This window comes from Carcharhinus amblyrhynchos, chromosome 1 (genome assembly GCF_965287045.1).
Source record: "Carcharhinus amblyrhynchos chromosome 1, sCarAmb.v2.hapA, whole genome shotgun sequence".
Lineage (NCBI taxonomy): Eukaryota > Metazoa > Chordata > Chondrichthyes > Carcharhiniformes > Carcharhinidae > Carcharhinus > Carcharhinus amblyrhynchos.
In genome coordinates, this window is record NC_137324.1 from 25,811,823 (window position 1) to 25,956,001 (window position 144,179).

General features: G+C 43.0%; 2 protein-coding genes across 3 annotated transcripts; one reads left to right on the top strand and one right to left on the bottom strand.

Annotated features, from left to right (window-relative positions):
• The first annotated feature begins 2,067 nt into the window (after window positions 1–2,067).
• Window positions 2,068–106,071, top strand: uvssa (UV-stimulated scaffold protein A). 2 transcript variants are annotated; one of them, XM_080200372.1, is made up of 14 exons: window positions 2,068–2,456; window positions 5,817–5,928; window positions 9,594–9,924; window positions 13,207–13,327; window positions 21,773–22,162; window positions 26,633–26,742; window positions 29,302–29,430; window positions 40,447–40,555; window positions 48,359–48,512; window positions 59,179–59,361; window positions 66,714–66,900; window positions 81,663–81,774; window positions 90,756–90,939; window positions 105,523–106,071. In XM_080200372.1, exons 2-14 carry the CDS (start codon window positions 5,819–5,821, stop codon window positions 105,614–105,616), a joined length of 2,214 nt encoding a protein of 737 aa, XP_080056498.1. In that variant the 5' UTR covers window positions 2,068–2,456; window positions 5,817–5,818; the 3' UTR covers window positions 105,617–106,071. The 2 variants fall into 2 exon arrangements, with proteins under 2 accessions (XP_080056498.1, XP_080056589.1); XM_080200463.1 differs by having other exon boundaries at window positions 2,068–2,186.
• A 22,752-nt stretch (window positions 106,072–128,823) lies between these two features.
• On the bottom strand, window positions 128,824–133,049 carry nkx1.2lb (NK1 transcription factor related 2-like,b). The gene is made up of 5 exons (XM_080196852.1): window positions 132,709–133,049; window positions 132,458–132,489; window positions 129,574–129,737; window positions 129,057–129,438; window positions 128,824–129,020 (listed from the first exon to the last, which is right to left on the bottom strand). Exons 1-5 carry the CDS (start codon window positions 133,047–133,049, stop codon window positions 128,824–128,826), a joined length of 1,116 nt encoding a protein of 371 aa, XP_080052978.1.
• Window positions 133,050–144,179: the final 11,130 nt, after the last annotated feature.

Consider the following 144,179-nt stretch of genomic DNA (forward strand, 5'->3'; position numbering starts at 1 on the left):
TAGAGGTGGAGAGACTCTTCCCGCTCAAAAAAGACAGTAGGACTAGGGGGCACAGCCTCAAGATAAAGGGGAGGCGGTTTAGAACGGAGTTGAGGAGGAACTTCTTCACTCAAAGGGTGGTGAATCTCTGGAATTCTCTGCCCGTTGAAGTGGTGGAGGCTGCCTCGCTAAATATTTTTAAGAAGCGGGTTGATGGGTTTTTGATAAGAGAGGGGATTAAGGGTTATGGGGAGAGGGCGGGAAAGTGGAACTGAGCCACAACAGATCAGCCATGATCTTATTGAATGGCGGGGCAGGCTCGAGGGGCTAGATGGCCTACTCCTGCTCCTATTTCTTATGTTCTTATCAGTACTTTGAGGAAGTAACAAGCAGTGTGGATAAAGGGGAACCAGTTGATGTAATATATTTGAATTTCCAAACTGTATTTGATAAGGAGCAACATGAAAGGTTACTGCACAGAAGTAATGACGTTAGCAATTTACATTAACACGGACACAGGATTGACCAACAGGAAACAGGAAGTTGGGATAAGTGGGTAATTTTCACATTGGCAAACTGAAACTAAAAGTTTAGTTATTAGTCATAGGTAGGGTTACATTAACACTGCAATGAAGGTCCTGTGGAAATCCCCTAATCGCCACACTCCAGTGCAAGGGAGAATTTAACATGACCAATGCACCTAAGCAGCACATCACAACTGTGGGAGGAAACCTGAATATCCAAAGGAAACTCACACTGAACGTGCAGACTCCATACAGACAATGGCCTAAGCCAGGAATCAAACCCAGGCCTCCGGCATTGTGGGGCAGCAGTGCTAATCACTGTGCCACTGTGTTGCCTCACTCTGCAGGGTATTAGTGAGACTACACAAATACTTTTAAATGTTTTCAGAATTCTTAATGTCATTATCCCTTTCCAGTTCTGAAAACACTAACAATAAAGGTTTACTTTTCACTCCACTTTTCAAGTGCAGAACCAAAGACGGCAATAAAGAGAAAATGCTGGCAACTGTCAGCAGGTCTGGCAGTATCAATGGAGAGGTAAACATTTCAGGTCGATGAATTTTGATCATAACCACAGGATACAATACCAGTTTGAATTATAGTAGTCCCTTTGTAACTAAAGTGGTTGAAGCGGGCTCTGATTAAAACAAAAAGTCATCCAAACTCGAAACGCTGGCTCTATTCTCTTTCTCCACAGATGCTGCCAGACCTGCTGAGATTTTCCAGCATTTTCAGATTTTTATTTAGAGTCCAGCATCCACAGTATTCTGTAGTCGAATTAAATGTCTCATACTCATATGGTAGTATTGGGTGAGAAACTTTCAGCAGGTACCTGACATTTGAAAAAATGTTCCCGAGTCAAGCGAGATATCAGTTTCAGGGGAAGAAGTCACAGAAGGAGTTTACATGGCAGATCAGGTTTAGGCAGCCCAGGATCATGGGTTCAAGCCAGGCCCGGTTTACGGTAGGCTGCCTTTATCCAGTTGCGGGACAGGTGCGGGGGGGGATCGGGGACGGGTTGGGTTTAGGGTTTCGGGACCGTCAGGACTCTCCTCTATTTAAAATGGCGGCCCATCAATAACGCCCATTAGTTCCAGCCTGACTCCAGATTCCGCTTTGAATCACTCTAGGACCGGCGACCGAGACTCAATCCACCCATAAAGCACGGCGCTGACACCGGCAGGAGCAACATCTCCAAACGGCAACTGGAAACTTCCAGAGCGGCTTCCACCGGACGTCCCGCACCCTTCTCGTGGACCCCACTGTTATTGGTCGCTGGTGTGACATTCCCGACATCTATTGGTCCATTGGGCTGCCATTCAGAGCACCTGAACCGGAAATCCCGCCTCTCCACTCCGGACCCGCTCTGATTCGTGCCGGTGTGGAGTCCCCGATGTCGATTGGCTTGATGGGCTGTCAGTCAGAGATCCCCAGATCGGAAGTCCCGCCTGCATACTCCGGACCCGCTCTGATTGGCAGCTGTGGTAGAATACCCATTTCCGATTGGCCAGCACGGCTGTCACTCAGGGCTCGGACCGGAAGTGGTGTTGTGGTGTGCCGGGCCCGGCCCTGGGCCTGAGTGTGTTTACAGTCGGCGGAGAGAGTAGCCGAGGTGATAGCGGCTGCCTGGACTGCTGCGTATTGCCAATGACTCTCCGCTCACCTCGCACGACCCAACAACAGGTTGTATTCATATAGTGCCATCAACAGCCTGAAACGTCCCAATCAGCTTGGGCTCTAAGTTGCAGCAGCTGGGGGGTTTCTTACTGATCGCTCAGCCTCTTCAAACCATTATGTACAAGATAGTTAAAGGGGGCTTGTGGATTTAAATGAATCAACTTCAAATGGGTATATTGGTCCCCGGGTGTTTCTCAGCACTGCCATCAAACAGAAATTGAGAAAGAGCCAAAGGAGAAGGTGTTGGGACAAGTAATCAAAAGCTTAGTCAAAGAGGTAGGTTTCAAGTAGAATATCTTTAAAAATTCTTACTGGTTCCGATTTCATTTATTATTGTCACATTTATTAGGATACTGTGAAAAGTATTGTTTTTTGCATGCTATACAGACAAAGCATACTGTTCATAGAGAAAGAGAGGAGAGGGTGTAGAATGTAATGTTACAGTCATAGAACCCATGATGTGGAGGTGCCGGAATTGGCCTGGGGTAGGCACAGTAAGAAGCCTCAACTCCTTAAGTGGCCCACTCACCTGATGAAGGAGCAGTGCTCCAAAAGCTCGTGATTCCAAATAACTTTAACCTGGTGTTGCGGAGACTTCCTATAATCGTGGAAAGCGTTGTTACAGAGTTTAAAATAGTTATAGTACAGTTTTAAAAGGTTAGAATGAGAGTAAAAGGTAGAATTAGAGGGCATGCCAGGCACTGCTTGCAAGATGCTGCCTTACTCTGGCATCATCTTGGAACCTAGCTATGGTATAGAGAAAGATCAGCTTAGTATATGGTAGGTCCATTCAAAAGTCTGATGGCAGCAGGGAAGAAACTATTCTTGAGTCGGTTGGTATGTAATCTCAGAATTTTGTATCTTTTTCCCAATGGCAGACAGTGGTAATGTGGGGTCCTTGATTATGCTGGATGCTTTTCCGAGGCAGCAAGAAGCGTAGACAGAGTCATGGATTTGAGGCTGATGGACTGGGCACACAACACTTTGTAGTTTCTTGCAGTCTTGGTCAGAACAGGGTCCATACTAAGCTGTGATACATCTGGAGAGGATGCTTTCTATGGTGCATCTGTAGACAGTGGTGAGAGCTGTAGCAACATGCCAAATTTCCTTTGCCTCTTGAGAAAGTAGAGGCGTTGGTGGGATTTCTTAACTGTAGTATTGGTGTGGAGGGACCAGGTGATATGTACACCTAGAAACTTGAAGCTCTTGACCATTTCCACTTCATTCCTGTTGATGCAGACAGGGGCATGTCCCCCACTACGCTTCCTGAAGTTGATGGCTATCTCCTTTGCTTTACTGACATTGAGAGAGAGAGATTATTGTTGTTGTACCAGTTCAGCAGATTCTCTATCTGTGGGTGCTAATGGCTATAGGCTCATATTTTTATTGCCCACCCATACCTTCCTTTGAGAAGGTGGTGGTGAGTTGCTGCCTTGAAGTGCCACAGTCTGTGTGATGTAGGTACACCCACAATGCTGTTAGAGAGGGAGTTCCAGGATTTTGACCCAGGGACTGTGAAGGAACAGGGATATAGTTTGAAGTTAGGATGGTGTGTGACATGGAGGGAGCTTGTAGGAGCTGGTGTTCCTTAAGGAGGTGGAGCAACTGTTTTTTCTTTCGAGGATGTAGTTAGCATTTCAGAATATTCCAGTGACAATGATGAAACAGTAATTTGTGTCCTCGTCTGGGTGGTGTGTAACTTGGAGGGAAGCGTTGGTGTTCCCATGCCACTTTTTTTTTTCTTGTCCTTCTTGATATCTTCACAGGGAAAGAAGATTTGATCAAAGTAAGTTCAATCATTTACTGCAGTTTATCCTGTAGTATGCATGTACAACAGTCACAGTGTGCTGATGTGGGAGGGAGTGGACGTTGAACCCAACAACTAACTTATACAGCAGACTGTATTTACAGCATAGCAATTGTCCATTTGGCCCAACAGATCTATGCTGACGTTTGTGCTTCACATGAGTCTCCTTCCATTTTCATCTTCCCCATCATCATAACCTTGTATTCCTTTCTCCCTCGTGTACTAATCTAGCTTCCCCCAATCCATCCATGCTATTTCCATCAAGAACTCATAACAACTAGTAACTGAATAGAAATGTTTCTCTTGAACTCCTTATCAAGTGACTATCTTGTGACTGGCTTCTTGAGTAATTTGCAAATGTGTCCATCCAGGCAACTGGTGAATATTTTGTCACACTCCTGGTCTGAACTTTAGTAGAAAGACTTATAATGGTGCATTGGCTCTGCATATGGCAGTGTTAATAGAGGTCTTTGGTCACTTGCTTCAGCACCATGCTAAAGAAATGCGTGCACATGGCTCAATGTGATTCATTCTCTGGTGATATCTCTACCCCTTCTCCCGCGATGGCCTGGCTTTCTCATGTCAACCCTGCAAAATGCATACCTGTGATACCTAACTCACTATAGCTGATGGAACATAGAACATTACAGCGCAGAACAGGCCCTTCGGCCCACAATGTTGCGCCGACCAGTTAAAAAACAATGACCCTCTAACCTAAACCAATCCCTTTTCATCCATAAACCTATCCACGGATCTCTTAAACGCCCCCAAACTGCAGCAGGCAGGGCATTCCAATCCCTCACCACCCTCTGGGTAAAGAACCTACCCCTGACATCTGTCCTATAACTACCCCCCCTTAATTTAAAGCCATGCCCCCTCGTGCTAGCTTTCTCCATCCAAGGAAAAAGGCTATCACTATCCACCCTATCTAAACCTCTAATCATCTTATATGTTTCAATAAGATCCCCTCTTAGCCGCCTTCTTTCTAGTGAAAACAACCCCAAATCCCTCAGTCTCTCGTCATAGGACCTCCCCTCCATACCAGGCAACATCCTGGTAAACCTCCTCTGCACCCTCTCCAAAGCCTCCACATCCTTCCTATAATGTGGGGACCAGAACTGCACACAATACTCCAAGTGCAGCCGCACCACAGTTGTGTACAGTTGCAACATGACGCTGCGACTCCTAAATTCAATCCCCCTACCAATAAACGCCAAGACACCGTATACCTTCTTAACAACCTTATCTACTTGATTCCCAAGTTCAGATGATTCTTTGCCAAAACTTTGACAAAGGGCCATCAGGACTCGAAACATCAGCTCTTTTCTCTCCTGACGGTTGCTGCCAGGCCTGCTGAAGTTTTCCAACATTTTCTCTTTTGGTTTCAGATTCCAGCATCCACAGTAATTTGCTTTTGTCCATTGTTTTAATATTTAACTAAAACCCCCTACTCTGCCAGGGACCATATCCCCCTATTCCCATCCTATTCATGTATTTGTCATAACATCCTTTAAAAGTCATTATTGTATCTGCTTCCACTACCTTCCCCGACAATGAGTTTCAGGCACCCACCACCCTCTGTGTAAAAATCTTGCCTCATACATCTCCTTTAAACCTTGCCTCTTACCTCTTAAATCTCTGCCACCTGGTAATTGACTCTTTATTGTGTAAGACTTAGGAAAAGCTGTTGGCATTGGTTTATTAAATGTTTATGGTTTATGTTCCAAAAATCAAGGTACAATGAATTAATTACCAAAACAGCTTTGGGATTGGATGGATTCAGAATCTGCATGTTACACTGAGTTTATATTTTTATTCTTTCTTTACAGTAATGGAAGCTGAGCAGCATGAGAAGCTTTCTCGGCTGGTCGAGGACCTCACCACCTCTGGACAACAAGCGTTAAACCCAGAAAAGATGAAAGAGCTAAAGAAAATTTGCAAGTATGAAGTTGCTAAATTGCAATGTTTGCTGAGGGAGGACAATGTTAAACTTAAAAGTTGATTTATTAGTCTCAAGTAAGGCTTACATTAACACTGCTGTGAAGTTACTGTGAAATTCCCCGAGTTGCTACACTTCGGCGCCTGTTCGAGTCAATGCACCTATCCAGCACGTCATTCAGACTGTAGGAGAAAACTGGAGGAAATCCACGCAGACATTGCAAGAACATGCAAACTCCACATGGGCAGTGATCCAAGCTGGGAATCAAACCCGAATCCCTGGCGCTGTGAGGCAGCAGTGCTAACTACTGTGCCACTGTGCTGCCCACAATGTGGCATATCATGTCAGAATGATGGACCAAGCAAAGGAGGAATGCCTTCCCTGAGAAGGCAGTCTTTTGGGTTTGTGGATGACTTGCTTTCACTTCAGTTCTAGGATTTCTGATGTGGCCGATGAGTCTAATGAACAATCCGCAGATCCTGCCACATGCAAGAGTGGCAGTCCAAAGATGTGTGGGTTCGGTTGATTGGCCATGCTAAATTAACCCTATTGTGAGGGTGATTAACAGGGTAAATATGAGGGTTTATGGGAATTGGGCCTGGATGGGATTGTGGTCAGTGCTTCCTTCTGCGGTGTAGGGATTGATTCAATACAAGAGGCGCTTGAAGGGTTGGATACGCAGAGCCCCAGAAGTCAACTGGTTGCCTGCTGAAGATTCCAGAGAAACTAAAAGTTTTTTCTTAGCTATTGAAGTTATTTCTGTTGGGAGGTCTGTTGGCTTTCAGATAGAGTTAAGACTGGATACTGGTGGAATCTTTGCAGAATTTATTCACCCCTGGAATGCAGCCATCATTGTCACAACCAACATTTCTTGGGAACCACCTTCTGAACTACTGCAGTCCATGTGGTGTAGGTACACCCACAGTTCTGTTAGGGAGGGAGTTTAACCCAGCAATAGCGATGTGGTTCCAAGTCAGGGGTAGTGTGAAGCTTGGAGAGAAGCCTGCAGTTGTGGTGTTCCTATGTGTCTATTCTTCTTGTCCTCCTAGGTGGTTGAAGTTGGGACTGTGAAGGTGCTTTAAAAAAGCATATGGTCACCTGCTGCAGCCCATTTTGTGGATGACCCACAGTGCTGCCATTATACCGCTGGTGGGTGGGGGAGGTTTATTAATAATTTATTCATTCATGGGATGTGTGCATTGCTGACCAGGGCAGTATATATTACCCATCCTTTTCTACCCATCATGGTGGTGTTGAGCCACCTTCTGGAACCTCTGCTGTCTGTTTAGTGTAGGTACGCTACTAGGAAGGGACTGAATATTTAAGGCGATGCATTGGGGTACCAGTCAAACAGGCTGCTTTGTTCTGGATAAGGTTGGGCCTTGAGTGTTGTTTGAGTTGCATATATCCAGGCAATTGGACAGTATTCCATCACACTGCAAGCTTGGCAGACTTTGGGTAGTCAGAAGGTGATTTACTCGCTGTAGAATAGTGGAACAGTCGTTAGCATTGCTGCCTCACAGCACCAGAGACCTGTGTTGATTCCCAGCTTGTGTCACTGTCTGTGTGGAGTCTGCATATTCTCCCCGTGACTGCATGGGTTTCCTCTGGGTGCTCTGGTTTCTTCCCACAATTTGAAAGATGTACTGGTTAGATGCATTGGCTATGCTAAATTCTCCCTCAATGTACCCAAACAGGTGCTGGAGTGTGGCGACTAGGGGATTTTCACAGTAACTTCATTAATGGAAGCCTACTTATGACACTAATAAATAAACTTAAACAGTTTTTACATGTCTGCTCCAGTTAAGTTTTCTGGTTAATAATAAGTTCCAAGATTTTGGTGGACGACTCAGTGATGGTAGTACAAACATATGAATTAAGACTGGGCCATTTGGTCCCTTGAGTCCGCTTCGCCATTAATAAGGTCATGGTTGTTCTCAGTGTGGCCTCAACTCTACATTCTGCATTGATAACCTTTGACTCCCTTGTTAGTTCAGATTCCACCTACCTCTACCTTAAAAATATTAAATGACCCTGCATCCATTTCTCTCTGGGAGAGTTGAAAAACTAATGATCTGGTGAAAGAAAAAATTGTTCTTTTCCCCTCTATCTCCATCTTACATGAGTGACCCCTGTACACAATATTCTAGATGTGTTCCCATCAATACCCTGTACAACTGTAGTAAAACATCTCTGCTTTTATATTAATTCCCTTTGCAATAAGAGACAGCATTTCATTTGCCCACCTAATTGTTTGCTTTATTTGTATTCTGACATTTCCTGATTCATGTACCAGATCCCTCTGTACCTTGTTCTGCAGTCTCTCACTCTTTAAATAAAGTGCCATTGAATAATGTGGGGAGATGGTTAGATTCTCCTTTGTTGGACATAAACATTGCCTACCACTTGTGTGCGTGAATGTTACTTACCACTTGTCAGCCAAAGCCTGAATCTGGTTAGACCATACTGGAAGCCGATGGAAAGGCAGCTAAGTCATTTGAATCTTTTAAAAATGTATTTTAAATACATTTAGCAGGTCCCGATCGACTCTCCCATCCCGCCAGGAGTACTTCATTCGGTGGGGCTTAGAGTAGCTCCCTATGTTCGGGGAACTAGCGGGAGACCCTGTCGGAATGAAGAGGGGGCAATCAGGGCTCCCAAGAGGATTGGACAGCAGTTGGGGGGCAGAGAGGGGTGTTGTGGTGTCCCCTGGGCATGGGTACCCTGGCAGTGCCAGCCTGTGCCCTTTGGCACTGCCCAAAGGACAAAGTGTCCATGCCCAGGGGGCACCTTGGCACTGTCCATCAAGGTGGCAGGGCCTATTGTGGGTGAGGTTGGGGGAGGGTCCTGCTGCCATTCTGCAGACAGGATCAGTCTGGGATGGAGGGAAGGCAGTGATTGGGACGGGTCCTGCTGAGGTGAGGGGGGTAGGGGGATCGCCACCGGTGGGGGGCTGTGTGAGGTGGACTGTGCATCTGGGGTGCTTCGGGGTTGGGGGTGAGTGGGGGGTCAGGGCTGGCCTGGGAATTGTTGTGGGAGCTGCCATCGGACCATGGGTGGGGCTGGGGGTCTGGAGGGGCAGCACTGCAGCGATCAAGCTGGCCAGTAAATGGGGAGTCTGACAAATCGGGGTCACTGTGCATGTGCAGAGTTCCAGAACTGTCAAATTCCGGCTCAAACTGGTTCCGCCCGCCAGGGATTTTAATGAGATTCACGACTGGGACCTCTGCAGCGCACTGACTGCGGAGATTCGGGTGAGAAGCTGAACTGACAAAGAACTCGGGAGTAGAACAGTTTTCCCGCCAATTCAGCACTTTTGGGAGACTCGCGACCAATGTTCCTATTGGTGGGGGAATCCAGAACTAGGGGTCATAGTTTTATAACTGAGATGAGAAGAAATTTCTTCACCCTGAGAATGCTGAATGTGTGGAATTCACTACCACAGAAAGTAATTGAGGCCAAAACTTTGTGTGATTTCCAGAAGAAATTAGATATAGCTCCTGGGGCTAAAGTGATCAGGGGATATGGGAGGAAGGGGGGAATCTGGAAGTTGAATTTGTTGACCATAATGAATGACAGAACAGGCCCGATGGGCTGAATGGCCTACACCTGCTTCTAGTTTCTATATTTCTATGTTTCTAAACTATGAAAATATATACTTTTACAGATCATCTGATGATTACATCAAGCAAGTGTACCACTTAATCATGACACAGTTAAACCAAGAACATGCAGAGATCCGTCTGTCTGCGTTCCAAATAGCAAACGAACTATTTGTGCGTTCACATCAGTTTCGGACGTTGCTTGTTTCTAACTTTCAGGAATTCTTAGAGTTAACAGTGGAATCAGATTATGAGCAGCCGCTACCTCCACCAAAAGAAGCAGCTCAGAAATTGAAGGAAATGGCAATCAAATCTGTAGAGGAATGGCATGAGAAATACGGCGAGGCTTACAAGAAACTCTCTCTGGGTTATCATTTCCTAAAACATGTTAAGAAGGTGAATATTTTTGTGATTTTTTTTAACAAATAAAGTTTCATTTTTATTTCGTTAAAGAATTAAATGCTCAATATATTTGAAATGGGACATAGAAAAATGTGCATCAATGCTGTTCCAAATTAAAAATTATGCATATCAGCATTTTTGTGAAATACTTAGTATAATCTTGTAACAATTTTGTCAAGTTTCAGTGTGCCGTTATTAATATCTCCCTATAGATCTCCTGCACTTGAAATTTTAAAAAGCCATACTTTTTAAAACAGAAAATATTTGAAGTGGGAAATAATCTTTTAGTGTTTCTAGTCAGCTTCCTAATGACCATGGAATGCACAGCAAGGAAACATTATAGTCTTAAAGGGATTCTCCAGGGCACTGCAGCTACATTTTAGCAGGAGAATGATATATACTGTGTTACATGACATAATGGCTCCAAGCAGAGGAAATAGTTGCTCTCCCCACATTTCTTCTCCTCCTCCTCCTCCTCCTCTTCTCTCTCTCTCTCTCTCTCTCTTCCACCCCTCCACCCCCCCCCCAGCCTTTTCACTTTTTTTGAATTAAATCCCTTAATCTTTCCTGGAACGATCCCAAGTGCCAGTCCATCCAAATAATTTCCTACTTCCAATGAAATTCTGGATTTAATGTAACTTTTTTAATGGGACAGTCAAAACTGCATATCGTACTCTAAATTGTGGAATAACTAATGTTTTTTGTACAAACTTGTCATTACATCTTTGTACTCTGTCAATATTTTCCAAATCCAAAATGATTTGGAGACTTTTTTCTATGTACCTGGAATGCAGTACCAGGGATTGTGCCTTTCAACCATTAATATCTTTGGGCTATAACTTGTGAGCTACAGGGCGGTGTAACTGGGGGACACCTCAAAGAAGCGCTGGGGAAACCACACTTCCTGCCACCACCAAAGCAACTGCTCAGGAAGTTCAAACATCTGCTGGACAATTGCCTTGCATTATAAACCATCCAATAATGCAATTTGAATTGTAAACTTTGGATGATTTTGACTGCCTTGCGTCAATAGTTACCAGAAAAAGTTGGAATTAAAACTGTTTCGAACTTCTGGGTAACTATTTATACTGATCCAAACCGATCCCTCCCCATGGGATTTTTGCCTAAACTCCCAGGGGACTACCCTTACACCGACACACACACCACCACCACCACCAACACACACACACCCCCTGCTGCTTTACAAACCTACCGTCTCTCTGTCTTGAAAGTGGCTGGTCCTTTAAACTTACTTGTAACTCGTGCAGTAAAAAAAAGGGGCATGGCCGCCTTCTGACCAATTCTGCAGCGTTCAATAAGGTATGTGCTGTCTTGTTCTGCCTATCGGGTGAGACAGGATCGAGATGACTTTCAGGTGAGGAAGTAGATGTAGAGTGGTAGTCTCACTCTTGATTGCCACTTTGTAGAAGTTCAGGCCCTGTGTTGACTATTTTTTAGTGTTTTTCTATTCACCATATTCCATGTGTTTTCTCCCAAAACATATTACTTCACTCCAATCAATGTTATATTCTTACTCCAGTCAATGTTACATCTGTCACCTCCTGGTACATTCTGACAGTCTGCTTATGTTACCCTCAAGACTTTTATGATTCTCTTGTAATTGTCCAAAACTTGTTTTTTTTCCATTGTCAAATTTTTGTGGTTGAGTTCCCTGAAGCCAAATGAAAATCAGCTGCATAAATCCAGAACAAAAGTTGGATGCAGCACTAAGCCCTGAGACACCACTTGCATCTGTCTATTCTTTAGTCTGGACAAGATTCATTTACGCTGGATCAGAATTTGCAATCTGCCATTAGTTGCCGGTTTAATTTCTGAGAGAATTTTTCATGGTGAGTTGCTGCAAGTGGAACATTGGAGAAGTGCACCTGAGGGCTATGTGAGGTAAACGGTTGTGTATTTCTTATCGAATAAAATTGAAAACTTATTGATGAGCAGAGAGGTGTCTTCAACAGGAAATAAGTGAAGTTACAGTGAATAATTGCTCGGTTATACAGAACTTGAGTATTGCTGAAGATAGACATGTTGTCGGAGCTTCTCATCTTGCACCCATCAGGACAAGTCCATGAATGCCAAATTTCAAAGAGAACAATTTATACTGTATCAGCACCCCTTTCCTAATGCAGTATAGATTGTTCCCATTGAAATTTGGCATTCTTGCAATTGTCTTGATGAGGGCAAGACAAAAAGTTAAAGAGTAATCAATTCACTGTTAAATTGAGTTGCAAAAACAACATAGAGAGGAAAGATTGGATTATGAGAAAAAGATCTCCAGAAACAGTTAAAAGTTGAAGCTTAGACTCCAAACTGGTAAAAGTTGATATCCTGTGGTTGATTGGTTGTTGGCTTTGATCTGCAAACTTAGTAAATTGTTGCGCTGTCCCTGAATTTTCTCATTAATTGTAATTCTTTGGTTAGGCTGTACCGAGGAACTTTATTTTCAGCGGATGTCGCTGTTCAATACTGCTGTTAAGTATCTTCTTTGTTCTCTTAGATTGGCCATTCAGTTGTGTGTTACTTTATGCACACAGTAATAAGAGCAGCAGGAGTAGGAGCAGAAGTAGACCATTTAGCCCATCAAACCTGCTTTACCATTCAATCGGCTTAGGGATGATCTACTTCAACTTTACTTTCCTGCCACTTCCCGTACTCTTAGTTTGCCTGAGAGATCAAAGCATCTATTAATCTCAGCCTTAAATATGCTCAACAATTGGGTATCTGCAACTTTTTGGGTAGAGAATTCCAAAAAAATGTGTTTTAAGCTTCCTGAAACTTCTCCCAATAGTGCAGAAGGAGGCCATTCGGCCCATTGAGTCTGCACTGACCACAATCCCACCTAAACCCTATTCCTGTAACCACACATTTTTACCCTGCTAATCTCCCTGACGCTAGGGTCAATTTTAGCATGGCTAATCAACCTAGCCAGCAGATCTTTGGACTGTGGGAGGAAACCGGAGCACCTGGAGGAAACCCAAACAGACTCACGCAGAATGTGCAAGCTCCACACAGGCAGTGAACTGAAGCCGGAATTGAACCCGGGTCCCTGGCGCTGTGAGGCAGCAGTGCTAACCACTGTGTCACCATGCAGCCTGTGATCTTAGGTATAAATTTTTTTTATGTAAAGATGTTTTCTGTTTTAAAGAAAAGTTAATATATTTGTGCTAAGAGTGGTTTCACCCCTTTAATGTGATGCTTAGCTTCAGTGCACCAATTTTTATTCCTTAAATTGAACTTTATTTTTCTCTCATTGACATTTAGGTGGATTTCCAAGATCTTGGGGCTAGAACCCAAGCTGAAAGGAAGCGGGAAGAAGAGAGATTGAAAAGATTGGAGAATATTAACAACATGAGAGTAAATCGAGTGGAACAAGAAATAGAAGGTGTGCTCCAAATTCTATATTCTTGATTCTGTTGATTTAATTGATGTATATGTATGGAAAATATAATATTAAGTAATCCTCTTCTATTTTGTTGTTTTCAACGAGAAGCTTGTCATAGAATAGAATCCCTACGGTGCAGAAGAAGACCATTCAGCCCATCAAGTCTGCACTGACCACAAATCCCACCTATTCCCGTGACCCCCTGCATTTACCCTAGCTAGATCTTTGACTAAGGGGCAATTTAACATGGCCAATCCACCTAACCCAAACGCCTTTGGACTGTGGGAGGAAACCCAGAGCACCTGGAGGAAACCCAGGCAGTCACGGGGAGAATGTGCAAATTCCACACTCACAGTGACCCAAGCTGGGAATCGAACCTGGGTCCCTGATGCCTTGAGGCAGCAGTACTTAAATGGAGGGCCAATTTATGTTTAAAGATACAGGAAGGAAGAATAAGTGAGGATCACAGTGGAGGATTCTGTGGTTTGATTTTTCCACAATCCCATTTCAGATCATGGAAACAAATTAGAATAATTAAGATGGGTGAACCCCAATAGTTAAGGTGCAACAGAGATGCATGCCTCACTGTGCCAACAGCTACTGTGAGAGAGGCTGATCTAAACTCTTGTAGGCCATATAATGAGGTAAGTAAAGTTATTTTTCACTGGGGAATTTGGCAGATATTTTGGAAGTTACCAATCCCTGTTGTAGACACTCAACTGGACCACTGGATGGAGGGAGGGCTACACTGGACAGAATTCCTAGGAGATCCTAGGAACCCCTGCAGACATTCCACCATTACGCTGCTGAGATGTAAGTGAGGCAGGCAACAAAGGCCTCGACTTCTGGCCACAATTTGGAAGGTATGTTACGTAGGATGGGAACTGAGTAGAACTAGGTCCCACTGTTCTGTACATTCTGTTACAACTCCACCTGAAATTTCCCCCTAAAAGAACAGAGTGACGACTTTAAAATGTAGTGACACATAAAGAGGTTAATGATACCAAGCTTGGGCTTTGCCGATCAAATGTTGCAGGAAGAAGGGAGCCTTAGGAAAATGAAGAATTTCTATTTTTGAGATCGTGAGGAAGAGTTGGAGCAGGAATGAGAAGCATGGTTGTGTTGAATTTTGTATAATGACACATTCAACATAAGATGTGATATGGCATTTTTGAAAACTTGCAAAGTTCATGGATAAAGATGCATCGTAGCATGAACGTAAGAACATAAGAACTAGGAGCAGGAGTAGGTCACCTGACCCCTCGAGCTGCTCTGCCATTCAATAAGATCATAGCTGATCTTTTCGTGGACTCAGCTCCACTTACCTGTCAACTGACCATAGCCCTTAATTTGTTTACTGTTTAAAAAATTATCTATCCTTGCCTTAAAAATATTCAATGAGGTAGCCTCAACTGCTTCATTGGACAGGGAATTCCACAGACTCTCAACCCTTTGTATGAAGAAGTTCTTCCTCAACTCAGCCCTAAATCTGCTGTCCCTTATTTTGAGGCCATGCCCCTGGTTTCACCTGTCAGTGGAAACAACTTCCCTGCTATTTTATCTATTCTTTTCATAATCTTATATGTTTCTATAAGATCTCCCCTCATTCGTCTGAATTCCACTGAGCATGGCTTCAGGCGGGTCAGTCTGTTCTCATAAGCCAACCCTCCCAACTCCGGAATCAACCTAGTGAACCTCCTCTGCACCCCTTCCAGTGCCAGTATGTCCTTTCTCAAGTAAGGAGACCAAAACTGTACACAGTACTCCAGGTGTGTCCTCACCAGCACCTCATACAGCTGCAATAAAACCTCACTGTTTTTAAACTCCGTCCCTCTAGCAATGAAGGACAAAATTCCATTTGCCTTCTTAATTACCTGCTGCACCTGCAAACCAACTTTTTGCGATTCCTGCACAAGGACACCCAGGTACCTCTGCACAGCAGCATGCTGCAATTTTTTACCATTTAAAGAATAATCCATTTTGCTGTTATTCCTACCAAAATGGATGATCTCACATTTACCAACATTGTACTCCATCTACCAGACTCTCGCCCACTCACTTAGACTATCTATATCCCTTTGCAGACTTCCAGCGTCCTCTGTACATTTTGCTGTACCACTCATCTTAGTGTTATCTGCGAATTTTGACACATTACACTTGGTCCCCAACTCCAAATCATCTATGTAAATCGTAAACAATTGTGGTCCTAACACTGGTAGGTACACCAGAAGTCACTGATCGCCAACCAGAAAAACACCTATTTACCCCCACTCTTTACTTTCTGTTCGTTAACCAATCTTCCATCCATGCTAATACGTTACCCATAACACTGTGCACCTTTATCTTATGCAGCAGTCTTTGGTGAGCACTATGTCAAATGCTTTCTGGAAATCCAGATATACACCCACAGGTTCCCCATTGTCCACTGCGCATGTAATGTTCTCAAAGAATTCCACCAGATTAGTCAAACATGACCTGCCGTTCATGAACCCATGCTGTGTCTTACCAATGGGATAATTCACATTCAGATGTCTCGCTATTTCTTCTTTGATGATAGAACATAAGAACATAAGAAATAGGAGCAGGAGTAGGCCATCTAGCCCTTCGAGCCTGCCCCGCCATTCAATAAGATCATGGCTGATCTGTCGCTGCTCAGTTCCACTTTCCCGCTCTCTCCCCATAACCCTTAATCCCCTCTCTTATCAAAAACCCATCAACCCGTGTCTTAAAAATATTTAGTGAGGCAGCCTCCACCACTTCAACGGGCAGAGAATTCCAGAGATTCACCACCCTTTGAGTGAAGAAGTTCCTCCTCAACTCCGTTCTAAACCGCCCCCCCTTTTATCTTGAGGCTGTGCCCCCTAGTCCTACTGTCTTTTTTGAGCGGGAAGAGTCTCTCCACCTCTATCCTATCCATCCCATTCATCATCTTAAACGTCTCAATGAGATCTCCCCTCATTCTTCTAAACTCTAACGAGTACAAGCCCAGTTTATTCAGCCTCTCCTCATAGCTCAACCCCCTCAACTCCGGAATCAGCCTAGTAAACCTCCTCTGCACTCCCTCCAAGGCCAAAATATCTTTGCGCAGGTGCGGCACCCAAAACTGCACACAGTACTCCAGCTGCGGCCTCACCAATGCCCTATACAGCTGCAGCAAGACCTCCCTACTTTTATATTCAATCCCCCTCGCTATGAAGGCCAGCATCCCATTCGCCTTCCTGACCACCTGCTGCACCTGCAAGCTGGGTTTTTGTGACCCATGCACAAGGACCCCGAGGTCCCTCTGCACCGTCGCCTGCTGCAGTTTTTCGCCCCGTAAGTAATAGTCCTTCCTACCATTCTTCCTACCAAAGTGGACCACCTCACACTTGCCAACATTAAATTCCATTTGCCATTTCCTGGCCCATTCGCCCAGCCTATCTAGATCCTTCTGCAGACTCTCCACACCCTCCGCACAATTTGCCGTTCCCCCAATCTTGGTGTCATCAGCAAATTTCGACACCCTACACTCGGTTCCCTCCTCCAGATCATCTATATAAATGGTAAAAAGCTGAGGCCCCAGCACCGACCCCTGGGGCACTCCACTAGTCACCATCCGCCAATCCGAATAGCACCCGTTGACCCCCACTCTCTGCCTCCTATTTGACAACCAATCCTCTATCCACGCTAATGCCCTACCCCCAACTCCATGTCCCTCGACCTTCTGCAATAACCTCTTGTGAGGTACTTTGTCAAACGCCTTCTGAAAATCTAGAAAGACCACATCCACCGGCTCTCCTCTATCCACCGCCCTAGACACATCCTCATAGAACTCCAGTAAATTTGTCAGACACGACTTCCCTTTAATGAAACCGTGCTGCGTCTGATAGATTCAAGCATTTTTCCTGCTACAGAAGTTAAGCTAACCGGCCTATAGGTCTTTTGTCTACCTCCCTTTTTAAACAGTGGCGTCACATTTGCTGTTTTCCAATCTGCAGGAACCACCCCAGAGTCTGGCAAATTTTGATAAATTACCACTAGTGCATTTGCTATTTCCCCCGTCATCTCTTTTAGTACCCTGGGATGCATTCCATCAGGGCCAGGAGACTTGTCTACCTTTAGCCCCATTAACTTGCGCAATACTACCTCCTCCGTGATCATGAAAGTTTTTAGGTACTCTCCTGTCATTGCCTTCCTGTCATCAATTTTCGGCAAGTTATTTGTGTCTTCCACTGTGAAGACCGACATAAAATACCTGTTCAATGCCTCAGCCGTTTCCTTATTTCCAGTTATTACATCCCCCTTCTAGTCCGCTAAAGGACCGTTGTTTACATGGGCTGTTGCCCTAAGACTACCTTATTTTTAGAAACAAATTAGCAGTTTCTAAATCGAACCTGATCAGCATTATATTGCTTTTAATTACAGAAACAGTAGTAATCCAAACTGGCATTTCAGAATGTTCAATTAGAGATTTTTTTAATATCAGCCCAGAAAATTGTTTCACTGAACAGGTGATAGTGAACCCCCCCCCCCCCCCCCCCGCCCCCAACCATCCCCTGACACAGTCTTATATGCAAATTGGTTGGTAAGCTACTACAAAAGACATTCTGTAAAAAGGATGACAGATATAAGATGCCTCTTGGAACTCAATGTAATTTAAAAATATCCATTATTAGTTTGTCTGAATGCCTCAAGTCTTGCTGTGAGCAAAATAACCTGAGACTGAGGTAGGAATTAAATAGTTCTACTTTTGGTTGCAGAGCAGTGATCTCCTTAAAAAAGGCCCTGGAGTTGACAGACCAAAAGATAGGGTTAACTGATAAGAGATTAAATTGTTATGTGCCTATGGGAAAAATTGCAAGTAACTCCATATGTCCTTGCAATATAGAATTAATTGTGCTAGGCCCTAAGGTTTATATCATGTGGACTTTCAATTGCTACAAGAATAACTTGCCCTTTGTTGATTTTTCTTGCAGCCGTGCTATTACCAGAAACCTGGAAGGAGGCTGCTTTTCCATAAATAGAAAATGCATCAATATTGATTCAAAGTATAGAAAGTTAAAAATGATATGCATTTATTCTATCTGATAATACAGCACTGCATTAACTGTAATCATACTTAGTGTGTCACATTTCAAAAACTAAAATTAAAAAAACAATTGAAATCTTCGCAGTCTTCAGCAATGGAAGCACCTTAATGACATTGTGACCGTTGTACTTTTAACCCTGACACATATTTTGGATATATAAAAAAGCAAGAGTGCCAGGTTCTGACTTGGAGATCTGAAGAGCAAGTGACCTCTGACTTCAGTGTTGATTTCACAATAATTAGAATTTATGAACTTTAAAGAGCCACTGAACTTCACCTTTGAGCATTGCATTTCTCTTCTTGTAAAAAGCATATGAACGTGAACAATATCACAGGATATCTGGTAATACAAATAGTGTAGCACAGTTAGGTGCAATTTTTGCTACCTTATTTTTCCATCTTATTTAAGAGTCACGCTGCAAATTTCTATGTCATTAGGACAGTCATTTGGAACTCGTGTGCAGACTATGTTAGCAATTGGGAATGTCTGAATTAGTGCAAAAACCAGAACATAAGAACAAAACAAACAGGAGAATTAGACCATATAGCCCCTCAAGCTTGCTCTGCTATTCAATACAATCATGGATCATCATTGGCTTTAATTCCAGTTTCCCCACCTGTTCCTTTGATTCTCTGAGAGACCATAAATCTGTCTAGCTCAGCTTTAAATATGTTCAACAATAAAGCATTCACAACCTTTTGGGTGAAGAAATTTCTCCTTATTTCTTGTCTTTTATTCTGAAATGGTGACCCTGTGTTCTAAATTTCCCCAGCCAGAGGAAATAACCTCTGTGTCTACCCTATCAAGCCCCTTCAGAATCATATATATTTGATGAAATGCATCCCAGGACATTGTGGAAGGCTAGGGAGGAAATTGTGGGCCCACTAGTAGAGATATTTGAATCATCAACAGCTACAAGTGAGGTGTCTGAAGATTGGAAGGTGGCAAATGTTGTGCCTTTGTCTAAGAAGAGCTGCAAGTAAAGTCTAGGAGCTGCAGGGTAAAGGAACTACAGGCCAGTGAGTGTAACGTTTGTAGTAGGTAAGTTGTGAGAAGGTATTCTGAGAATCATGATCTACAGGTATTGAGAGAGACAAGGACTGATTAGGGACAGTCAGCATACCTTTGTGAGTGGAAAATCATGTTTCACGAATTTGATTGAGTCTTTTTGAAGGGGTATCCAAGAATGTAGATGAGGACAATGCAGTCGACAATGTCTACATGGACTTTACAAGGCGTTTGACAAGGTACTGCATCGTAGGTTGTTGCATGAGGTTAAATCTCACGGGATCCAGTGTGAGGTTGTCAGTTGGATACAAAATTGGCTTGATGTAGGGGGTTGTTTTTCAAAATGGAGGCCTGTGACCACCAATGTGCTTCAGGGATCGATGCTGGGTTCACTGTTATTTGTCATTTATATTAATGATTTGGATGAGAATTTAGGAGGCATGGTTAGTAATTTTGCAGATAACACCAAGATTGGTGGCATAGTGGACAGTGAAGAAGGTTATTTAGGATTGTAACGGGATCTTGATCAATTGGGCCAGTGGGCTGACGAATGACAGATGGAGTTTAATTTCGATAAATGCGTGATGGTGCATTTTGGTAGATTGAACATGGCAGGACTTACTCAGTTAATGGTAAGGCATTGGGGAGAGCTATTGAACAAAGTGATCTAGGGGTACTGGTTCAAAGCTCCTTGAAAGTGGAGTCACAGGTGGCTAGGTGATGAAGAAGGCATTCGGCATTCTTGGTTTCATTGGTCAGAACATTGAATGCAGGAGTTGGGACATCTTTCTGAAGTTGAATAAAACATTGTTAAGGCCACAATTGGAATACTGTGTATTATTCTGGTCACTCTATTATAGAAAGGGTAATATTAAACTGGAAAAGATTTACTAGAATGCTGCTGGGATTTAATGGTTTGAGTTTTAAGAAGAAGCTGGAAAGATTGGGAGTTTTTCCCTGGAGCATAGGAGGCTGTGGGGTCATCTTATAGAGGTCTATAAAATAATGAGACACATAGATCAGCTAGATCGTCAATATCTTTTCCTTAAGGTAGGGGAGACTAAAACTAGAGGGCATAGGTTTAAGGTGAGAGGGAAGAGATACAAATGGGTCCAGAGGGGCAATTTTTCACACAGAAGGTGGTGAGTATCAGGTGCGAGCTGCCAGAGGTGGTGGCAGATAGGGGTCCAATTTTGTCTTCTAAAAAGCATTTAGACAGTTACATGGGTAAGATGGGTATAGAGGCTATAGGCCAAATGTGGACAATTGGGACTAGTTTAATGGTAAAAACTGGATGGCATCGACAAGTTGGGCTGAAAGGTCTGTTTCCATGCTGCAAACCTCTATGACTCTATTTCAATAATTCTACTTCTCATTCTTCTAAACTTCAGAGTATACAGGATCTATTTACTCAGCTTGTCATCATTGGAGAAACTCATGGGGTGCAGATGCTCAAACCTTGAGGACCTCAGCTCTTGCCATTGCTACTCAACTACGGAGTACTGTGTACCTGTTTGGTACAACCCATCCCACACCAGTCTTGTAGATACCCAGCTCACCACAACAATGCACATCATCTCAGGTACCCTCTGATCAAATCAATTCCCTTGGCTCCAAGTCCTGAGCAACATCCCACCCCCTCACATGGAGGGAAATTGTAACAAGAAAGCTCCTGTAGAAGGTTTACATCAACCCAAGCCTACTGATAAACAAGAACCGTACCAATCCACAATCAGAAAGAATGGTTCCGATAATGGGGGAGTCCAGAACTAGGGGTCTTAGTTTGAGGATAAGGATAAACCTTTTAGAACTGAGGTAAGGAGTAATTTCTTCACCCAGAGAGTGGTGAATGTGTGGAATTCACTGTCACAGAATGTAGTTGAGACCCAAACATTGTGTGATTTCAAAAATAAATTAGATACAGCTCTTGGGGCTGAGGGGATCAAAGGATTTGGAGGGAAGATGGGATCAGGATATTGAATTTGATGATCAGCCATAATCAAAATGAATGGTGGAGCAGGCTCGAGGGGCCGAATGGCGTACTCTTGCTTTTATTTTCTTTGTATGGGAGGGTCGCTGAAGATTTGAAAGGTAATCCATACTTACAAATCTTTATTTCTTCTTGCACCAGAATAATCCATTGTCCTCCATTTGCCACAGGATGTCAATTAGTTTTTTAAAAATAATAATGAGTTCTAAAAGGTGATATCGGCATTGATATAGTTGTGATGGTCAGCTAATTATTGCAAACCACTGGAGGGTTTTCTCACTGTAACATTTGTAGTTTTTTCATTGATTGAGTGTCTTTCTCAGAGCTCTTGCTGACTTGTTTTTTAATCTTCCATTTTTAAAAATGTTTTCACAACAGAGATGTCAGAGGAAATCCAAAGCTCCTTGGTAGAGCTGGAGTCTTGCTTCAGACTGCTGCTACCCGATTTTTCTGAGTTCACCTTCAGCGACAGTGACTCTCGGCACACACAACAAGCAACTGACCAAACAAACGGTGCAAGCTGTACAATCAGTGGGCAGGAAGATAACCACAAATGCTCCACGGATTTGTTTGATGATGAGCAACCATGTTGCAGTAAGGACTACATGCCACTGCCTTTGGTGAACACAGTTCCTGACAGATGGAAATCAGATGGCTTGGATCAAAGTGAGGACAATGATAATGAAGAGCTCGAGCACAGCGATGAAGTGTTTTTACGAAGTCATGGTCTTTCGCACAAATATTCTCTCGACTTGGAAATTGATACAGGTATGTACAGATCACTCTTTGTTACTCACCTTGGGTTTATTAACTTGCCATTGTTTCAGGTGTCCACACTTCAGTAGCGTTTAAGGATTCTTAAATGGGTGGCGTGGTGGCACATTGGTTAACACTGCTGCCTCACAGCTCCAGGGGTCTGGGTTCGATTCCCAGCTTTGGTCACTGACTATGTGGAGTTTGCACATTCTCTCCTTGTCTGCATGGGTTTCCTCTGGGTGCTCCGGTTTCCTTCCACCGTCCAAAGATGTATAGGTTAGGTGGATTGGCCATGTTAAATTTCCCCTTAGTGTCAGGGGGACTAGCTAGGGGAAATGCATAGGGTTATGGGGGTAGGGCCTGGGTGGAATTGTGGTCAGTGCAGACTTGATGGGCCGAATGGCCTCCTTCTGCACTTCAGGATTTTGTGATTCCGTGAACATTTTAGACATTGCGATGCAGATTTCAACCAATGGAACATATCATTAACGAATATACCAGCTCAAAGAAAAAAATCCAGTTGCCTACAGGTGATTGCATTTCGTTGATGGATTCTAGAAGCATCTTGTCACAATGTTCTGCATAACATAAGGGTTAACTTTATTTATCAGTGTCACAAGCAGGCTTACATTAACACTGCAATGAAGTTACTGTGAAAATCCCCCAGTCGCCACACTCCAGCACCTGTTCGGGTACACTGAGGGAGAATTTAGCATGGCCAGTGCTCCTAACCGGCAGCTTTTTAGGACTGTGGGAGAAAACCAGAGCACCCGGAGGAAACCCACGCAGACGTGGGGAGAATGTGCAGACTCCGCACGGACAGTGACCCAAGCCAGGAATCGAACCTGGGTCCCTGGCGCTATGAGGCATGAATGCTAACCACTGTGCCACAAGTGGCAAGGTTTGGAGGGGAGCCTATAGTGTGAAGCGAAAGCCAGTCCAGGGCCTATTTTCCTTGGCTCTTACTGTCTGAACGGTATCGGCAAGCTGGTGTTCCTTGTGAGAATAAACTATCGTGTGTTGAGGAATGGATCAGCTGGCGTCAGTCATCCTTTCCACAAGCATTGGTGCTTGAAATTGCACTCATCATAGCAAAAGCTATCAGTTTACATGTTAATATATTTTATAATGCATACCATTCATAAAAATATTCCAGTAATTCATGCAAATTATTTTGTTTTCTGGCAAGTTAGTGGCTGTTCAGAATAAAACTTGATTTTTATTGCTTTTGCTTTGAGTGCTCTGTTAATTATTTCCAAATTTCTCCAGGTTTCAGAAACTGAAAAAATGCAAAAAATAGTGGCTGTAAATCAGCAATCAAACATGATCTTAAAGGTCTTTATTGACAAATTAGGGTGATTCCACAGGGACCTTGTAAAGGCGTTTAAAATATGGACTAAGCAAAATAAACAGAGAATATTACTTCCCCTGGGCATTGGGGCAGTTTGGCAAAGGCTCAGCAGTGAAAGGCAAGTTTAGGAGTATAGACAAAAATATTTCTTTGCACAGGGGTTATTGAACAGTTGAAACAGCTTTGCAGACAGGGGAGTTAAGGTCAAGACACTTGTCTGCTTATGGCCAGATGTTAGAATTGCTGATATGGAAGGACATCAAATGGTCCCAGGGGCTTTGATTTGGACCAATACTGTGCCACCTTTGTTCTGATGAGTGTAATTTGAATTGATTTATTATTGTCACATGTATTAGTATACGATAAAAAGTATTGTTTCTTGCAAACTATATAGACAAAGCATACCGTTCATAGAGAAGGAAATGAGAGAATGCAGAATGTAGTGTTACAGTCATTGCTAGGATGTAGAGAAAGATCAACTTAATGCAAGGTAGGTCCATTCAAAAGTCTGATGGCAGCAGGGAAGAAACTGTTTTTGAGTCGGTTGGTACATGACCTCAGACTTTTGTATTTTTTTCCCGATGGAAGAAGGTGGAGGAGAGTATCTCCAGGATGTGAGGGGGCCTTAATTATGATGGCTGCTTTGCCGAGGCAGCGGGAAGTGTAGACGGAGTCAATGGATGGGAGGCTGGTTTGCCTGATGGATTGCGCTACGTTCACGACATTTTGTAGTTTCTTGCAGTCTTGGGCAGCGCAGGAGCTATCCCAAGCTGCGATACAACCAGAAAGAATGCTTTCTATGGTGCATCTGTAAAAGTTGGTGAGAGTTGTAGGCAGACATGCCATATTTCCTTAGTCTTCTGAGGAAGTAAAGGCGTTGGTTAACTACAGTGTTGGCATGGGGGTTTGGAGGGGGGGAAACAGGACAGGCTGTTAGTGTAACAGGCTTATTTTTGTATAAATCATTAGGTTGCTGGTCTCTTGGGCTGGATCCTGCAGTCTGCGGATGGTCTGAGACCGGGTATCCTGGAGAATGTAATATGGGACCCTCGGGGATGAGCTCCAGGAGTGACAGGAAACAGAGTAGTGATTGTTTTTCAGACAGGAAGAGGGTATACAGTTGGATTCCCAAGAGATTGGGAGTGGAAGCACCCTTTTTCTTAATATACATTAAAGACTTCAGTGAACTGAACAAAAATTCTAAATTTGAGGGTGGTGCAAAATTTGGAAGCACTGGAAATTGTCAGTGGTAGTAATAAACCTCAGCAAGATGGAGACATGCTAGTGGAATTGATGAACGTGGCAGATTAAATTTAATGCAGGGGCGATACAAAATAAAGGATCAAACTCTAAATGGGATGCGGGAACTGCGAAACCTGGGGTACAGGTGTATAAATTATTGAAGGTAGTAGGGCACTTTGGAAATGGGTTAAAAGGCATATGGGATCCGAGGCTTTATAAATAAGTAGAGGCCTAGCAAACAAAAATAAGGAAATTATGATGAGTCTTTAAAAAACACAAGTTCAGCCTCAAACTGAACATCATGTCCAATTCTGGGCACTACACTTAAAGAAGCACGAAAATGGTTTCAGGGATGAGGGACTTCCGATTGGAGAAGTTGAGGCTGTGCTTCTAAAAGAAAAGAAGGTTGTGAGGAGATTTGATGAAGGTGTTGAAAACCGTGGGTGGAATTCTCTAAAAGAAATGCTAAGTGTCGAATTTGCGTAAAAATCGGAGTAAATCATGCTGTTTTCTTCCGTGGGAGTTTCAAAATCAATCTCCCCCACACTGGATGGCAAAGTGCCTCAGCGTGAATCATTTCAGAAACCAGAGGGCGGGGTCTATTCTCGCTGGAGTGACCGGCAGCATAGCACTGAGTGGGCCACTGCGCATGCACTAATCGGTCAGCGCCGAGATTGATGCATGCACAGTAACCCCGCACTGCCAGCCTTCCTATCATTGGCCAGCCCCAAGACCCCCGAATTGTCAGCCATGCAACCCACCCTTTGCGGCCCAATCATTGGCCCCCGAATATGCTTGGGCTGAGACCTGACCCTATCCAACCGTCCCGGCACATCATGATCTCCCTTGGTAACCCTGATCTCACGTGCCCTCCCTCACCACTGGCAATCCCGACCACCCCCGCACCATCACCACCACCACCACAGTTTCTGGCCTCTCTCCCCCACCGATCCTGACTGCAGAGTCGCAGTAGAACCCTCCACCTGCACCGATCTCCTCCCTCAGAGGCCCCATCCTCATCAGGCACTGTCCCATGCCTGATGGGCAGTGCCAAGGTGCCCCCTGGGCATTGGCACTTTACTGCTTGGGCAGTGCCAGCTGTTCCCCAGCTGGCAATATCCAGGGTGCAACCCTCCCTCCTCCACCCCAGTGCCTGACCCTCTTGGCGGCCGCCCTTTTACTCCAGCAGGATCAGGCCGGGTGGCTATAGTAAACCCTGCTGGAGTGAAGTACTCCTGGGTGTAGTTAGGGGGTGTGGTGATGGTGGTGGAGGCTAGAGAACCTGGAGATTTCAGTCCCGGGCCCGCTAATGGGATGGTGGTCGCAATTGGTATAATTTATGCATGTTTGTGCCAATTTCTGGAGTGGAGCTGAAAGTGCTGGAAATCCTGCACTGGGAGATACATGGAGACTTGGTGCATTGCAGGGAGTGTGTAAAACTGCCTGTGTTCGCGTCTCCTGGCCTGCTGTGCTAAAAGAGCAGCGCAGTGGGATGGGAGAATCCCACCCCCCCCCTTAAGTGGCCTAGGCTGAGTTGCTAAACTGTTCACATTGGTGAAGGGGTTACGATCCTGAGGATACCAATTTGAGGTGATAAAAGGACTTAAGGAAATAAAAAAAAGCAGCTAGAACAGGAGGAAAACCTTTTGTGGAATGAGTGGTTAGGATCTGCAATGCACTGCCTGAGAGTCTGGTGGCGGTAGATTCAACTGTATCCTTCAAAAGAGGACTAGATTGGGAAAAAAAATTGCAGGGTTACGGAGGGAAGGCTGTGGGGTGTGCAGGACTAGTTAATATGCTGTTGCCGAGAACCAGCATGAACTCAATGGGCCAAATGGCCTCCTTCTACACTTAACCATTCTATGATATTCTGCATGTTTGGATAACAGACTTAAAGATCAAAGAGGATGAAGACAATAGTGCTGTGATCAACACTTTAAAGGACCTCCAAAGACTACTGACTAATAAATATTTACCAACTATCCAATACTGGATCCAGGTACGAATGAAAAGATTTAGTGTTGTTAATGTATTTTTTTCTAAAGAAGCTTGTGAGCGGGAATTAAAAACAACCCTCGGTAGACAGGGCCCTAAATAATTGATTTCATTTATTGTTGTCACTTGGATTAGTATACAGTGAAAAGCATTATTTCTTGCACGCTATACAGACAAAGCATAACGCTCATAGAGAGGGAAAGGAGGGAGTGCAGAATATAGTGTTACAGTCATAGCTAGGGTGTAGATAAATATAAATTAGATTGAAGAAAGGTGGACATATCATTAATGGCCTTAACGGTCTCAGGATCTCTTGCGTCCAGCTTTGAAATAAAATGTGCCCGTTGTAATTCTGGCACTTGTTTATGGCACTAGAACGTCATCTTAAAAAAAAGTAAGTTTACCATAAGGCTCTGCAATCATTTTGTCCTTTAGCATTGGTTCAGAAGCTGTAATATTTGGTATTTCAATTTTAAAGTTTATTTAGGAGTTAATTAAGAACATCTTTGGCCTTCCGATTCGAACTTCAACTTTTATATTGTCCTTTTGGTTAGCTGCTGAAAGTTAGTTGCTGCCAGCAGATTTTGTTAGTCTCTGTGCTTCTACCTGTTTTATCCATTTAGGTATGGAATAGGTGCCATCCTTGCGTTACATGTCATTCCAATATAAATTTACATGCATTTAAATGAAAAAGCTTTTTTTTTATGTTTAAAAAAAAGTTCAATCTAAGAGTTTTGTTAATAGTTGCAATTTGTATGTACACAACATTTAGTAAAACATGCCAAAGCACTTCATAGAAGCATTAGGAATAAATGGATGCCAAATAAGGAAAAACTCAGATGGGTGACCAAAGGGTCGCTCAGAGCGCTGGGCTTTGAAGAGGCTTTTGAAGTGGAGAGGGGGAGGGTATTCCAGAATGTGGGATCTTTGACGCTGAAGTCACAGTCATTAATGGTGGAATGAATGGTTGACAAGATGTAGAAGTTAAGGGTGGGATTTTCTGGCTGTGCTCATCCCCAAGGCTGGAAAATCCTGCCCAAGGTCAGCAGACCTTTGCATGGTCCTGTCCTGCTCGTTACAGTTCCCGTGGCAAGCGGGATGGTAAAATTCCACCCAAGAGCCAGAGGAATGGGGAATTCAGAAAGGGTGCAAGACAAATTAAACGTATAGATGAGAATTTTAAATTTGGGAAATTGGAGTATGAGTCAGGAAGTCATCCAACTTTGTCCAGGAAGTCTCCCCTACATTCTGCAGAGCTGAAGAGGACTCAGGGCTGTAGTATCTGAAGCCTGAACGCTGCCCTTCTCTGTGAGGATTCCTATTTGATATAACATACACAAATGTAGAAAGTCAGACAACTAGAAACTGAAGACCAAAGAATGCCAGCCTGATTAGTCTGTACCAGAAAGGTGACCAGACCATCTTTTAGGATGTATCTGGCCATGTTAAGCTGTTCTAACCGTGGCTCTAAACCTATGTACAAAACACCAATTTCAGAAAGCTATAGAGATTAACCAATTAATTGTAAACAAACATAAAACCAGTTACATCTCTGCCTGTGCAGATCAGTCTATGCACTTTGGCAGCATCCCAGAATAAATTTTTCCCATATCACTTGATTCTCCAGATTTTTGGGCCTTCTAATTGCATCTTGTGACATTTGTGTCTCAAATATAAATGACCTTTAATGTGTAGCACATTTTGATTTGATTTGATTGTGATTTGCACATTTGCAACAGCTCAGCTTCCTGAACATGAGTTCACAAAATATTGGGAGATGTAATGATGTCTTTATTTTGTCAGTTCAGTGTCTTGCTTCTGTTCCAGTAGCAGGGGGCATGTGGAAGGATGGCTGCTGGGTGACTAGGGAAATCTGATACTCGCATAGATCATGATGGCCTCTATATTGAGGGATTGCAGTGAAATACTGGGTAAAACAAAGCTTGAGCTAAACAAGCCATTGGGATGCTTTGTGGAACGTTTTGATGTTTGTAATATTTGCCTGAAACCACGTCCAAACTTTGTGCTAGGACATTATTGATTTTCCAAACGCACTCACCCCAAAGTCGAAAAATCCCACCAGTGGTTAACAGACCTTTGCATGGCCCATCCCCACCTGCTACAATTCCCTTGGCGGGCAGGAGGGACGGTAAATTTCCGATGCGTGACTTTGCTGTCCTGTAAAACATGATATTGGATGTCCCAGAGGATTACAATGGGGTGTAAACCAAGACTGTGAAAACCACGAGGTGGGTCCAATGATTAGTGTTGCTGGACAGCTGAGATCAGAGACATTTGTGATGCCCTTGCAGACACATAGACAAATAATTTTGATATTTTAGTGTCAGTTGCCATATCCATACCAGGATGTTGTTGCCACATTCTTATATATCCTGTCAAAAGCTTCTTCCAGCTGAATATCTGCATGACTGAGGCTGAATCCACTTCAGCTCATGGTAGCACCTTCTTACTTACCAGGTCTAACCCTTCTACAGACTGTGTTACTGAATCAAGCTCCCTGTGATACCATTTGGAGTAACGATTTTTAAAAAATTTGTTCTAGGCATTCACCAAAGCTGGTATTAGCGACACCCGCCTAAAACGTGCCATTGACTTAAAAAATGCAATTGAAACAGCACTAAAAAAACATGACGAGATGAATATTGATTACGAGGAGCGACCGAGAAAAGTGGTGAGTATTGTAATGGTTTAGGCCAGTGATTTCGGGTGATTGCATTTTAGAGCAAAATGGCTGCATAGAAAACTTGCAGGTAAACTCCATGAACTCCTTCAGTTAATTCTAAGTATCTGGGTGCTGCCTGCAAAGCTGACAATTATTCCTCATCCTCAGTTTCTCTGATAAGGTACCTGAATGACGAAGTTATTCACTGCAGTTAACAGGTAACCATGTTGATATAGGATTGGAATCACACAAAGGCTACATTGGGTAAGGACAGCAGATATCCTTCTGTGAAATGTGAAATCTTCATGGTTATGTATACTGATGCCAGCTTTTAAATTTTTTTTAACACCGCATTCAAATTCTTAAGCTGCTAGGATGGGATGCAAGCTTGTGATCTATGGATCATTTTGGTTACTCGACTAATAAGATAACCACTACATCACTGTATATTGGAAAGACAGACTTATACCATGTTTCAGAAGTCTATGTAAAACTAGATTATTTATTTTGATGTGGTATTGTAAAGGAAATAACATAAAGAAATATGTTCATAGTGAAGGCTTAGAAGGATAAAAATATATTTTCCTATTTAAAAAAAAGCTTAAAGAATTTAGAAAGGGTTTTTTTTTAGGATAAATAGAATTCAGAAAGCCTGAACTGCTCAACCTGGCAAGGACAGAATTGTGTCTTTTACAGAAATAAGATAATCCCTGATTTAAAAAAAGTGCATACCAGCACTTTTCTTTTGCATACAGGCAGGAAAAACAACACAATGTAGGATTTGATAAGTCAACCACACATTGACAATCCTAGACCATTGTCAACCAGAATTCTTATGACTTACGACCAAACTATAATCTTAAAACACAGCCTGGCCTAGCTAATGGAAATTTACCACCACAAGAACCCCTAAGCTTAGAATTTCATTAGAATTAAAAAGGGCTGCCCTGAGGAGAAATTGACAGTAAGGTGCGAAGCAGTGTCATGTTCAAGAAGCAAATAAACATCACTCTACAAGTCACAATTACATTTGAGAATGAGGCCTAATTGTTAATAGCTCACGCTTTAGCTTTTGTGGAACTGTTGTGGAATTTTAGCTGTTGTGGCTCAAGGTGAAATGAGCCCAGCAGAGGGAGTCTGTGCTAGCTTGCTGGAACAGGATGCTTCAGCATCATAGTTGGAAGAGGTAAAACAAATGTTGACTGTGTAAAGTTTAGTATTTAAATCAATGTTGTTATTATTTTCTGCTGAACTGAATGCTCCCTCTGCCCTTCCTCTCCAGAACATGGCAAACAGCATTTATTGCTCATTGGTAGCAAGGTAGAATTTATTATTTTTGAACTGAGTTTCAGCTGCATTCATTGTGCTCCTACATGAAGTTAACCACTTAAATGATGCACTGCATGAGAACTAGTGAAAAACAACTCTTTAAGCATGTGAGTTTATCCAAGGTCACACAAGAATGTAAGAAAGTCAATCATCATTTATACATACCTTCCTTTCCATTCTGCCTCCTGTTAACCTACTTTAGAACATAAGAACATAAGAAATAGGAGCAGGAGTAGGCCATCTGGCCCTTCGAGCCTGCCCCGCCATTCAATAAGATCATGGCTGATCTGTCGTGGCTCAGTTCCACTTTCCCGCCCTCTCCCCATAACCCTTAATCCCCTCTCTTATCAAAAACCCATCAACCCGCTTCTTAAAAATATTTAGCGAGGCAGCCTCCACCACTTCAACGGGCAGAGAATTCCAGAGATTCACCACCCTTTGAGTGAAGAAGTTCCTCCTCAACTCCGTTCTGAACCGCCCCCCCTTTATCTTGAGGCTGTGCCCCCTAGTCCTACTGTCTTTTTTGAGCGGGAAGAGTCTTTCCACCTCTATCCTATCCATCCCATTCATCATCTTATACGTCTCAATGAGATCTCCCCTCATTCTTCTAAACTCTAACGAGTACAAGCCTAGTTTATTCAGCCTCTCCTCATAGCTCAACCCCCTCAACTCCGGTATCAGCCTAGTAAACCTCCTCTGCACTCCCTCCAAGGCCAAAATATCCTTGCGCAGGTGCGGCGCCCAAAACTGCACACAGTACTCCAGCTGCGGCCTCACCAATGCCCTATACAGCTGCAGCAAGACCTCCCTACTTTTATATTCAATCCCCCTCGCTATGAAGGCCAGCATCCCATTCGCCTTCCTGACCACCTGCTGCACCTGCAGGCTGGGTTTTTGCGACTCATGCACAAGGACCCCGAGGTCCCTCTGCACCGTCGCCTGCTGCAGTTTTTCGCCACGTAAGTAATAGTCCTTCCTACCATTCTTCCTACCAAAGTGGACCACCTCACACTTGCCAACATTAAATTCCATTTGCCATTTCCTGGCCCATTCGCCCAGCCTATCTAGATCCTTCTGCAGACTCTCCACACCCTCCACACAATTTGCCTTTCCCCCAATCTTGGTGTCATCAGCAAATTTCGACACCCTACACTCGGTTCCCTCCTCCAGATCATCTATATAAATGGTAAATAGCTGAGGCCCCAGCACCGACCCCTGGGGCACCCCACTAGTCACCAACCGCCAATCCGAATAGCACCCATTGACCCCCACTCTCTGCCTCCTATTTGACAACCAATCCTCTATCCACGCTAACACCCTACCCCCAACTCCATGTCCTCTGACCTTCTGCAGTAACCTCTTGTGAGGTACCTTATCAAACGCCTTCTGAAAATCCAGAAAGACCACATCCACCGGCTCTCCTCTATCCACCGCCCTAGACACATCCTCATAGAACTCCAGTAAATTTGTCAGACACGACTTCCCTTTAATGAAACCGTGTTGCGTCTGCCCTATCAACCAATTCCCTTCAAGATGCCTCGCAATTTCCTCCTTAATGACGGATTCTAACATTTTACCTACCACAGACGTTAAACTAACCGGCCTGTAATTCCCCGCCTTTTGCCTGGCACCCTTCTTAAACAACGGCGTAACATTAGCCGTTTTCCAATCCTCCGGCACTTCCCCGGAATCCAGCGACGTCTGGAAAATAACCACCAAGGCATCCACTATCACCTCCGCCATTTCTTTCAGAACCCTCGGATGCATTCCATCCGGTCCTGGGGACTTGTCCACAATCAGCCCCTCCAGTCTGTCGCGCACCACCTCTCTAGTAACAGTAATGTCATTAAGACCCTCCAGTCCTACCACCTTTCCATCGCTAACACCCGGCAAATTATTCACGTCCTCCTCCGTGAAGACAGAAACAAAAAAGTTATTCAAGACCTTAGCCATATCCCCATCCCCTACCACTAGGTCCCCTTTCTCATCCGCTAAGGGACCAACGTTCACCCTAGCCAGCCTCTTCCTTTTTATATATTTATAAAAACTCTTGCTATCCTTTTTTATATTAAGTGCTAGCCCAGCTTCATAGCTTCTTCTACCCTCCTTTATCAACTTTTTTGTCAATCTTTGTTGACATTTAAACCTTTCCCAATCCTCTTCTCGCCCACTGCTCTTAGCTACTCTAAATTCCTCCGCTTTTAATTTAACACTTTCCTTCACCTCCTTCGTTATCCACGGCTTATTACCTCTCTTCCTACTGTCCTTTTTAACCATCGGAATAAATTTCTGCTGAGCACCAAGAAAGATCTCCTTAAAGATCCTCCACTGCTCCTCAGCAGACCTACCTTCCAACGCGCTCCCCCAGTCCACATTCGCCAATTCTTCTCTCATCCTACCATACTCCCCTCTATTCAAACAAAGGACACGTGTCCGGGAACCCACTTTCTCCTCCTCCATCTGCAACAGAAACTCCACCATACAATGATCACTCTCTCCAAGAGGATCCTTCACCTCAAGGTCCCTAATTCTACCCGCCTCATTACATAGCACCAGATCCAAGATAGCTCGCTCCCTCGTCGGCTCCAACACACACTGTTCCAGGAAACTATCCCGGCAGCATTCCAAGAACTCCTCCTCGAGCCCACCTCGTCCAACATGGGTCGACCAATCAATATGCAGATTGAAATCCCCCATAACTACTGCCGTCCCATTCCTGCACGCCGCACTTATTTGCGCGTTAACAGCCCGCCCCACCTCCAGATCATTATTCGGGGGCCTATAGACGACACCCACCAGCGTCTTCCTCCCTTTGCTGTTCCTAATCTCCACCCACAACGATTCCACTTTCTGCTCTTTGGCTCCGATATCATCCCTTGCTACCACCTTGATGCTGTCCTTAATCAGCAGAGCTACGCCACCCCCTCTTTCCTCCTGCCTATCCTTCCTAAACACTTGATAGCCCTGTACATTCATCTCCCAGTCCCTGTCACCTTGCAGCCACGTCTCTGTAATGGCCACCAGATCGTATCCATTTGTGTCGATCTGCGCCACCAGCTCATCCACTTTATTCCGAATGCTTCGTGCATTCAGATAAAGCGCTTTCATCCCAGCCTTCTTCTGGACCCTATTTGCCGTAACGCCACCACTTGGGACATCCTCAGCCTCTTCCCTTACCTGTACCCTATCCTTAACTGTAGACCTCCTAACATCACCTACCCTCGCACCCTCCCCCCCCCTAATTAGTTTAAAGCCCTGTCTACAGTCCTCTTTACTCGATTCGCCAGCACTCTGGTCCCAGCACGATTCAGACCAACCCCATCCCGCCCGAACAAGTCCCACCTACCCCAATACTGGTGCCAATGCCCCATAAATTCGATCCCATTCCTCCCACACCAATCTCTGAGCCACCCATTCACTTCCTTTATCCTGTCAACCCTACGCCCGTCTGCACTCGGTTCAGGCAGTAGCCCAGAGAAGACCACCTTGTCGGTTCTACTTTTTAATTCCATTCCCAGCTTCTCATACTCCCTCCCCAGATCCTCAGTCCGCACTTTGCCTACGTCGCTGGCACCCACATGTACCACCACAACCGGGTTCTCACCCTCCCACTCCAGATTCCTCTGCAGCCCAGCTGCGACATCCTGTACCCGAGCACCAGGCAGACAACACACCCTTCTGTGCACTTTGTCATTGTGACAAAGGACAGTGTCAATACCCTTCACCCCACTATCTCCAATCACTACTACGTTCCTTTTCCCCTTCTCTTTGCCTATGTCCTGCTGCATCACTGTACCGTGTGCAGTTTGCTCACCAACCTCACCTGCCTCGTCCTCTTCCAGACTGGAAGCAAGAACCTCAAACCTGTTATGCAGATTAAGAGGCTGAGGCCTCCGCTCCTCACCCCCCTTCCTCCTCCCAGCAGCCCCCTTTTGTTCCTGACCCTTAGATTTAGCCAGTCTAGCGGGGGTGGATGTCACTTGCACCCCACTGACAATGACACCCTCTCTCCCCCTGATGAGCCTCAGTGTCTGTAGCTCAGAGGCCAGCTCATCCACCTTGAGCTGGAGCTCCTCCAGCAACCTGCACTTACTGCAGACATGGCCACTGGGAAGGACCCTGGGGTCCACCAGTTCCCACATCATACAGGAACCGCACATCACATGCCCCTCCATTATTCAATATAGTTTGTTGTGGGAAAAAAAATTTTTTCCTTGTTTTTTGCTGTAGTAGTTTTGAAAAAAAAATTTTTTTTTTTCCTTGTTCTTTCCACCTGGCCTTTTTTCCTCCAAGCCCTTTTTGATATTAAGCCCTAATAGCTCACTCTGCTTCCCTCTCACTCCGCTGCCCGCTATCTACACCAGGCCTCCTTTTAAACTTGGCGCTGATTTAAAGCTGATGGGCCACAACTGCCTGATAATCACTCCCTCACAATTCTTAAAGCAGTAAATACAATAAGTAAATGCTTTAAACAGTTCTACAAAGAACAAAGTGCTTTCAACTTATTTTAAACTGGTTTTTAACAGGTAAAGTCTTAGCTTTCTCTCTGATGCTCCTTCCTCGTCTGCTCCAGCAAACATGGGAGGGATTTTCCGGCCACGTTTGCCTTGAGACCAGAAAATCCCGCCTGAGGTTGAAGGATTGTTGCATGATCTGGCCCCGCCTGCCAGGGACGAGAAAATTCTGCCCCTTTTATTTCTTCCCTTAGCTCTGCTGTTAATATCTTTGGACTGTATTTTCAGAATCAGCTACTGTTAACACATGGCTTGTTAATTTCCCATCTGCTATTCTCTAATTATTCTAACATGCTGCTAATAACCTGTCCCACATATGTCACATTTGCTGACCATCCCATCCTAGCTGACCTACACTGGTTACCTGCTCCCCAATTGCATTCAGTTTCAAAATCCTTGTGCTCGTCCATAAATCCTACTGTGTTGTATCCCCATCCGCGCTGGGAAAACAAGGGCAGTGTGAGATCATCCTCTTTGGGTCTGTGGAAGACAAGTTGAATTATATTCTGAATAGTCAGAGAGACTAAAAGCTGTGGAGATGCAAATAAATCTACATGTATGTGTGCCCAAATAATTGAAAACTAGTGCGCAGGTAAAAGAAGTAACCAAAAAGGTCAATGAAATGTTGTCCTTTACCTCAGTTAATTCAAAAGTGAGGAAATTATGCTTCATTGTTGATTATACCTAACTATAAATTAGATCTAATAGTTTTGTAGAAAAATGTACAGATTTATTAAATAATGTGTGAGATATATAGCTTTCAGCCCTTAACTTTCACAATAAATTTGCTTTTGATATTTTTAAATAATGTATACAGAACAATGATCCTTCATGGGAATTGAAGCTTGATGGACACAAATGATCAAGAATCGAATCATCCATAGGAACAAGAGAATGCCATTTAGTCCCATGAACCTGTTCTACTATTCAGAGAGATGATGGCTGCTCTGTGACCTAATTTCATATTAACAATTTAACAATTAAAAATCAACAATTTACCTGGCATCAATTGTCATTCATGAAAGAGGGCAGCACCGTGGCACAGTGGTTAGCACTGCTGCCTCACACCGCCAGGGACCCAGGTTCAATTTCGACCTCGGGTCACTGTCTGTGTGGAGTTTGCACATGTGTTTGCATGGGTTTCCTCCCCGATTCCAAAGGTGTGCAGGTTAGGTTGATTGGCCATGCTAAATTGACCCTAGTGTCAGGGGATTAGCTGGGTAAATATATGGAGTTACAGAGCATGGGCAGGATTGTGCTTGGTGCAGATTCGATGGGCCAAATGACCTCCTTCTGCACCATAGGGATTTTCTGATTCTAAAGAGAGCTCAAAGCTTCTACCACACTTTTTGGTTAGAGTTGTTTCCTAAATTTACTCTTGAAATGTCTGACCCTAATTTTTAAAATATGCCCTTTCATTAATAGCTTGAAAGCTTTGACACAATCACTGCTTATTCTTCTAAAATCCAGGGAATACAACTCTTGTAATCTCACCTCATATTTTAACCATTGGAATCCTGGTATAATTCTGGTAAATTGCTCTGCACTCCCGCTGAACCAATACATCCTTCATATCATGTGGTGTCCAGAACTGCTCATGGTCTTCCAGGTATGGCCTAAATAGGGTTTTGTATAGCTGTAGCACAACTTCTATCTTTTTAAAATTCTATTCATCCAGATAGAAATGCCAGCATTCCATTTACATTTTTGAATTTTTTTTCTACCTGTTCATACTTTAAGTATCTATGTACCTGGTTCCCCCAAGTCTCATTGGACCTTCAGTGTCCTAGCTTTTCAACATTTATCTGTTTGCCATAAAGCGATTTAAAGAGAAAATAAAAATCCACCTTTTAAAACTTTGGAAAATTGTTTAACCCCATAATAGACTTTTGGTTGCAGTCGGGATTAAAGTTTAAGCCTGCACAAAATGAGCACAGTGGCAGGGCAGTTAGCACAGCGCTGCCTCACAGCGCTAGGGACCCGAGTTCAGTTCCCGGCTTGGGTCGCTGTCTGGGTGGAGTTTGCACATTCTCCCCTTGTCTGCGTGGGTTTCCTCCGGGTGCTCTGGTTTCCTCCCACAGTCCAAAGAATGTGTGGGTTAGGTTGACTGGCCATGGTAAATTGCCACTTAATGTCAGGGGGATTAGCAGGGTAAATGCATGAGGTTATGGGGATAGGGGCTGGGAGGGAATGTTGTGGGTGCAGACTTGATGGGCTGGATGGACTCTTTCTGCACTGTAGGGATTGTATGATTCTATGAATTGATAACAATTGCAAAGTCACATTTTATGAAAAGTGTACAGGAGAAGATCTGAATATATCCTCTCAAGAAATTCCTCTCAAACCTCGGTGTCCACTCCCTATTAATAACATGCAGGGTATGTATTTGGATTATGGAAAATCAAGAGTTTGGTTTGGCAGAGAATGATCTGAAATGCTGGTTACTGGTTCATTTCCATTTGATTCTGAGCCATTCCTTGTTCTCTATTGAAACTGCTGCCAACTAAAATAAATAATTAACAAATCCATAAAAATGTACTTTACAAAAAGGCCAAAGTAGTTAAAGGTATACTACAATTTTATGTTAAAAATATTTTCAAATATTCTGATAAATGCTATAGTAACACAAAGACACATTTATCTTGACTTGAGAGCTGGGAGTCCTTCCGAGAACTTGGCTGTGCCTCATTGCAAGAACAGTCCCTGGTGTGCTATGATGGCACACACCTTCCCATTTGTTACCGGCTCATTATTTGTCAGTTAGATGCATCTCTATCAAGTTTAAAAGCAAGCTGAAATTGTCAGTGAACGGCAGTGCAAGCTGAGTGTGATTTTACAAGTCTTTGCCACAATCTTTCGAAATATAGTACATTTTTTTAATGCTGTACAGTTAGAGGCTGAGGCTTAATGCACCTGACTTACTGGAGTGCTATAATTTGCAGGACCTTCGAGAAAGGATATTAGCATATAAATAGCAGATGCAATGACGACTATCACAGCTGAGTACATTTAATTTTTAGTTTATAAGATAGAATGGGTTTTTAAATGCATAGCCATCAAGCCTGCAGAATGACAAATGAAGTTTAGAGTTCACTTGTCTAAGGATGCCTTATAACATCATTTTTTAGAGTGTAACCGACACTTATTTAAGACAGAACAAAACTGATTTCCTGGGTGGGAAGTAATTGAGATTACCTCCCAAATTAATTAGACCATGGAGAATTTATTTTATGATTCTATTAAGATTTTACACAAAACAAAATGTATAGGGAAGCAGATTTTTTCAACCATTCAAATATTTAGAATGATCCCTTTCTTTAGCTTAATTTGCTCTGATAATACAAGGGTGAATAATTCATTTGATTTTATTTTTTGCCATAATTATGACTCATTCAGTAAAACACTTTGCTAATGATGCATTTTTTGGTATATTATAAGAAACTGGAAAGAGATTAGATCACACAATATTAGACTGATCATTTTCTTTTAAATTGAGTTGGAATATGTTACTGCTTCATCTATCCTTGAGCACTCATAGTGCAAAGTTTCCAACACTTTTCTTTATATTGGGCAATATTATTCCACTCACAGTTGGCTTTATACTCAGTGTTATACAGTTGTAGTTTCCCTGTTGTATACTAATCATAGAATTGTTACAGCACAGAGGAGGCCATTTGGCCCTTTGTATCCATGTTAACTCTCTGCAAGACCCACCTGCTGCCCTTTTCCTGTTGTCTGCAAATATTTCTTCTTTAGATAATTGCCCATTTCTCTTTTGAAAGCCACAATTCAATCTTGCCCCATCACACTCCCAGGAAATGCATTAAAATCCTAACCATTTGCTGTGTAAAAATGTTTTTCCTTATATTGTTAGTCATCTTAAATCAGTGTCCTCTACTTCTTGATCCTTCTGCCTTTTTCCCTACTTACGCTGTCACAGTCCCTCAAGATTTGGAATGCTGCCATCAAATCACCTTCCAACCTTTATTCCAAGGAGAACAACCCCATCTTTCCCTAATCGATCCATATAACTGAAATTCATTTTCCTAAAGTTCCCCCTCTAATATGTGGCATAGGTGCTTTTTTTTTGCATAAATCTTTTTGACTACATAAGTTGGGGATGATAAAGCACCCTAGAGTTAAAAAATTGTCTTTGACACAAGCAGTAGTGAATCCATACCCTGTTTTTAATGGAAACAAAACTCGTGTGGAGTTCAACACTGACTGCAGATTGACAATTGCCCATTTTGTATTATTGCCAAAGACAGGCAATATTACCCCCATCACCCCATCTGACTCCCAAGTGCTGTGACACCTTGTAGGTGACTATCTGGCCTCCCCGCAGCTTGTTTCTCATGGTGGGTGATCTTCTGATCCCACCATTGTCAATGGGATTCCCCATTGTCAGTATCCCACGCCACTTGGAAACCCGCAGCTGTGCCATCAGCACAACCAGAAGATCCTGCCGGTGTAAACAGCCTGAGAATTCCAGCCCTTGTATTTGAATAATGTCCTGGTGCAAAATAGAGAATCTTGGCTTATGTGGTTCCTTAACAGACTTATTGTTGCTAGTGTATTGTACGCCAGAGAGTGCTTGTAAGATTTGTGCAACCCTTTCAGTAAGAATATATAAAATAAATTTAAAATAGCAAAATCTAGCCTCTTAAATTTTTTTTAAGAGATTCCCTTCTCAGGATTTAATCAGCATTTTTCAGCTTTATCATACCTAGAGTTAAAGACAAAATTGTTTTTCTAATGATTGAAATCTTTCCATTCTTACATTATACTTTTGAGAGATGGTGAACACTTGATAATGGCGAAATTTCATGCATTTAAAAAAAAGCAGCAATATATGTTATGCATTGTAGCACCAGACCCCCTCCTGCTGCACTTTTCAGAAAATTAAAACTCATAAATTCTGTTTAGTGTTTGATGCGCAGTGTGCTCGCTGAAAGCCATAATACCCTAAACCTTGGGTTGTGTTTCACCTTTCATAAATTCCTGGGTAGATTCTATACAAAAATAATTTTCAGGTCCGCAGCTCATTGTTATTCAGACTTGATTGATTGCTGTCATTTACTCACTGAGAAAGTTAAGTGCTCCTGTCATTTCCGAAGAGTATAATTAGGATGTTTCACAGGTCAGCGATAGTGACAGGTTTTCTTTTGATTTGCTTCGACAGATGAAAGCGACCGATGAGGAGGATGACGACGACGATGATGATTTTGTTGAAGTTCCAGAGAAGGAAGGTTACGAACCGTACATTCAGGAGCACCTTCGGGAAGAGTACGGTGAGTTTGTGCAGCTGCTGGCTGCCACTTCTCAGCACGCTCTCCCACAGCTATGCAAACAAAGCCCTGTTATTAAGCAATAAGGTGATCAGCTGTGTGCTTAATCTGCCCACTGGTGATTGAGGAAGTTATCACAGAGTTATTTGAACACCCGTTTATTATAGACAAATAAACATCTTACGATGATTGCCCAGATAAACTTTCTATTTCTTGAAGATATTGCTTAAATTTTCCTCCCGGCACAGCTAACTCTTCTATTGTACCTCATCCAATGGTGAACACCACATCCTAACACAGTACCAACCCAGCTGTTCAAATCCAGTTGTCATCTTACCAATCAGTTTTGTCATTCAGATTTTGTTTTGTGATTCACAGCACAGAGATACTTATTTGAACGATGATGTTGAAGTCTGTAGCATATTATGCATTTGCATTGCAGAGACATTGGTCTTTGTTTAAAGTTTATTTATTAGTGTCACAAATGGCTTACATTAATATTGCAATGAATTTGCTGTGAAAGTCTCCTAGTCGCCACGCTCCAGCGCCTGTTCAGGTACATTGAGGGAAAAGTTAGTGTGGCCAATGCACCCAATCAGCCCGACTTTCAGACTGTGGGAAGAAACCCATGCAGACACGGAGAGAACATGCAGACTCTACACAAACGGTGAGCCAAGCTGGGAATTGAACTCAGGTCCCTGGCGCTGTGAGGCAGCAGTGCTAACTGCTGTGCCATGGTGTCGCCAAAGGCAGCTGATGTGTTTCTGTAATGCTGTACCAAATTCCTATTGTTGTGAAGTCAGTTGATTCCAGCGGGTTGTTTATTTCATGGTGGCACGAGGTAGGAGTGTTATTCCACTGGGTTTACTACAAAATTCATGCCAGGCAGACATAAATACCAGTTCATGGCATTAATGTAGCAGTTTGAAAAAGATAATATATAGTCCTAACTAGGCTGAATCAATCCATCCTTTTAATCTTGATGCTAAATCCATTTTTGGCACGTTTCACGTAGGCTGTGAATGAGAGAGAGGAGTTTAGTTTATCTAAGATGTATGTAGTCTTAAAGTAATAAAGTGGAGGGGGGGTGGTCAGCTGCCTGTTAAATCAGCAACAGTTTTGTGATATTTTTGCTCAGGAATGTTAAATTTTAAGTATATCAGTCAATGGAATTTGTATTAGATTTACCTAAATGTGAACAATTATGATTACTAAATTAACATGCTGAATCCAGTGACATTATTTAAATTAATCCTCCCAATGGTAAGGGACATTATATACTTTCCCACATTCATGTAAATGTTTGTTTTATTCTTTCAGCTAGCTTTCTCAGAGAGAGCTTCTTGTGCCTTCTCTAAAATTGCATCTTATAATGTTTTTTACTGAAGTTTAGCTGTTTTTAAACCCAACGTGTTGGGATTAATTCCTTACAGTTTTCTTGATGGGATTCAGCAGGTTTTGGTTTCAAGGGCGTCAACTCTAGAAATTGAGTTTAAATCTTGGCTTAATTGCAGCGTGAAAAACTACTTTATTGTTTAAGTTTGAAGTTCAGTCAAAGCCTATTTTGTCTGCAATGTAGGAAGTGCAGCAACCAATTTTCACACAGCAAGACCTCATAAGCAGTGATGTTAATGACCAGTTAACTTTCATTGTGATATTTATTGAGAGACAAATATTAGCCAGCTCACTGGTGAGAGCCCTGTTCTTCAAATTCTTCTACCAGACGTTTCATATCAAAAGTTAATGGCTTATCTGAAAGAAGACACCTCAGATGGTGTGTCACTCCTTCTGTACCGCACTTCAGCATCAGTCTAGATTTTATGCCTAAATAAGGTTTCTGAAGTTTATTTATTAGTGTCACAAGTAGGCTTATATTACCACTGCAATGAAGTTGCTGTGAAAATCCCCTAGTCACCAGACTCTGGCGCCTGTTTGGGTGTCACTGAGGGAGAATCTAGCATGGCCAATGCATCTAATGCATATTTTGACTTTGGGGGGAAACTGAGCACCCGGAGGAAATCCATGCAGATACAGGGGAGAATGTGCAGACGCCACACAGACAGTGACCCAAGCCAGGAATTGGACCCGGGTCCATGGCACTGCAAAGCAGCAGAGTTAACCACTGTGCTACCATGCCCCCCATATATGTGGAATAGGATTTAAACTCATAGTCGTCTGATTCAGAGGTGAGAGGCCTGAGCTGTTTTGGATTTGTTGCCAATGGGTAGCACTGCAATGTACTCGATATACCTAGACTAGGGAGTAGAAAACTTAGGCAAGCTTCCCATTCCCCTTTGTTATAGAGCAGCCCATGATTGATGGGCTTTACGATGGCATCGAGTTCCACTGTGCTCCCTATACTTCAGTAGCTCACTACCATGGCTGCTTATGAAGAATAATCATTTGGATGTGATGCTAGATGAAGGCTGGTAGTTGTGGAGGTAAATTAGAGGCAAAGGTGATTTGAAATAGTTTGCCATGTGATTTTTATATTAGTTGATAGTCTTGCAAATAAATTGGCTGTGATGACATGGAATGATTCAACATTGGTTTATGCTGTCAGTCTTCACATGCTGAGTTTTTATCTCCACTGGATTGTAAAGCAAGTGCTCTGAATGCAGACATAGAAGAACTACCTGGGATGACTCATCTCATGATTTCTTTTCTGTTAGCCTACATTCAGAACTCTTTTTAGGATATTCTAATTACACTTTCTGTTGCTGTTGATTTCAAATTGTTTTTGTAAAAAAAAATCCACTAACCTAAATTAAACAATGAGGTTATGCAACACAATAGGAATTTAGATTTTTAAAAAAGAATTATTGGCTAATTTTAATTTAGCTACTTCAATGGCAATAATTTAAAGATAAATTATGGAAGTAATCTGGGAAGTTTCATTAGCGATAACAAAAGAAAATGTCCTGAAAGGTGAGATGAGCTTGTTCAGGTACATACCTAATACAGCCTTGGATTTTGACACTGTCTCTCTTTCTGTCAACCCTGATTATCAAGTAGGAATATATTAAAAATATCTGCATACACCTCCTGTCAACTTTATCCATTATAAATTCCTATGTTCATATTTGTAATAGAAACTGTCTAGATAAACTTGTCATACTGTAGATACATCCTCTCCCATTGGAAGTGCTGCAGCAAATTCATGTAGACATCTTCCATTTTAAATGAGATTGCAAGAATTTATATGTCTGCCCAGTTTTATTTTCCTTGGACAGGAAAATTGGGCAAGTGGTGTAATGGGTATCTGTTCTGATGCTGCTAATTTTAGGTCCCTGTTTAAGATAAAGTTCTGCCCTCGTGTGTAATGCCACAGGCAAGCAACTGTTTGTAATTTTTTGCCAGTACTAATAATCTGGTAGAACACAAATTAGGAAGATTGTAATACGTCCTTGTGTCAGGACGTGATAAGGCAGGGCGAGCCAATTAAAATCGTGCGAGAGCCGAGAAATCAGGTTTGCGCCAAATTTCTCGTTTCTTGCGATCTTACTGGCACCAGATACCTGATGCATCCAGCCTCCTGCCCATTTCCAATGAGAGGCTGAATAAATTACTTAGATCACATTTAAATCTATTTTACGTTGAACTTACCTTGCCTTTGGGGCCTCATCGGCTGAGGCCTTTCTGACAAGGATCACATATGGTCCCCACAAAGGGGGTCCAGTGATGACGGCCTCGCTGATAGAACCGGAAGCCATTGAGCCCAGCGCCCAGCCCCCCCCCCGGCAGTCAAGGGCAAGGGTGGGGGTTCTCCTTGGGCAGTGCCAGCCTGGCAATATGGCACTGCCACTGGGCAGTGCAAAGGGATAGGGCCAGGGAGGTGGGGGGGGGGGAATGTGGAGGGGGTAGGTGGGTGGAAGGAGAAGGTGGGGAAGGAGGGGGGGAGGTGAGGGAGAGCCAATGTGACTCTGCATTGTGATATGAGTGGGGGGGAGGAGGTGGGAGGGCCTGCTGTGACTCTGCGTTGCAATCTGTGGAGGGGAGGGAGGGGCCCTGCTGCGAATCTGCGTTGGGTCGGAGGGGGAGGGAGCAATGTTTTTGGGCAGTGTGGGGCTCGTGATTGGTGTGGGTTCCCGCGGTAGCTGGCCGGGGGAGGAGAAGTTGACTGGGTTGAGGCCAGATGGAATAGCAGAGGGCTGACAAGTCTCTTAGACCTGTCTCAGAGGCCTGCACGTGCATAATAGCACCCTGTGCTGCTACAGCAGGTTTGCCTGTGATTTAAGCCCTGCCCCCTTCTAACAGGCAAGAAATGGTTTAACCCATTTTTTTCATGCACTCAGTGCATAAAATTCTGCGTTTGAACTCGCCCCAAAAAATGGGTGAGAAGCTCTCTCTTTTTCCCGCCAGCCCTGGACTTTGGATTTTTTTGGTAAGATCACCCCAATAATGCCTAGTTGCCTACATTTGTGTACAATTCCTTTGTTCGTCAGTTTTTAAGGAGATATTTGCCTTTCATTTTAAACTTGCTGAGGATTTAATAACCTTTAATTTTACTTTAAATTAATTTAGTGAAGCCGCAAATTAGTTGCAGTCCCATGGCCGGAATTTTACCCCTCCACCCCTGGAGTCGGAGCGGTTGGGAAACGGACAATGGAAAGGTCCATTGACCTCTGGCAGGATTTTACGGTTTTGGGACGAGCAGGGCTGTAAAATCCTGCCCCATATGTAATATAAGTGTAATTGTAGCTGTAGTATCTACTCTGATATCCTTGGTAGGAACAATTTCTAATACTATCATTTCCCATGTCACATGAGTGACAAGTTTCAGAATATGCATGATGACCTGCTATTTAGAAATGGTGGATGAAATACTTTTTGAAAGCAAAATACTGTGGATGGTGGAAAAACTCAGCAGTTCTGGCAGCATCTATGGAGAAGGAAACTTAAATGTTTCAGGTCCAGTATGACTTCTTTGGAACACAATGTTTGTTGTAAAGTTTAACCAATGCATTCTGCAGTTAGTTAGCAATTAATATTTTTCAAAGTCGTGACACGGTGGCACAGTGGATAGCACTGATGCCTCATAGCGCCAGGGACCCAGATTCAGTTCTGGCCTTGGATCACTGCTTGTGTGGAGTTTGGATGTACTCCCTGTGTCTGCGTGGGTTTTGTCCAGGTGCTCAAGTTTCCTCCCACAGTTCAAAGATGTGTGGGTTAGGTTATTTAGCCACATTGACCATGTGCTTTATTGTTACTCCACAGTTGATTTTTAAGACATACTGATATTTGGTGTCAACAGAAGTTAATGGGCAATACTAGGAACATTGTTTTCCTTGAAATATATTCATGACTTAGATTTGGGTGTATGAAACTCTTTGTCAAAATTTCCACAGGACACAAAACTTGGAAATATCGTGAACTACAAGGTGGATGGTAATAGACCTCAAGATGCCGTAGAAAGGCTGGTACAATGGGTGGACATATGACAGATTAGATTTAATAGGTTTTGATAGGAAGTAGGAGAGGCAATGTAAAATAATGTTGGCGGGGGGGGTTGTGGAGATCTGAAACAGTCTCCTGTGGGTATACGTCCACAAATCTTTGAAGTTGCAGGGGTAAATTATTCTCTCTGTGTCTCTGTCTCTCTACCTCTCCTCACTCTTCCTTAGAGAAGCGAAGATTGAGAGGAGATTTGGTAAAAATATTCAAAATCATGAGGGATCTAAATGGGATAGAAATGGTTTGTTTTGGCAGAAGTGTCAAGCACCAGACCAGGTACTAAGGTGATTGGCAAATGAACTCATGTTGGCAAGAGGAAAAACGTTTTTCATGCAGTGAGTATTTCCGATCCGAAATGCACTGCCTTCGGGTGTGATGGTGGCAGATCCAAACGTGACTTTCAAAAAGGCATTGGATAAGCACTGGAACTGAGGGAGTTTACAGAACTGCCGGGAAAAGTTGGGAAGGTGGGACTAGCTAGATCACACATGCAAAGGGCAGGCACAGACATGGTAGGTGGGATTTTATGGCTTCGCTCTTCCGTAAAATCCCGCCTGAGATGAACGGATCTTTCCATTGTCCGCCCCGTTCCGATTCTTGTGGCGGGCGAGGCAGTATAATTCTGGCCGATGGGTCTCATGGCCTCCTTCTGCGCTGTAACCATTCTACGACACCGTGATTTCAATTAAAACAAGTTTGTAAAGTCATTTGATGACATTTGACCAACTACCTCCAAACGACAAATCTATGCACCCTTTCTGCTCAACAAGTAAACTATTCCAAATAGCTCCTTTGTTCGGGTTAAACGAAATTCAGAGAGCAAAGGGTTAAAAGTTTAAAAAGCATTAGAGTCTGTTGGAGCTTTCCATGGTTCAACTTCTATCAGCTGTTTCTATTATCTGTCTCAACAATTTACCAATTAAACTTCAGAGCAGATCCAATGTTGTTAAAGTAAGGGTAAAGCCTCACAGCTGAGGAAACCTTCCTTCTCTCTCTCTCTCTCTGCACCACTGAGGCCCTTTATCTTCTCCCTAATCCTAAGATTTCTGTCAGGACATAATCTCTTTCTCAAATTTACATTTTAATTACAAGTCCTGGTGAACTTGCTAAAATCAATAATGTCAGCATTCAGTGGCCTAGCTTTCAGCTACAAGCCCAGCCTTGCCATTTCCTGCTATTGATTAATCTTTTTAACTCTATCTTTGTTATTGCTTCAGGCAAATAGGTGACACTGAACAATTTAAAAAAGATTTTGGCGTTGTGTAGTTTTGTACGAAGGTCATAGTTAGAACAATGTGGTTCAGTGTATGAAAAATAAAAGGCAAAAACATTTTGCAACAACCCTCGGATACTTTATTCTACAAGATTTGTTTTATCTCGGCATGCAAGCATAATTTTGATTAATGATCCTTCGCTGCCTTGAAATTGTTTGATCCAAATTATTTTGGCTATAACCCAGCACTAAACTAATTAATATTACTCCTTGTCCCTCCCTCTAAAATCTTTCCCTCATCAAATTGTTGGGTACAGCCCCAGAGATGATTGAGATCCTCTGATGTCTTGTCCAGATGCTAGTTCATGTATTAGCCTGGTCAGAGAGCGTCTTATGATTTAATTGTTTACTTGACCTTGAGGTCCAGCACAGCTGAGCCTGGTTCTTCTCTCCCAGCATGTGCGCACCTTTCATTTCCAGCAAGGGTCACCTGATAGTGATAAAGTGGAAACCCTAGCTTTTTCCCCCAACCACTTTCATGGTTTTTGGCATAAGGCCAACTGTAGCACCTCACCATTACTCACTTGCCGTAGATATGGGATTTCAGAAGGCTACCTTTTTGATCTTCAAGGCTTACTGCCAAAATCTCCGGTCCAGTTAAATGTGAGGTGAGAGGAAAGAATGCTTGATACGCAATGTTCCATTAGCTGTCGTTTAGATAACACACTTAAACACATTGGTCCTGATTTTACTGGCATGGCTGCCCGAGGCTCGTAAGATGATGTCTGAGACTGATGGGGAATGCTATTCTGCAAGCCTCGCCTGCCCCGATTTTGGGACGGCCTTGTCGGTAAAGTCAGGGCCATTGTGTTTACAACTTGGCTGGAATTTTAGCGCCTTGCCTGCCCTGGAACCAGGGTGGGCGAGGCTCACAGAACGGAATTCTCCATTGACCTCGGGCGGGATTTTACGAGCCTCGGGAGGGTTTTGTTCAATCGTGATAAAGATGATTGAATAAAGCGGTGATGATTGTTCCAAAGTTTTGCATTGTAGATTTTATTTTGTGTTTTTTTTATATATAAATTGTACACAAAATATTCAGACGGTACTGTCAGCTTATATTGTGTGTGTAAATCCAGGACTGGAGCCACTGGCAACAAAGGCCAAGGAAACAGTGAAGAAATTACCAGCATCTCCTCGACCCCCATCACCTCGACGAAACGATGAGGAACTTGACCCAACATGTGCAGCCGCAACTTTAAAGATCTTGAAGAGAAAGCTGGAGAACTACAGGTAAGGTGCTTGTTATTCTGTCTTTTGTGACCCTGTTCTTACAGGTAAAGGCACCAGACCCTACTTCAAGAACAAGGATAATGTGCATTTATGTTGCATTATACGCAGTATTTAAAAAATAAATGTCCTTCAGCGTTTCTCAGAATGATAATTGGGCAAACGCCTCCATCAGACACTCCTGATTTCATATTGCCCTGCCAGCATAGCTTAAAAAAAAGGAAAGCAGTGCTTTGAGATGTTGGGTCTCTGCTTTAGTGAAGCTCTGTTGGGGCTACAGTGCCAATGCTTTCATATTATAAGTAAGTTTTTATTTTTCACCTGCAGTTGACATCAGTTATCCAGGGATTGACCTTGTATCCTTTACCCTTAACAATGCACCATTAATCACCTATTAATAACGATTAAGTCTACAGAAGATGCAGAGTTTCTCATGTCACGCTGTTTGCTTCCGTGTCTCCAGATGTGCCATACTATAGTTTTATATTATGTTGATCTATGAATTCACCTGGATGAAACACTTGAAACTGTTATGCAGATTAACAGAGAAATGATTTTCTTTAACAGCGAATGAACATTAGACTCCTGTTCATGCTGTATAACACTTACACATCCCTCACTTTGCACTGAAGGAATTACTTTGAAATGTATTTCCTACTATTAGGTAGGTGAACTTAAAGCTATTTTGTTCTAGACTCCCCACACAGGGGAAACAGCCTCTTAGTATCTACACTGTTAGTCTCTTCATAATCTTTAATGTTTTAGTATAATCGCCACTGATTCTTCTAACTCCAGAGAATATAAACTCAATTTACTCAGCTGCTATTCAGCCTTCTTATCCCAGGGACCCATGGACCAAACTAGTGAATGTTTGCTGTACTGTCTGCAATTCAAGTATATCCTTCCTTAAATACGAGACCAGAATTACGTAGAGTACCCCAGGTATGGTCTCATCAAAGCCCTGTACAGTTGTAGTAAGACTTCTTCATTGATGTACACCAGTCCCTTTGTAATAATGACCAACGTGCCATTTGCTTTCCCAATTGTTTGCTATATCTGCATGTTAACATTTTGTGTTCTTACATAAGAACATAAGAACATAAGAAATAGGAGCAGGAGTAGGCCATCTAGCCCTTCGAGCCTGCCCCGCCATTCAGTAAGATCATGGCTGATCTGTTGTGGCTCAGTTCCACTTTCCCGCCCTCTCCCCATAACCCTTAATCCCCTCTCTTATCAAGAACCCATCAACCCGCTTCTTAAAAATATTTAGTGAGGCAGCCTCCACCACTTCAACGGGCAGAGAATTCCAGAGATTCACCACCCTTTGAGTGAAGAAGTTCCTCCTCAACTCCGTTCTAAACCGCCTCCCCTTTTTTGGGTGAGTACACTCCAATTGCTCTGAACATCAACATTTACAAATTTTGCACCTTTTCAAAATATTCTGCTTTTCTATTCTTATGACCAAAGTGAATAATTTCTTAATTCCCACATTATACTCCAACTGCCACCTTGTTGTCCACTTATGTAACCTGTTTCTGTTTGCTGTTCCTCCGTGTCCTCCTCACAGCTTGCATTCCCACATATCTTTATATCAACAAACTTAAATACATTACTCTCCATTTCTTCTAAGCCATTAGGGATCATAAATATCTGACAATCCATCAGGTACGCCATTGATCAAAGCTAGCCAGTTTAAAAATGTCCCATTTGGCCCTACTGTCTGTTTCCTGTCCATTGACCAGTCCTCCATCCTTATTAGCATGTTTCCTCCAACCCCATGAGTCCTTATCTTGTGTATTACACTTTTGTGTGGCACTTTATTTAATCGTTTTTTTTGGGAAATCTATGAATGCCGCATCTACTAGTCTCTTTGTGATATCCTTAGATTATAAAAGGAATAAAATGAATAATAGTTTAGGCTTTCTATACATGATTAATTTTAAATATTCCAGCTTGTAGTGCATGTGTGTGAATGGAGGGTATGCAGAAGGTCAGGCTTTGAACTGATGACCCCATGAGTAAACAACTTAACGGCACTTGTATTGATATAGTGTGTTATTAAGTTCATTCGTAGTAAATGCTATCCTCCGCTGCACTTTGCAGAAGTTGCCTTTTGTTTTTGAGAACAATTTGCCCGAAATCAGTGTAACCAACTCAAAATTGGAGAATTTTACGTTCAAATCCCATTCAGTGCAAGTAGCGCGTCTGCAGTCTACTGCTCAAGTTGATAAAACATGGAGCTAGACACACGCCCACAAAATTGGCCTAGATCCCCAGGATGATTTAAACACCATTAGGAGCTGCCACAATTTGTACGTCTTTGAAGGGGTCCTAAAATTAAGCCAGCGCTTTTGGGTACAAGGACTCTGAATAGGCATGCATGAAAAACTTTTAAATGTAATTTGGTTTTTGTTCATTGTACTATTGTACCCCAAAATAACTAGTAAAATGTCCTGCACATTTTTTAAAAAATTATTTGTGATAATTTAAAATCAGTTCACAGTGTTTAATTTGTATTAAATTTACAAATTAAATTTACAATTTTAGTTGTATTAATGAAACAACACCAAATTAACACTTTTATAAATCTATGAAGAATTTTGTTTTAACTTACATTTTCAAAACACTAACCAATTGTTCTTGGAAGATTTGCTTTTGGTGATATGCAGGTAAGTTTGAGCAGACCTTTGAGAGAAAGAAATGTATCTCAAAACAGCGCTCATTTTGGACAATTTACAGTCAGATTACTGATTGCATCCAAAGCAGGAACTTTGTTCCTTTACGTTTGTTTCCGAGGTGGCAGAAGAAGGTCAGATGATAGATTGCTGCAGATGATTTGACCCAAATCCTGAAATCCCCAAGAACAAAGAATATTTTATACATTAAATTGTTAATACATAAAGGGCAGGATTTAAATGCCTTTAAAAATAATCGCAAATCAGGGCCATTTACTCAACCATACGATTTTATGGGAGGCGGCCTCCTAATTGGCAGCCTCTGAGCCTGTAGTTCAACTAAGGCTGACAAGGGAGTCTTAGAGGCCTGCAGCCTTGCCAGGACAGCAACTGAACTGGCAATGGTGGACACTGCTGCTGTAAGAGGGAACTGCAAGGGCGTCTCAGCACTTCAAAGCGCACCTCAGGATGTTCAACAATTTTAAAAACAAACTATGTCCACAGGTGCCAGGCCACCCTGTGGATAGTAAGTCCCTCTTACATATGGCCTGTGACAGCAGCTGAGGTGACTGATCCCTGTGATTCTGTAATGGCGTTGGCTGGGTGAAGCTAAAGAGCCCCCGCACCTGCTGGGCTTTGGCTATATCAGGGCTGTGGGGTGCCCATCTTCCATTGGAAGATTCATACAATGTCCCTAATCTGCCCACAAGTGGGGCCCTTAAAATGTGTAGATTGGCGATGAGCCACTGCTGGACGAATAACCATTGCCAGTTTCATTCCACCTGCAGCAAGCTCTGTGTGGCATGCTGACTTGATGTCCTACTTTCCTCCCTTGGTAAATTTCCACCCACGGTGCCCCACCACAAAATAGTGGTGGATGCGAAATTCATAGCTTGTGAAAAGGAACCACTTGAAAAGTAATTTTACAAGGGACATGGAGGAAGAGCAGGGGGTAGATGCCAAAGAAACCCCAGCATATAATGTAAGATATGAAAATTGCGCTTGGATCTGCAGGAAGACTTAAAGCTGGAGTGCAGTGACTTCTTGCAAACTGTGTCCAGCATACCTTCTAATTCTATCTTTTACTTTCGTTCTATGCTTTTAAAACTCTACTGTAACTCTTATAAACTCTCTAACAATTTCTATACCCTAGCAATAACTGGCACATTACATTCTGCACCCTCTTCTTTCCTTCTCTGTAAACGGTATGTTTTGTCTGTATAGCGTGCTAGAACCTATACTTTTCACTGTATACTACTAATACACATGACAATAATAAAGTTAAAGCTTCAGAGTATCATATTTGAATGTTCTAAGTTTCACTGTATGACTCTATCAGCACGGTGGCACAGTGGTTAGCATTGCTGCCTCACAACGCCAGGAATCCGGGTTTGATTCCTGTTTTGGGTCATTGTCTGTGTGGAGTTCACACATTCTCCCCGTGTCTGCATAGGTTTCCTCCAAGTGGTCCGATTTCTTCCCACAGTCCAAAAACGTGTGGGTTAGGTTGGTTGGCCATGCTAAATTGACCCTAATCTCGGGGGAATTAGCAGGGTAAATATGAGGGGTTACGGGGATAGGGTGGGATTGTCGTCAGTGCAAGCTCAATGGATCGAATGGCCTCCTCCTGTACTTGTAGGGGTTCTATGATTCTGGTGCTGACTGATCCATTGGCTTTTTCCAGCATATTCTGCTTTTTATTTCCGACATCTGCTTTTTGCATTTTTGTTTAAAGCAGTTATATAATTGGAACCAGTGCAGCTAGGGCCAATTAAAAAAAATCTCACTATGAATGGCATATATTTTGTAGTAACTGAGAACAACTGTTGGATGCTCTTATTGGAAAATGCCATCTCCAGAATAATTGTAAAGAATTCCAGTAAATTAAAAGGGGTAAAATATGCTTCTCCCCTTTGACCAGAAATTACCTAAGGGTAGAATTGAAATAGATCGGGAGTGGCAGAATGTAACCCCTGCATAGAAGATCTTAGAGACTTGGATTCACTAGCAGCGGGGCTGCTGATTGTAGCTTGTCACAAAGGTACTTTCTGTTGAACAAGACAGAGACAATGCAAATTGAATCTTTGTTAATGAAGCTGAGGAGCTTTTGAAATTCATGATGTAGTGGCACACTGCAGAAAGCACTGCTGAAATAGATCTTGATCAAGTAATTGTACTGTGGTTTCAGTGACTGAGTTCTTTGAATCGATCCAGTAGAAACAATTTGGCCTTTATGAATTAGTTGAAGGGTTTCAGGTCACTTGGCAGGAACAGATGAAGGAAATGTACCCCAACCAGTTGAGTAATCTATCTGGGAATGTCTGAAACTGACTACTCATGATGGCCTTGCTAGTAAGACTTGACCTCCTACCAGATGGATGAGGGAGAACAACTAGACAGTTTCTTCATAGTTTCACCAGATTAGTGGAGAGTGGCAAATAATCTTTTCTTAGACAAATGATTGAAGTAAGGTTTGTATGATTGGCTATCTTTTGAGAGAATCTAATCAAGCCATATAGCTTCATTAGTTAGGTGGCAATGACACTGATAGCGATTATGGTCATAATGACTGCAGCTAGATGATACATCATAATGGCTGCAGAGGAACATGAGAAACACAAGTTCAGTTACCAGTGGTGCATTCTTTCTTGTAATAAATGAAAATCTACACAAGAGGGCAGACAATATCTACTAGTTTCAGTTGTATAGTTTTGCAGTATTTCTCAGTCTTACCAAGTTTTATAGAAAAGGGTGGGTACTGAGAAAAGGGAACATGCGGGCCAGTGCTTCCAGTGTGCTCCCTCAGGAAGGGCAGCTGCTGAACCTTAAAAATCAGTAGATAAGCTATGCCATGAGTATCGAGGAAACACAATCATACACAGACCTCAGTTGTCAGACACATTTGTCAATTTTATTCCAGCCCTGATAATTCATCCCACCCGGGATCAAGGTCGCAGCTAAAACAGAGAACAATGGGAACAGGAATAGGCCATTCGGCCTTTTGAGCCTGCTCTGTCATTCATTATGATCATGGCTGATCATCCAACGTGGTTACCAGTTCCAGCTTTCCCTCCATACACTTTGATCCCTTTAACCCCTAGAGTTATATCTAACTTCTTGATAATAAACAATGTTTTGACTTCAATTGCTTTTTGTGGTAGAGAATTCCACAGGCTCACCACTCTCTGGGTGAAGAAATTTCTCCTCACCTCAGTCCTAAATGGTTCATTCCATAACATCAGACGTGAACCCTGGTTCTGGATTTCCCCCACCATTGGGAGCATTCTTCCTGCATCTAACCTGTCTAGTCCTGTTAGAATTTTCTACGTTTCTCTGAGTTGCTCCCCTTTGTTTTTATAACTCCAGAGAATATAATCCTAACCTACTCAATCTCTCTTCATACGCTAATCTTGCCATCCCAAGAATCAGCCTTCTCAGCCTTTACTGCACTCCCTCTATAGCAGGAACATCATTTTTCATAAAAGGAGAACAAAACTGCGCACATTATTCCAGGTGTGGTCTCACCAAGGTTCTTATGATCTGGATGAGGGAACTGAGTGTATGGTGTCGAAATTTGCTGATGACACCAAGATTGGTGGAACGGCAAATTGCGCGGAGGGTGTGGAGAGTCTGCAGAAGGATCTAGATAGGCTGGGCGAATGGGCCAGGAACTGGCAAATGAAATTTAATGTTGGCAAGTGCGAGGTGGTCCACTTTGGTAGGAATAATGGTAGGAAGGACTATTACTTACGTGGCGAAAAACTGCAGCAGGTGACGGCGCAGAGGGACCTCGGGGTCCTTGTGCATGAGTCACAAAAACCCAGCTTGCAGGTGCAGCAGGTTGTCAGGAAGGCTAATGGGATCCTGGCCTTCATAGCGAGGGGGATTGAATATAAAAGTAGGGAGGTCTTGCTGCGGCTGTATAGGGCATTGGTGAGGCCGCAGCTGGAGTACTGTGTGCAGTTTTGGCCGCCGCACTTACGCAAGGATATTTTGGCCTTGGAGAGAGTGCAGAGGAGGTTTACTAGGCTGATACCGGAGTTGAGGGGGTTGAACTATGAGGAGAAGCTGAATAAACTAGGCTTGTACTCGTTAGAGTTTAGAAGAATGAGGGGAGATCTCATTGAGACATATAAGATGATGAATGGGATGGATAGGATAGAGGTGGAGAGACTCTTCCCGCTCAGAAAGGACAGTAGGACTAGGGGACACAGCCTCAAGATAAAGGGGGGGCGGTTTAGAATGGAGTTGAGAAGGAACTTCTTCACTCACAGGGTGGTGAATCTCTGGAATTCTCTGCCCATTGAAGCGGTGGAGGCTGCCTCGCTAAATATTTTTAAGACGCGGGTTGATGGGTTTTTGATAAGCGAGGGGATTAAGGGTTATGGGAAGAGTGCGAGAATGTGGAACTGAGCCACGACAGATCAGCCAGGACTCTTTGCACATTCCCCTCTTTTAATTTATAGCCATTCAAATAATAAACTACCTGTTTTTGCTACCAGCGTGGATAACTTTGCATTTATTCAGATTATACCGCATCTGCCATGCAGATGCCCACTCATTCAGCCTGTCCAAATCACACTGAAGCATCCCTGCATCCTCCTCCCAGCTCACCCTCTCACCCAGCTTTGTATTGTTGGAGATGTTACATTTAGTTCCCTCATCTAAATCATGAATGTATATTATGAATAGCCTGGGTCTTCGCAAGGATCCCAGTTGTGCCGCACTAGCCACTGCCTACCAGTTGGAAAAAGACATGTTTATTCCTGTCTGCCAAACCATTTTCTATTCATAAAACGTAAAGGCTGCCTGGCTATCAGTCTGTCTGTCAATTGTAAAAGGCATGGATCATGTAAAATTGCATTAATATTGGCTTCTTGATTGTCAGTGGACACGTTACTGACATGCGTCCCTGCCCGCTGGAAGAATACTACACGAGGGCATGATGACATTGGAATACATGCCCAATGTCTTCCCATGTGATTTTACATGCTGATAGGTCAGGCGTGCATCCACCCAAGCAACATAAAATTCTGGCCATGGTCTTTGGCAGCTACTGCACTGGGGATTAGCCGAACCTAAGAATTGGGATGGCTGGGAATTCATTCGTAATGATAACATTGCAAACCAGCTAGGGATTCTTCTTCGTGTTGCCCAATTTGAGGGAATAACCAGACTGATAGTTCCCCAAAGATTGGAGTCAGCAGATGTGTGCAGTGGTTGGGAAGACCAATGGACTGCTTGTTGGGAGAGGAGGGGTGATGGTGGATCATTCCTCGCCTCCTGGTTCACAAATAGGACTGGGAGAGTTGAAGTTTTAAAATTTATCTGGGCCCTTCTAACCCGTTGTCTCCTCCCACCGGGGTTCTGCTGGCAGGCAGCAAGTAGTGCAAGACTCCCTTGCATTGAAGTGAAATTGCAGGGCAGCGCTGATAATTTAACAATAACCATGCTAATAAAATTCTGGAGGAAATGTTGTGGTGAGCTATCACTCATTGTTACATTTTGGAATTGAAGAATAGAGAAATGGGACATTTTTGAGTTTGTTCTCAGTTAACTGATCTCAGCTGTGATGGTGAAAGGGCTGTTACAATTCATCTTGTCCCATTTGGCTGAGAGAGGAAGAGGAAAACAGCACGGGTTCAGACTCTTAATCGTTTTTCAGTGACCCTTGCTGAAAAACATGTGTCTGGACATAAAGGGAACACATGATTGAGCTTGGAGTGAATGCCCCTGTGGTTGAATAGCTTACTAACTCTCCTTGGTTGGGGACCCACATGCAGAATGCCAACTGTAGAAAACTGTTGCACCATGGAATTGTATTCCAGTTAGAGTCAGAGCCTTCTGTTGAAGGGAGAATAAAGATTTGCTATAAAACCTGTTGGTAACCTTTCCTTCTCTATAAATGGTATGTTTTGTCTGTATAGCGTGCTCACGCAAGCATTTCTAGAACAATTTAAGCGTACAACAAAGATTCAAATTATATGTAAATAAGAAAGGCAAATATATCCTGGGATTTATAGATTAGAGCAATGAATATAACAAAAAAAAGCAACACTAATTTTCTATAACATTTTCATTAGGATGCAACTGGCATATTGTGTGGACTTTTAAGCACCAATTATAGGACAGAATATGGGATAATTGGAAAAGTCAGATGAATTGAAATGGCACCAGAATTAAAAGACCAAAGAAAAGTACAGCACAGGAACAGGTCCTTCGGCCCTCCAAGCCTGCGCCAATCATGATGCCTGCCTAAACTAAAACCATATGCGCATAAAAGTACATTTTTTATTTGCCTAATCTCCATCAAGAATTGAACTCGCAAACCTTGATTTACAAAACACGTGCTCTAATCGTTGAGCTATGTAGTCATGCCGAGCTTGTAGTTATGAAGAAAGCGCTTTAGAAAATTGGAGCCCCCACCCCCCAACCCCTCCACTAGAACAGAGAAGGTTACAATAGCATCTGTTTTTTTCCCAAAATTGGCAACTGCTTTGCGAGGATAAACAGCCGAGCATTGGTGGAAATTCACTAGGAGCTGCTCCAGAAATATGCTGGAAAGCCCATTGATGTGTGTAGATGGGGTCTCCACTGCACTTCAACAGCTTTTGCTCAGAGTTCCAAGCCACTGGGTCTACTGGTTAATGAAATGGTAAGCAAATATTCAGAAAATTGAAGGGGGAAATTAAAAGCATTCTTTCAACTTGAAGGTTTTTGGAAATTGAATATTTTACCACCAGCGTCTTTTCGGCCAGATGTAATAACCTGATTTGAAAGGGGATTGGGCGAGTAAATGAAAAGGAAGAATAGAAAAGCATACAGTGGAAGGAGGGAAATCAAAACGAGTAGCTACTTCCAGTTGAAGATATAACACTGACACAGACTTCCTCTGCTGTTAACTTCAATGATGCCTGATTTAAACGAGGTAACTAAAAATAATATTACAGGTTCTGCAGTTTTAAAATCAAGCAGAGTACACAAATAGATATGAAAATGTGTGATCTATCCATACCTGTTGACCTGTAGTATCTAATTGCATCTAAATATTTATGAATTACTTTGTACTATTAGTCTTCGGAGGATCAAAGGAACACTTGTGCAGCTCATTTAGTTTAGAATTTTCAATTTCCTTTTCTATTTACTAAGTGTCAGTTTAGTTCAGCCAGTAGCTTTCTCAGCTCTGAATGACAAGTTCTGGGTCTAAGCCCCGTGGCTAAATATAAGCTCTGCAGTGCTGAGGCAGTGCGACATTGTTGGGGGTGCCATCTTAGTGAGCAAGGCACTAAACTAAGGTCCCACCTGTATATTCAGATGGGTGTGGATGTCTCTTAATGCTATTCAAAGAGCAAGGACTCCTGGTTTCTTGACAAACATTCTGTTTAGTATACTTTAAAAAAGATAGATTAAGTGGTTATTTATTTTGTTTTGCTCTTTGTGGGACTTGTTGTCCACAATTTACTGTACGTATTTGCTTACACTTCAAAGTAATTTGTTGGTTATGATGATATTTTGAGGTGTTTGGAGAGCATGACATGCTTATCTACGTTTAAAAATGGCTTATTGTTTGCTATAGGTTCGCAGTTCTCAAAATGTAATGTCCAAATATATATCTGGCTTTCTTTCTTTTAAAAATACCTTATATAATATTTTAAATGTGAGTTGTTTAAGTAAAATTCTGAAGAAGAGATGGAAAGAGAATGGTGGCCAGTAAAATTTGCCATTGTATCTTTTCAGTTGTTGCTTTCCCAAGCTGTGTCCACTTTTATTTTCCCCTGGGTGACCTCCAGAATTATCTATAATCCCTGGAGTAAGTTGCCTGCTGGAAACTTCATCAAATTCACTGGCAAGTTGTAATGAGTATAATGGCAGTGTTAGTCAAAGTGGGTCTGCATTAATGTGAATGTTAGTGCAAAGGTTAATGAAACTAGAACAGTGATTGTGCAGCACATTATCTTCGATTGATTTTTTTTTAATATATGTTCTCCCAACAGCCTGCCTGGAACCTCAGACGGGGCAGACATGCAGGCCTCTACATCAGCAAGACCTGAATTATCCAATGAACATGACAAGAAAAGGAAAAGGGAAGAAGAGTTAGTAAAAGCTCCTGTGATGCCTTTTGGGATCGACCTTTACTACTGGGGAAAAGAGCAGTTAACAACTGGCAGAATACTCAAGTAATTTATCTTCTGATTAATTTTTACTGTAACAGCACTGACTAAATTGTGGATGCAGGATTATTACACAGGTGGGTGGGGTGGGGCTCCATGTCGTGCCGCAGTGTTCAACCTAGCATTGCTTATGATGTGAGAATCACAAATATCATAGAACATAGAACACTACAGCACAAACAGGCCCTTCGGCCCACAAGTTGCTTCGATCATATCCATACCTAACAGGCCTATCTATAACTCTCAATCCCATTAAGTCCCATGTACTCATCCAGAAGTCTCTTAAAAGACCCCAGTGAGTTTGCCTCTACCACCACCGACGGCAGCCGATTCCACTCACTCACTACCCTCTGAATGAAAAACTTACCCCTGACATCTTGTCCGTAATATCAGAATTGTCTTTGAAATGAAGAAATCATTTGGATAATAGCTGTTTTAAAATTCGGCACGATGAGTATCTAGAATGCTTCTCATCATATCCAACCAATGCGGAATCACCAAAGTCACCAGAGTAAGCTGCCAATGCAAATTAAGTCAACAGGAAACCGTGCTTAATTTGTACAGGGCTGCAGTTGGGTCACACCTTGAACAGACATCTCAAAGAGAAAGTGTCACCACCTAAAGGAGATGAACAGCAGACGCATGGGAACAACACCCTTCTGCCCCGCCCCCATCAAGTCTCAGGGATACTGATTTGGAACTAAATGGTCATTCCATTAAGTTCCATTCATCATTCCATTCCCAAATCCTGGAACTCCCTTCCTAACAACACTGTGGGATGTGGGTGCACCTATATGACACCGACTGTAGCAGTTCAAGAAAATGGTTCACTGCCACCTTCACCACCTCAAAGGAAATTGGGGATGTGTAATAAATGCTGATCTTGCCAGTCCATGGTCGAATGAGGAGAAAGGGATTCTGAGTCCTGAACTGAAAATAGATTATAACAGCAAGAATTGAGATACAGTTCAGATTTTGCATACAGTTTTGGGTGGGCAATTATTGAAATTTTTGGCATCTTGAAAAAAGTTTCAGTAGGGTACAGCAGGATGATATAAAGTTGAAATGATAGACTATGTTTTGAATAGCACATTTAATGGGAAGCTTCAGTGGCAGGCATTTGTGATGTAGTTGTGCAATGTTGGGAGACAGGTACTGGGGGCAGTGGCCGGCCGGATAAGTGTCACGTTTGGGTAAACCTTGTCTGCATGATGTCACAATGGCAAGGTATGGAAATCTGGTGAGGGAGGTCTTTAATTATATTTAAATTTATTGAAATATATGGCAGTCAGGATCTGGGCATGCACCTGAACACATCACTGGTGAGGGTCAGCGGAAATAGCGATCTTGCTGGCAAGATTCGTGATTTCCAGGTTTTGCCGGATCTTGAGTCCTGGCCAGCAATCTTGCAGGTGGAGATTGCGAGTTCAAGGTCCTGCCCCAAGCTTCGGCTAATAAAGGAAAGGATTCCATCTGCCGCCTTAATCACCTTATCAACCTGCCCTGCTACTAAGAAGGATCTGTGGACATTCACTCCGAGGTCTTGGACTTCCTCTACACCACTTCATATCCTCCCATTTATTGTGTATTCCTCTCTCTTTGATCTCATGTGCATCACCTCACACTTCTCCAGGTTGAATTCTATTTGCCACTTTTCTCTCCACCTGTCCAGTCCATTGATATTTTTCTGTAGTCCACAGGGATCCTCTGTCAACCGTGTAGCCAATTTTTGTGTTGTCCGCAAACACCTTGGTAATTCCCCTGACATTTATATCCAAATCATTAATGTATACCACAGAAAGCGAGGGACCTCATTTGCTTTCTGTGGAATTCAAGTCTATATTTGGACTCAGGTTGTAATGAGGATTGTAGCTGAGTGGCCCTGGCAGAATTCAAACTGAGCATCAGTGAGCAGGTTATTGGTGAGTAAGTGCTGCTTGATAGCACTGTTGACAACTCCTTCCATCACTTTGCTGAAGATTAGAAATAAGCTGAACGGGTGGTAATTAGCTAGATTGAATTTGTCTTTCTTTTCATGGACAGAACATACCTGGGCAATTTTCTGCATTGTTGCGTAAATGCCAGTGTTGTAGCTGTTGGTTGGAAGTGTGGTCGTTGCTGAAACGGGCCTTCGTTGCCACAGTTGGGATGTTGCCAGCTTCTGTAGTCTTTGCTATCATCAATGCACTCAAACCGGTTACATTATGCGTATTACTGAGTAGTGAAAGATTCATCCATCTTACCTTTGTATTTATTGAGATGAGGATATCAGTGCTGAGAAATGAAACAGTTTTTCATTTTGTCTATCTGATCTCAACCTAAAGTGTTCCCAGATCAAGTGCACACAAAATAGAATAATGATTCCCGAATAAAAAAACAGAAAATGTTGGGAATATTCAGCAGATCAGGCAGCACCTGTGGCAAGAGAAACTAATACTGTTTCAGGTTGATGACTCTTTTTTTTTCATCAGAAGGCACCTTTTGAATTTGATATCCAGTTGTCATGCAGGTGAATGGCCACCGAGTGCCTCAAAAAATGACACCCTAGTATCCTCCAGAAAACAATTGAGAAAAAGGTCAATCGATGGAAGGCTGTATCTAAGTACCCAAGGATAGTGAATGGCCTTGCAAACAAAAAGTGGAGACATTAACCTAATGAGAATAGAAAACTGGCAGGTTAGAAAGTTTCACAGGGTGCTATTGATTGCACTTTATAAGCATGGAGCCATCGTGATCAGGCAGCATGGAATTAGAAGCAATGTGATTTGCCTAGGGTAAGAAATTTGATGTGATACATCATTCCACAAATTTCTACATTTGTCAAATGTATCATTGTTTAAAAAAAGCTTTGAGGCAAAATAAATTATGTGACCAAATGACACTTTACAAAGATAGAACTCTTTGAGAACATAGTAAACTGATCAATGCCAATTTACATGGAATTTGTAGGCTATACCTATTGAAGCGTTATGCATTGTTTATTTTATATATCTTTTAATGTTATTTAAAACAAAACAGCATGAATTGAGTGCAAATACAGTCATGACCTAATAGCCATTACAGAGGCATGGCTGCAGGATGGCATTGGGGTTTGAATTCTAAAGGGTTTGTGACTGTTAGGAAGGATAGAAAGTTAGGAAATATTCGCATAATAAAGATGGATGATCTAAATCTTGGAAATCAGGATACAGAAGTGGTTTGGGAATGAGGTGAAGAATGATAAGTCACTTAGAAACTACAGAATCCCTCCAGTGCAGAAGGAGGCCATTTGGCCCAATGAGTCTGCAAAAATTAGAAAATAGTAAATGTAGCTATTCAGTAAAGGATGGAGACAAAAAAACAGGAAACTATAAGCTATAGTTTAACATCTTTCATAGGGAAAATATTAGAAGTTATTATGAAGACATTAAAGCAGGGCATTTAGATCAATTCAAAGCATTCTGGCAGAGTCACCATGGCTTTGTGAAAGGGAAATCATCTTTGAATAACTTATTGGCGATCTTTTAAGTTGTAACATATGTTGTGAATAAAGGGAAATGGTAGGTTTTCAGAAGACATTTCATAAGGTACAATATTGACCAGTAGAAGAGTAGGAATGTTTTACAGGACATTGGTGAAGCCACATCTTGAGTACTGTGTACAGTATTGGTCTCTTTATGTAAGGAAAGATGTAAATACATTGGAAGCAGTTCAGAGAAGGTTTACTAAATTAATACTTGTAAAGAATGGGTTGATGAGCACCTGCTCAAGGGACTGAATGGCCCACTCATTATTCATGTGTTTGTATTGGTTTTCAGAATTATTGTAAGGAACTAGTGCTGAGGCTCAGAGGAAAAGTGCAGGACCAGGTAGTCAGAGCTATCAGTATGAGTCTCCCCCTTTTTCAAAAGTAACAGAGGTAATGTGGGAGAGATTCTCATTTTCTATCTACCCAGTTGGAAACCCGACGTCCTGAACTGTTACAGCCGTAATTATAGCTGGCGTGTTATCTTCAGCAAAACATTACATTTAAATGGAAAGGAAAATGTTAAAATTAAAATAACAACTTAAAAAGAAAGGCTGGAGATTTAGTCACTGTGACACTGCAGGCTGTTGCTTACTGATAGCAGCCAGAGAAAATTGCTGCATCACTGTGTAGTCTGTCTACTTGCTGTTTTGAGTGTAACATTTTCCATTGCCAAGTGAAGGAAACATTTGATTTGTGGCAGTAGTGGATCTGCCACTGGGCACATGATCTGTGCTTTGCCTGAAGGAAAATTGGGAGAAGGAAGTTTTCGAAGCATCTTCTCTTAAGTGTGTCTGATTGTGGTTATTAGCCCTTAAAACTACTGAAACACTTATAGCTGATGCTCCTGTGACATCGAGATAGCTCTTCGTGAGCCCACAAGGTAACCTGATACAAATTCTAACAACTCCAACTTGTCCTTTCCCTCGAGGAAAATTCACACTGAGCCATGTCCTTATCTTATGCTTCTCTGCTTTAGCTGGATACTGGTCAAGTGCATTTTTTAAAAAATATCTGAAAACTCGTGATTAAGTCCAAATTCAGGTTTTAAATTTAAACATCGCCAATTACAGAGGTATGAGGTGTGAGTTTATTGAAGTAGATTCAGAAATTAGATTAAAATATATAACAGTAGAAACGCAATGGCAAATATTTAAAGAAACAATTCATAATTGTCAACAAATATACATTCCTTTAAAACGCCATGGAAAAGTGGTTCAACCTTGGGGAAGATTGTCAAGGATTGTATTTGGTTAAACAAGACTTTTACAATGTCCTTAAAAGATGAGTAAATCTGAGGATTGTAAAATCAGGCATGATCAAAGATGATAAAGAAGGGGGAAATACAATGTCAGAGTTAGAAATATAAAAACAAACTAAGGGTTTTTTTACCAATGTGTACAGAGGAAGAGATTAGCAAAGGTAAATGCCCATCCCTTAGAGGTAAGGACAGAGAAATTATAATGGGCAATAAAAAAATGACAGGGTTGTTAAACAAGTATTCAATGTCTATCTTGCACTAGATGACCTAAAAATAGAAATAGACAATACACCCTGGTTTCCCCTGATCCATCCTATTGATTGCACCCTCAAAAAGCATTTAATTGGTGTGTTAAACACCATTCCCTTGCAAAAAACCTATGCTGACTCTGCCAAATGAAATTGTGACTTACCACACCTTTAATAACAGATTCAAGGAGAGATAGGAAATAAGGAAATGGTTAGATAGGTATTTGTTACCTGCCTTAACATTAGAAGATACAAGTAACTGACTTGAAATTAGAATTCCTATGGTGCAGAAGGCAGCCATTTGGCCCATCTAGTCTGCATCGACTCTCCGAAGGAGCCCATAGCATCCCACAAATAGTTGTAAATCAGTAATTGAAAGGAAGGGAGGTAGGAGGGAGGACTCTCTGAAAGAGCACCCCACCCAGTACCTACCTCTGTAACCTCGCACATTTATCACACTTCTTGGGACACTAAGGGATAATTTAACATGGCCAATCCACCTAACATGCACATATTTGGATTATGGGAGGAAACCAGAGCACCCGGAGGAAACCCACGCAGACATGGGGAGATTGTGCAAACTCCATACTGATAGTCACCCAAGGTTGGAATCGAACCTGGGTCCCTGGTATTGTGAGGCAGCAGCGCTGTGCCAGCTGTAAGTTGTGGACAACCAAGAGTCTAATGAGGGTGAGGAACTTAAGGAAATTAATTTTTCCAGCAGCTTTCAATATTAATGAGATTAGCAGCCAACAAATTGGCTTATAGGCCTGGGTTTTGCTGAGGTGGTGAATGGGATTTGACCTTCCCGTATTCACTAGATCTTAGAGCTGATCCCTGTGAATGAGAGGGTGGCAAATGTAACTCAGATGTCCTGACAAGGAGGAAAAGAGAAAGAGAAGGCTACAGGTCAGTTAGCCAGACCTCTGATTACTAAAACCCATGCAGAATAAAACTAAAATTGGAGTTAGTGCATCATGAGACTGTGGGCAGAATCCCATGTTGCTATCATACAGCAATGGTTAATTTTCATTCTGCGGTCCGATTTGCATTTTATTTACTTTTCATTGTTTTAAGGATTTCCATAATCATCTATAATTTTTGAATATTTCTGTGGACATAATGTGCATGTCTACTTTTGAATAGAATGCAGCAATTTCCCCAGAGTAGAGGAGTCCAAGACTAGAGGGTATAGGTTTAAACTGAGAGGGGAGAGATTTAAGAGAGACCTGAGGCCAACTTTTTCACACACGATGTTGCGTATATGGAATGAGCTGCCAGAGGAGGTAGTAGAGGTGGGTACAGTTACAACATTTAAAAGACATTTGGACAGATACTTTGATTTGATTTATTATTGTCACGTATTATCATTCAGTGAAAAGTAGTGTTCTTTGCACGCTATAGAGACAAAGCATACCGTTCATAGAGAAGGAAGGAAAGAGTGCAGAATGTAGTATTACAGTCATAGCTAGGGTGTAAAGAAAGATAACTTAATGCAAGGTCGATCCATTCAAATGTCTGGTGGCAGCAGGGAAGAAGCTGTTCTTGGGTTGGTTGGTATGTGATCTTTTGTATCTTTTTCCGGATGGAAGAAGGTGGAAATGCATAGATAGGAAAAGTTTTGAGGAATATGGACCAAACGCAGGCAAATGGGACCAGTTCAGTTTAGGAAACCTGGTCGGCATGGACAAGTTGGGCCAAAGGACCTGTTTCTGAGATTTATATCTCTTCGACTCCAAAACGGAGCCTTTTTAATGGCCATATATAATTATAGACACCAGAGGGCATTCTACCCTTTGGTTTTGTCAGACCCAGGAAGCACTGAAACATTTACCATCATCCAGTGCTAGATCAGTGGACAACAGAGTAAATATTTACTTAGATTTAGAATTGTATTCGGCACTTCAGATTTTTCTCACTTATATAAATCCTGTATAAGTGAGTTAGTTAAATGAAAAAAGGTTAACATCTTGGGTGAGACATTTCATCAGAGCTTTTACCAAGTAATCTATTTATTAATGTGCCTCTATTATCTATGAAGTACTTTTGAAGTGTCACCTGGCACATTTGCCTATGCCTGTGGCATCTGAACAGCAGAGCACTGATGGCACTGTTTGGAGGCACATTATCAGTCCTGTAACTCGCTGGCAGGAGTCGACAGCCGGCTGCTCTGACACAATGCTTTAATATGCTAGTCTTTCACCCATGCCACCGAATTGCTGCTTCCAACACTAATATTTAATGTAAAATATTGTGGTATGTTTGACAAATTAATATAAGGCAGGATTGCATACTTCTAGGTGGACTTCATTTTTAATGCAAGTATCTTTTTAATATGTCCTAGAATCGACACTCCACATCGATTCTGGGCATCCAACGATGAAATGAAAGATGAGTCGGAGAATGATGAGTTGGCAGCCAAACTGCAAACCAGATACATCACCTTTGCAGGGAAGTTTGAACCCGTAAACCACAAATGCCGAGCACCAATGCCCAATGGAGGATTTTGTGAACGCCAGGATCGGTTCAAGGTCTGTAATGAAGCCACGCACTTAAGAGCGTTGTTTTCTCATTCCCACATTAGAATGGAAACGTGATAAGCAGTGGGTCAGTGAATATCGATGGTGCCCATGTGAAAGTTTAACTGTGGGCCTTGTTATCATCAAGCAAAGCCACAACATTGACATACTGAATGTAGCCTTACGTTCCAAACTATCTCATTAATTAACTTGTTTCAAAATTAAATTGAACAATGAAGGAAAAAAAAACTAAAACCCATCGCTAAGGGGCTTCAATGCCACAGCCTGTTCTACAGCTACATTAATGGGGAACAGGGTTAAATTTGTGTAAGATCAAATTTGTTTAGAAGGCCAAGTGTGTACAAAGCAAACAAAAATGATCACAGGCCAGATTTGGATTGCACTGCTTATTTATGCAGACTTCACTTCATTGAGGGTCATAGAGGTTTACAGCATGGAAACAGGCATTTCGGCCCAACTTGTCCATGGCATCCCTTTTTTTTAAACCACTAAGCTACTGGCTCCTAATTGTCCATGTTTGGACTATATCCCTCTATATCTATCCTCCCCATGTAACTGTCTAAATGCTTTTTAAAAGACAAAATTGTACCCGCCTCTACTACAAGCTCTGGCAGCTTGTTCCAGACTTGGGTGAGTGCATTGAAGCCCAAGAACATGTGTCATTACAAACCACAGACAAGGCATTTAGAAGAATCCAGATTAAAGCTGATGAATATAGAATGAGCGTCAGGCGATTAGCAGGGTAAATACTTTGAGTTACGAGGATATGGCCTGGGTGGGAGTATTGTCAGTACAGGCTCAATGGGCCGAATGACTCCTTCTGCATTGTAGGGATTCTATGAGAAGAAATCTTTTTATTATGATCTCTGTGTTTTGCTATCAGCAATGAAGATGTCACCAGAGCCTTGCTAATTAAAATATATAACTTGCTGTACTTGGGACAAAACCATTAACCTGTGCTTGAGATACTGAACAACGTATCTTTAAGGGTGCAAATGGCAATCATCTCTCAGTTTGCATGGAAGTGAGACCAAAGTTCTCTTTGTCTCAGAAAAATTTCAGTGCATGGTTAATTGACTGAAATTACTCAGTTCTGGTCGCCTCATTCCAGGAAGGATGTGGAAACCATTGAAAGGGTGCAGAGGAGATTTACAAGGATGTTGCCTGGATGGGTGGCATGCCTTATGAGGATAGGTTGAGGGAGCTTGGTCTTTTCTCCTTGGAGAGACGAAGGATGAGAGGTGATCTGATAGAGGTATATAAGATGTTGAGAGGTATAGATAGGGTGGATTCTCGGAGGCTTTTTCCCACAGCTGAAATGGCTGCCACAACAGAACGCAGGTTTAGGGTGCTGGGGAGTAGGTACAGAGGAGATGTCAGAGGTAAGTTTTTCACTCAGGGTGGTGAGTGAGTGGAATCGGCTGCCTTCGGTGGTGGTAGAGGCGAACTTGCTGGGGTCTTTTAAGAGACTTCTGGATGAGTACATGGGATTTAATGGGATTGAGGGTTGCAGATAGGGTAGGTAGGGATATGATCAGCACAACTTGTGGGCCGAAGGGCCTGTTTGTGCTGTAGTTTTTCTATGTTTCTATGTAAATTTCAGTACTTTGAAAGCCTAGCACAGAACTGTTTATATGAGCAATCAATGTATGAGGATCTTTTACCAAAAAGCCATGTTAAAATGATAGAGGTTTATAGCATGAAAACAGGCCCTTCGGCAAAGTTTACTTATTAGTCACAAGCAAGCTTGCATTAACACTGCAATGAAGTTACTGTGAAAATCCCCAGTCATCACACTCCAGTGCCAGTTCGGATACACTGAAGGAGAATTTAGCATGGCAGATGTACCTAACCATGTCTTGCAGACTGTGGGAAGAAATCAGAGGACCTGGAGGAAACCCTCGCAGACACAAAGAATATGCAGACTCTGAAAAGATAGTAACCCAAGCTGGGAATCGAACCTAGGTCTCTGGTGCTGTGAGGCAGCAGTGGCAACCACTGTGCCATCCACAAACCCATGCCACTCCCAAATCCATGCGACCCAGTTTTCACCATTAGGCTGGTCCCAATTGTCTGTGTTTGGCCCATATCCCTCTATACCAATCTTACTTACGTAACTGCCTAAATGCTTTTTAAAAGACAAAATGTTACCAACCTGTACTACTACCTCTGACAGCTTGTTCCAGACACACACCACCCTCTGTGTGAAAAAGTGCCCCTCTGGATACTTCTGTATCTCTGTCTTAATGGGTTAGTCACACACTCAACCCAGTATCTAACCAAAATGGAGTGAATAAAATGGGTAACTCTGCTGCAACCTCGTGATTCTCTCTGTCTAGTTCTGGACTGTTGCAACAAACCCTCAAGAAGAGACTTCTTCATTTTTTGTTTCAGGGTAAAAAAATACAAAAGTCCATTTTTATCCTCTTGAGGTTACTACTAGATCAGAATCCTAGGGGTAAGAGGAGAAAATATAATCTATTAGAAAGTGGGGTTACCTACCTTGTCATCTTTGTTTTCTGGTAAATTGAATTTTACTTACTGGATCAGAGAGTGTTAGACATGTGAGGCAATGGGGAGGTCACATTTACTGTGTCCTCTTTTTGGTGCTCTAATATAGAAAAGGTAATAAAGTTATAAAGATCTTACAGAACATATAAATCTGTCAGGATGGCCCCAAGCTTGGAAAACCACAGCTGTGAGGAGAGTTTTGACTTACTAGGAATATTAAAATACTGTTGCTCGAGAGTCAGAACCTTCAGGCTCTGGTATTCCTTCCCTAAACCTCTCTGACTCCCTACTTCTCTTTCTTCCTGTACGATGCTCCTTAAAATCTGTCTGTTTCACCAAGCTTTTGGCCACCTGCCTGCACGTTGCCTTTTGTGGCTTGGGTGTCTAATTTTCCTTCTGTAATGTTTCTGTGAAGTACCTTGGAATCCATTAAGTGGACTACTATATGATTATAAGTTGTTTCCTTTTATGCATTCATCGGGATGAGGGTGTTGCTGGCTTCATCAAATTGATCAAGGGGACAGGGAGAGATAGTATGTGGGATGATGATCCTGACACCTTCCTGCATCCCCTGACCAAGTCTGGGCATAGAGGCTTGTAGGCAGCTCAATTGAGCTCTTAAGTGGCCTCTGTTGAGTGGCCTTCTGGGGGTGGGGGAATGGGAGGTATTCCCCCATTCAAAGACACAGTACATGATCAAAGAACCAACATTGGAAATTAGGGGCCTGCAAGAATCCCGTTCCCACGCCCTTGCTGTTGGATCCCTTCCATCTTCCCTCCCAAAGCCTCTCTCTAGATGCCCCATCACTGGGAACCCAATCCCTCTCCAGCTGATCCTCTGGGTTGGCCGCAGTGCAGTACTGGCTTGATAGGGACAGGTACATGACCAACAGTAGGAAGTGCGGCGACTAATCACCCTGGGGAAATTGGAAGCCCAGGGGTAAGATTTTAATTACCAATTACAAAATTGTTACTGTGCAGGAGGAGATGGAGTTGGGGGTAGGGTGTTAGCGTGGATAGAGGATTGGTTGTCAAATAGGAGGCAGAGAGTGGGGGTCAACCGGTGCTATTCGGATTGGCGGATGGTGACTAGTGGAGTGCCCCAGGGGTCGGTGCTGGGGCCTCAGCTTTTTACCATTTATATAGATGATCTGGAGGAGGGAACCGAGTGTAGGGTGTCGAAATTTGCTGATGACACCAAGATTGGGGGAACGGCAAATTGTGTGGAGGGTGTGGAGAATCTGCAGAAGGATCTAGATAGGCTGGGCGAATGGGCCAGGAAATGGCAAATGGAATTTAATGTTGGCAAGTGTGAGGTGGTCCACTTTGGTAGGAAGAATGGTAGGAAGGACTATTACTTACGGGGCGAAAAACTGCAGCAGGCGGCGGTGCAGAGGGACCTCGGGGTCCTTGTGCATGAGTCGCAAAAACCCAGCTTGCAGGTGCAGCATGTGGTCAGGAAGGCGAATGGGATGCTGGCCTTCATAGCGAGGGGGATTGAATATAAAAGTAGGGAGGTCTTGCTGCAGCTGTATAGGGCATTGGTGAGGCCGCAGCTGGAGTACTGTGTGCAGTTTTGGGCGCTGCACCTGCGCAAAGATATTTTGGCCTTGGAGGGAGTGCAGAGGAGGTTTACTAGGCTGATACCGGAGTTGAGGGGGTTGAGCTATGAGGAGAGGTTGAATAAACTAGGCTTGTACTCGTTAGAGTTTAGAAGAATGAGGGGAGATCTCATTGAGACGTATAAGATGATGAATGGGATGGATAGGATAGAGGTGGAGAGACTCTTCCCGCTCAAAAAAGACCGTAGGACTAGGGGGCACAGCCTCAAGATAAAGGGGGGGTGGTTTAGAACGGAGTTGAGGAGGAACTTCTTCACTCAAAGGGTGGTGAATCTCTGGAATTCTCTGCCCGTTGAAGTGGTGGAGGCTGCCTCACTAAATATTTTTAAGACGCGGGTTGATGGGTTTTTGATAAGAGAGGGGATTAAGGGTTATGGGGAGAGGGCGGGAAGGTGGAACTGAGCCGCGACAGATCAGCCATGATCTTATTGAATGGCGGGGCAGGCTCGAAGGGCTAGATGGCCTACTCCTCCTATTTCTTATGTTCTTATGTTCTTATATTGCCGATTGTGTCTATACTGGCTTTCTGAATTAACAACTCCCATTAGCGTCATTCTCCTGCCTTCTCTGGGTAATGCTGCACATTCCTCCTTTTCAGATGGGAAAAGTTGAGTTCCCTTGCGAATGCTTTGATTGAACCTGCCTCACCACACTCTTGACCGGTGCATTCTAGACTTTAACTATTGGCTGCTAGAATTTTTTTTCCCCCATCTTGCTGTTGCTTCTTTTGTCAGTTACTTTAAATCCATGCCCTCTGCGAGGGAATATTTTCAACTGTATTTCACCAGGCTCCTGGAGATTGGGTCGGGTGGATGATCCGCCTAATTTCATAAGGTGGATGAATTGATAGCGCAAATAGAAATAAATGACAATGATATGATAGCTATTGCAGAGAGGTGTTTACAAAATGATACTCTGGAAGAAAGGAAAAGGAGATGGGGTAGCTCTGTTAATGAAGCATGCGATCAGTAAGGTGGTGAGAAATGATCCTGGTTTGGAGAATCAAAACTTAGAATCAATTAGGATGGTGATAAGAAGTAGCAAAGGAAAGAAGTCACTAGTAGGATTGGTTTATATACCCCATGACTGTAGCTAAACCATAGAATAGAGTATAAATCAGGCAATAATGGGAGAAGAGGGTATTGTAAGAAAGCTACAGCAAACACTATGGGATATTTTATATAGATTATTTGGATATATCTTCATTTAGATTAGATGAATCAAATTGGCAAAGACAGCCCTGAAGATGAGTTCATAAAGTGCACGTGATGCAGTTTCTTAAAATAACATGTTCTGGAACCAACCAGGAATCAGACTGTTTTAGACCTGGTAATGTGACACGGTTAATTAATAACCACCTCTAGTATTCTCTAGGTAAGAGCGATCATACCATGATTGAATTTCACATTGAGTTTACACATGAAAATTTGGCTCTGAAACTAGTGCCTTAAACATAAATAAAGATAATTGCAACGTTATGCAGACAGTATTCGTTAAAGTGTAATAGGAAAATAAGTTAAAAGACAAGATGGTAGAGAAGGCAGATATATAAGGAGCTACTTCATAACATTCTAAGATAAATTCTATTTAGAAAGAAAGATCCTAAAAGAGGAATGCACTATCGGTGGCGAACCAAGAAAGTTAAGAATGGTAACAAATTGAAAGAAAAAATGTACCATGCTGTGATGAATTGTGGCAGGTGGGAAGGTTGGGAAAATTATAGGAAACAGCAAAGAATGACTTACAAAATGAAAGACAAGATAGGGTGTGAGAGAGAAAATTAGCAATAAATATAAAAACCAGACAGCTAAAGAAAGAGTAGCTAAAGTGAGCATTAGTATCTTAGCTAGTGACACTGGGAAATTCATAATGGGGGAGAAAAGGAAATAGCAGACTCTTCAAACAAATCATAGAATCCCTACAGTGCAGAAGGGGCCACTTGGCCTATCAAGCCTGCACCGACCACAATCCCACCATCAGGCACTATTCTCGTAACCCTATGCATTTACCCTGCTAATCCACCTAACCTGCTCATCATTGGACTGTGGAAGGAAACTGGAGCACCCAGAGGAAACCCATGCAGACACGGAGTGAACGTGCAGACTCTGCAAGACAGTGATCCAAGCTGGGAATTGAACCCAGGTTCCTGGCGCTGTGAGGCAGCAGTGCTAACCACTGTGCCACCAAATCTTTTTTCTTTAACTGTGAAGACAGGTACACAAAAACCATTCCAGAAATAGCAGAAAATTAAGAGGCAAAAGGATAGAATCATAGAACCCTTCGGCCCATCGAGTCTGCACCGACTACAATCCCACCCATGCCCTATACCTACACACTTACCTGCTAATCCCTCTAACCTACACATCCCAGGACACTAAGGGACAATTTTTAGCATGGCCAATCAACCTAACACGCACATCTTTGCACTGTGGGAGGAAACCAGAGCTCCTGGAGAAAACCCACGCAGACACGAGGAGAATGTGCAAACTCCACACAGACAGTGACCTGAGCGGGAATTGAACCCAGGTCCCTGGAGCTGTGAAGCAGCAGTGCTAACCATTGTGCTACCGTGCCGCTGAATCGGATAGGAGGAACTTGAAACAATCACAAGAGAAAAGGTGTTGGGAAAAATAATGGGATTGAATTCTGGCAAGTCTCCTTGATCTAATGCCGAAAGAAAAAGTGCTGGGAAATCTCAACAGGTCTGGCAGCATCTGTAAGGAGAGAAAGGAGCAGATGGCCCTTTGTCAAAGCTAAAAGGTATAGAAAGTGGGGGATATTTATACTGCAGGGTGAGGGAATGAAAGAGGAGCCACAGCCACAGAACCAAGGGAAAAGGCTGCTAATGGCAGTCCACAGAGAGAATAATAGGTGTAAATGGCCAAAGGGCAGAGAAGCTGAAATCAGAGGGTAAACTGTGAGAGATGAAGATGTGAGGGGAGGGGGGAGCTGGGTAGGAGAGGTAAAATTGAGAAAAAGGGGAAGCAAAGGAGAAAAAAGGTAAGGAAAGGGGGATAAAATAGGGGGGAAGAAAAATAAAGACATAAAGAAGTAAAAGATAGAGAACAGTTAAAACTTAAATGAATTGAAAACAAAGGGGTCGAGGTGGGGGTAGAGCTAAACATCTGAAGTTGTTGAATTCAGTGTTGAGACCAGAAGGCTGTAATGTGCCTAGCCGGAAGATAAGGTGCTGTTCTTCCAGTTTGCGTTGAGCTTCAGTGAAACATTGCAGCAAGCCAAGGGCAAGACATGGGCATGGGAGCAGGATTGTGTGTTAAAATGGCAAGCAATGAGAAGGTCTGGGTCCTGCATGCCCACAGACCGGAGGGTTCAGCAAAGCAACCACCCAGTCCACATTTGATCTCTCCAATATAGAGGAGGCCACATTGGGAGCAGCGAATGCAATAGACCAAATTGCAAGAGGTCCAAGTGAAATGCTGCTTAACCTAGAATGAGTGTTTTGAACCTTGGATGGTAAGCGTGGAAGAGGTCCCCTCAAACTGATGGCCTGCATCCTTTTATCTTAAACAAGGAGCTGAATTGATGATGGATACGTTGTTTAAGAACATAAGAACATAAGAAATAGGAGCAGGAGTAGGCCATCTAGCCCTTCGAGCCTGCCCCGCCATTCAATAAGGTCATGGCTGATCTGTCGTGGCTCAGTTCCACTTTCCCGCCCTCTCCCCATAACCCTTAATCCCCTCTCTTATCAAAAACCCATCAACCCGCGTCTTAAAAATATTTAGCGAGGTAGCCTCCACCACTTCAACGGGCAGAGAATTCCAGAGATTCACCACCCTTTGAGTGAAGAAGTTCCTCCTCAACTCCATTCTAAACCGCCCCCCCTTTATCTTGAGGCTGTGCCCCCTAGTCCTACTATCCTTTCTGAGCGGGAAGAGTCTCTCCACCTCTATCCTATCCATCCCATTCATCATCTTATACGTCTCAGTACAAGCCTAGTTTATTCAGCTTCTCCTCATAGCTCAACCCCCTCAACTCCGGCATCAGCCTAGTAAACCTCCTCTGCACTCCCTCCAAGGCCAAAATATCCTTGCGTAAGTACGGCGCCCAAAACTGCACGCAGTACTCCAGCTGCGGCCTCACCAATGCCCTATACAGCCGCAGCAAGACCTCCCTACTTTTATATTCAATCCCCCTCGCTATGAAGGCCAGCATCCCATTTGCCTTCCTGACCACCTGCTGCACCTGCAAGCTGGGTTTTTGCGACTCACGCACAAGGACCCCGAGGTCCCTCTGCATCGTCGCCTGCTGCAGTTTTTTGCCACGTAAGTAATAATCCTTCCTACCATTATTATTGTAACCTTCCAAAATGCCTTCTATTCTGGAAAGGTCCCGGTGGACTGAAACACCACGAATGTGATACCTTTTTCCAAGAAGAATGGGAGACAGAAAGCAGGACACTATAGGGTTGTTAACCTGTCATCTGTCATTGGGGGAATCCATTATTAAAGGGTCGTAACAGGACAATGAGTCAGAGGTAAATTGATAATGTGAAAGGGAATTTGTATATGACAATTTTAGTAAAGTTTTTTGAGGATGTAACAAACAGAGTGGATAAAGGGACCAGTAGATGTAGGCCAAAAGTTTGCTGTTCCCCTCACCATGGGAATCGTAGTGGGCAAGGAGCGGACCATGGAAATCCTCGGGCGGGATTTTCCGGTTAGTCTATCTATGATCTTATTGAATGGTGGAGCAGGTTTGATGGGCTGAATGATACTCCTATTTGCAATGATTTTATCTTATTTCACTGCAGATGTTGGCCCTCACTGCCCACATAAAGTTCTGCCCATTGAGTGATATTGAAGATACATTGGAAAGGCAATTGAGGGAGATAAACTTGCAGGGCTATAGGGATAGAGCAGGAAAATTGGACTGCGTTGTTCCACAGAGAGCCATCGGAATAGGCATCAGAAGCTGTGGATCTTCTAAAAAATATTCTTTCAAAGAATGCAGGTGTCGCTGGCTAGGCCAGCATTTTAATTACCGTTGAAGGTGGTGGTGAGCTGCCTCCTTGAACTGCTGCAGTCCAAGTGGTGAGTTACACTCAGGTGCTGTTAAGGAGGGAGTTCAGCGACAGTGAAGGAACAGCGATAAATTTTCAAGTCAGAACGGTGAGTGGCTTGAAGGGGGACTTGAGGGTGATGGGGTTCCCATACGTCTGCTGCCTTTTATCCTTTCATGTGGTAGAGGTCATGGGTTTGGAAGGTGCTGCTAAAGGTGCCTTGGTGAGTTGCTGCAATGCATCTTGTAGATGGTGCACACTACTACCATTGTGCATCGATGGTGAGAGAGGCGCCATTCAAACAGGTTGCTTTGTCCCGGTTGGTGTTGAGCTTCTTGAATATAATGCTGCTGCGGTCATCCAAGCGAGTGGAGAGTAATCTATCACATTCAGTTTTTACTTCCCGTGTTCGGCAGTGTAACCCGTTTTCCAAGAGTATAACAGTTGAGTTTGTATTTCTAGATAGTGACTGGATGAGTGTGTTGGAATTCTATGATTTATATCAAGTATTTATGAAATTCTGCAGCAGTAGATGAAGCATGCTCAACAGAAAACAGTTCAAGTTGTTTTTGCTTCAGCAAGCTTGGAAAATGTTCATGAAAGATGTTATGTGTTGCCAGAGGAAAGATGGAGGAAATGTATGCCCATTTGAATTAGCCTATTTACCTACATTCCATCTCCTTTCCCTCCATGAACCATCTCCATCCACTCCTTATTGAATAGGAACCAGTTCATTTCTGTTGTCGGTCCTTCAGATGAGTACACTTATTCTGCTGAGTGACACTCCCAGGATCTGCAATCTGTCATTCATTTTGTTCCGGCAATTGCTGCCATTCAGCAAATGGTTCTTTTAATGTTTATTCAGTAAGTGCACACAAAATTTTACCTGCTCTGTGTTCCACAGTGAAAGGTGCATAATTATATCTCAGGTGCTGAGGGGTTGTTGTTTTACATTTCACAATAATAAATGCCTTAATGGAAATAAAAATACAGTTCATCCTATTGCTAACTAACATAAAATCTAATTTCAGCAGAATTTTGTTCCTAGCCTCAAAAATCTCCAAGGCCAAAACACCGGTTAACACTACCGCCTTACATTGTCAAAGACGTGGGTTCAATTTCACCCTTGGGTGACTGTGCAAGGTTTGCACATTCTCCCCGTGTCTGCGTGGGTTTCCTCCAGATTCTTCGGTTTCCAGCCACAGTCCAAAGACATGCAGGTTAGGTGGATTGGTCATGCTAAATTGTTTCTTAGGGCCCGATTTTATCATCAGGTTGTGCCTGTTTTTGGGTGCAGAAACTTGGTAAAATTGGGCCAGGCGAGTAGGGCGATTTGCGCCTGTCTCTGTGCCATTTCCCTCTTAACCCAGGCTCGAAAATGGCCGCAATTGGGACCGTGCCTGAAATGGGCACGATGGCCATTTAAATGCATTTGTATACATTTAAATTGACTTAATGGGCTGCATGCCCAACCTTACCTACACTTTCCCCTTTACTATCACGTTTGCCCATCCAGAATCGCTGCAAACAGACATGCTCCTTGGAAGTCCAATTTGGGCGCTCCAGTTAGTGAGGAAGTAAGTGCCAAGCATCCAACAGCTCTCTGCTTGAGATTGGTGGGAGGAGGGCGAGAGAGTGGGTCTGCTTTCACTCTGCCTAAGATCAGTGGAGGGAAAGGGGGCTCCGTTACTACTCTGCTTGAGATCTATGGGGGGAAGGAAGGAGGGGGGGTCTACTGCCACTCTGCCTGAGATCGGTGGAGGTAAAGGGGAGTACGCTGCCATTCTACCTAAGATCGGTGGGGGCAGGGGCAGAGGAACCCAAAGCGATCTGGATGGTGGGGCGGGGAAGTAAAGGGGTCATTAATGTTGTGGGGTGGGACAATGTCTGTGGGGGCCAGGGGAAGGCATTATCTGGCCTGGGAGTGGAATTCTATCATTTTTATTTTCTACACGTGCGCTGTTGGAGGAGCCAATTGGAGCTGTGGGGCTTGGGGCACGTTAAGCCTGTCCACAGGCTTCTGCAGTGTGATTTGGAATCGTTGATATTTTTGCAGGCAGTGAATGTATGGGGGCACCTGAAAACGGGTCTAAAAGTCAGATCTGAAACACTCCCAGTTTCAAGTTCAGTTTCAACACTTAGAATCAAAATGGTGAAATAGGGCTCCTGGTGTCCGAAGTTGTATAAGTACATGGGGTTGAGGGAATAGGGCGTGGGTGAGATGCTCTGTCGGAGAATTGGTGCAGACTGGATGGGCCAAATGGCCTCCTTCTGCACTATATGGGTTCTATAAAAATTCATAGGGAAGGCACTCATATAGGCAGCTCTCTGAGTTTAGCAAATTGGCAAAAGTCTGTAAGTGGCAATGCAAACAATGCTTATGAGCTAATTTATTTTATGCTCATGTAAATTTCCCAGATGGATTCTTCTGATTTTTTGGAAAAATGGAGATTCAAAATGTTCTTACAGAAATCATTTATGACAAAGTTACCTAAATATTCTGAATGTTATGTGGTGAAAAGTTGGATTGAAATCTTTGCTGTGTTTGGAGCCAGGGACTGAGCGTATGTTGTAGGGGAAATGCTGCCACTGACTAGGAAAACAAGTGCTGTAAAATTGGGAAGTTGATCCACTGGTATGCACCATTAACTCTCACTAAGAATACGAGAGTACCTGTACCATTCAGTCCCCTTGAAACCATTTGCCATATGATCAACTTTTCAAGATATCTGAATCAGTCATTTTTGTTGTAATTTCACACTTTCTCTCTGAATTACCCAGCTTGGGTAAAATATGGGTTTCTGCTAATGAGCCTGTTCTGGTCATTGACTATTGTCGCATGCTTTCTTAGTCTGTTTACCTACTTCAGCTGTAAAATGCGCTAATTTTTTGAAATTTGTCACAGCCATTTTTAGTAATATACTGAAAAGCTTTGTAATAGGTGTGTCCAAATTGAATATGTACTCGACACCTGCCACTACCTTGTTTTGTACTGGATTTTAGTTGTGTAGAAATTGCTATTTGTATTGCATATGGCCCAGTGTTGAACAGCCTTGCCTAAACAACCTTGTCAGAATTCAGAATTTTGGAGTCACGGTCTTGTGAAACATCGCAATGTGGTTCACCATCTCTCAAATAAATCTTACCTGTATTTATCTCTAGCTACTCAATATTATCCTCCAACTGTGGTAACTCGTGCTGGGAGTATACATTTCATGGCCAGATACTGAAGAATGTGAATGAACAGAGGGAACTACTGGTTCAAATATGCTACCCTAGAATGTCTGAGTGCTGGGAGATAAAGCCATAACAAAGGACAAGAGATTTTGGGCTTTTATAAATGGGGGTGTACAGTATAGTGTCAGGATATAAAGCTGAATTTATGCCAAGCATTGTTTACATTGGTCTACAGTTCGAGTATTGTGTGGGATTTTGGGTGCCTCACTATAGAAAGGAACAGTAAAGTTGTAGGCCTGGATTGCTGCTCTGAAATCGAATGGTTGGAAAGTTTCCTAGCTCGCTATATGCGCCTCGAGAGATGGTTTAACAGATGAAGCTAGGCCCACTGCACATGATTGCAGGTGGGATGCAAGGCCACAGGTGCTGCTGAATACAGAGGCAGGCTGATTGAAAGGTCCATATTAAATCACTGGGACTTTGTCCAGTTTTCTTAAACATTAGGCCCACTCGCCTTTCACCCTCACATCCCCTCTCCCCCACTTACTCCCCATGCACACAGGTGCCAACCCACGCTCCCATCCAGCTCTATTTGCCCCTCGTACCCTCCATACCAACTCATAACCTCTGTAAATTCTTAGGCCCCTTTGAGCCCCTACATCAACTTAGTGCCAGCTCATGCCTCTATCACCTTTGCCCCCAATCTCATCTCACTCAGCATCCACTCCGGGGCCATTCTGAAATGAAATAAAATAAAGTTCTAAATATCAATCTCAGAGTTTCACTGTATAATATAGAAAAAACATCCCTGTTTCTGAATGCCTATGCAATACATTTAAAACACTTCAAGTGCTCAATCCCTTATAAATATTTGCAATCATAACCCCACATCAAAGACAACCACTTCTTTAATAGTCTATTTGGAGTCATACTGAGCATAAAGGAAAATGGTTGTGGTTGTTGGAGGCCTATCATCTCGGTACCAGGACATCATTGCAGGAATTTTTATCAGAGTATTGTCCTATGTCCAACCATCTTCAGTTGCTTCATCATAGGTCAGGCGTGGTGATATTCACTGATGATTCTACTATGCTTGGCACCATTTGCAACACCTTGGATACTGAAGCAATTTGTATCCCTGTGCAGCAGGACCTGGTTAACATTCGGGCGTCTGTTAATAAGTGACAAGTTACATTCCTTCCACATAAGTGCCGAACAATGACCATCTCAAACAAGAGAGAATCTAATCATTTTCCCCTGAGATTCAATAGCATTACTATTGCTGAATCCATCACTACCACCATTCTGTGGGTTACCTTTGGCCAGAAACTGAACTGGATCAGCTATATAAATACTGTGGCTACAGGAACAGGTCAGAGGCTAGGAATTCTGTGATCAATAACTTTCTCTTGACTCCTCAAAGGTTATATGCCACCTACAAGGTGCCAGTCGGGAATGTGATGAAATACTCTACATTGTCTTGGATGAATGCAGCTCCCACCAGCATCCAAGAAGCTCAAAATCATCCAGGAAAAGCAGCTCATTTAATTGGCATCCCATCCATCATCTCAAACATTCACAGCCTAAACCATCACCTCACAGGTAGCAGTGTGCACCATCTGCAAGATGCACTGCAGTAACTCACTAAGATTCCTTAGACAACATCATCTAAATCCACGACCACTACCATCTAGAAGAACATGGGCAGCAGCTACACCACCTGCTGGACATTCTCCTCCAAATTATTCACATCCTGATTTGGAAATAAATCGCTGTTCTTTCATGGTCATTGGGTCAAAATCCTGGAATTCATACCCTGACTGCACTGTGGGTGTAGCTATACCATATGGACTGCAGCAGCTCAAGAAGGCAACTCACCACCACCACCACCTCGACAGCAATTAGGGATGGGCAACTAATGCTGCTCTAGACAGCAAAGTACACATCCCCTGAATGAATAAATAATAAAGAAAGCTGTCAACTAAGCTCTGAATTTACAATACCATCCTCTTTCACCTTCCTGACACACCCATTATGATGAAACATAGGGTGTGGAAAGTATTAAAAAATGTAATAATGCACTTAGGTATTAGCAACAAACAGTTATTGAAACTGTTAGAACAGGTTGTTTTTCAATTCTCTCATGTATAGACTGTTTTCATTTTTCTTAAAGTGTTGACAGTTGACAGTTCTACAGACCATATCCACTCTTCAAGAGCATTTACAATTTCTCTGAAGATTCATAACCACCACACTGTGGCATAAGGCCATTGCTGCAGCACAGATGGGGTCTGTTTGAACTCAACACCTGAGTTCAGTTGGCCCTCTGAGTGCACACATGCTCAAAGAGATTTGTTTTTTTTTTATCCTGTATGCAAGACAGATGCTCATGGTATTTTTTTTGTATGTATGCTGTACAGTGTCCTTTCCATGGAAAGATTATCCCAAGAGATGAGCAAGGAAATCCTGTGAATCCAGAAGATATTCAAAGACTGAAGCAAGAGGAACAGAAAAAGCAGGAAGCGGAAGCTGGTACGTCAATGGGATTTTATTTTTTTTTAATGTCCGTGTGTGATATGTATGAGATATAGAAATGAGTTTTAAATGTACGTATATAAACTTTGAGTTATCGTTGCACAGTGCAGGAAGGAGAATAATTGTCTCAATAGGGAAGGTGTCTGCACCTTAAATTTTGTTACTTAAATCAGAGATTTTACAAAATGTGACAGACCAGACCTTTTTCAAATTCCATCTTTAGTACTTCCCCATTATGGTAAATCTAAATATATTGTCATTAATACCTTGGAATTCCTACCGTACAGAAGGAGGCCATTAGGCCCATCGAGTCTGCACCAACGACAATCCTAGATGGAATGTCGTGGAGAGGATGTTTCCACTAATGGGAGAGACTAGAACTTGAGGGCACAGCCTCCTTTAAAACTGAGATGAGGAGGAAGAGGGTGGTGAATCTGTGGAACTCATTGCCACAGAAGGCTATGGAGGCCAGGTCATTGAGTGTCTTTTTAAGACAGATAGGCTCTTGATGAATGAGGGGATCACGGGTTACGGGGAAAAGGCAGGAGAATGCAAAGAAGAATCATATCAGCCAAGATTGAATGGCGGAGCAGACTTGATGGGCCGAATTGCCTAATTCTACTCCTACATCTTATGGTCTAATCCCTTCCAGGCCCTATCCCGCAACCCCACGTATTTACCCTGCCAATCCCCCGACACTAAGGGACAATTTAGCGTGGCCAATCCACCTAACCCACACTTCTTTGGACCGTGGGAGGAAATTGGAGCACCTGTTGGAAACCGATGCAGATATGGGGAGAACGTGCAAACTCCACACAGACAGTTGCCCGAGGCCAGAATTGAACCTGGATCCATGGCACTTTGAGGCAGCCATACTAACCACTGTGCCATCATGCCACCCCATGCACCTTAATTGTCACAATAGGTCTTTTGTGCAGTGCATTATCATGAAGCAGTAACAAGAAACATGCTTGATATATATTTGGGAAATTTCATAAAATTAAAGTAAAATTGTGAGCAAGATTGACATGTCAGTGGGTGACACGGTGGCACAGTGGTTAGCACTGCTGCCTCACAGCCCCAGTTCAATTCCGGCTTTGGGTCACTGTCAGTGCAGAGTTTGCACATTCTCCCTGTGTCTGTGTGGGTTCTTCCCAGCGCTCAGATTTCCTCCCACACTTCAGAGATGTGCAAGTCAGATGGATTGGCCATGTTGAATCTCCCCTTAGTGTCCAAAGATGTAAAGGTTAGATGGATTATGGGCAATTGGGCAATGTGAAATGTGTCGGGCTTTGGGGATAGAGTGAGCGCCTGGATAAGATGCTCTGTTAGAGAGTCGGTGTAGACTCAATGGGCCGAATGGCCTTGTCTGACTGTAGGGATTCTATGATCAGAAGAATCAGATTTGATGTGTTATTAGGTAACTGCGCATAAATTGCAAAGGATGATTCCCTAGTTCAACCACAGACTGATTATGATGTATGAATTAACACAGACAAATTAAGGGAAACAGAGGCACTAGTGGAGTGATGAGATTGAAAGAAAGAGATCTTGCAGTAATATAGCATACTTCCCATGCCCTGGAGGCACAAAAGTGTTTAATGGCCAGCAAGTTTATTTTTGAAAGGTTGGGCAGAATTTGACATCATACCCCTCATCATATTAGCGGCGAGCATTTTATTGGGTGGGAGAGTGGTCAGGGAGGAGTATGCGACCTTCTCCCCTCTGCCCTAATTAAGTTTGAGGTGGGAAAGCTCATAGGACTGTCTTTCTGTCCCTCTGTTACTTCATGTCTTTTGGGCCTTGTCCCGATGCCAGTACTCGACGGGATGCTGGGGAATCCTGAAAAGCAAAACCTGTTGTTTTCAAGGCTTCTGGTTCGGGGGAGGGGCGGGGGAGTTGATCGAGGGATCTGGAAGTGGCAAGGGGTTTTGGGGGTGGGGGGGTGTTGGGGGGGTGGTGCGGGTGCAGAATTTACACTCCCATGGTCCCTGATCCTGGGAAGGGCCTTCTGTCGGCCACCAAAATATCTGAAAGACATTTAATACGGCAGGCCTTCCCGAAAGGATGTGATATGGGGCTCTCGCCAGCTCTTCAGCCACTAGGCGAGCCTCCCATCACCCCCATTAAATACTGCCTGTTATGTGGGCAACCATGATAGTAAACAGGGGGTTGAAGGTTGTAACAAACAGGTAAGTTTCACCTCCACTTCTGGATTAAAATCTGCAAAAAGGTCAGAAACCAGGAAAGGATGCAAATTGCTAGTCTGCATGAGACAGGGGGGCAGCTTTTGTTTTGCCATCGGACTGTTATTTTCTTCGCACTTTGCCAAGCCAGAAGATGCATCTCAGAGAACCAACTAAAAACATTATTTATTGTGCAACATAGGAAAAATGAAACACAGATTGAAAGCTGTCAAGAGTTTACAAATGTGAAATTAGTTTTTTATGAAAGAAAACTTGAATGATGTCATGATGGTTTTTTTTTTGTTTTCACTGATTTGGGGACAAAATGAAGCATTAACTTACTGGGGCTGCACCCCATTCTGTCTTCTTCCCAACTATTTTCTTGAGGATTCACCCTGTTGGCTGGAGTACGATGCTCCCAATGCAAGTATGTAAATGCGATGCAGAAGGAGGAAACAGTGAGTGGGATGTTCCGCTCCAACTCTGCAGCAGCGGAGGCAGCCCACCATTGGCTGGCGACGCTGATGTCAGTGAGTTTCCCATTATTCACACCCTCCGTTGCTGGGGTTACCATTGACGGGACTAGAAGATCTGCCTCTAAATGTAGGGGCCACCTACTAGGCTTCACACCTAGCATTTAAAAGTCAGAAATGGGTGCCCAGAGACATTAAAGTAAAAAATAAAGTTTATTTATTAGTCACAAGTAAGGCTTCAATTAACATTGCAATGAAGTTATTGTGAAAATCCCCTAGTTGCCACACTCTGTTGCCTGTTCGGGTCAATGCATCTAACCAGCACGTCTTTCAGACTGTGGGAGGAAACCGGAGCACCCAGAGGAAACCCGTGCAAACAAGGACAAACATGCAGACTCTGCATTTTCAATGACTCAAGTTGGGAATCAAACCTGGGTACACTGAAGGAGAATTTAGCACGGCCAATGCACCTAACCAACATGTCTTTCAGAATGTGGGAGGAAACCGGAGGAAACCCATGCAAACACTGAGAATCTGCAAACTCCGCACAGCCACCATGCCACCCTGCATTAATGGGAAGGGGTCCATGCAAGAGGCCTTGAAGTATCCTGCAAATCCAGGAGTCAAGGTTGAACATTTTCAGTCCCCTCAGTCTGCTCTTTGTACTGTAGCAGCAAGCGCCCAAGGTCTGTCCCATCAGATCTTCACTCATACCGGCTGAAATCAGGAACCCGTTTCCCGCGTAGGACCAGGATTGTAGTTGGAATCAGGGGAAATCTCTGAGTGGGCAGAAGTCTTTTCCCATTGGAATTCCCCTTCTCTATCCTCTCCAACCTGTGCCAGGCTGAACGCGTTGGCCCAGTTAGCTGGCTGATCAAATTTAAAGATGTCTATTGATTACATTGCAGAACTAGAGTTTCTTTAGCTTTTTTAAAGGAATCTCATATTTATGTTCATTCAGAGTTTCTGAGAGTAAGAGGGAAAATTTAAGGATTTAGATTGTGGAATATGTCGTTGGCTAGTTCAATGAATAGTAAATCTCAATGTTAATTGCTATGGATGCTGAAGTTTCTGTTGCTGAATCACCTATTGTATATTCGTAACATTCTGTAATGGGAAAATTAAGTCACATTTTGAATATCATGGGGAGATGGAGTTCCTGAAACAGCATAGTCAGAAAGAGTTGAATAATATTGGAAAGAGATTGATCTCCAATGCAGGGGATTTGTAAATAACTTATCACGTGTTTTTGATTGTCCAATCTTACCTTTTTTTAAACTGGAGTCAAAAATAAGATGGACACAAAAAGCTGGATTTATGCAGCAAATTTATTGATTGACATCTTTCAATTGAAATGGTAAGAATAACACTTTGAATGGGCCTCTTCAGTAGAAGTTTTTAAAGTTGCAAGTATCTGCAGTTGTCTTTTAATCTGTGCTATAAATATAAAACAAATTATTGACGCAATAATACCATTGTGCAACTGAGCCTGTTATCTCACCCATCCGCATTACACGCCTGCTTGCAAGTGTCTTGTAAGATATTTTATCTGGATAACATTGTCCCTTTATGTCTATCTCTTGTGCAAATGGAAGTCAAGAAAAATGCTGAAACATAAATGATACTTTATGTTTCCGAGGATCAAGATTTCAAGAAGCATCTTTTTTCTGCTGTTGTTTCCGGGTTGATGATTTTAGCTTTGATGTGCGTTTGATTTTAATGGATATTGTGTTGCACCAATCAAATCATTTCAGTTTTGGGCTATGTGCACCCAAGGTCTTGAAGCAAGTCTGCATTTAAAACTGAGCTGATGACCATGTGTGTGTAATCTATGATGTTAAATGTGCTGCTCTGCCTCCTCCAGGTGGCTTTGAATCTAGAATTCACTTGGAATTCAGCAGTTTGAAGTGTTCAGTGTTCCATTTTAAAATAGATTGAATCCCAAATACTGTTTGACACAGTGAATGAACATAGACATAACAGTATTACAATCTATTTGGGAATGACAGCAGAAAATGTGCATAGAACAATGGTGCTTCCTGCAGTCTGATCCTTTCTAAATCACTTGATTCTTTGCTAGTTTGCAGTGTTTACATAAAACCTTAAGTGTAACGCAGATGCCCCACATAATGATGACTAGGGTCTTGATGCTATGAATCGATGATCAAGCGCAGTGACCTACTAATCTGTAGCTTTCATCCTTCCCAATGGATCGCACATAGAAGCAAATTAAGTACCTATTTTTTGTGTCAGTACTCAAGAATATCTGGTCTTTCAGCCTTTAGTGACTTGTTAACAAACAGGTATCAGGACAACCACGGAAAGGCAGGCCGCTGGCCAGTCAGATGTGAAATAGCATCTCTTTACTAACTACAGTATTGATTTTTTTTTCCCCAAACTGTGTAATTTTTTTCACCATCAGTATAGTCAGCAACACTATATGAAGAGCTTTAGGGTCCATCAAGGCTCTAAAGACTGTTCTTCCTTGGCACTCTATTGATTTCTTTTCAAAGGCTTTTAAATTGGTCCTTCATTTTGTTGAAATGCTCATTTCATACTGACTGGGCCCCAGTATTTTTTGCCGTATTTATACAAGTGTCCCATTCACGGAGCTCTAAGCTGGTACCGCCTTGCCGTTATTGGAAGGTCTTGTGTCTAACTGTGCTTTATTTTGACCTTAATCATGGATTAATGGTTTCATTTTTTGACTTGTGTTACTTTATATTTAATCTCTCTCAAGATTAAATAAATCTTTTGGATCAACTTTCCTCATGAGCTTCTCTTTCTCTTCTCCCTTATCTTGCTCCAGCTCCATTTGTGGGTGACGTTTAACACTGATTTAACCCCGTGTGAATCACGCTATCATTCTGAGGAATGATTTTTAAAAGGAACAAAATCAAACTCCTTTTTCCTTCCAACTCATATCTGCTATTCAGTTTTCGGATTTATTTGATATCTAGGGTTGCAACCAGTCATGATTTAGATTGGACTGCCTGACCCTGAAATTCTTAAGGTTTTTACTTGTCTGCCACCGTCACTTTGACGTAAGATAGGCATAACCCTCGGGGAAATCATGTATGTAGCTGGTTACATCTTTTTATTCCGTTTGGGTTCTAGCAGGAGATCTGGTTTCCAATGGGGGTACCATAAGCATAGACATGGGTGGGTCAAGGATGGAGAAGGAAAAACACATTGTTAAGATGGCGGCGCGGGCTCGTTGGGCCGAAGGGCCTGTTTCCCGTGCTGTGTTGTTCTTTGTTCTTTGTTTTGTTCTTTGTTCTGTCGATCTCTGTGAAATTTATTTTTAAATGATTTGACTGGAATTCTCTTTTATGGTGAACCTCGACCTGAGTTGCTCACCTGATGAAGGAGCAGTGCTTTGAAAGCTTGTGATACTAAATAAACCTGTTGAACTGAACCTAGTGTTGTAAGTACTTTTGAGACAGTGCTGCAAGCTTTGTCAGTTATAAACTGGGGAGGAGAATGATCTCTCTCTGATTGGCATTCAGTGACTAATGGGGTTTCGCAGGGATCTGTGCTAAGACCCCAACTGTTCACATTATATATTAATGATTTGGACAAGGGAACTGAATGCATTATCTCCGAATTTACAGATGATTCAAAGTTGGTGGGAGGGTGAGCTGTGAGAAGGATGCAGAGATGCTTCAGTGTGATTTGGAGAGGCTGAGTATGTGGACGTCTTTTAAAACTGAGGTGAGGAGAAATTTCTTCACTTAGAGGGTGGTGAATGTGTGGAATTCACTACCATAGAAAATAGTTGTGGCAAAAACATTCTGATTTCAAAAATAAATTAGATATAGCTCTTGGGACTAAAAGGATCAAGGGATATGGGAGGAAGGGGTATCAGGATATTGAATTCATGATCAGCCATGATCAAAATGAATGGCGGAGCAAGCTCAAAGAGTTGAATGGCCTACTTGTGCTTCTAGTTTCTATGTTGCTAATTCGACTTAAAAAGTGTTGTATTACTGTTTCCATTTGTATGTCTTTGATTTACGTAGGATATTACTCAAAATCCAGGTAACATTTTGTAGGTAATTCTTGCTTGTATGTAAACATAGAAATTAGGAGCTTTCGAACCTGCTCCGTCATTCATAATAATCATGGCTGATCCTGTATTCAACATCATACTCCTGCACTTTCCCCATATTCCTTGACACCTTTCGAGTCTAGAATCTATCTGTTTCCTTCTTAAATATATTCAGTGACTTGGCCTCCACTGCTTTCTATGGTAGAGAATTCCACAGATTCAACACCCTCTGTGTGAAGAAATTCCTTTTCATCTCAATTGACTAACTCAATTGGGTATCCTAAGGCCATGAGCCCTTCGTCTATAGACCCCAGACAGAGGAAACAACATCCTTGCATCCAGTCTGTCCAGCTCTGTCAGAATTTTGTGTGTTTCAATTAGATTCCTCTTATATTCTTCTTCCATTGTGTACAAGCCAGTCTCTCTTCACACAGCAGTCCTGTCATCCCAGGAAACAGTCTGGTGAACCTTCGCTGCACCCCTGCTATGGCAACTATATATCCCTTCTGGATAAGGAGATCAAAACGACACACAATACTCCAGGTGTGATCTCACCAAGACCCTGTACAGCTGCAGTAAGACATCTTTGCTCCTGCGCTCATGTCCTATTACAATGGGGGCTAACACACTATTTGCCTTCCTAACTGCTTGCTTTACCTGCATTGTTGCTTTCAGTGACCGGTGTACCAAGACACCAAGGTCCCTTTTGTATGTCAGTATTTCCCAATCTATCATCATTTATTTAATACTCTGTCATTTTGTTTCTCTGCCCAAAGTAGATAACTTTACATATATCCACATCTTACTGCATCTGTCATGTATTTACCCACTTACTCAAATTGTCTAAATCATCTTGTATCCTCTTAACACACTCCCCACAATTCATTCTCACCAAGTTTCATGTCGTCAGCTTTTGATTCCCTCGTCCAAATCATGGCCATAAATTGTGAATAACTGGGGCCAAGCGCTAACTGCAGGACCCCACTAGCCATTGCCTGCCACTTCGAAAGAGACCCCTGTTTATTCCTATTCTCTGATTCCAGTTCTTAGTCCAATGCCTTGTGCTTTAATTTTGCACACTAACCTCTTACATTGGACTCCTATCAAGAACTTTCTGAAAATCCAAGTACACCACAGCCACTTGTTAACCGTTATCTAATCTGCTAATTACATCCTCAAAAACTCCCGTAGGTTTGTTAAACTAAAACATGATTTCCCTTCCATAAATCCATATTGACTTTGTCTAACCTTGTGGTATTTTCCAAGTGTCCTGTTATAACATCCTTTATAAAAGACTCAAGCATTTTCCCTAGTACTGATGTTTGGTTAACTGGTCTGTAATTCCCTGTTTTCTCCCTCCTTTTTCGAATCTATCTGAATCAGAGGGTGGGGAGGCAGGGATAAGCTTGAAAATCTCAGGCAAGAAATTGCTCATTTTGCAACTACCAAAAGAGAGATGAAAATCCATTTCAGTTTCCAGACTAGAATATTCTTTAAAATTATCCTCTAGTTATGGGTGTCACAGCAGTGCCAGCATTTATTTCCCATTCCTAACTGCCTCCGAGAACATGGCACTGTGCCACCTTGAACCCCTGGTGTCCATGTGATGAAGGGATTCCCACTGCTTTGAAAGGAAATTCCAGGATTCTGGCAGTCAAGGTATCTACAAGCCAGGTGTGTTCTGGAGGTGATGGTGGTTCTATGCTTCTTTTAGTTTCCAGTAGTGAGAGGAAATTCAGTTCCAAGAAAACATTAATTACAGATAATTAGTTTAGATCTTAGATGTGTGTGATCTTTCTATTACTGTTATCTGTTTGATGAATTAAGAGAAGAGACATCTACCATAGATAAGTCACAATCAGTTATTTATGAGCTTGGTTATCTTTTGTAAAATAAATGTATTTGCTATGATAAACTTGGAACAGTATCTGTTACGATGCTCCACCATTTTCAGTTATGAGTAAAATCGAAGAGGAGAGTTCAATGACTCCTGTTTGTAAAGGCAGTTACCAGCCAAAGTTGGCTACTCATCTCCTGAGTACAAATGCTTGTGTAAATATGGAGATAGGGCCTGGGTAGGATTGTGTTCGGTGCAGATACGATGGGCCGAATGGACTCCTGCATTGTAGGATTCTAAGAATTCTACAATACTATGATGGATACTCTTGAAGAAGTTGAAAGAAAGGAGGTCACAATGATGTGGTAAGAAAAAACATCACTGATGCTCGCAACATAGTAGAAAATTCATAGGTATTTCTTACCCGACAGATTGGCGGGATCCCGAATTGATGCGTGAGATTGAAGCTGCCACGGGTGCAGATCTTGGTTCTTCAAAATGTGACCGCAAAAGTAAAAAGGGAAAAGGAAAGAAGAGAAAGTATCCAAATCTGACTGATTTGAAACAGCAGAGTAATACATCTCGAACAAGGCTGGAGAAACGAGTGTTTAACAAGTAAGGGCTTCTTTCTGTTTTCTCTTTTTGAAGGGCTACTTCGGCAGGTACACGCGAGAGTCGGAAACGCGTCCGCCACCAATAAAGAAACCAATTTAACAGCAATTGACAGAAATTTTACATTAGCCGCCTGCCTTTGCGGTGGGCAGATGGGCCGACTGGGAAGGCAGCCTTTACATTAACCCTCAATCCAGGGCGCAATGAAAGGTCAGGGCTCAAATAAAACTAACGTGTGTCTGGGGACTGAGGTCAGTGCATGATTGTGCTGCCTAGGTATTTTCCACTGATATTTATTTTTCACAGGTCAGCAACTCCCTGAGTGAACTCTGCAGCGGTTGTCCCCCTGAGGCAGCACTTTGGAAGCCCAAACGCTCCCTTTTTCTTGGTGCTTGCCCTTTTCCCACCTTCCCTGGCAGCGCTGTGCCTTTCACAGCATGCTTGGTGTGCTGGTTGACCATTAATTGACCAGCCAACGTGAAATATTTGAGAAGGCAGTAGTGCAGTGGTATACTCACTGGACTAGTAATTCAGAGACCCAGGGTTATGCTCTGGGGACCCAGGTTCGAATCCCACCATGGCAGATGGTGAAATTGGAATTCAATTTAAAAAAAAAACTGGAATTAGAAGTTGAATGATGACCATGAAACCATTGTCGTAGAAACCCATCTGGTTCACTAATGTCCTTGAGAGAAGGAAACCTGTTGTCCTTACTTGACCTGGCTACATGTGACTCCAGAGGGACAGCAATGTGGTTGACTCTTAAATATCCATTGAAATGGAGAGCAGTTAGGATGGGCAATAAATGCTGGCCCAGCCAGAGACGCACGCATCCCATAAATTAATTTTTAAATATCACATTTTGGGGCTGGAGCTGAGGCTAGGAGCATATTCCGCGTCTGCTTCTGGATTTGCCAAGTGCTCTCACCCAATGGGTGAAAAAGTCAGGCCATAATTTTTATTTCATTATATGTATTTATATCTCTTTACCAAATTGAGAGTTTAATGTTTGATGCATTGTCTAACAGTTATATATACCTAATATGTTTTTCTTTTGCTAGTATTTCCTAAGTGCTGAGGCAAATCAGCACTGATAGAGAATCAAATGAGGTCAACACAAAAACAGAAAATGTTGGAAAATCTCAGCAGATCTGACAGCATCTGTGGAGGGAGAATAGAGCCAATGTTGGGTTATCCACACTTGAAACATTGGCTCTATTCTCTCCCCACGGATGCTGTCAGACCTGCTGAGATTTTCCAGCATTTTCTGTTTTTGTTTTGGATTCCTTTTGCCTTTATCGAATGAGGTTGCTTGGCCTTTCTTTGAAAGAGCTATCTAATTAGTCCCAATTCCCTGCTATTTCCTCATAGCCCTGCAAATTTATCCTCTTTGTATATTTATTCAATTTCTTTTTGAAAGTTTCTATTGAATCTACATCCACCACCGTTGTGGGCAGTGCAGTCCAGATCGTAATGATACACTGCCTTAAAAAAAAAACCCTTACACCACTTCTGGTTTTTTTGCAGTGAAGAAACATACCTCTGGTTACTGATCTCCTTGCCAGTAGAAATAGTTAATGTTTATTTGCTTCATCAGCTTTCTTCATTATGTTCACTGCCTCTATCAAATCCCCCCATAACCATCTCAACTTTACCAAGAACAAGCCCAGTTTATCAGGTCTCTCCACTTGACTGGAGTCTTTTATCGTGTGCCACTCTAATAAATCTGCTGCGCACTCTCCCTAAGGTTTTGACACCTTTCCGAAAGTGTGATGCACCAGAATTTAATACAGTATTCCTGCTGGGACTTATGAAGGTTCAGCACATCCTTTATTTAGTTCTCTGTGACGTAGCGCAGGAATATGTAGAAGGCAGCACGGTAGCACAGCGGTTAGCACTGCTGCCTCACAGCACCAGAGATCCAGGTTTGATTCCCTGCTTGGGTCACTGCCTGTGTGGACTCAGCACATTTTTCCCGTGTCTGCATAGGTTTCCTTTGGATGCTCTGGTTTCCACCTACAGTCCGGAAGACATGCTGGTTAGGTGCATTGCCAAACTAAAATTCTCCCTCGGTGTAGCTGAACAGGCCCCGGAGTGTAGCAATTAGGGGATTTTCACAGTAACTTTATTGCAGTATTAATATAAACCTACTTATGACACTAATCAATAAACTTTAAAATAAAATCTGATTACAGTCTCCTTGATTTATCCTGCTACCTTCAAAGATTTGTGTACCAATGCCCATTCCTCTGTGTTCTTGCACTTCCTTTAAAAATGTGCCATTTAGTTATTATTCCCTTTCCACATTCTCCGACCCAAAATGAATCACTTCACACCTCTCTCAAATTTCATCTACCCTGTGTTTGGCCATTTTGCCAGTCTATATCCATGTCCACCTGAAGTCTGTGATGTTTCTTTCTGTTTACTGAGTTTTTAGATTTTGTATGCCTGCAAGCTTTGAGATTATGAAATAATTTGTAGTGACATTTCAAGGCAAGTTGCATTGTTGGAAGTTCAGTCTTGGTTAAAGCCCCATTTGCTTCTTGAGGCGGGTTTGAGAAAGGACCCTATTTAAATAGGGGACAGTGGTATTCTTCTGATTATTTGCTGCTCAACCAACGTTACCTTACACAGGTCAACTGGTCACTTATATCAGTTGCAGCCTATTACATTTGCATCACTCCAAGACCAAACCACACAAAATATAGGCACGATATAAGTGATGTATAAAGCACATCATTTTCATGTCCTGCCTAAAAGTTATGTTCTGCAGTGCTTAGAGGGTTAATTAATCTTCAAGCCTTTTTTGCCACAAGGAAAGAAAAAGCTTGAATTTTTCAAGTAATAAAATCCTGCTGTTCCTGTCAATAGAATTTAGTGAGTGGTTGCACAGGACTGAGATGGATATCATTTCATTTACAGCACCACACAGTGCAGTGACGCTGATGCCAGACTTAACATTACACACCAGGACACGTCAAGGCCACTGAATTAGTGCTAAAGACTCCTCTTAAGAATTAGATATTTGGGCTGCAGCTCTGCAGCTTCCTAATTTCACAGGTCTTGGAGATAGAAATGATACTGTTAAATGTACACAGTGGCCTGGTGTGCTTTTATTAACAGAATGTATTTTCAAGGTATTACATAGCTTAAAGTATTGATCTCTTTTGTAACTGCTACAGGGGAAATCAGTCTTCAGACACTCGTATTTGAGTTATTGCAATTTTTATTAAATTCAGGATTTTCCTTTTGGGCATTTATTGTACAGTTTTGTTGAAACCAATCAATCCTAATGAACCAGAGCTACAATACGAAGCATGTTATGTGTTGCTGTAGATCAGTCCATGTGATTGGGTGCAAACGTTTTTTAAAATCCCATTAAAAAGAAAGGCAGTTGCTTAAAGTCTAATTCATTGATGTCATTGCCATGAAACCCTTAAACCTTTTTGACACCGGTTGCCCCTTTTCAATTTTAAAGACTGGCCTGGATAATTTCCAATAGGAATTTCCTTTTTTCTCTCATCTGGTCCCTCCACGCTCTTTCAGGCGTACACCTTGCTGGGATGGCCGATTTTCTTGGGCGCCACCCTGTGCGATGGTGACACCTCCCAGCAGCTTATTGAGGTCTTTGTTGTTGCGGATGGCGAGCTGCAGATGGCGGGGGTTGGTGTGAGCCGCCTTGTTGTCCCAGGCAGCGTTGCCAGCTAGCTTGAGGATCTCAGCAGTCAGGTACTCGAGCACAGCAGCCAAGCTGACGGGTGCCCCGGCACCCATGCACTCGGCATAGTGGCCCTTCCGCAGCAGCCGGTGGATGTGACCCACCGGCAACTGGAGACCAGCTCTGGAGAGCGAGTTTTGGCCTTAGCGTGCCTTTTGCCTCTGGTTTTACTGCGACCTGACATATTGGTACCTTCAAAACTACCCTCTCCGACTAACAGCAAGAGTGACTTTGTTCACTTTTTCCATGCAAATGTGAATTGAAACTACAGAAGTGAGGCTTCTCTCGGAACAAGATCCTGAACACTTGAAGAGTGAGCTCCACCATAGGTGACTACTAAGTGAAAGGTTCTTCCTAGGAATTGTTTAAAGAACTCTGCTCTCCATAAAGCTTATGAGGCATAGTTGAAAATAAGTTAACGTTTACTTATTACTGTCACAAATAGGCTTACGCTAACACTGCAAGCTCATGGGTAATTCAAAAAAGGTGCAAAGCTCTAATTGTAGCTAACAGGTTCCTACATAACAATAAACATATGCATCCACCACCCCATCTAAATAAAGTTTATTTATTATTGTCACAAGTAGGCTTACATTAACACTGCAATGAAGTTACTGTGAAAATCCCTAGTCGCCTGTTTGGGTACACTGAGGGAGAATTTAGCATGTCAAATCCACCTAACCAGCATGTCTTTCGAAGTGTGGGAGGAAACTGGAACACCCAGAGGAAGCATGTGGAATACGTGCAGATTCCACACAGACAGTGATCTAAACTGGGAATTGAACTCAAGTCCCTGGTGCTGTGAGGCAACAGTGCTAACCACTATACCATCATGCTGCCCTGTATTGCACTGTGCTACTTGACCTGCTGGGTCTTTCCAATACTTTTTGTTTCTATTTCAGATTTCCAACTTCAATATTTTGACTTTGGTTATTCTATTGCTTGTTATTTCCAACCAAGTGACTGCTCACTCAAGCCAGGTTACCTCTTGCTTTTTTTTTTCTTTATTCTTTCATGGGATGTGAACATTGCTGGTGAGGCCAGCATTTGTTGGCCATTCCTAATTGCCCTTGAACTGATAGGCTTGCTGGGCCATTTCAGAAGGCAGTTAAAAGTCAACTGCATTGATGTGAACCTGGAGTCACATGTAGGCCAGACCAGGTAAGGATTTTAGATTTCCATTCTTAAAGTGCATTAACTCCAGATGGATTTTTTTTTACAACAAGCAGAGTGAGTTTTATTAAGACTAGCTTTATATTCTAGATTTATTAATTGAATTCAAAATCTACCAGCTCCAGTGGTGGGGTTTGAACTAAGTCTCTTAAGCATTAGCCTGGGCCCTGGATTACTAGTCCTGTGATATTACCACTATGTCTCCATCTCCCATTAATCAGTTTTTGTTTTACTAAATTGTTTGTTAATGATTAAATAGGCCAAATTGTCTCCCTTCTCTATCTTCTTCTTGCAATATTTTGATTGGGATGTTATGCATTGATGTAAATAATCTTGCTGCCTTCTCTCATTGTTAGTCAGTGGATTTCCAAAAGCAGATATATTGAGAAGATTTGGAGGAATATAGAGGACTGTTTTTGTGACTATTGTTTATTGTTGACCGTACATAAATAAAACACCTTTTGTCCATTGCCTGTGTCTGAGGTTAGTGCTTTGGATAGAGAATTCTTGTGTGGGCATGTGCTATATCCTGCATCTAATGAACACATTAACGCTTGTCTATTGTAATCCCAGGGTCCTGTGACCATTTTCAAGATATGTAGGAAATGGGACACTGCAGATCATGGAGAATATAAAGTTAGTTCATAGGAGTGATTGTTAAAATGTCCAAGCCCATTACTTTGCTTCCATCCTTTTGTCTTTAGGACTCTAGACGTCAATTTTTTTTAAGGGGAAATTCAACTTTGATGTGGCTGCAGAAATGGCAGTAGTTAGTCTGCCCAGCCAAATTTACTTTCCATAGCTGATTGGCCATCCATTATACACTCTGCTCTATCTCCCATCTGTTGAAGTTAATAATTTGGGCCGGCGCAGTGGTTAGCACTGTTGCCACACCGTGTCAGGGACCCATGTTTGATTCCCAGCTTTGTCACTGCCTGTGTGGAGTCTGCACATTCTCCTCGTGTCTACGTGGATTTCCTCCCACAGTCCAAAGATGTGTGGGTTAGGTGCATTGGCCATGCTAAATTGCCCCTTAGTGTCCTGGGATGCATAGGTTAGAGGGATTGGTGGGGTAAATATGTGGGGCTACAGGGATAGGATGGGATTGTTGTCGGTGTAGGCTCGATGGGCTAAATGGCCTTCTCCTGTACTGTAGGGAATCTATGATCCTATGAGAAACTGCGCAAGATGTGCACTGTTAGTCCTCAAATGCTTGACCACTTTGTGTTCAGGCTGAGGTTGAATTTTGTCCTTCTTATCTTTGACCTGCACTTTCTCTCAGTCCCACAATTTATCAGTTGGACTCCCACAAAATATGTGTTTGTAAATGATTTCCTTTGAATCAATGGCATATCAAATTTCAGTATGAATGCTCTTATCTAATTGTTCTCTAAGAGATGTGAAAATGGTGCATAAGAACAAAAGAAATAAGAGCAGGAGCAGAGTGTACCTGGAAACTGTTCTGCCAGTCAACACTAGCATAGCTGATCTGCCTCAACTCCAATTTCCTGATGTCTCCTATATCCTTTGATTCATTGAGTGACGAAAAAGCACTCTATCTCAAATATAAACGCATTCATTTATGGAGCTTCTGCAACTTCTAGGGTAGAGAAACCCAAAGACTCATCATATTTTCAATAAAGAAATTTCTCTTCACCTGAGTCCTCCATTATTGTGACTCCCTTATCCTGAAACTGTGTCCCTATGTTCTAGATTCCCCAGCAACCTTTCAGTCTACTCTGTCAAGCCCCTCTAGATTCTTGTATCTTTCATTGAGATAGAGTCAGAGTATTACAGCATGGAAACGGGCCCTTCGGCTCAACTTGTCAATGCCATGCCTTTTTTAAAAACCGCTAAGCTAGTCCCAATTGCCCGCATTTGGCCCATAAGCCTCTATACTCATGTTACCCATGTAACTGTCTAAACTCTTTTTAAAAGACAAAATTGTACATGCCTCTACTACTATCTCTGGCAGCTTGTTCCATACAGTCACCAGCGCTGTGTGAAAAAATTTCTCCATTGGATACTTTTTTGTCTGCCCCTTCTCACCTTAAACTTATGCCCTCTAGTTTTAGACTCCTGTACTTTTGGGAAAAGATGTTGACTATCTAGCTGATCTGTGCCCCTCATTTTTTATAGATCTCTAAGATCACCCCTCAGCCACCTACGCTTCAGAGAAAAGAGTCCCAGTCTATCCAGCCTCTCCTTGTAACCCAAACCATCAAGTCCTGATAGCATCCTAGTAAATCTTTTCTGCACTCTTTCTAGTTTAATAATATCCTTTCTATAATCATCTGCCATATATCTAAACTCCAGAGAGTATGAGCCTAATGTACTTAACTTCTCAGAGAATAAAGAACAAAAAAAAGTACAGCACAGGAACAGTCCTTCAGCACTGCAAGCCTGTGCCGATCATGATGCCTGCCTAATCTAAAACTGGATGCACTGATGAAGTCCATATCCTTCCATTCCCATCCTATTCATGTATTCGTCTAGTTGCCCTGTAAGTGCCGTATAGTATTTAAATTTTGTTCCTTATTGAGCGAAGACGCAATAACACCAGGATGCACTTGTGACATCTTCTCACGTAATTTTACATGATTCTAAGTCAGTTCAAGCCCGAACTTAATACGTAAAATTCTGGCCCTTGTTTCCCAATGGTGTAAACATCTATATCTATATCTCTTGTGTCCTCCTCTGAAGTTACGTTCCCACCTAGCTTAGTATCATCAGTAAACATAGAAGCATTATTCAGATTTTCTCACCTATTAACCTATTGTGGGGCACTTGATGTAACTTGTGAAGTGCCACAGGGATCAGTGCTGGGTTGTCAGCTCCTTACAATCTATATCAAGGGACAGAATGTGTGGCAGCTAAATTTACTGATGATGCCAAGACAGGTCGGAAAGTGAGTTGTCAAAAGGAAGTAGAGAATCTACAAAGAGATATAAATAGATTAAGCGAGTGGCAAACAATTGGCAGATGGAACGTAACCTGCCCATTCTGGCAGTAAGAATGGAAAAGCCGTATAGTATTTAAATGAAGGAAGATTGCAGAGCTCCTTGGTACAGAGGCATCTACAAATGTACAAATTAGGAGCAGGAGTAAGGCACTCAACCTCTCAAGCCTGCTCCGTCATGTAACCTCAACTCCATATTCCCACCAGTCCCAATAAACTTTCACCCTGTTGCTTATCAACAAGCGAATCAAAAGCAGCTTCTTCCATGCTATTGTCAGACATTTAAATGGATATTGCATAAGTTGATCTTTCTGTACATCTAACTATGGCTATAACACTACATTCTGCACTGTCTCGTTTCATAAGAACATAAGAAATAGGAGCAGGAGTAGGCCATCTAGCCCTTCGAGCCTGCCCCGCCATTCAATAACATCATAGCTGATCTGAAGTGGATCAGTTCCACTTTCCCGCTTTCTCTCCGTAACCCTTAATTCCCCTGTCTATCAAAAACCTATCTACCGGTGACTTAAATATATTTAGCGAGGTAGCCTCCACCACTTCAATGGGCAGAGAATTCCAGAGATTCACCACCCTTTGAATGAAGAAGCTCCTCCTCAACTCCGATCTAAACTGCCCCTCCCCCCCCTTATCTTGAGGCTGTGTCCTCTAGTCCTGCTATCCTTTCTAAGCAGGAAGAATCTCTCTACCTCTACCCTATCCATACCCTTCATTATTTTATACGTCTCTATAAGATCCCCCCTCATCCTCCTAAACTCCAACGAGTACAGACCCAGTCTATTTGGTCTCTCTTCATAGTCCATCCCCCTCATCTCCAGTATCAGCCTAGTGAACCTCCTCTGCACTCCCTCCAAGGCCAATATATCCTTCCGCAAGTGCGGCAACCAAAACTGCACACAGTACTCCAGCTGCGGCCTCACCAGTACCCTGTACAGGTGCAGCAAGACCTCCCTACTTTTATATTCTATCCCCCTCGCTATAAAGGTCAACATTCCATTCGCCTTCTTGATCACCTGCAGACTGGGTTTCCTTCTCTATAAATGGTATGCCTTGTCTCTATAGCGCGCTAGAAACAGTATTTTTTATTGTACGCTAATACATGATATTAATAGATCAAATCAATTCAAAAATCTATCTAACTTTGCCTAAAAAGCTTGAAGACTCTGTTTTTGCTGACTTTTGAGGAAGAGAGTTCCAAAGACACGCTACCCTCCTGAGAGAAAACAATTCTTCTGCTCAGTGTCTTAAATGGGTGACTCCTTATTTTTAAACGGTGACCCTTCCACCCAGCTCAGATTCTCCCACAAAAGGAAATTTCCTCTCCCCATCCACCCTGTCAACGCTTCTCAGGAACTTAAAGATTTCAATCGAGTCACCTCTAGTTCTAAACTCCAGTGGATAAAAGCGTAGCCTGTCTATCCTTACTTCATAAGACAATCCACCCATTCCTAGTATTTCTAGTCTAGTAAACCTTCTCTGAACTGTGCCCAATGCATTTACATCCTTCCTTAAATAAGCTGGCCAATACTGGAAACAATACTTCAAATGTGGTTTCGCATTTCCAACTGAAGCATAGCCTCCTACTTTTATATTCAGTTCCCCTTGTAATAAACAATAACATTCTGTTAGCTTTTTTAATTACTTGCTGTACCTTCATACTAGCCTTTTGTGATTCATGCACTAGTACATCCAGATCCTCCTCAATCTCAGAGCAATCTCTTGCCAGTTAGATAATAAGTTTTTTATTCTCCCTACTAAAATAGGCAATTTCACATTTCCCCACATTATACTCTATTGGCCAGACCTTTGCCCGCTCACTCAACTTTTGTATCCTCCTTTAGTCCTCTTCACAACTTACTATCCCACCAATCTTTGTGTCAAGAGGAAATTTAGCAGCTAAACATTTGGTCCCTTCATGAAAAGTCATTTATATAAATTGTAAAAAGATAAGGTCCCAGAACTGATACCTGTAGCAAACTGCTTTTCACTTTTTACATCCTGCCAGCCTAGGTGTCCTGGTACTTGAATCATGTAAAGTTAGTATGCAGATATAAGTCACCCTAGAAGAAGTTCAGAGAAGTATTCATTCCTAGGATGAAGAGGTTATCTTATGAAAAAAGGTTAAGAGGTTAGGTCCACCATTGGGGTTTAGAAGAATGAGAGGGGATCTTATTAAAGTGCATAAGATGTTGGGGGGACTTGATACTGTGGATACCAGGAGGGTATTTCCTCTTGCCACGGAGAATAAACTTGGGCCTTGTTTAAAAATGAAATGCCGTCCGTTTAAACCAGAGATGAGGAGAAACTTTCTCTCCCAAAGGGTCATTGGTGTATGGAATTCTCTTTCCCTGGAAATACTGAAGGCTAGATCTTTGGTCACCAACACACAGTGGCAGCTGTGTGTACTGTCTGCAAGATGCACTGCAGGAACTTACCAAGGCTCCTTAGGAACAACTTTTAAATCCATGACTACTACCATCTAGTGGGCAAAAACAGCAGATACCTGGAAACACCACCGCCTGGAGTTTCCCCTCCAAGCCACTTAGCACCTGACTTGGAAATATATAGAATCATAGAATCATACAGCGCAGAAGAGGCCCTTCAGCCCATCGAGTCCACACCAACACATTAGAAACACCAAAACTTCCACCTAATCCCATCTGTCAGCACTTGGCCCATAACCCTGAATGTGCCAAATGCTTATCCAGATACTTTTCAAAGGATGTGAGGCAACCCATCTCTACCACCCTCCCAGGCACCACATTCCAGACCGTCACCACCCTCTGGGTAAAAACGTTTTTCCTCCATTGCCGTTGAGCCTCCTGTCCCTGACCTTGAACCCATGTCCCTTTGTGACTGACCCTTCAACTAAGGGAAATAGCTGCTTCTTATTCACTCTGTCCACGTCTCTCATAATCCTTTACACCTCGATCAGGTTGCCCCTCGGTCTTCTCTGCGCCAACAGAAACAATCCAAGCCTATCCAACGTCTATTCATAACTTAAATGTGCCATCCCAGGCAGCATCCTGGTGAATGTCCTCTGCACCCCCTCCAGTGCAATCACATCTTTCTGATAATGTGGTGACCAGAACTGTGCACACTACTCTAGCTGTGACCTCACCAAAATTGCATACAGCTCCACCATGAGCTCCCTGCTTTGTAATCTATGCCTTGATTGATAAAGGCAAGTGTCTCACCCTACTAACATGTCTTTCCGCTTTCAGAGATCTTTGGACAAATACACCAAGGTCCCTTTGTTCCATAGAACTTCCTAGTGTCCTGCCATTCATTGAACACTTCCTTGTTAAATTACTTCTTCCAAAGTGTATCACCTCAAACTTTTCAGAGTTAAAATCCGTCTGCCGTTTATCTGCCCGTTTGATCATTCCGTCTATATTTTCAGCTTTATAGAACCTTAGTTAGGCCGCACTTGGAATATAGTGTTCAATTCTGGTCGTCACACTACCAGAAAGATGTGGAGGCTTTGGAGAGGTTCAGAAAAGATTTACCAGGATGTTGCCTGGCATAGAAGGCACTAGCTATGAGGAGAGGTTGTAGAAACTTGGTTTGTTCTCACTGAAATGATGGAGGTTGAGGGGTGACCTGATAGAAGTCTACAAGATTATGAGAGGCATGGACAGAGTGGATACTCAGAAGCTTTTTCCAGGTGGAAGAGTCAATTACTAGGGGGCACAGGTTTAAGGTGCAAGGGGCAAGGTTAAACGGAGCTGTACGAGGCAGGTTTTTTACAGAGTGCGGTGGGAGCCTGGAACTCGCTGCTGGGGGAGGTAGTGGAAGCGAATACGGTAGTGACTTTTAAGAGGCGTCTTCACAAATACATGAATAGGATGGGAATAAAGGGATGTAGTCCCTGGAAGGATAGGAGGTTTTAGTTAAGTCGGGCAGCATGGTCGATGCAGGCTTGGAGGGCAGAAGGGCCTGTTCCTGTAATTTTCTTCGTTCTTTGTTCTTTTAACCCAAGACTTGCTGCCTCGCTGTTAACCACCCATCCAATCTTTGTGTCATCCACAAACTTACTAATCCTACCTCCCACACAGCCATCAATGTCATTTATATAAATGACGAATAATAGAGGGCCCAACACACTGGACACTGGCTACCAGTCACTAAAGATGCCTCCTGTCATCACTCTCTGTCTCCAACAACTGAACCAATTTTGAATCCACTTTATCAAATTACCCTATATACCATGTGCATTTACCTTCTTTATAAATCTCTTTACAATACCACTGTTCCATCACTGTTGTTTGCTTTAATTCTTTCCTTTACAGTATTGTTGGTGCAGTTCAAGCAGATATATCACCAGCACCTCAAGGGCAGTTAGGGGTGTGCAGTAAATGGTGGCCTAACCAGCGGGGCCCAGATCCCTTGAATGAATGTTAAGAAAAATCAAGTCAGAGATGGACAGAGATTCAAGCCTGGGGGACAGACAGGAAAGTGGAGCTGAGACCACTGAAACCAGAGCTGTCGTGATCTTATTAAATGGTGTCACAGGCTTGGAGGGTCAAATGGCCTATTCCTCCTATGTTCCTCATAGGGTGCCTTTTTGAAATCAATCAATAGGGTGGCACTTTTAAAATTGGGGTCCATGACTCTTCATTTTTGCTCAGTTTATTGAAATATATTGCGACTGTTCATCACTTACCTCTAAAGATCTGAACAAGAAATATAGCACAGAAACAGGCCCTACGACCCTCCATGATGCCCTAACTAAACAGAAAAAAACTTTCTGCCCTTATTCGGACCGTATCCTTCCATTCCCCCCCACCGTTCATGTACCCATCCAGATGCCTCTTAAATGTTGCTAATGTGCCTGCTTCCACCACCTCCTCTGGCAGCTCGTTCCATTCACCCACCACTCTCTGCATGAAAAGCTTCCGCCTAAGGAGCTTTTGTTTCTCTCTGCACAGTTGCTACCAGAGCAGCTGAGTATTTCTAGCATTTTCTGCTTTTATTTAGGAGCTTTTCTTGACTGGGCTCCTATCATCTGGTGGCTCTTGTCCAAGAGCTATACTTTTCTTTTATTCGATCGGGGGATATGGGCCTCGCTGGTTGGGCCAGCATTCATTGCTCATTCCTAATTGCCCTTGATCTGAATGATTTGCTAGGCCATTTTCAGTGGGTATTTAAGAGTCAACCCACATTGCTATGAGCCTGGAGTCACATGTAGACCAGACCAGGTAAGGACCTCCTTCCCTAAAAGACATCAGTGAACCAGGTGGGTTTTTATGACGGTCAAAGAGAATTTCATGATCACTAGACTAGCTTTATATTCCAGATTTATTGATTGAATTCAAATTACACCGTTTGATGCTATGGGATTTTGGGATTCATCCATCGAGGGATTGAGGACAAAAGTTTGAAACTATTCTGAACATTTATAAAGCTTTGGATGGGCCCCAGTAGAGTAGTTTTTATTTATTTGTGGGACATGGGTGTTGCTGGCTGGCCAGCATTTATTGCCCATCCCTAGTTGCCTTGAACTGAGTGGCTTGCTAAGTCATTTCAAAGAGCAGTTGAGAGTCAACAACATTGCTGTGGCTCTGGAGTCACATGTAGGCCAGCTCGGATAAGGATGGCAGATTTCCTTCCCTAGAGGGCATTAGTGAACCAGATGGATTTTTCTGACAATCGATACTGGTTTTCATGATCATCAGTAGATTCTTAATTCCAGATTTTTAATGAATTCAAATTCCACCATCTGTGTGACGGGATTCAAATCTGGGTCATTGCATCTAGTTCTGTTCACCATACTTTAGGAAGGATGTGATGGTCCTGGAGAGGGTGCAGAGCAGATTAACTAAAATAGTTGGAGAAGCTGCTGTGTTCACCTTGGATTGAGGGGAAGTTTGACAGAGGCATGCGAGAATGTGACAGGTTTAGATAAAATCGCCGAAGATAAGCTTTTCTCATTGGCTGATTGTCCATGGACTGGGGGAGTAAGAGGGACACAATCATAGAATCCCTACCATGTAGAAAGAGGCCTTTAGGCCCATCAAGTTTGCACTGACCACAATCCCACCTTATTCCTGTAACCCCACATATTTACCCTGCTAATCCCCTAACACTGGGATCAATTTAGCATGGCCAATCAACCTAACCTTTGGACTGTGGGAGGAAACTGAAGCACCTGGAGGAAACCTGCGCAGACATGGGGAGAATGCGCAAATTTCACACAGTGACCCAAGATTGGAAATGAACCTGGGTCCCTAGTGCTGTGAAGCAGCAGTGCTAACCACTATGCCACCATGCTGCCCTCAGGTTTTGGATAAGATATACAAAGGTGATACAACCTGTGACTCGCTGTCTGAGGGTTGTTGAAATGTTGACAAATGATGATTTCGAAGGAAATTGGATGGGCTTGAGGTAAATAAGCTTTCAGGGCAATGGGGGGAAATGGAATGGATAGGATTGTTCTATAGACTTAATGAACCAAATGACTGCCTCCTGCAGCATGATGACTCAAGTGTAGCATCCTGTAGCTTCCTTTAATGAAATATTACCCACGCAGAGGAATGCTGTCGGAGCTGTTTAATTTGTTCTGTTGCAACTGTTAGTTCTGTTAGTGTCTTCTTAGCAGCTGTGAGAATGAGTTAAAGTTATGATATACTCTGATGTGTGTGCTGAGCAAAATTAGTACCATGCTACCAGCACACTGTATTGGTTCAAATTTACACCTGTTCTTTTTTTTTGACAGAGCCTCAATGAAACGTGTCTCCGAAGCAATGGCTTGTATAGACAAAAGAAAACATGAAAAGTTTGCAAACCAGTTCAACTATGCGTTGCATTAAGGTCCATCAATAATGGCCAAAAGGGTCACTTTGTTACGTAATTTGCAGACCTCTTGCAAAGTGCATTACAAGCCATCAAATCTGCTTTTATCCCCTACAGATTGTGGTCTTTTTTAATCTGCAGTGTATGTAATTTATCGCCAATGATTTTAAAATGTCAATTTTTTTCTACAACAGTGCTACATTTGTAAATAATTAAGTATTTCATGTATGTATTAGGTATAATTGTAACCGATAATATAATATAAAAAAACTGCTTTGACTTCAGATTTACTTCTGGTATCTTTTGGTGTAATTGAGCGAATGAAATGCACTGATTAACTGCACTTATTGTCAGCAATTCAAATCACTTTAAACTTTTCTACAACCCCTGTGGATTTTCTTTATATTTCAATATGTATGATAACTTTGAAAACTTTACTTCTTAAATAAAGGATTCAGTGTTTGATTCTTTACTAATTGTCTTATATATTTTATTCACATCAGAAGTAGTCTTTGCGTGCTTAACTGATGCCATGCTAAATGGAGCCTTTTTTCAAGAGAGAGACTGTTGAGATATTTAAGTGACCTTGGTATTCTAGCATATTTTACTGCAAAATTTTATCCACAGAGTGAATGTGGAGAAAAACGTGGGTTGGGGGTTGCAAGAAGTGGGTGGGGGGTCACTTGAGGGGAGTGAGTTGTAGCAGGATGATAAAACACCCAGTCAAGAGAAATGTAGATAAACGGACTATTTATTAGGAGACCCACACCCCTCAACAACTTATATTTACAAAGTACCTTGAGTGGAATAAAATATACAAGGTGAGCATTATCAAACAAAATATAACACTGAACCACCTAAAGTTTTTTTTTGTGTGGGTATCACTGGCTAGACCAGCATTTATTGCCCATCCCTGAGGACATTTGAGAGTCAATCACATTACTGCGGATCTGGTATCACATATAGGCCAGATCAGCAAAGTACATCAGATTTCCTTCCCTAAGTTAGTGAACCAGATGAGTTGTTATGACAAGCAACAGTGGTTTCATGGTCATCACTGGACGTTTTTAAATTCCAAGTTTTTATTGAATTCAAATTTCACCTGTCGTGGTGGGACTTGAACCCGGGTTCCCAGAGCATTATACCGGGTTTCTGGGTTATCAGTTCAGCGACAACATCATTATACTACTGCCTCCCCTCCCTTCAGATAATCAAAAGCTTGTCAAAGAGGTAGAAGCATCTTGAAGGTGGAAAGTGAAATAAAGACATGAAGATTTATTTTTTAATCCTTCCATGGGATGTGGGTACCACTGGCTAGGCCAGTGTTTGTTGCCCATTCTAAATAGCCTTGAGACAGTGGTGGTGAGCGACTTACTTGAACTGCTGCATTTCTGCGCTTTTGGTGTAGGTACATGCACAGTGTTTTTAGGTAGGAATTCCCGGATTTGAACCAGTGACAGGGAAGGACCATTGATATAGTTTTAAGTCAGAGTGGTGTGTGACTTGAAGGGAACTTGATGGTGAAGGTGGTGTTCCCATGTGTCCTGAATATTTTCCTGCCTTATTTATGGCATTATCAAAGTTATGCCCTTGATAATTTTTGATGCTCAGACTAAATTTCCAATGATTTCCAAAACAGTTGTCACCAGGCAGGCAGAAGTGAGGGATTATAACTGGACAAAACAGGGAAATTGATCTATAACTTCACCATTGCTGGTCACATATCTGAAAGTTAATATTGACTGGTCCATATGACTCACATCTGGTGTTGAATTAACTTTTATGGAATGGTATTTGGCACCTTTACCTTCATTAATGAATTAGTTTCTGAGCCACACTGCCATTATAGTGATGAAGTCATCATCGGTTTTGTCCGCCAAAAAGTTGGTCTTCCCTGAAGCACAATATTGATAACTTTACAAATGCTCTTTGAGAAGCTCATCAAGTTCACTGAAATATTCAACAAAGGCTAAAAAAATTACCTCTTTGACTTGACACTGACGACTCATCCTGTCCTCTTAGCAGTCTGACTGTGGCAACAACACATCTCAGCACTTTCCTCCAATAAGAACACAAAGAGCTGATAACGCAGAATCAATTCTTCCAGACGATTTACATCTTTGAACGAACTCACACAGAGATTTAATATGAGATTTGAAAGTTTCATGATTAGCAATAGCTCTTCCAACATTTCTCCAGTTAAAGTACCCATCGACTTGTTTCCCTTTACTAGGGTCAGGGAATCATTTGCAAACATAACAGTACGTTGTCTTAGACGTTTCTGAAAAAAGTCAACCAATTTTTAATTTCCATTATCCTGTTTATCTACACCCTCAGAAAATGGGACTTGTGAAGACTTCTAAACTGCATTCGGCCTCCAACTTCAAACTCTTATCCCAAATTTTCCAAATTACCAACATTTTCTGGCTTATTTAGGAAGAAATATTCTATTATACCCAATGGAACAGATTTTGGCCATAACGGAGTGTCATTAGGGTAGGTTTTTTCCCCTCACTTCAAGAGAAGAGATATCCTGTAGATCCATTGCCATTTCAGATTCCCCTTCTTGTCCACCTTTTAGGGGATGTGGTTTCTCTGGAAATCAGCAAGTCTAAATCATCAGATGATTGACCCATTTATTTGATAAATGGGGATGAATGTGCAGTTTGTGCACTGTTCAATACTTCAAACTTTTTAAGTAAATGACAAACTGTCTTTTTGCCTAGCTTTCTCCATTTGCCTCTCCTTTGATTTTTTGCTTTTTTGACTGTCAGATTGATAGTGCCGCTTCATATTGCACCATGGGGTGCCACGGTGGCACAGTGGTCAGCACTGCTGCCTCACAGTGCCAGGAACCCGGCTTCAATTCCTGCCTTGGGTGACTGTCTGAGCAGAGTCTGTGCATGACTGCGTGGATTTCCTCCGGGTGCTCTGGTTTCCTCCCACAGCCTGAAAAATGTGCTGGTTAGGTGCATTGGCCATGCTAAATTCTCCCTCAGTGTACCTGAACAGGCGCCGGAGTGTGGCGACTAGGGGATTTTCACAGTAACTTCATTGCAGTGTTGACATCAGCCTTCTAACACTAATAAATAAACTATTAACTGATCTTGATTTTAGTGAATTTTCTAAAATTACCCTCCTCAGCCCGAGGGGTCAAGTCACCTCCGCTCTCTTCACTTCTTGGCAGCTGCCCCTAGTCACGACCAGCTGGCTTACCATCTTGTGACTTCATTTGCCTGACCCAGTGGTGCCTTATCCTGGGTCGAGATCGAGAAACCTGCTGGCTGCATTTTTCACAAAACTAAGTAAAACACAGGATCTTTGTCTATGCTGCCTCTCTCCCTCCGAGTCACCTCAACCAACATTGGGAGCGGTATTTCCTCTAAGGGAACTGGACCAATCAAAATTTAAAATCCCTCCGCATTGCCTGCTGACGGGCTCATTTAGACTTGTGGCAGAGCTATCAGGCGCTGATTAATACCCACAGACACCAGTTAGCCTACGCCCCCACTCCCCACCCCCTTGCAATTGGCCATGCCCTGTGCCTAGGGACAGCATGTTTCATTGTAAACGTACCCCTGGATTCAAGACTTATGGGGATAAGGCGGGGAAGTGGAGTTGAGGATTAACATTTCAGAACAGTCCTAATCTCATTGATTGGAGGAGCAGGCTCGATGGGCTGAATGGTCCACTTCTACTTCCCACACCTCATGGGCTTATGATTTTTTGATTTGATTTTGATTTGATTTATTATTGTCACACATATTGGGATACAATGAAAAGTATTGTTTCTTGTGCGCTACACTGACAAGGCATTCCGTTCATCGAATACATAGGAGAGAAGGAAAGATGAGAGTGCAGAATGTAATATTACAGTCATAGCAAGGGTGTAAAGAAAAATGAACTTAATATGAAATAGGTCCATTAAAAAGTCTGATGGCAGCAGGAAAGAAACTGTTCTTGAGTGGGCTGGTACTTGACATCAGACTTTTATATCTTTTACCGACAGAAGGTGAAAGAGAGAAAGTCTGAGGTGTGTAGGGTCCTTGATTATGCTGGCTGCTTTTCCAAGGCAGCCGGAAGAGTAGGCAGAGTCAATGGATGGGAGGCTGGTTTGCGTGATGGACTGGGCTTCATTCACAACCCTTTATAGTTTCTTGCGGTCTTGGTCAGAGCAGGAGCCAAGCTGTGATACAACCAGAGAGTGAAGGGACAGATACAACAGCAAAATGTAGTAAAATGCGTGGTGGGGGGGGGGGGGGGGGGGGGGGGGTGGTTTGCGGAGGAGGGGAGGGATGGCATGGAGGGAAGGAGGCATTGTGGTGGAGGCTCGGTTACACTTGTGAAATAATGCTTGAGCGGCTGGGGCGATTTTCACAGCAGCCAAGAAAGTTAGAGCTTAACTGATCATTACAAAAGATACAGAAGTGATGTACCGTTTTCATTGGTCGGAAAGACTGCCACGAGAGGGCATAAATTTAAGATACAGTCATCACAGGAAAGAACTAAAGGGATGGTGAAACATTTACTCAGGGTGAAGGTGGTTGAAATCTGCTGTTCCCTGTCACAAGCCTATTGAAACAAGGTCCATAAATTATTTTCAGAGGAAATTAGGTAGTTTCTTGCAAGGGGGAAATAATGCAGGATTTCAAGATTAGGACTAGCTGGCTCGTGTGAGGGCAAATAAAATCACTGGGAAAAAAACTTGACGAGTTGATCAGCCTCTTTTCATGCTGCATTATTCTATGATTGTATTTTCACCGGCATCAGATACCAGCCTGATCCGAGATGTGGGTATTCTGTTTAGACGCGTTCATTTTGGATTGGGGATCTGCAGAAGCAATCTTGGTTTATTTAGTGAGCTGCAGGTAACGAGCTACCCATTTCCCTTGGAAATGGCAGTCAGAGTTTTAAATTGTTTGCAGAGAGCGCAGATGAGAAGTTGTACAATTCCTTTAAAGGAAATGCCAATTACCTCTAGATATTTAATTTCCATGTTGTCTGGATTCATGAAAATACAGATAATAGTATGTGGCTGGAAATTTAAGTGCTTGGTGGTGAAAGATGGGGGTAAAGCAATTTGTGTTAGAGTAACCATTCTGTTCTTAATATTTATAAAACTAAACCTTGCTGTTACTGATTTGTACCTAACACAGCTTGATGTCATCATATGTTTTAATGGGATAACTGAGAGTATTGTCAATAAAATCAGAATTATTTTGAAAAGAGGAAAAAAATCCCACTATTACTGATTAATCCATATGCCTAAATTATGTGAACAAATGTCTAATAAATCTTGCCATTTTACTTGTCTCTAAACGTAATTTAAAACAATGGGGCAAGAATGAATAGTAAAAGCTTCTGTTGATTATTGACTGAATAAGATGCTTACCTTGTAGACCAGACCTGATTTTAATCACAGTACTTAACACATTTGTTCTGAAGGATTAACATCTATAGCTCATTCTTATGCATGTAATAAGATCAAAGTGGATAACATGGGGTAAAGTGGATTAAATGCTTGATCCTTCTGACAAACGCGTAATGTAAATCCTCGTGCAGACTCTAAACTTCTCACCCTAACATTAACCCTGATTCTACAGCCAGTGTTTTCTCCTCTGTCTTAATCCTAAACCTACCATTCTATTCTTTGTGTTACCTGAACCATTGCTGTGCACTGCTGTATGCTCTGAATACTGGATAAGATCCCTTTTTGGCTTTCAGTGGACATTGAATTGCACAATTATTGCAATTTAAAAACCATAGAGGAACCTGGTGCTACTTAAACAAACAATATTGGTGAAAAGATAGACTTGCTCCTGAAGATTTCCCTCCTTCCTACATTAGGACAACACAAGAATACCAAATTTCAAACGCTCATAAAAATTTATATTACAGTAAAAATATCAGTTGGGAAGTTAATTCTGGTGGGTCGAGGAATTACTAGGGAGAAAGCAATGCGGGACTATAGCTTTTCCTGGGGAATTTTTGAACTTATTCCTTTTGTTTGCAGAGAATGTGTTTCTGCCTTTGAATGTATGTCACTTTCAACTTTAAAACTTAGTTGATAAAGACTTTGACCAAAGTCTTATTGTCTGCTTTGTAAGAGCAGACTTTCTAAGACATGATCGCCATTTCCATTTGCCAATATTTTTGTTGAGTATTTCTAAACAGGAACAGAAAATTACTCAGCAATGTGTCCCACAGTGTCTCCGTCTAATTTTTTTCATGTCCTTGGTTTCCCACTGGACTGGATATTGCAGTGTGCAATAGTCTATTCACGGATAAGCAGTGTATTGAACAGAGGATCAAAAAGAGGTGTGGGATGACCTGTTAGTCTGTGACATTGTCAGGAGCACAAAAAATATTTATTAATTAGGAAAAACCATATCGAGGCCAACACCCACCACACCCCCCTGCCCTTCACTCCCCCCCCCCCCACCACACACCCCCAACATCCCTGCCCACCCACTACCCTCCCCACCACCCCCAGCTGCCCCAGTTTCTACATGTTTGCCAGATGCCTTCTGGATGACTTTTGCCACAGAGAGGACTTCATGCCCATTCTCAGTCCCAATTGATCACTCAAGCTAGGTGACTCTTTTCAGTTGTGTTGCCCTTGAAGGGGTAATCATCACAATCACCATATTCTTCCCCCTTTAACTCCTTTATACAATCTTCAATACCCGGATTATTCAAGCCCAAAATCTAATTAAATCATCGAACCACAGAATCATAGAACCATACAACAAAGAAGATACTCTTCAGCCCATCGAGTCCACACTGACACATTAGAATCACCTGAACTCCCACCTATTCCCATCTGCCAGCATCTGGCCCACAACCCCGAATGTTATGCCGTGCCAAGTGTTCATCCAGATAGTTTTTGAAGGCTGTGGGGCCTCTACCACCCTCCCAGGCAGCGCATTCCAGACCATCATCGCCCCCCCCCCCCCCCCCCCCCGGGTAAAAAACATTTTTCCTCAAATCTCCCCCTAAACTTCCTGCCCCTCAGCTTGAACTTATGTCCCCTCGTGACTGACCCTTCAACTAAGGGGAACAGGTGCCCCCGTCCATTCATGTCTCTCATAATCTTGTACACCTCAATTAGGTTCCCCCCCCCACCCCCAGTCTTCTCTAATATTTTCCAATGAAAAATATTGCATGAGTTGAAATTATAAATCAAGCCTTTGAGGGGTTTTTCTTTTTCTTGTAGAGAGGTGTAATTCTGCAGTCTGAGATGCTTCCATTGCTTTGACATTACCAAGAACTGCAGTAGTGGGTACCTCTTCTGACACAGGCAGTTCATTACTATTTGCTTCCACAGAGATATCAGTTCTGCCTATAACAGGTCAATCAGGTATTCAGATACTTTGGGGTTTACAGGTTTGAAAATACTTCTTGCCAACAACGTTGACTTCTGGAACATCTCTCCATCCCTCGAGTGATCCGTATGTTTGTGATCGGGCCATGGGGACATGGAAGGGCAGCACAGGAAGGGTCCCAGGCTGGCCAGCTCAATCGCTGGCCAGCAAATTGCAGGCTGACAGATAGGGGCCACGGTGCATGTGCAGAGGCCCAAAACTGTTAGTCTCTGGCGTGAATAGGCCCACCACCACCCCAAGCTTTTAATGATAGAATCATAGAAACCCTACAGTGCAGAAAGAGGCCATCTGGCCCATCGGATCTGCACCAACCACAATCCCACTCAGGCCCTACCCCCATATCCCTACACATTTACCCGCTAATCCCTCTAACCTACACATCTCAGGACACTAAGGGGCAATTTCAGCATCGCCAATCAACGTAACCTGCACATCTTTGGACTGTGGGAGGAAACCAGAGCACCCGGAGGAAATACATGCAGACACGGGGAGAATGTGCAAACTCCACACAGACAGCGACCCAAGCCGGGAATTGAACCCAGGTCACTGGAGCAGTGAAGCAGCAGTGCTAATCACTGTGCTACTGTGCTGCCCGATATTCCCGATTGTGACTTTTGCATTGCACAGAGTGCAGGAGATTCTTGTCTAAAGCCACACTGAAAAAAAAACATGATTTACACCAGTTTTGCTGCAAATTCTACACTTAAAACTTTTTTTGGGAGAATCGTGGCCAATAGTTCCAAGGATCTAACTTGATCCATTACCCAAGTTTCATACTCTGACACCATGTCATACTATGTACTTAATTATTTTTTATTGGTAGTGGCTCATTGATTGTGTGTCCAAACATAAACACTTTTATAGGTAGGCTTTAACTGTGTACACTTCCAAATATAGTCTTACATGGTGCTCTTCCATATAGGTTTGCTGCTTTTCCATTCGTGTGACCATTTTAGGAATCTTGTTCTGTCATATCATCTCAATTTCTTTTTCTGCCTGAATTGCTGATTTATCTTTATGTTCAATAGTTCCTAGTTTCTTTAGAAGTCTTTAATTTCTGAGGTGAATCCATCAAGTTCTTACTGGACATGCACATTTCACAAATGGAATCCTCATTTCTACTTGTCTTAACTTTAGCTAAACCTTTTTTGGTTTCTCTGTTGGCTGGGTTAATCTTTGATGAAGTGTTGACTTGTTTCCATTCTGCAATTCTCTTGTACTTCTTGGGTAATGTAATGTCTTTCAGTGCCTTCTTCTGGGGTCTTTCAGTGTCTCCCATGAGCTCTTCTGTTGCCTCTTCTTTGAGGTCTTCATTACTTATGGACCTGTTTGAGAGTTGTCCTCTTTCTGGGGTTTTCAATTGTCCTGTCCATTTCCCTCTGTTTCTTCCTCTTGTTGCTGCTTTAAACACATTGCCACAATTTATTGCAATTTTTTATGCATTACTGCTTTAAGACGGTCAATTTTTTTTTAACAGCAGCTGCCGGCACTCTCTGTTTTTCCTGTGTTTTTGAAGTTTTGGTGAGAATCCTGGCCTCTCCTTTTCAGACCTTTTTAAAGCTTTTAAAATGTATCTTCTATGGGTAGAAAGCCCTTTCAGTGATCTCTGCAGCTCTCCCCCTCCTTTGGCTGCATGGAGAGTCCGTTCTCCTTCCTCTTCCCTTGACAATTTCAATGGGAGATCCAGCATGTTCCATTCTGGGCCGTTTCAAAAAAAAACTTTGAAACTTTGTCGACAAGATTATGAGAGGCATGGACAAAAGTGGATAGTCAGAAGCTTTTTCCCAGGGTGGAAGAGACAATTACTAGGGGGCATAGGTTTCAGGTGTGAGGGGCATGATTAAAGCAGATGTACGAGGCAGATTTTTTACACAGAGAGTAGTGGGTGCCTGGAATTCGTTGCAGGGGTAGGTAGTGGAAGCAGTTACTAGTGACTTCTAAGGGGTGTCTTGACAAGTACATGAATAGGATGGGAATAGAGGGGTAGAACGCATACCTCCTGGATGCACCCCCGCTCTAAGCATTGGCATCTTATTGACTATGTCATTGTCAGGAGAAAAGACAGGCAGGATGTCAGAGTGACCAAGACCATGTGTGGTGCTGACTGCTGGACAGATCACAGGCTCATTGTCTGCAAAATGAGGCTCCGCATCAGACCCAAGAGATGACCACAAGGAAGCAAGGTTATGAAAAGAATCAATGCGGCCAAGCTAAAGAATCCCAGCATAGCTTCAGCACTGGCTGAAGACTGAGAAATCAAGCTTGCCGACCTACATCTCGCAGGCAGTGCTGAGGATGACTGGGAACGCTTCAGGGATGCTATCCATACATCTGCGCTGAAGACGTTCGGGCCCTCTACTGCAAGCAGCATGACTGTATCGATGAGAATGATGAGGAGATACAGGCTGTACTTGTTGAAAAGCACCGTCTTCATTGGGCCTGTCAGAACGACCCATCATCAGCTGCCAAGAAAAATGCTTTTACCAGAGCTCACTGGACAGTCCAGAATAAGCTGCGTAAAATCCAGGATGCCTGGCTGAGTGGCAAGGCAGATGAAATACAGGGAAATGCTGACAGAAACAATTTGAAGCCCTCAACACTCTGTATGGACCTCAATCTCTTGGGAGATCCCCCCTCCCGAGTACAGATGGTACAACTCTCATTACACAGAGGGCTCAGATCCTACAGAGATGGGCTAAACACTTTGAAGCCATCCTCAATCGACCGTCATCTATTAACGATGAGGCAATAGACAGGATTCCCCAGGTTGATATCAACAGCGCCATGGATGACCCACCGGTAGTAGTCAAAGTCACAAAAGCAGTCAGCCAGCTATCCAGTGGCAAAGCTCCAGGGGCAGATGCCATACCCGCAGAGATCTATAAAGCTGCTCGTCCTGTACTTATCGAGAAGCTCACCGAGTTGTTCCAGTCCTTTTGGAAGCAAGGATCCATTCCTCAGGAGCTTAAAGATGCTTCCATTGTACACCTCTACAAGAGGAAGGGCAATCAGCAAGTATGCGACAACCACTAAGGAATCTCACTTCTCTCCATCACAGGAAAAACCCTCGCAAAAGTCCTGCTAAATCGTCTGGTCACTCACCTGGAGCTGGGCCTGCTTCCAGAGTCACAGTGTGGCTTCTGCACAGATCGTGGGAGTACTGACGTGATTTTTATTGCGTGCCAACTTCAGGAGAAGTGTCAGGAGCAGAATCGCGAGCTCTACACAACCTTTGTTGACCTCACAAAAGCCTTTGACACTGTCAGCCGACAAAGCCTGTGGAGGATCTTGTCAAAGTTCGGCTGCCCTTCAGATGGTACGCCAGTTCCATGATGACATGATGGCCAGAGTACTGGATGGCAGAGAATCCTGTGAGGCATTCCCAGTCACCAATGGCATCAAACAGGGCTGTGTGCTCGCACCCGCACTGTTCAGCATGATGTTTGCTGCCATGCTGAATGATGCCTTCCAGGACAGTGTTGCTGGAATCAGCCTCAAGTACAGAGTGGATGGGAAGCTCTTCAACCTGAGGAGACTTCAAGCTATTATCAAAGTGAAGGAGACTGTTCTGAGAGACTTCCTCTTTGCTGATGACTGTGCCCTGTATGCTGGCTCAGAGCCAGAGATGCAAGTCAATATGGACAAATTTTCCATGGCTTGTGACAACTTTGGACGCACCATCAACATTAAAAAGGCAAAAGTCATGCACGAGCCTGCTGCTCATGCACCGTACACAGAATCCATAATCACAATCAAAGGGCAGAAACTACAGGCAATGGACCAGTTCACTTATCTTGGCAGCACTCTCTCCCAAGCAGTGACTATTAATACAGAAGTTAACTACAGAATAGCAAAGGCAAGTTCTGCTTTCGGTAAACTGTGCTCCACTGTATTGGAACGTTGAGGAATCAACCCAGCAACAAAACTGAAGGTCTACAGCGCTGCGGTACTCACTATCCTCCTGTATGCCTGTGAAATGTGGACTGTGTATCGAAGGCTTGCAAGCCAGCTCAATCATTTCCACATGATTTGTCTTTGCAGAATATTACGCATCAGATGGCAAGACAAAGTACCAGACACTGAAGTTCTGTCTAGAGCAAGTCTACCATCAGTCCACTGCTGATGAGAGCACAGACCCGGTGGACAGGTCATGTCATCCGTATGTCAGACGAGCTCATAACCAAGCAGTTCCTTTTTGGGGAACTCTCTGCTGGAAGACGCTCACATGGAGGGCAGAAGAAACATTTCAAAGATACAATCAAGGCTTCCCTGAAGTTACTTGATATAGACACGACCACCTGGGAAATGCTGGCACAAAACCGCCCTACCTGGCGCTGCCTCATCCACAAAGGCTGTCAAGCTCATGAAGCAAGGTGTATTGCTGAAGCACAACTTAAGTGCGAGCTGCGCAAGTCCAGAGCTACCAACGCAACAACTACAGTGTCTATGCAAATCTGTCCAATATGTGCCAGGACATTCAGTGCCCTAATTGGCCTGATCAGTCATCTTCAGACACACCGCAACCAGCCTCAAAATGACTAATGGTGTTGAGGTCCTCATCGATGACGATGAATGAACAACATGAATAGGATGGGAATAGAGGGATATGGTCCCCGGAAGGGTACGAGGTTTTAATTAAGTCGGGCAACATGGTCCGTGCAGGCTTGGAGGTCTGAAGGGCCTGTTCCTGTGCTGTAATTTTCTTTGTTCTTTCTTTTAAAAAACAGATTGGGGATTTCCTCCCAAAATTTCAGAACTTCCCTGCCTGTACTCCCTCAGCGCAAAGACCGCTGCCCAAAACTCCACTCCCCACCCCCACCCCCTGCCCCTCCCCACCCCCGCAGACTCTGCTAGTATCGAGAGTGCAGCAATCTCAGCCTTTTCATTTTTCCATGCTTTTAAAGAACTTGCTGCAGCTCTTTGGGGCATTTTTCTCTTTTTACTTTAAATACCTCTCCGTGTGCTCTCTTTTAAAGGACAACTTTGCAGCAACTCTTTGTCTTTTGTTTAATTTAAGTTCCACTTTTCCTGAAACTCAAATTCACAACTCTTGCTTCCAAAGACTATTTTTTTAAAATCTGTACATTGTTAAACCTCCTACTGCCTGTTCCATGTTCATCCCTCAGACAACTTTGCAATGTCTTAAATGGGTGTTTCTGCCCAAGGACAGGCACTCAGGTGAGGAATTATTTTCTTCAGACCTCGATTAAAACAAGATACTCACATGTGTTGGGCCACAGGCAGTGTCATCAATAATCCATCCCATCCACATTGCCAATGTATGATTCATGTTCACAGGCTTTGTGGAAAACACAAAAGGCATTTATTAATTCAGAAAAGCTATACAGAAGCCAGAAGCACCCCCCCCCCTCCCCGCCCCCCTATCTACCCTACTGGCTGGACCAACATTTATTGCCCATCTCTAATTGACCTGAATAGTTTGTTAGGCCATTTCAGACTGGAGTCGCATGTAGGCCAGACCAGCTAAGGATGACATGCTTCACCTAAAGAACGTTAATGAACCTGATAGGTTTTTAACAACAGCCGACAATGGTTTCATGGTCTTCATTAAACTTTTAATTTGAGATTTTTATTGAATTCAAATGTCACCATCTGCCATGGCGGATTTGAGCTCGTGTCTCCAGAACATTATCCTGCATCTCTGGATTACTAGTCCACTGCACCATTGCCTCCTCTTTCAGCTTTGATGCTAATCTGGTCTGGAGCCGAGTGGGACAGACAGATCCCAAACAAACATTACTGAGCAGGTTTTTGGTGAATAAATCTTATTTCAGCGCTCTGTTGAGAATTTCTTTCATCACTTGTGATGGGGAGAAGGCAAATGGGACAGTAGTTAGTCAGGTTGGATTTGACCTGCGTTATGTAGATGGAACTTATGTAGGTTATTTTCAGTATTGTTGAGTAGCAGCTTGTGTTGTAGCTGTGTTGTAATAACTTGACTAGGGATGGCATCTTCAATGCTTCAGTTTACCTTGCTCCAGTGACAACACAATCACCACTGATATCCTGATATTTTAGGTTGATATCGCGGTGCAGTACTGAGGGAATTCTACACTGTCAGACATGCCTTCTTTCTTTTGATTTGATTTGATTTGATTTGATTTATTAGATGTCACATGTATTAGTATACAGTGGAAAGTATTGTTTCTTTCCAGCTATATGGACAAAGCATACCATTCATGGAGATGGAAAAGAGAGAGTGCAGAATGTAGTGTTACAGTCATGGCTAGGGTGTAGAGAAAGATCAACTTAATGTGAAGTAGGTCCATTCACATTTAAGACTTATCTTGATAGGCATATGAACAAACGGGGAATAGAGGGATCTAAGTGGTTGGTTTAGTTAGGTAAACGTGATCAGCGCAGGCTTGGAGGGCCAAAGGACTTGTTCCTGTGCTGTACTGTTCTCTTTTCTTTGTTCTTTTGTTCCTTCAAAAGTCTGATGGCAGCAGGGGAGAAGCAAATGAGGTGAGGACTACTCAAGTGAGAAGTTCAGCTGAGGTCCTGTCTACCCACTCTGGAAGATGTAAAAGTTCCAAACTGGCACTATTTCAAAGGAGAACAGAACAGTGCTCCACAATCTTCTGGCCAAAATTACTAAGACATTGTCACACTGTTGTTTGTGGGACCTTGTTGCGAATACATTAGCTGCTTCATTTCCTACCTTAGAACACAAATGGTGGAGGCGATGGCCTAATGGAACTATCGTTAGACTATTAATCCAGTAACTCAGCTAATGTTCTGGGGACCCGGGTTCACCATGGCAAATGGTGGAATTTGAATTTAATAAAACGTATCTGGAATTAAGAAGCTACTGGCGACCACAAAACCATTGTCGATTGTTGGAAAAATCCACCTGGTTCACTAAAGTCCTCCAGGGAAGGAAATCTGCCGTCCTTACCTGGTCTGGCCTACATGGGACTCCAGAGCCACAGCAATGTGGTTGACTCTCAACTGCCCTCCAAGGGTAACTAGGGATGGGCAATTAATGCTGACCAGCCAGCGACATCATGAATGAATTTTAAAAAAAGATAGTGAAAAGTGCTATATAAATACAGGTCCTTTCTATTCATTCTTTCCTTTTGTACATGTTATATAATAAACTGTGCATCCATCACAACAACTCAGCAACTTTGAATACATGCACACTCCCACCCCCCCCATTTCAGAGAACTGACCCATTAACACCCGTATTACAAACCAAAAACACTGGTTGAGAGCATCTTATTTTGTACAATCGGTTTTGTTTGGAATATGTTGTGTAATTGTAGCAAAAAGCTCCCCCTTGTGTCAAGACAGTTTCCACCTTTGCTTTGCGATAGCACTGATATATGAAGCCCGGGGACAGGAGAGTGATTGCTCCTTTGTCCTTTTTACATCAGTTCAGAGTCTAAAGCCAGTTATTTATTCTGTTATATATCTTTATGACAGATTCTTTACTCAGAAAGTGATTAGAATACGGAAACTGCTACCACAAGGAATAGTTCAGGTGGATAGCAGAGATGTGTTTAATGGGAAGCTAGATCAGTGCATGAAACAGAATGGACTGTTGAGAGTACGGTGACATAGCATAGGAGGAGGATGCTGCGGAGCATAAACATTGACATGGACCACCTGGGGCCAATGGTATATTTTGGTGCTGTAAATTCTATGTAATTCTGTGTATATGGCGCATAATATTTTGCCAAACACTTAATAGCCTCAACAAGCTTTAACGAATAGATATTTTCACAATATTGTAGGCTATCGAAATAAATATAGGGCAGCACAGTGACACAGTGGTTAACACTGCTGCCTCACAGCGCCAGGGACCCGGGTTCAATTCCCAGCTGTGTCACTGTCTGCGTAGAGCTTGCATGTTCTCCTTGTGTCTGCATGGGTTTCCTCCGAGTGCTCCGGTTTCCTCCCACAGTCCAAAGATGTGCGGGTTACGTTGATTGTATGACTCTGTAACATGAGGTTGAGGTGTGGACAGTTACAGTTACTGCCACAGTGCAACTTGCAAATCTAACTCCATTATTTACCAAATGTCTGAAAGAGGGCATTATATACCTTTATTCTGCCACCTGTTGTTGGGGGAGGGGGTGGTTATTGGACTGTGCAGATAAAGACACAGTAACTTGGGCACTCACAGAAGTTTGAGCAGAACAGAAGCTATCAACATGGATTTGTGAAAGCTGGGTCATCTCGAGTGAACCTAATTGAATTATTTTTAAGGAAGAAACTAGAGTCGTAGACAGAGGAATGTCGATTGATGTCATTTATATAGACTTCCCAAAGACATTTGGCAAGGGTCCACACAAGAGACTATTGGGTAAAATTAATGTTTATGGAACAGAAGGCAAATTATCGACCTGATTAAGAGACTGGTTAGTTGTAGGGGTTGGGGGGAGTTGGGGGAGGGGTGGGGTGGTGGGGGGAGGGGATATGTTATGGTGAGGTACAAGATAGAGAGTGGGGTATGAGTTCAGATTGGAGGGAAATGGCCTGTGGAGCCCCACAAGGATCTTTACTGGGGCCTCAACAACTCACTGTATCTATTAATATCTTAGATAACACAATCGAGAGCTATATATTCAAGTTTGCCAATGACACTAAGATTGGTGGTGTAGTAAATAGTGTAGACAGGAGCATAAAATTACAATGAGACATTGATAGATTAGCGAGTGAGTGAAACTGTGGCAGATGGATTTCAACGCTGTTAAGTGTGAGGTCGTCCATTTTGAACTAAACGGGGATAGATCCAAATATGATTTAAATGGTGAAAAGCTAAAAACAGTAGCCATTCCCAAGGGATTTTGGGGCCCATAAACACAGGTAAGCAAAATGTACCAGTCATGCACAAAAAAGTTAATAGAATGTTAATTATATAATTAGGAGCCAGAATACTAAAGGGAGGAAGTTTTGCTACAGCTGTGCAAAGCACACCTTACAGCTCAGATCACATCTGGAATGCAGTACACAGTTCTTAATAGCACACCTGAGATAAGCTAAATTGAGCTTGGGAGATGCACAGTACAGATTCATCAGAATGTTAGCACAATCAAATGTCAGGTTATGAGGACCAATTTCGCAAGCTAGGCTAGCATTCTCTGGAATATGGAAAGTTAAGGATGATTTGATTGGAGTGTTGGGATTTGAAAGGAACTGATAGTTTAGACGGAGAAAAACCTTTTCCAGCTTATCCATAGAATCCCTAGAGTGCAGAAGGAGGCCATTCAGCCCACCGAGTCTCCACCAACTCTCCAATAGAGCATATTACCCAGACTAACCACCCTGAGAAATTTATCTCAAATTTTACATCTTTTTTCTTACTTTTTCCTTCTGATTCTTTTATTCATCTTTCTGTTCCTGATCTGAGATTGAATCTGTTCCTTCTAATTCAACCTCATTCTCAATTCTTCTTCTGATCACTTCTGAATTTTAAAACCTCATTATTTATGGGTAGATATCCTGGTGGTCCCTTCAGACAGTAGGACCCCAGACACCCTACTGCCTTATGCTGTTCTATGACATAAACATGAATTTTATTTTAATGGTGTCACTAGTGTCAGTAGGCTTATATTAACACTGCGATGAAGTTGCTGTGAACATCCCCCAGTTGCCACTCTCTGACACCTCACTGAGAGAGAATTTAGCATGGCCAATGCATCTAACCAACACATCTTTCAGACTGTGGAAGGAAACTGGAGCATCTGGAGGAAACCCACACAGACACAGGGAGAACATGCAGGCTCCGCACAGTGATCCAAGTCAGGAATCGAATCTGGGTCCCTGGTGCTGTGAGGCTGCAGCGCTAATCACTATGCCACCATGCCACCTAGAAGTATTTTTGCCAACAAGTGTTTGGGTAAAACATGTTAACATGCAAGTGTGCAATTGTAAGTCTAACTAACAGGTTGGACTGCAAGATGCCGATGCTGCTCCCAAAAAATTGTGACATGGTGGCACAGTGGTTAGCACTGCTGCCAATTTCCTCCAAAGATGTGCAGGTTAGGTGCACTGGCCATGCTAAATTCTCCCTCAGTGTCAGAACAGATGTTGGAGTGCAGCAACTAGGGGATATTCACAGTAGCTTCATTACAGTGTTAATGTAAGCCTACTTGTGACTAATAAATAAACATTAAATGTGACTGGCCATATCAATGCGTCACTGTTGATTGTTGATGATGATGTTGAATTGCTTGCTAGCCAGTTCATAGAATCATAGATCCATGTCGCAAAGAAGGCTCATCAATCCTGTGCTGGGGCTTTGAAAGAACTATCCAAGCAGACCCACTCCCCTTCACTTTCTCCACAATTGTTTTTCAAGTATTTATCCAATCTCTTTTTGAACTTGCTCCCACCAGCCTTTAGACAGAGCATTGCAGATTGTAACAACTCATTGTGTAAAATAATCTTCCTCGTGCTGCATCTCGTTGTTTCGCCAATGATCCAATCTGTGTCCTCTGGTTACTAGCAGTTCTGATGTAGAGATGCCGGCGTTGGACTGGGGTAAACGCAGTAAGAAGTCTCACAACACCAGGTTAAAGTCCAAACAGTTTATTTGATAGTAAACCCACAAGCCCTTGTGTACTAACCGTTCTGCCAGCAGTTTCTCCTTGTCAAAACTCTACAGAACTTTGGACAGCTCCATCAAATCTCCCCTTAACTTCCCCCGCCCGAAAGAGCACAACTCAAATTCCCGTGGTCTCCCCACACGTTTGAAGTTTTTCGTACCATGCCGGAAAATCTCTCCTGCACCCTCTGTGCCATCCTTCCTAAAGCGCAGTGCTCAAAATTGCCCAGAGTGCCCCAGCCTGGGGCCGCAGCAGTGATTACCAAAAGATAAGCACAATAGCAAAATAAAAGCAGAATGCTGTCGGTGCTGGAAAACTGGAAGTAAAAACAGAAAGTGCTGAAAATACTCAGCAGGTCTGGCAGTGTCAGTGGAGAGAGCAAAACCGTGTTAACGTTTCGAGCCAAAATGACTCATCATGAAGAAATCGTACAGAATTGAAACGTTGACTCTGCTTCTTTCTCCACATATGACCTACTGAATATTTCTAGCACTTTGTTTTATTTGTATTTGTGCTTGCCACTATTTGTAAAGCATGGCGCTTTACCAACAGCATTCTCAACTTATCCTGCCATCCATTATAAAGATAGGTGTACAGTACGTACAGTAAGAAGTCTCACAACACCATGTTAAAGTCCAACAGGTTTATTTGTAGCAAACTAATATTTTTGCTACAAATTTTTTTCTGCTACAATTTTTTGTTTGCTACAAATAAACCTGTTGGACTTTAGCCTGGTGTTGTGAGACTTCTTACTGTGTTGATCCCAGTCCAACGCCGGCATCAGTACAGTACGCAGCCAGGTCTCTCTGTTCCTGCACTGCCTTTCAGATCCTACCACTTAATGTACATTGTATCTCCTCACCCTTCCTGCAAAATGCAGCACTTGACGCTTTTCTTCTGTTGTTTTTTTTATTTGATTCACGTGTTTCTGCAAAATAAAGGCACCCCTCGTTCGTATTGTGACTGTTCTCCAAACCAAAATTCTGCCTGAATAGCCAAATGGTACTTAGAATCATCCAGACTCGAAAAGTGTTTTGTTTTTGTTAGCTCTGTTCTCTCTCCACGGATGCTGAGAGAGATCTGCTGAGATTTTTCCAACATGTTTTGTTTAGTGTCGGTATTTAGATTTGGTTCTGCCGGAAGGTGGCCACACAGAGTGAAAGGTGAACGCTGCTGCTCCCTCCACCACTCAGTCCTGCTGAGCACTTCCAGCAGTCCCGGATTTTATCTCAGGTTGCCGGCAGCCGCCGCGTTTTGCTTTTGGTCTGAATTTTGTGTCGATTAAAATCGGGGAGGGCTGACCTGAAGTGTGCCCTCTGTTGGTCGTGGTAGCAGCTGCTTTAAAGTATTCGGAGGGGTTGTCCCCACCCCCTTCGCTCCCCCCCCCCCAGCCCCCACCCCAAGCTGCCTTTCAAGATGATCAATTTCTGTGCAGAGTTGCAACTTTTGTTGTCAAGTGGTGTAAGTTCCTTCCGCTTCTTGTGCCAAGAGTGAGTGGCAGAAAAGGCTGTCAAAAACAGCCTCACTCAGGAAAGCAAACAAGGACAAACGGTTAATAGGATTAGAAGGATAGCGTTTAATACCGTCACGCAACATGCTGATGTGCCAATTGTTGGGGACACAGTAAATGGTATTGGTAACACGGCTCCCAGCTTTGCATATCTATGAGGGAAAAACAACGCTTCCCACATAGAAGAAATTTCATGAGCTCCAGAATGCTCTGTGACAACAATCAGAAATTAATCAGGATGGTCTGCAGCACAAATCCTGTGGGATGGATAAGGAATTTTACCGGGCATGTTCTTTTCCTCTCTGTCTTTTCAGTATTAAAACTTTTCTTGTTGTATCGTTTTCTTACCTGCCTCTCTCTCTCTCTCTGGGTCAGAACATGGGGACTCACGTTAAAATTATGAAGAAGGGACCCACAGTGTGGGGAATGGTTAATTGGAGGAGGGGAAAAACGCAAGGGGGGGGAGGAGGCGGGGAAAAGAAATTGTTGTTTAGATAAAGGACAGAAATTCCAATGTAAATAAATGGAGAAAAGAGGGGTAGAAGTGACGGTAGAACCGGTAGAGTGGGGAATGGAGGTTAGAGCGCACTTAACAACAAAATGATGTTGGCTGTAGAATATGCTCTGTGCTGCCCTTCCCAGATCCTCTTACATATTCTGATCTTGGTTCTCCCTCCCAAATATCTGTTGCAAGATGCGTTGAGGGCCGACAAGGAAGAGGCACGGGTGATATAATGATTCCTATATGCACCATTAACTCTATCCATATGATGAAAATCACAAAACAAAAGTTTTACCGTGAGGTGGAGGTGGAGAAAATGTGGCATCAGGTAAAGGAACGCTCATCAGAAAACGGGCGGAAATGAGTAGACCTTAATGCTCAGGCAAACACCAAATCTAATTCATTCCAAAATAAAATTAAGCTGGCGTTTTAATAAGGATGCAAATTGTTCATAGAATAAGGAAATAAGTGTAGAATGTATCACATAAATTTATTGTCCAGAGGGAAGGGGTGGTGTGTGTGTGTGTGCGCGCACTTGTCACTAAAATACACCAGGCGTAAACGGTGATTAGCATAGACTCATTTATTGATTGTTCATTTAAAGTATTTTAGCTACCAAAGTGCTCGTTTGTTAATTAGCCATATAATTTCGGAGTACCACTCTCTCATAAGTTACATCAATTACAAATTCAACTATAGAACATCATAAATATACAAGGTAAATAAAAGAAACAAAATTTCAGATCCCGTCTCTGATATTTTGTGTGTTTTGTTACTATTCTCCAGATCACAGCTTTTTTTAAAAAAAACATGATTTCGAATGGTGTTTTAGGATTGGTTGTTTTTTTGCTTTTTTTTAAAAGTTCCTGGGTCCATGGACTAAGTTGTTACATCCTCCAGTAAATAATCATTCAAGTAATGGATAACAATGGTTTCACACATGTCTGTCAACAATATACAGAACTGCCACTTTTTGTAAGTTGTGTACCCTGAGACTCGAGTGGGGTGTTTCCTAAGACATTTGACAGAAAACAAAGCATTGAACAAGATTGCAATAATATCAATAAAGTAACAACACAACTTTCAATAGAAATTTGTGTTCGGGTATCCAGTGAGTTTCGTCCGCATCATTCCGTTGAGAATTAGAAACCAATTCGGGCAGATTGCAGAATTAAAACAAGCATACCCGTAATCAACAAACTTACCCCCAAGTTCAAATGAGGCAACAGTCCCCTTTTGTATTGAAAAGCGGGGGGTGGGGGGGAATTTCCCGGTTTAAAATCGGAGGGGGGGGGGGGGGGGTTCGTGCTAGATATGACCTTTACGGTCAAATCACAAGAATTACTCTGAGAGATTAAAATATTAAAAGGCTTCGCCCCCCCCCCCCACTCCCCTCTTTTCAATAGCCTTTCTTTTTAACCTCCAGCCTCAGGACAGCTCCCCAGAATCTTTTGATATCTCTGTTGAATCGAAAACGAACGCGATTTATTAAGTTGTCGATTTTTAGATAGAAGGACAATGTTACGGACCCTCGCAATAACGGGAAGGGGAAACGGTTGCCTGAAAACACACGGAGTAATTGTCAAATTATTGATTTGCCCCCTCGCTGGCTGAAGGGAGTTTCAATCCAGGGCTACAGTGCCTGGCTCGGAACTGCCTCCCTACCATGCATTCGGAAATCTCCAATCTACCGCGGCAAAACACTCTGAACACAAAATCAAACGCTTCAAAGTCCATTTGTTTTAGCACCAGGATCATTTGCAATATTTCTCGTTAAAATTAAATAAATTGCAAAAGAAATTAGATTTCATCCAATAAATCGAAAGGGAGGGCTTGGGGTATCGAGTGAAATATTTATACGTTATGATTATTGTAAAGGCTGATCTAAAATGTTCAACAACAGCCAGAAAATGGGAGGAGAAAGGGGTTGGTAAATCTATTATCAGTTTATTTTTACGGCCACTATTTAATTTTCTAATTTAATTCGAATAATGACTTGCACTGGCTTCACACTGTACAAGGCTTTTTTCTCTGCAGGCTAAGATACAGTGTTCTTATTTCGACGGAGGGGGTTGGATGGAGGGGTTAAAATATCCAAAATGAACCCTACTTATTTTAATTCAACAGTTCCCTCAATAAAGTACCGGGAACAGTCGGGGCGATTGGCGACTAACATTCCACACGATCAACCTCCAGAGAGAGTCTCTCTGTCTCTCTCTCTCCACGTCCCCATCCCAAATACCTGGAACAAATCATGTCGGCTGCATCCTGAAAATCCTTAAACGCCTTAGAACTGCTCCAATTGCAGAAGTATTTCTCTTTGTTTTGTTGCTATATTTTGGGCTGTCAAAAGAACGCCAATTCTCTCACCGAGAAAAGGCAACATTTAGCTTTATCAGGGGTAATTCTCTTTATTTTGCTTCCCCCCCCACCTTGTTCTGAATATCTCAAAGACCCCGAGGCGTGATTTTTTTTGCCAAACAGAATTGTTGGGGGTGATAATTTACGAATCGATAAGCAGATTACACCCCATTCCCCTCCCTCTCGCCCCCTCTGCAAACGAAATTTCACAAATTTTATCATGGTTGTAACAAGGAATCCCAATGTTACAAGTTTCGATAAATTCTGCTGGCATTCCCGCCATCGTTACATGAAATCAGGCGTCAAACGTGATTTAGGAAAAAAAATTGTTATAAATGTATAAATTAACCTGAGCAGCAGATCGACAATGTAGCGAGTTCTTTAAATGGGAAGTGCTGTACCTAGTGTGTGTGTGTGTGGTAAGTACCTGGTGTGGACATTACAATTAATATCTCAGTTCTGTTTTTTTTAAATTGTCTTTGCTTCCATGCCGTGAAGATAAAATAATCAGTAACTAATTCTGTGTAAAATATCAAATTGAGTTAAGTGCAAAGATGCCCGGCAGAACTGAAAATTGAAACAGTGTGGAGGAAATATTCACTTGTGTTTCACCTGCTTTTAAGATAAACAGCAGAGCAAATGTAAATATCAACATTGGCCTTGATGTGGGTGAGTTGTGCTAGTGTTAGGTGCGAGGCAGGTTTTGACTGTGTTACTAATCTCCCCTTGGCAACAGCGAGGATGATTGGGATTTAGTCCTGGAAATGTGGAGGCGATGTTACTGTTTGATGGTTTAGCGCTGCTCTGACCTCCTGGTTGGATTGGTACTTCTGTTGTTGTTTGGGAGATTTTAGGGGCTGGGTGAGGGGATGGTTTGTGTGGGTGGTGTTTATTGTAAGTGCGGAGCGTAGAAAGCCGGCGCCCCGTAAGTCTGCGAGCTCAGCATGAAGGGGGAGAGGACGGCGGCGGGGGAAGGCAGGAAGGGCAACTGGGTGGCGCACACCAAGCCGCCCGGGCCGGGGTAAGCCGAGTGCACCGAGAGCGGCCCCCCGACCGGGGAGGACGAGCTCATGGGGCTCAGCCCCCCTAGGTGAGCGGCCGAGGGGCCGCTCAGACTGGAACCGAGCCCCCCTCCGCTGCCTCCTCCTCCTCCCCCGACCCCTCCGCCCCCTCCCCCGGCTCCTCCCGCCCCTCCTCCGCCCCCGGTGGGAGCGCTGGTGTCCGCCCCCGGGTTCTGCTTCTTCCACTTGGTCCTGCGGTTCTGGAACCAGATCTTGACCTGGGTCTCGGTCAGGCTGAGGGACAGGGCCAGGTTGAGGCGCTCGCACACCGACAGGTAGCGGGTCGACTTGAACTTGTTCTCCAGCGCCACCAGCTGCTCGTAGGTGAAGGCGGTGCGGGCGCGCCGGGGTTTTCCGGACTTGGCGTCCGAGCCGCTGCGCTTCCTCTTGCTCCTGTGCTGCTGAGCCTGGCTCTGCTGCTGCTGGGCATCCTGCTGGCTCTGCTGGGGGCTGGAGGGGCTCAAACTTTCCCCTCCTCCTCCTCCACCACCACCACCTCCACCATCTTCCTCTTCCTCCTCCTCATCCTCCTCCTCCTCCTCCTCATCTCCCTCCAGCCCGGACATCCTCTCCCCTACAGCAGTTAGGATACCTCCTCCTCCTCCTCCTCTCCCACCACCGCTATCTTCAGTGTACTCCTCAGCTTCTTCTCGCCTGGGAGTCTCGCTGTGCTCGACGTCTAAACTCCGGCAAAAGTCCTTGTCGCACTCCTCGGCTTTGTAGCCGTCTAGGAAATCTCCATCTTTTTGGGGGGGGGGGGGGAAATGGGATGGGAGGGAAACAAGAGAAACAGAAAACGCACAGGATTAGCTTTCAACATTTGGCACAGTCCCTTCCAAAGGATGAGCAAAGAAATAAGTAAACAGGACAATTAGAATCATGTTGTAACATCTGCCTCCGAAGCTCATTTTCAAATTAACGTGAAGACCAAATATTTCAGCTCGCTTCAGAGGCGAAAAGAAGAGAATAAGACACCGCGCCACTGTCTGTGTGTGTTGTAATGTTTGATTTCCCTAACTCATCTGTAAATATTCACCCTCTCCCACCAGGACATTTTTTTTAAAATATAAAATATAAACACGCCCAGAGTCCCAACCCAGTTTATTTATCTTATTTTTCTCAGTCCTGTCAAAAAGTTCGGGTTGCTTCCACGCATCAGAAGCCGCGTTGGGATATCAAATATCTGGAATCATGTTAACTCGGCGACTTGCTGCATTGAAAGGAATTCTGCCCACCCCACATAACAGAGGAATTCCCAATCTCCGTGGAGGTGATGGGGGGGAGAACAGGAATAAAACTTTTAAAAGTTCTCTTTTTGTCATCCGGCGGGGTTGGGGGGGAAGGGAGCAGGGGGGAGAATACTGATAAACTACATGGGGAAAGGGGAATTGAAGGAAATATGTAGATGGGTTGATTTGAACAGATTTTGTTTTGGATGTTGGGTTGGCGGGGGGTGGGGGGGGGGGGGGGGGCGGTGGTGGTGGAGTGCCTGTATCCTGCCTTGATTATAACCTGGGACGTGATGAGATGAGAAACTAGCAGCTGATCCGAGTGCATGGGTGACACTTCTCTTTTTTTTTGGCGATTTCTCGCTGTCATTTCCGAAGATGCATCAAACACCCCACAGTCCCGAGTGTCCCAGGAGTGCAAATCAAGCGCGCATCGACTTTCTGAGAATTATCGACAAATGTACAACCTGAATGTACCCTCCGTTATATTTATCTATGCCCCTCCGACCAAATAGTGTAAACGCCAATGACTGTAATTATTTGTAAGTCTCTAATGAAAAAAAAATGACCGCGTTCGTAATTTTTTTTCTCCAACACCTCTTGCGTTTAACAGTTACTGTACAAGAGACCTGTTAATAAAATAAAATCCCCTAAAAGATATAAAGCTATGCTAATTAAACTGGATTGGTGTCTGTAAGGGGATTCCGTCTATTACAGAAACTAATTACTGGACACTTACATTAATTGTGATCATATTAAGGCCTCATTAGACAGACTAGGGGGTGAAATAATAAAGCACTTAAAACATTTACCACGTTTAATGGGAATTACATACGGTCACAGGAAGGCTCCCGTTCTTTCCCTGAAACTCCTGCCTTACAACAGAGTGCTTATATTTGCCCTCCCATCATTTAATCAGCATCCAAACACGGGCAACGTGCAGTGTGTTATTACAGAAACTGTCCCCCTGGGAACGGCCGCAATTAACTATCTGACCTTCCAATGCATTCTTATTGTAATTTGCGGCTCGCCTGCTTGCTTTGTGTATGGGCCCGCTTCACTGGGTCTAAACAATAATTGTACATTCTCAAACTCTTGACAGAATAATACACCTGGATCGTATTGGGGATAAGGACTGGTTTGGAGATTGTGGGTTCTGCGAACAAGGTGGGGGGTGGGGGGGGGCAGCAATCTGTTTATGCTGCTGGTTACTTATTTCCAGGTTTTGACGGAACACACTGTTCAACGTCTGTGGTGTCGTTCTGTCCTCGAATGTCAGCAGGTTTGAGGGAAGAAAGTTAGTACATTTTTTTTGAGAAACGTGCGCAGGTTGCAATCTGGAGCCTGGGTCGAAAGCAATACGCGATCAATAGCAGCCACTAATAACTGTAATACGTTTTAATCGAGTAATTATCCGAATTTTGACCCTATAATTTAGACGTTTTAGGAGTGTTTGCAAGCTGTTTGAAAGAGATATGCAGAATTCGATAATAGGATATCGATCACTCCAGCCCAACATGCCACTCTGGGGCGATTTCCGCCATTATAAGAGCTCTTTAACGCTGCTAAGCACATTTTACCTTAAATGTAATCGAAGAAATTTAATTGTTTTTCTAGAGATAACCAGCGTTTTGTCACAATTAGTCTGATTCGTCCTAAAAACCGAAGGGGAGAGAGAAAATTGAATCTGTCGCCCAAAGCATGAAGGATAAACTCCAGAGATGTCTTTGAAAGATTGGATAACGCGCCTTTTAAACCGCAGCGATTCCTATTTATTCCGGGCAGGCGACCTCTTTAAGAGAGAGAGAGACTCGCCAAATGCAACTTAAGAGGCTTCAAATTATACAAAGGTAATTAGACATAATCATACTGTGGGTTGCAGTCGCTGGTTTATTCGGTGGCTAAACCACACTGACTTGCAAGGATCTATCATAAACGTGAAACCCTCAAAGCCAAACACGGGACTACGAAGTGGGAGATATTTTAAGGTCAATTTCAAAGGGGACCTGTTCCCGCCTGTTACTTCCAGTACTGAGTAGACTTGCCACACAGTTGTGTGAGCCGTACCCTGCCAGTGGTAAAATCTTGCCTCGATATAAGGCTGTTTTTAATTTTGTAATATTATTAACACGCCTGCATCACTATTTATTACAAGTAGCGGCTTTAGGCTATGAACACGGTGAGGGGGCGGGGGGGAGGATTGGAAACAGCGGGCCCTTGGTGATGTACCTACCTGATCGCCGGTGACTCCGGTATCGCCTCCGTCTTACTTTAAACACACACATACACACGAGCGGCCAAACTTAGATCAGCGCTGGGGTGAGATCGGGATACTTACTGATTAAGTCACTTGACTTCTTGCATGTGTCCACAGCGCTGTCGCCGATGCTTTTCTGACCCGCAATTTCGCAAAAAGAATCCGCAGCCCTTTCCCCCGCCGCTGTCACTGTGTACTCGCTGGCGGCTCTGTACAGAATGCTGCACTGCCGCCGTTTGCTGCTGTTAAATTTGTTGGGATCCAAAATATCCAAGACCGAGAAGGAGGTGGTCCTGCTGCTGCTGCTGCTGCTGCTGTTGTTGTTGTTGTTGTTGCTGGTTGGAGCTGGGAGCACGACCACTGCCTCTTGGCCAGAGATGCTCTGTGTATCTCCCTGTCTCTCCTGGCTCACCGGGCAGGAGAACGCAGCCAGATCACTGCCTGGCAGTCTCTGCTCCCCAGCCAGATCCATGCCTTCGGTGTGAATGGTACAAGACATCGGATCTGCCACTGCCGCTGATGGCAACGAGATATCAGCCGGCGGAACCTTTTCTCTATTCAAATTCATGACTTCCCAAAAAAATGTTTAATAGTCCTTTTTTTAATTTTTTTTTAAAAAAATTGCTGTATGGTACACAGTCGAATCTTTGGATCCTGTCCACTCCTGGCTTCGATCAAGGATGTGAACGTAGAGTCACAAAGTGCTAGTGATCCTCAGAAGGTCCTCACTGTCTCTCCTAGGACTCCCCCAGACATTCCTGCCCCTCACACTCACCAGACTTCATGTTATTTATGCATTCATATTCAGCAACGTTTTGTAATTGGCTACAAATTAATCCATTGCCCCTAATAGCCTCTAATCTACATCACAGAAAGAGACTGATGATGTTGCCTGTGATATACTTGGCTGTCAGCTCTGTTTCAGCACAGTTCCAGTCATCTGGAAAGCATCTAAATAGCCTTATTTGGGTGAGGGTGGCGCTTTTATTTTAATAATTGAGAGGGGAGCGGGTGGGGGGGGGTACAAACAAAGAACTAGTTTCTACCTCAGTGCCTATCCTTCTGTTTAACACGTCACTCCCGAACCCTATAAGAGAAATGAAAATGAACAGTACAAGAAAGTGACCTATTTTTTTTTAAAAAACATCATTTTAACAGCAGACACCGGCTCGCTAATGGAGTTGATAGGTTTCATTTAATGGGTGACAAGCGGGCTTTTAAGGTAAATCTTTTTTTTAAAATATGGAATATTGGCTTTTAATTTTTTAAAGAAAAGTAATGACAAATATCGCGATTAAATGGGTGCAATTGTCACGTCACGTTTAAATCCAGGATCCAACTTCCTTGCTTTTGTACAGAGTTTTCCTGTGTAATTCCGAGCGTACAAAACGTTGCCAACACCCCCCCCCAAAAAAAAGAGTAAATTTGGGGAGAAAGCATGAAATTTAATTGCTCTCTCTCTCTCTCTCACCTTCTCTTAGATTGTGACACATACAAGGACAGGCCTTTTCCAATTACCAATCATCCTTTGGAAAGCAGAAATTAAAAGTTCGGCGGTATAAAACAATCAGTTGTAATTTTCGGTGTTGGGGGGGGGACGGGGGGGTTGCTGGGGGTGGGAGGGTGGGAACATTATTAGACTATCAAAGGGGTGTGCCCACGGGGGTTACCCCAGCTCCCCCCCACCCCTTTACTCAAAGACACCAACCACACTCTCTGTAATGTGACAAATTGAAAAGAACTATTAGATTTCAATCAGGGGCCAAAACATTCTTCTCCTGCCTTTATTCTGATTAATGCCTAAATTATTAGCATTTTTGCACTCAGGATTTTATTCCCCCCTCCCCTTGTTTTGTTTCAAACTTTTTTCACAGCGGTACAGAATGGATCCAAAAATAACCACCCCCCAACCCACCCATAGGTGATGATGTACAGGGGCAGATGGATGAATGATGGACTGATACATTTGTTTTGTCAGAAGGACAAGCAGCTGCAATGGAATATGCAGATATCGAAGTCATTCCCAAGTTTTTTTCCCCCCAAACCACCCAAGATTTTGGCGCGAATCCGTTAAGGTCCTTTATTTTAAAAATAATCTTTAATAAGAGCATTTGCCTTTTAAGAAAAATAATGTTTTGAACGACCCTATTATTCCAAAGTAGCTTCATGCCTGACCTACCTCTTTTCCCACAATATGCACCCTCGGCTAAAATTAATTTGAATTTGAACGTATAGGTCGAATACAGACATACAGGTGTACACGTTCCACACTTTCCCCATGACAGTTTTATTTTTAAATGCTGAAAATAAATAGCGAAAGCTACATGCAGTATCCACATTGACTTATACATATCCACGCAAGTTCTACATAAATAAATTGCATAAAGGAGTGAGAGATTACACTACTTAAAGTTATTCACACACCAATCAGCGGTAACAATGCTGAATAAATACAATGTCTGGGACGGACAGTCCCTAATATAGCTGGCAAATTGTGTTACTGTACACACACACAAAAAAAGGAGATTGCACGGGATCATATAGATATCCCGGCTGCTAGATGAGAACTGACAGGTAATATCTCATTCAGCTAGTGCAAATGACCAGCCCTTCTCTCCATAGATTGCAAGAAGTTGAAGTTAATCTTTAAAGTTTGCTCTGCCGTCAGCCGCTGTGCAATTAGCCCCCTGATCGCAGAGTGTTTTAGAGAGAGGGGACAGGGAGAGGGAGAGGGAAGTGGGGGGCGGGGGATTTAAAACTCTAGCTCTCTGCTGCTGTATCCCATTGCCCCCCCCTCCCCTTCCTGTTATTTGGAGAGAAGGCTACTGGCAGTCATTTGCATGTAAATGAAACGGTGTAAAGGACAGCAGTGGGCTTCTGTCAACGCGACGGACAAACTTTAGCGCTGGGCCCCACTCTCTATAATTTCCTGCAAATTACTCCGCGTTAAACAGCAATGAGTTGCTCAAGTTACCCCACCGCCACCGCCCCCCCCCCTTCCACCGGCTGGAACATCTCAACAACAACAAATCACACCCCAGATTTTGTTTTTGTTTTAAAAAAAAGTAGCAACCGCCGAGAAACTCAAAATAATTTTTGCCTGTCTATTCACACTTCTGTGCGTTTATCAGCCGCACTGGATTCGGTACTGATGTCTCTCTCTCTCTCAAAATCCCAGCCCCTTGGCTGAAGGGTGTTAATATCGTTCTGCTGAATATAGTCCAGCGTCTCCAGTCTGGACGGAGTAAAGGACATGTGCCACTGTGGAATCCCCAGTTTTAGCAAGGTTCCCTGGGCCAGTTCATTTCGTTGGCGAGCGGGAGGAAACATCTGGTCACATTTGATCAGATTGTTCGAAATGCCACGCAAGTGAGGTCAGATCAAACCTCATTAGGTGTGCGTTTTCTTTAAGTAGTTTCAAGTAATTAAAACAGCCAGACACTATCAATGGTAAACACAACTGTGTTTCCAAGGAGCTCGGATATACACTATATGTATATTGTATAAATAGCCAACTTGGGATAACAAGATCTACTTCTCAATGAAACATCAAATACCTTCCTTCATTTGAATAGATCAGAGGGAACTCAGGAGTGTTAGTTTCCTCTTTATGCGGAGTGGGTAGTAATTGTAGGACTATGAGGTTACTAACTAAAATTTCTAAACGATTTTCCAACAGTTCGGCGACTGGATCCCAGGATTTTATTGTGTCGAAGTTTGATTGCAGAGTTCTTAGCCTTTCTCCAAAGATGACATGTGGAAGGAAGCGGTGGGACGGCACGGTTGCTGATTTCCCTGCTAGCCATGCACTTGTCCAGGCGAATACGGGCACACGGTCACTTCCCAAATCCACCCCACCCAGCCTGAATATAAGCTTACAAGGTCGGTACGGTACATGTTCCATAATTGTGTGCAGGGTTCGATTCCCCGCTCCCTCACCCCAACCACCCCCCACCCGCTCCCCCCCCACAACTTCACCATTAATAAGACGAATCCAAATATTTCCGCCCTCTGGAACCTCTGCCCCCAGATGGGGAGTGACAAGTTGTCAGTTCCTGCACTTATGATAATGTTTCATCATCCCTGATCATTCATGATACAGGGTTAGGGGTGGGTGGTTGGAGAAAGGGAGGTGGGGGGGGGGGCGGTGGTGGTGGGTACCCTACCCCAGCCTGAAAAGCGAAAAGTAATTACATCAGTACATCTGTGACAATCTACATTGCGCTTGTATATTCTCTCCGTGACCCCTCCACATTATTTACTTATTGAAGGTCTAACAGGTTTATATCATGACCAGATGCTGTCCTCCTATTAACCCGTGGAACTCCGGGCATTCACAGCGCGCTCTGTGTGTGTGTGTGATTTTAAAATACATCTGCATATCCCAATAACTTTATTTCACATCAGGATAGTGCTAAAATGGCTGGGTTTGTTTTCTCTCTCTGTTATTCTCCTCTCTCACACATCTCCTAGGCGCTGCCCTTACAATTATTCATTGGAAGTGCAGTGTTGTGCTGGTGAATTGATTGGACAGTCTCACTTCCTAAAGGTCTTGGGTAGCTCCATCCATTCCCCACCCGCCCAGCCCACCACCCCCCCCATCCCCTTCCCAAATTAACAACCAGAATTGTCTGCAAACAAATTGAACATATTTTAATTGATCAAAGCTCAAACCTAGTTTAAATTTTCAGGTGCTGAGTGGAATTTTGCACCACTTACAAAAAAAAAACCCAAAATGCATGAATTTTAATTCTGCCAGTGTAATTGAAGGAGGTTTCCTTGGAGCCCCCTTGACCCTGCTCCCGGATTCCCCTGAATGCTATCGACGCGGTGATAATGGAATGGGCGCACTTGCGTGGAGCGATAAGAGAATTCAGCCCCGACAGGGTTAATACTCAAGTAAGACTAGACAACCTCGGGATACTTCTAAATAGAAATTATATTTTATCCCTTCAAGCTCCAGTCCCCGGGTGCTGGTAATTTGGGACGCTAAGCAATTGCTCACACACACACAGTCACAAACACACACACACACACACACGCACATATATACATCATATATATAAAAACACTGAAAAGTGAAAACTAGCTTTGAATCAGGACACTGGCATAGGAGAAATCCATTCATTATTCAGCAGTGCAAAAACTATTGGGAGAAAAACATCCTAAATAATGGCAAGCAGCGTCAATAATTTTTTTTTGTGTTTAAAGTGCTACAAGCCGTTAAAATAAGTCAAAGGCGAAAATCAATAAGTGTGGGCTATTTTCTGCGGGAGAATAATAGGCGAGCTGGTTCCTGCACAGAACTCAGGGACCCACAGCTGCTATCTCAGGACCCCCCTCGAAAGGCAAGGGCTTGAAGGGAGGGGGGGGGGGGCGCGGTGGTTAGTGCAACTAAATTCTCTCCCCTCCCCTCTCCTCCCCTCATTCCTTCCAGCTCTATAAAACAGATCGCGTCCCATCAATAGTGTCAGGTACTTATGGAGAAAGATTTAAATGCACAGGGGAATGCAGGTTAAGACAGTAATGAGCTTAATTGAGGTTAATGCTCTCTGCACAGCCCCTGATTATTAAATTAATATTATCTCCAACATGGATCATAATTAGAAGTTCAAACAACGCTGTCGGGGAAAAAAAACCTCTGAAGAGATATTCAAACGGGGTGGGGGGGGGGGGGGGGGGTGGGGGTGGGAGGGGGAGGCAGAGAGAGAGGAGATTGCGGCGGGTGCTGGGGGGTGAGAATGGGGGGGGGGTGGTATAAAACCAGCTGTGAAAATTCTCTGTATCCCCCCTCCCCATTTCATTCCTGCCCCCCCAGCCCCCCCGGAGCATGGCTTGAAGTTGTTTTAGAGGAAATATGGAGAGTGACTAGAAGCAGCCCCTGTTCGTTAACGATTTAAAATGAGCTCTGACGCTGGTAAAAATCTTGACAATTGCCTATCATGATAGGAGATGATGGTTAAAATTACCAGAAATCAATATTCTCGCCGGGTGTCCAAGCCTGATAAGGCCAGGCAAGACAATGTTGACTATTAAAGCCGACAGCTTGAGATATTACACTATTAGTTATGCTATTTTTAATAATCTATAATATTTTAGGTTTAATTAATTAATTATACGGTCAGATAATATCTGGGGATAGAATGAGGTCTGAAGGGTCTATTAAGGCTGATAATGAGAAAGGGGAAATCTAATCTAAGGGTGAGTGGCCATGAAGGAACAAATACACACTGACTTTCAGCCGGAATAAGGATTCTCGCAGGGAATTGCTTGAAGCGATTCCCTTTTAGACCTCCTTTTACAAGTTTATTCCGATGCTGTGCTGTGGAAGGGCAGCCCGTGTGGATATATTATGTGTATATAAATATATATAAACTGTTTTGCGTTAATAATGATGAGCGCGCTAGTGACGGCAGTTTCCCCGAAGGAACCTTGCTCTCTGATCAATACAGCCTTCTCCCTCAATCAACCGCTATTTATTTTACAGCATCCGAGGCCGGAGAGTTTTTAATTGTGTATTTCACGCAGCAAAGTGTAAATTCAGTTAATGTGGCCCGATATTTCTATTACTGCCCGCTTAATGTGACGAATTTGTCACTTTGCATGTTTTTTTTGCATTTTCTGGCTTGCTCCCAAACCATGGTGTGTGTATTTTAATAAATCACATTAGGGTAGCGAATAGAAATATATCCAAATTCAATATTAATCAGCGATTATACCAATTGAGGATCACCTACACTGGGGGAGAATTATTGGCGTCTATCTATGTATTCAAAGGTCACAAGTCTAATGTCCTTAATGCTGGCCCATCCCCTCCTCCTCTCCCCACCCTCGCCAATTGTTTTAACGCTACAAGCATTTCTTAAAGGGATTAATAGGCGCGGGTTTTAGGAGCGATGGTACAGCAGCGATTCACACATCCGTCCATTCAGACAGTGTGGTACCTCAGTGCAGTCACTCCTGAATAAACTTGTCGCACTGATGGTGTGATCCGTTCCATTCTCTGTATCATTCTCTGGCCAAAAATAAAAGCTTTAACACACACACACACACAGAGTACCCGCGATGAAGTGAGGATACATCCAGTACATACATGCATGATTTTAACTGATGGTGCTGGCATCAGGATTGTTCTGAAGCCTTCATGATGCTTCAATTTCACCACGTGAAAGTCAGCATTAGGTTACTGTCCTGTAATCTTTCCGGACTCAATTATTCTGTACTTAGTGAGAATGAGGGCATTAGTGAGTTCATCCGAAAAAAAACAACAGATTAGACAAATAGAACCTATTGTGTTGCAGAGCTGGGCAAACAGGGAGCCTCACTCACCAGGTGAAATACTTTCTCCCCATCTTTTCACATATTTCCGTCTGGCAAGAGATTGGGAAATTCATTCGTACAGTTTGACTTTGCCAGCTTTGTTCTTTTTCACCTCCACTTAAAGATTGTTCTTTTGCTTTTTCTTTCACTTGGAATTGCGTACAATGTTCATAAATGTTTTAATCCAGGTAACCTGGGGCATAGGCACCCCCCCCCCCCACACACACAAAACAGCACAATCTATAAGAGGAATGTAGCTGGACTGTCTGCCTAAGGAACTCTCTAACTGCATCAATAACAAATTCCATTTATATAGCACCTTTAGGATGGGGAATGCACCCCAAAGTACTGCACAAGGATTTCATTACACACTGGGCCGCAAAAATACATATTACAGTAGGTGACAAAATGCTGGCAAAAGGAAGCTGGTAAAGCATGATGACGGAAGAGAGGGAGGGAAAAGTTTTGATTTGATTTCATAGAATAGAAATGTAGAATCCCTACAGTGCAGAAGGGGCTGTCAAGCCTGCACTGACAACAATCCCACCCAGGCCTTACACCCACAACCTCATATATTTATCCTCCTTGTCCCCCTGACACTAAGGGTCAATTTAGCCTGGCCAGTCACCCTAACCTGCACATCTTTGGACTGTGTGAGGAAACTGGAGCGTTCAGAGGAAACCCACACAAACACAGGGAGAATGTGCAGACTCTGCACACCCAGGAATTGAACCTGGGCCCCTGGCAGTGCTAACTACTGTATCTCTGTACCACTCTGGATGTGACTTATTATTGTCATATGTATTGGCATACAGTGAAAGCTATTGTTTCCTGAATGCTTTACAGGTAAAACATACTGTTCGTAGAGTACTCAGGGGAGAAGGAAAGGATAGGGTGCAGAATATAGTGCTGCAGTTGCAAGTAAGGTGAAGAGAAAGATCAGCTTAATATATGATAGGACCATTTAGAAGTTTGATGACAGCATGGAAGAAGCTATTCTTGAGTTCAAGAAATTTTTAGGGAGGAAATTCCAAAGCTGAGGAATTAGGCAGCCAATGGACGAGAGATGGAAACTGGAGCTGCATAAGAGGCCAGAATTGAAAGAACAGAAAGTTCTTTGAAGGTGGTAAGGCCAGGGAAGGTTCCACAAATAAGGTGGATGGGGGAATGGGAGTATAAATATTGTGGCTACAACAGCTGGTCAGAGGCACATGACTCACCTCCTGACTCCCCAGAGACTGTCCGCCATCCACAAAGCACAAATCAGGAGTGTGGTAGAATACTCACCACTTATCTGGATCAGTGTGGCTTTAACAACACTCAAGAAGCTCAACACCATGGAAGGCAAAGCAACCTGTTTAATCGGCACCTCACCCATCACCATAAACATTCAAGTGATGATTGTGTAGTATTACAACCCGTTCATGCCACACTCCCACTGCAGTCAGCGAATTTGGCGGCCAGCTAAATCTCTATTAAATGCAGCGGAATGGGAAAATCCCAACAGTGTGAACTACTATTATGCTCCAGCCAATGTCACTGGAGTAGTAATGCAGAGGCCCAGTCTATTCCTCCTGGGACACAATTTAACTCCCAGCATGGTGACTGGTGGAATTTAAAATCCGATTAAAATTATAATTTCGGAATTGAAAGCTTTTCTCAGTGATGGTAACCATGACAACTGTCATCAATTGTTGTAAAAATCCATCTAATTCACTTTGGGGAAAGAAACCTGCCAACTTTATCTGGTCTGGCCTCCATGTGACTCCAGAACCACAGTAATGTGGTTGGCTCCTAAAAAAAACCCTCTGAAAAGAACAAACAAACCACTTAATTTAAGGGCAATTAGAGATGTGCACATCCCATCATAGAAAAAAAAACTCCCTCCCCCGTCAGTGCAGTAGCAACAACATATGCGGTGTACCAGATGCACTACAGCAATTCATCAGGGATCCTTCAATAGCACATTTGAAACCCGGGACCACTTCAAAGAAAACATCATTCCTGGTAAATTCCCCTACAAGTTATACACCACTCTCACTTGGAATCATAATCCCACTCCTTTATGTCACTGAGTCAAAGTCCTGGAACACCCTTCCTATTAGCACTCGGCATGTAATTTCATCTGCAAAGATTGCAATGGTTTAAGAAGGGAGTCACCATCACCTTTGTGATGCAGTGGAGATGGGTAACAAATACTAGCCTTGTCAGTGACAGTCACATTCCATGAATGAATTAAAAAACAGGATGTGGCAGTGAAGCTTTGGATGAATGAAGGTAGAAAATTTAATCTGTGATGTCTTTCTGAGCAGAATCGGCAGGGTGACAAGGTGACACAGTGCTGTCTTGCAGCAGCACCAGGGACCCGGGTTCGAATCCCAGCTTGGATCACTGTGTGGAGTTTGCACATTCTCCCCATATCGGTGTAGGTTTCTCCCAGGTTCTCCAGTTTCCTCCCAGTCTGAAAGATGTGCTGGTTAGGTGCATTGGCCATGCTAAATTCATTCTTAGCGTACCCAAACAGGCGCCGGAGTGTGGTGACTGGGGGATTTTCACAGTAACTTCATTGCAGTGTTAATGTAAGCCTACTACAAATAACTAAAAATAAACTTATAGAAAGGATCAGAAAATGTTTAAGAGAATTTTTAATAGTCTCATCATAACTCAATATAAATTTCTGGACCTAAGAAAACAATTGTAAAATTAGAACCAGAAAGATAGACCAGTTTTCTTTCAGACGAAGATAACAATGAAGAACAATATTTTGCATGATCATACTTCAGGAGCAAATTGTCTAGAGACTTGATAGTCTTAATGGTAAAGTGTTGGACTCATGGCCCAGCAGTTAAAGTTGGCATGTCAAGTTTCCACTTTGATATTTCAACTCATTAAGCATGTTTCTCTACTCCTCGGCGAAGTCATTACACTGCTGAAGTGCAGAACCGAACTCCCTTTCAGGTAAATCAAGCGACTGACAAGCAACAAAAATAGTTCTGCCTGGAAAAATTGCCTTTCCTTTTAGTTGATCGAAGGAAGCACTGATGGTGGGATTGATGGTCGAGGTGTGAGGCCAATATCAGCTTGTTCTTCAAGCTGAGGTAAGAGGCACAGCATTGCAGGGACCAGAAAGGGAATGTCAAATAATGATCAAGACTGTGTTTTAAATATTTGCACCTTGCTTTCACACGCAGGTCACTCTGTACATTTGCTAACTGGATTCCTGAAACATGTGAGTCCCCACATAAACTCAAAATCAATACCTGTAAGTATTTTCTCCTTTATTTTCCGCATTAGAACTGCGATAAAGGCTTTTTAGATTGTGAATTGAATATACTTTCTGATTGCCTAATAATAAAAATGATCTCAGGTTCAATGATTGTACAGTCAGCCCTGCATTCAGGAAGCCTGATAAAGCTCCAAAAGCATAATTTTTTTCAAGTCCTTTAATCTTTCCTAATTTTTCAACCAGTCTTACCCTTTCTGCTTTCTGATTGCGTGGTGTTAGTTTTTCTCTTAGGATCCAGTTCCATGGGCAGAGAATCCAACTTTGGTTCTTTTTAAGTATTCATTATTAACAGGCAGGCTATTTAAGTAAACTTTCAGTTATTTTTTATTGTAACAAGTAGGCTAACATTAACACTGTAATGAAGTTACTGTGAAAATCTCCTAGTTGCCACACTCCGGCACCTGTTTGGGTACATAAGAACATAAGAAATAGGAGCAGGAGTAGGCCATCTGGCCCTTCGAGCCTGCCCCGCCATTCAATAAGATCATGGCTGATCTGTCGTGGCTCAGTTCCACATTCCCGCCCTCTCCCCATAACCCTTAATTCCCTCTCTTATCAAAAACCCATCAACCCGCGTCTTAAAAATATTTAGCGAGGTAGCCTCCACCACTTCAACGGGCAGAGAATTCCAGAGATTCACCACCCTTTGAGTGAAGAAGTTCTTCCTCAACTCCGTTCTAAACCGCCCCCCTTTATCTTGAGGCTGTGCCCCCTAGTCCTACTGTCCTTTCTGAGCGGGAAGAGTCTCTCCACCTCTATCCTATCCATCCCATTCATCATCTTATACGTCTCAATGAGATCTTCCCTCATTCTTCTAAACTCTAACGAGTACAAGCCTAGTTTATTCAGCCTCTCCTCATAGCTCAACCCCCTCAACTCCGGCATCAGCCTAGTAAACCTCCTCTGCACTCCCTCCAAGGCCAAAATATCCTTGCGTAAGTACGGCGCCCAAAACTGCACACAGTACTCCAGCTGCGGCCTCACCAATGCCCTATATAGCCGCAGCAAGACCTCCCTACTTTTATATTCAATCCCCCTGGCTATGAAGGCCAGCATCCCATTTGCCTTCCTGACCACCTGCTGCACCTGCAA

Coding starts and splice junctions, on each gene's coding strand:
- nkx1.2lb (XM_080196852.1), bottom strand. CDS start 133,049: ATGAATTTGAATAGAGAAAAGGTTCCGCCGGCTGATATCTCGTTGCCA. Junction 129,439..129,573: donor GAGGAGGTATCCTAACTGCT/GTAGGGGAGAGG, acceptor TCCAGCCCCCAG/CAGAGCCAGCAGGATGCCCA. Junction 129,021..129,056: donor AGGCAGCGGAGGGGGGCTCG/GTTCCAGTCTGA, acceptor CCGCTCACCTAG/GGGGGCTGAGCCCCATGAGC.
- uvssa (XM_080200372.1), top strand. CDS start 5,819: ATGGAAGCTGAGCAGCATGAGAAGCTTTCTCGGCTGGTCGAGGACCTC. Junction 5,929..9,593: donor GAGCTAAAGAAAATTTGCAA/GTATGAAGTTGC, acceptor ATACTTTTACAG/ATCATCTGATGATTACATCA. Junction 13,328..21,772: donor AGTGGAACAAGAAATAGAAG/GTGTGCTCCAAA, acceptor TTTTCACAACAG/AGATGTCAGAGGAAATCCAA.